A 144179-nucleotide genomic window follows, 5' to 3' on the forward strand; every position below is an offset into this window, starting at 1 on the left:
GTAGTTCTAAATAACATCTGTCAGAAAGTTGACTGGCTCAGAGAGGTTTGGCCCTTACCGCTTGGCAACTATTTTAGTTTTCTCATTGTTTATGCCAAAAACAATCAACTCAAACTGTACACATTTCAGACAGGAAAAAAAGAAAACTTATTCAAAATGGTATGAAGTCAAGTGAAGAGTTAATCTTTTCAAATAAATTTATAGTTTTACAGTTTTATATGGAATACTTTCCTATCAGCCTTGACTCTGAAGTGTAGAAGAGCAAGTAGGACATATTTGAAATTAATATTGGGTTGATTTTGTTTAACTTGGAAATATTTAGCCTGCATTTTTTTAAAATAACATGACCTTCAGAGAGTTATTGATACTAGTCTGAAAAAATAGGTATTGTCAAAGCTGGGAAATAAACTCAGGGTGATTCATCACAATGGAGTAGGTGAGTCCTAACAGTTTCTGACTGGCAGAGACCAAATTGCTTAATAACCTCAATTAACTCCAAAGATTCACAAGCAAATGAGCCACCTGCCACCATTGTTTACATGAAGTTTTAAGAGAGTTCAGAAAGAAACTAAATCTGGCATATTTCTTGATAAATATGTCCCAATCTCAAACCACCAAATACAACTTAATCAAAGGAAATTCTCCAATATCTATCATCAGTGAGTATTCTGACTAATTAAAGATCCAATTAATTCTAATTACTAAATACAACATTATTATTATTTTGACTCGTTTTAGAAATTGTGCCACTTACAAAATCAACATAAACATTTATATCATATGTTCTTTTTTTCACCAGTAAATTTTATAATTGATGACATCTTAAAATCAAAGAAATAGAGTTCCATTAATATTTTTTTCTCTTTAGAAAACTTTTGAACAGAATTGGATTAATGTTATATGGTGGTTCATGACACACAGTCATTACTCTCTATATATGCACCTAATACAAAACACCAAAATACATGAAGCAAAATTGATAGCAAGGAAGGAAGAAAATGATGATTCAACAATAATAGAGACTTCAATACCCACTATCAATAATGAATAGAACAGCTAGACAGAAGATCAACAAAGAAACAGGAGACTTACATAAAACTATAAGCTGACTAGACCTAATAGACGTCTATAGAACATTCAACACATTGACAACTGAATATAGACTTTTTCAAGTATACATGGAACATTCTTGAGGATAGACCATATGCTAGGCTATACAGTAAACCTCAGTAAACTTGAAAAGGTAGAAACAATACAAAGTATGTTCTTTGACCCACAGTGGAATGAAATTAGAATTTAATAGCAGAAAAATATTTGGGAAAATTGGAAATATGTGAAAATTAAACAATATACTCCTAAATAACAATAGGTCTCAGAAGAAATCAAAATGGAAATCAGAAAATACATTGAGACTAAAAAAAACTAAAACACAGCATACCAAAACTTACAGGATGCAGCTAAAGCAGTGATTACGGGGAAATTTACAACTGTAAATGCCTATATTAACACATAATATTTATTAAGAAATAACAAACATTGTAAATCAATAACCTAGCCTTCCTCCTTAAGACACTGAAAAAGAAGAGCAAACTAAACCTAAAGCCAGCAGAAGGAAGGAAATAATAAAGATTAGAGCAGAAACAAATGAAAAAAGAGAATATCAATGAAACTAAAAACTGGTTCTTCAAAAAGATTAACAAAATTGGTAAATTTTTAGCTATATAGACCTAGAATAAAAGAGAGAATACTCAAATACTAGAATCATTAATGAAAGAGGGGACATTACTGTTGACATTACAGAAATAAAAAGGATTATAAAGGAATACCATAAATGATTGTATGGCAACAAATTAAGTAACTTAGACAAAATGTACAAATTACTAGAAAGACACAAACTAAGCAAATTGACTCAAGAAGAATACTCTGAAAAGTGCAAAACATTGTTGAAATAAATTAAAGAGGATAAAAACAAATGGGAAAGCATCCCATGTTCATGGACCAGAAGACAAGATTGTTAAGATGGTGACATTTCCCAAACTGATCTGTAGATTCAATGCAATCAGAATCCCAGCTGACTTCTTCGTACAAGTTGACAAACTAATTCTAATACTCATAGGAAATTGCAAGGGACCCAGAATAGCCAAAACAAACCTGAAAAAGAAAAACAAAGTAGGAGGACTCAGACTTCTTGATTTCAAAATTTAATTTTAAAGCAACAGTTATCAAGACAATGTGGTACTGGCACAAAGACAGACATGTAAATCAATGGAATACAATTGAAAGTACTGAAACAAACCTATACATCTATAGAAGACTGATTTTAGACAAGGGTTCCAAGAGCACTGAATGGGGAAAAAATAGTCTTTTCATCAGCTTGTGCTGGGAAAACTGGATAGCCACATGCAAAAGAATGAAGTTGGACCTTTATCTTACACATTCGTAAAAATTAAAAGGGATCAAAACCTAAATATAAGAGCTAACACTATAAAACTCTTAGAAGAAAACATAGGGGTAAAATTTCATGACTTTGGATTTGGCAATGGATTCTTGCATTTGACATCAAAACCATGATCTTCAAAATAGATAAATTGGACTTTATCAAAAGTAAAATCTTTTGTACCTCATAGAATGCCATTAAGAAAGTAAAATACAACCCAAAGAATGATAAAAACAGATATTGGTAAATCATATATCGGATAAAGGAACTTGTATCAGGAATATATAAAAAACTCTTACAACTTAATAAAAAAGACAACTCAATTAACACAATGGGAAAATGATCTGAACAGACATATCTTCAAGAAAGAAATATAAATGACCAATAACACATGAAAAGATGCTCAACATCACTAGTTATCAGAAAAACGTAAATCAAAACCACAATTAGATATCACTTCAAACCCACTAGGATGGTTAAAATCAAAAAGTTATATAATAAAAAGTGTTAGTGAAAATATGGAGAAATTGGAATCCCCATACACTGATGGTGGGAATGTACAATGGTGCAACCATTTTGGAAAACAGTCTTTGGCATTTCTTCAAATGATTAAACATAGAGTCACCATATGACCCAGGAATTCCACTCCTAAGTACATACCCAAGAAATGAAAACATATATCCACCAAAAAAATTGTACATGAGTGTTTATAGCAGCATTATCCATTATAGCTAAAAGGTAGAAACAACCCAGATGTTCATCAGTGGACAAATGGATAAACAAAAATGGTAAATCCATACAATGGACTATTATTCATACATAAAAAGGAATGAATATTGATACATCCTATATCATGGATAAACCTTGAAAACATTATGCTAAATGAAATAAGCCAGTCATAAAAGTCCACATATTATATGATTCTGTTCATATGAAAGTCCAGAATAGGGAATCTCATAGAAATGGAAAGTAAATTAGTGGCTGCTTAGGACAGGATGAGAGAGGCAAGTGATAGCTAAAGGGCAAGCGGTTTCTTCCTGAAATGATGAAAATGTTCTAAAATTGACAGTGGTGATGATTGCATATATCTATGGATATACTAAAAACCATTGAATTTTACCATTAAATGAGTGAATTTTTTTTTTCAAGATTTTATTTTTTTCCTTTTTCTCCCCAAAGCCCCCCCGGTACATAGTTGTATATTCTCCGTTGTGGGTCCTTCTAGTTGTGGCACGTGGGATGCCACCTCAGCGTGGCCTGATGAGCAGTGCCATGTCCGCGCCCAGGATTCGAACCAACGAAACACTGGGCCGCCTGCAGTGGAGCACGCGAACTTAACCACTCGGCCACGGGGCCAGCCCCCATGAGTGAATTTTATGGTATGTGAATTATATTTCAAGAAAGCTATTTAAAACATTGAAAATACAGCAAAGAAGCTGATAATACAACCAACTGATAAAAAATGATATTATAGCAAAAAAAAACTTAGTACCATTGGAAGAATTAGACCATTTCACCAGCATAATGACAGACTTTAACACATCTCTTTCAATTATTCATAGATCAAGCAGATAAAGAAATAGCTTACTACAGAAAATTTCAACATGACTAAATAACATTGAGCAAATGGACCCAAATATTAGAGTATACATTTTTCTGAAGTACACATGGAAAATTTACAAATTCAGTCTTGTATAAGGCCATCAAACAACTCCCCAAAGTTGTAAGAAATAAATGTCACACAAAACCCCATTCTGTGACTAGAATGCAATTGTTACAAACTAATAACAAAAAGAATTTTTTAATCCCATGAATTTAGAAACTAACTCATTGGTCAAAGAAGAAATTATAATAGAAATTTTAGAAATATCTTCACATATTTTTAAGAAATCTGAAATGTGATAAGGGTACAAACACTACCTATACCATAACCAAAAATTACACAAATAAGTATTGCACAGCTTTGAAGTTTCTCAAGAACTGTTGGGCTTGTAAATATCAGTACCAAAGCACCAAGTAAGAAGAAATTTCTAACTGATATAGAGGAGAGATTACTCAGCTATACACAACAATTTGGATATTGCTAGAAGACTGCTATGAATGGCTCTAGAAGTGAAAAGCTAACAAAGCCAGACTTTTTGTAAATACATAATTTGTATTTCTCTCCTGTAAATACATAATTGTCAGTATCCACGTCCATGGAAGAAGTGTCAGAGAGTTCCTGATTTTTGCAATCACTCTCCCAGCAAAAATTATTCCAACCAAAATGACATTCAGATATGAAGAGCCTGAATAAACAAGGCTTTATAAACAAGGATTTTTCCAAAGATTTTCCTTTCCCCTCCCAAATCAGTCATAGTTTAAGTGTACCTATTTTAATAGACCTCCCAGAAACAACATCATAACTTCGACAAGCAAAAACTACCCATATTTTTATTTCATGGGGCATTGGTTGATATAATAATTGCATAAGTGCTGTAGATATTTTATTGACCCAACTTAAAATATACATTTTCCCTGGTAAAAATGGTATGTGACATACATGCAAAGTTGTACAGAACTAATACTTTAACTACAGGTAGTTAGGAATACCACCAAGTTAAAACACTCTGTTTTTGAAGTTACACAGATACCACTTTCAAGTTATTTTTAGAACAGTGATTCACTAAAATATGTCAATCATATATCTGATAGATACAACTTCTTTAGCTACCAAACAAAACTTCCTGGACTCTTAATTGTCTTTTGACATTTAGAACAAAACTTAAAAAGCTAGATGCTAAAATTGTAGCTACAGAGCATGGTAGGATTTTTGTTCTATACATGTATCAGAAATGTAAAGTATTATATGGAACAAAAATCTAAGAAAAGTTTCAACACTATTAAGTTACTATCCCAAAATTCTCAGTAATGTTTCAAGACATATGATGAAGGATAGAATTATGTATAGAATGTAGTGGCTTCCTCTGGACAATTCTCAAAGACAAGTATATCTCTCTATTCAATGGTTTGCCATCATATACGCTAGAGCTGATTCTCTTAAATATCATACTTGTAATGAGCACATTTCACTTCTATTTACTTTCTGTAATGAATGTCACTAATAATGATGATGACATAAGTTACCATTAACTATTTTCTTTGTACCAGGCTCCATATCACATGCTTTACATGTTTTATCTCTAATGCTCATGGCAACATAACAAAGTATTAGTTTTTATTATTATTATTTCATTTTAAAGACATCAAACATGAGACCACAAAAGCTTTAATTAGGTCATGTACCCAGTATACATTCAATTCCAACTCTGTAGTTCTCAGAAGTCAAGAAACTTTCCTCTGGGGCCAGCCCAGTGGCATAGCAGTTAGGTTTGCGCACTCTGCTTCAGTGGCCCCGGGTTTGCCAGTTCAGATCCTGGGCACAGACCTGCACATCGCTTATCAAGCCATGCTGTGGCAGGTGTCCCACATATAAAATGGAGGAAGATGGCATGGATCTTTGCTCAAGGCTACTCTTCCTCAAAATAAAAAAGAAACTTTCCTCTATTCCACGATTTAATTTGTGTCTCCTTGTTGATCAGCCAGTTATAAGGCAAAATCCAAACAGGCATGCGTATATCCCACAGTGTGAAAAATATAATGTACACCTGACAGTCTTTTAGACTCCAGAATAAAACACAAGAATTGTGTTGACCTTGAACAAGAGAGTCCCTCTCCTGGTTTTGGCTGGCTGTACCTACCAACAAATATCCACATATTCCTCAGGCTTCCTTTACGGAGTTGGGGCTGTCGGTTTATTTTCAAATAGGTTCCCATTCTCGGGAACTTGTGAGTTACACTTGGTCTTTAACAACTTTAAAAGGTGAAACAGTGCAAGTATCGTTTTCAACGCATGTTTTTCCAGGTTTCCACACCCTCTTCTAGAGCAGTAGCTCTCAAATTTTAATGTGCATAATAAACCACACTGTGGGACTTCTTATTATTGCCATATTGCAGCCCCTTCCCCAAGATTCTGGTTCCTTAGGTTTGGATTGGGACGGGGTATTTCCAAATGATTCTGATGCAGGTAACACTCAGATGACACTTTGAAAAAACAAGTGGATTTTATCCCTCTCCATGATAAACTGAATATGATTATAAACATGTTGAAGTAATAAGAGTGGCAAGAAGATGAGCTCCAAGTTTGGATTAACATATAGTTACATCCTACTTCTGCTGCTTTCTAGCTCTGACCTAGGACAAATCTCTTAACTTTTCTGAGCCCCAGTGTTAGGATTTAAAGCGATAAAATGTGAAAGCCCTTAACCTAGTGCCTATTGCTTACCGAAGTCCTCAAAAAACATTTGCTCCCTTTCACTTTCCCCTTTTAAAGCTCAGATCTTTGTACTCCAAATCCAGTTTTCTTTCCCCTCCACAGCACTACTAAGAAAGAGCAAAATGCTGCCTGCTAGAAATGCTGCAGCACAAAAATGTTGCCTGTCTTCTTAAACTCCAATGCATTAAACCAAGGCTACTCATTTCCTCAATGATTAATCTTTTACTTGTCACTAGTTGAATTTTCCACTGGCATCAGTTCGTTTTGGCATTTCAAGACTTCTTTGGGCAATAATGCCATTCGTTTGGAGAAAATAGAATGAGGATAGAAATTCAACACTTAACAAAACAATTTATAAGGTACTGTGTTCCAGGCAGCAGGAATTCACCTGAGCTTTGTCATGGAGACATTGATTTTCTGGTTCCTTTTGAATGTGGCTGGCAAATACCTTGAGTCATCCTGGCCTGATCAGCTTTTACTCTGGCTCCATCTAGAAGTAAATTATCTTCTATTACTGGACACTCTTCAGGAGACATAAGTGCATTGGAAGAGGCTAAAAGAGTACATTCTCTACACTGGGTAATAGCTGTGCTATGGAAGAGGATAGGAAAGAAACGTAAAAAGTTGAGTAATTTATACCTTAATTTTCATGCATATAGACCCTTGATATACGTTCAGGTTGGTGAAATAGAAAAGAATATTCTCTCATTTATTAACATCTTACTGTCTATGGACTTTTCATCCCGAAGCAGCCCTTAATTTAAAATGATGTTTTAATAGAAAGCAAATGGTAGTAAACTTTAAGAAAGGATAGAATGGTATTGCCATTAAAACATTATTGAAGGAATATGAAATACTTATTTGAAATGACTACTGGCATAGCCAGAAAGCCAGAAAGAAAGGAACTTTAACCTTTCAGTAACTTTATAGCCCTGATTCTTGTTTCTGAATTTAGATTTCATCAGCACCAACAGAAAATATAAGAACAGTAGCCTCAGTTCAAGTTTGGCATATATTTAGGATTTATTTTGCCATCTTTAATTTACAGTTCTCTTATAGACAAAAAAATAAATATTCAGAAAAAAACTGGACAAAATGCTATTTACCAGTACTTTATTTTGTAGTTTACTTCTTTCACAAAATTGCCTACTCTCAGGAATATAACTTGTAGTAGTTATTTCATCCAGAACTATGTGTGAACCCTGGCTCTACTGCTTCTAAGCTGTGTGACATTGGTGATGTTACTCAACTTCTCTGACTCTCCATTTTCTTATGAGTAATACATGAATAACATTAATTCCCTTACAGAGTTAATGTGAGGATTAAATTAAGCAAGCATCTGGGACCAACACTTATGAACATATGAGCACTTAACAAATAAAGATATTTAAAAATAAAGTAAATCAAAATCAAAATCAAATCGAATGACAAAGGAAGACAGGCAGAGCATTTTCATGGATGTCTAGTTGTTGGAAGCCTAGAATAATTAGCTGCCATAGGAAACTTGCGAAGTTAAAATGTTGCATTTCTTTAGAACCAAATGTTTGAACTTGCTCAAACATTGCTGTTTTGAGGGTGAGATCACCACATTACTCTTTGGTTTTAATGACTGACTTAGTGTTTCTTACGACAATCACTGTGTCTGAAGCTCTCCCCTATGGGTTTATCCATGGAAGAATGCAGAGTACCTACCACTTCATTAACATGGAGGTCTTCAGATTTGTCTGGAATATAGCCTACTGAACACTGATACCTAAGATTTGAAAGTATATTTCTGTAAGAAGAATTTCTTACAATTATAATAAATTTAAGGACACCATCTTCAACACTTTAACTGTGTACAGGCAAAATTACTGAAGCCCCAAAATATGCAACAGCTTGGAGTTTAATTGTGACTGGAAAACTATCCTTTGGAAAGTGTATGTGAATGGAAATAGTTATGAGTTGGCATGGAGAGCTGGCACAGTACATTTGCTATGGAATAATTTTAACTGTTACCTTGTTTTACAAACTGGATTTTATCTGGTGCGTTTACAGGAGGGTTAAACAAGTCTATACATTCACTCTACATGCTTACGTTACTGGTTTAGTTTCAATTCCAGACATGCTTGAGAAAGTTTTAATAAACTTTTTACGTGAAAATGATCAAAATGAAACAACTAGAAACATTTCCCATTTAAGAGCAACATGATATTTCACGTTTTACTGTTTCATATATGACCAATTTTGCACTAGATTTTGGCAAAGGAAAAGATCCTGCCTCAGGATTTATTTTTTGAACTATAAATAAACAAAAATCCAAAAGTAAACAAAGACCAAAGCACAGAAGAAGGCATTAAGCAATAAAAATCATAACCATGACTTGCGTGTTAAATGGAAAAAGAAACCATACAATAAGTTGGCTGCTCATTCTGATTTAATCAAAGTTTGTCAAAACAGAGTGGTCTTTCCCACAAAAGATTCAAAATCCCTAAGTTGACTCTTAAATACAAAAATAGCTACATTTTGGAAATATTATTAATGCTATGTGTCCACATCTGAAGGCATACCTCAAAAATATTACATTTTAGGAATATATCTATTGGAAATATCACGAGTCTACCAAATCTATATATAAAAAGATGTTCATACAATATTATTAAAACAGAAAAAATATTTAAATATCTAAATTTGTCCAGAGTAAGGAACTCACTAATGAGATACTGTCACAGTGAATTATTCTGCAGCCATTGAAAAACAATGCTGTAGGAAAATATAATGACACAGGGGAAATGGGCATTTGATCTTAAGTGAAAAAAATAAATAATGTGGTCCTATTTTTGTTTAAAAATCGTGCTTATGCACCAAAGAACTGGCTTAGTTTTATTCACTACTGTTTTTCTCCATGTGATACAGACTTACAGTAGTTTATGTACTTTGAAATTAAATGTATTTTATAATTTCTGGCAATGTATATATTTATTATCTCTGTATAGGAAAGTATTTATTATAATGACAAATTAAAAAAACTATATAAGAAGTGACAACTATCTTTTTACAAATAAGTATACTACTTCTCTAGTGACAATTCTCCTTCCAAACTCATGTCAGAGTGTTCAGGTATGTCCAACTGAGACAAGTCACCAGAAGAGCCAAGTCAGAAATCAAGGAGGAAACCTGAACAAAGACCAAAAGTAAGTTAAGAACTAGAGAACCAGAGCAAAGTCAGAATCCAGGGAACCCAGAGAAGGTTACACAGGTCATCCCAGTGATCAAAGGGCTGGAAGCTGAAACCCAAGAGGTAGAAGGCAATTGTTTCTTGCCCAACTCCACCTTCCACGTTAAACGTCTCTTTCTCTCTCTCAGATTTTAGGAGTTCTAGGTGGGCCCTAATTTTCTTCAAATTATATTAGGAAAGGCAACTTTAAAATGAATACTTTAAACTCTAGAGGAAATCAATGGCCTAAATCTAAATTCTAAACTCCAAAGTAAAACTTCAGTCTCTGATTCCAGAGTGGCTGGGTATGCACATTATGATGAGAAGACGAGGCTGTGCTCTGCTGGGGGATGCCCCTGCCAGCGTGCCCCTCAAACTATAAAGAATCTTCCAATATCACTACTCACTTTACATCTTTATCTCCAGGTTAAGATAATCTCAATTCAATTAAGTTTTCCTCATAGGCTGACAAGTGGTTTTGTTTTTGTTACTCACCTCTAAATTTCTCCCGTGTTTCTGAAAATAAGATGCCTAAAATCAACCTTTAGCATTAATACATTCAGTATCACAAGGATTCTATTCCAAGTACTTCTATGATAATTAATTTCAGGTTATGAAGAAGCAATAACTTTTAGAACAACTTGTGTTATAGTTACAAAGATAAAATAGAACATATAAATCAAATGATAATTTCAACTAAAAATAATAACTGTAATTTAGTAAGTTTGTGATAGTAATGACATAGTGTTACTTCATTACACCTATGATAAAAATATGACTCAAGGGTTGGCACTTCAAGCAGAAGTATTCCAGCTGGCTTCCCAGATACTCTCAGCTTTCCAGAGAGTCCCATCATCTCCTAATGGGAAAGGGCTGCTTCTTCAAGCATCTTACTCCTGGAACTAAGGCTCTTTCCCTGTACTTCTTATGGGATCTCTTTCACAGCTCGTCTGAATAGAGCTAAGCAAAGCAGCTACTCAGAGTGCAGAAGCCACTTCTCTCCATGTGTGGAGATCTCAGGGTCCAAAATACATTTTATGCAAGTACGTGCTGGCTACTCAATTTATCTTGGCACAGGTTAACATGTAAATCCCGGATTTACAGCCATCTCCAATTCTACTTCCTAGTTCACTCCATGTGACAATGAGCACTTTATACCCTGGTGCTTAACCACACACCTAATGAGCCAATCTGACTGATTTCAGAGTCCACTAGGTGGCAGAGGCGTTTACAAGGAAATAAAGGTGAACAACGTCCAAGTCTCCTTAAATAGTTCAGCAAGCAGAAAATGAAAGAGAACCTAATTAGAGGAATACACGGCATTTATAAGTTACACAATACATATGTGTTAAACTGTGAAACCACACATAGACAAACAGAAGTTCCAATTTTAAACAAGATATAAAAGTCCACCACAAATAGCAACAGATACCTGGTTCAGCCAGCAATGCTTATTTTAAATAATCTTTTAAATGAAATTTGCCTTTTTTAGCCTTTTTTAAAAAAATTCTTAAGGGAGAGTTAATGTTAAAGGAAATCCTGGATTACTGGTTTCCATTGACACAAGTAAATTATTTCCAGTCTATACACTCACAAGCTCTGGGTCTCTTCCCATTGTCTATCATCTGCTGTCTGCTGCATGTCGAATCCTATTATTTAATCAGAGCTAATATACAGTCGGCCCTCAATATCCATGGTTCCACATCCGCAGATTCAACCAACAGCAGATTGAAAGGACTACGATGGTTGGGTCTGTACTAAACACGTACAGATTCTTTTTCTTCTCATTATACCATAACAACACAATATAACAACCATTTACATAACATTTATATGGCGTTAGGTATTATGAGTAATCTAGAGATGATTTAAAGTATACAGGAGGATATCCACAGGTTATATGCAAATACTGTGCCATTTTATATAAGAGACTTGAGCATCCACAGATTGGGGTGTGGAGGGGGCAGGTGGTCCTGGAATCAATCCCCCCCGGATACCGAGGGACTACTGTATCTCTTTTAGCCATGCAACTCAACCCTGGAGTTCACTCTTGGTCACGGTTTTCAGGAAGCTATCTCTCTGTTCTCTTTCAGCAGACTTGTTTAAGCTACCTTAGAAATGATCCTCTTGGCTTGACAATAACACTATTTCTATGTATGTCCTATATGATAAAAAGAAATAAGGCCTGGTGGAAAGAAACTGAGATTTTTAAGCCAAAGACGTAGATCTGAGTCCTGATTTTGCCACTTATTAACTACCTGATCCTGGACACATTTTCTGACATCTGTAAGCCTCGGTTTCCTAGTTAGTAAAATGGAGAAAATAGCTAAACTTGCAGGATCATTGTGAGGATCAAATGACAATATGTGGAAATCATTTAAAGTACTATACAAATGTAAATGATTACATATATGTGGACATATGTAAACATGTATCATCATCACTTAGTATTAACAGATCAAACTTGAAAGAAACATAGGACTCAAGGATGTCAATATTATGGACCTAGAAAGACCAGAAGTGCAAGTTCTTCAGGGCCTAACCTTAAAGTTTCTAGTGGACAAAAACCTGTGTTTAGTAGATTGCCCATGACAAGGGTACAGAGATTCACCTACTGAGGAGATTCTATGAACCATGACAGGACAACATGAGAGAACAGATGATTCGTATCCTCTTCTTCAGAAGTGAAAATTATTTATTAATAGAATGTGTGCTGTGACTTTTTCCCTTGATGCAAATGCAGTAACATGTTCTCTAGAACTTCAGATCTAATTACTTTGCTTTGAATTCATGGCATCTTAATTAAATCCTAGAAAATACCCCCTTAATTGGTTCATTCTCCATTGCACATCTTTCTTTTTTTTTAAACCTACAAGCTAAACTCAGAGTATATTTAAATTTATTTTAAATCTTTCATGTAAGATCTTCATGTAAAACATACATTTTTCAATTAAAAAAAATTAGAGTATTCTAAAACCTTGCTACTCAAAGTGTGGCACATGGTCCAAGAGCAACAGCATCAATTTGGAGCTTGTTAGAAATGCAGAATCTCAGGCTCTGCCCTTTACCCACTGTATCAGAATCTGCATTTTCATAACACTCCCAGGTAATCTGTGTTCACTTCAAACTTTGAGAAGTACTACACTTGGTCATCTAATAGTTAAGTTTAGATCAATTGTTATGTCATTTGATTTATCCAACAATACTGACTTTCTCTATAGTTCCATTAGAGATTATGAGGGTCCTCTTTATAGCATTTATACTTTTTTTTCAACCTCCAGGGAACATACCATAAGAGGCTATCAGTGCTTGAGCTCCCACTGCCTCATCAAGCTTCTGTTCTCTCCCTCATTTTCAGTTTCCTCCTTCTCAGGCGATGTTTCAGAAGTGCTGCAATACTTGAGGCTGACATTAACAGGCTGAATGTGCACTGCGTAGAGTCCCAGTTGGGCATTCACTTGACTACAGCATTCCTCAAAATATTAAATATGAGGATGTTAGAAAGATTATTAGCCAGGAAGATGTTGAAGAGGCAGATAAAAGCTGAAAATATTCATAGCTTCACTGAGATTAGCCTAAGGCAACATGGAACCTTCTCTTTCTCAATCTTCTTAATTATATAATCTGTTTATGAAATTCGTAATTCTGTGTAACCTGCCATTATGAGGAAATAATAGTAAACATATCCAGAGTGGCTGGGGCTTTGCTTATGGAGGTAAAGATGTAAACTCCATTCAATAAGAAGAAGGATGAAATAAGGAGAGTGAGGAGAAATATGGTTCCATACAACAGAGTAGTGGTTATTGAGAGGACACAGGAGGGCACAGAATAGGAACCAGAGGATTCAACACTCAGAAGGTGTGGGGTGGCCAAAGGTAAGGAAATAGTCACAGAGAAAGGGGCAAGATTGAGCCCTGAAGCCCTGCCTCCAGAGAGATATGAGGAATCAACTCTTTTCTTAGCACACAAAGTAGGACTTTCAAGATTTCTTGCTATATGAGATAAGAGTACCAGTAATAGGTATGTATCATACTATTGATTTAGAAATAAATCAATATTCAAAGTGATGATTTTTTACAACATTCTGAGTAGGAAAATACTCAGAAACACATTATTAAAAATATAACCTTTAAGATATCATGACAACCAAAATATCACAATATTATTAAAGCTCCACAATTGGACTTCCAAATATTTTGCCATTGGAAATTACAAAGCAGCTTGGATTCTAGAGCTTTCTATTGCAGAACATATTGGGTCCTTTAAATTGCAGCTTAGTATAAACAGATGGAGGGAATGACCAAGGATGAGTATATAATGCGTAATTATAAACTTACTATAATTAAGAGAACTCATAAGCCTTACAAAGAATTCTACTGCTTGAGGCCATATATTACAGTGTAAACTCAAGTAGAAATTATTTTACTTTGAAGAAGTTATTTCAGTCCTCTATGCCTCATTTTTCCCCATTTGTCTGCCACTGATTACTAACTTTCACTTTACCTGGTTTAATTCATAGGAGTAACAACACAATGGTCCCAATTTCCGACTACAGTCTGACAAGGAATTTTTTTTCATAATTTTTGAAAGTCTTGCAAAGGCATAAAAATTAAATATATTCATCAATACATGTAAGAAATTTCTCTTGAAAAGTATAAAATCCCATGAAATAAAAGCTAGGAAAAATGAGATAATTAATCTAACCTTATCTTTGAAGTCAAATAATTGATGCATAACTGACAAAAAGTGTTTTACATCATTAGGTGAAAGACTCTAATTTAAATGCAAGGCTTTTATATTATATCAGGAAAAAAATCAAGGTTTTTGAGTACTCAGAGAGTATGGCATATTTAAGGTGTTCCACTTATTTATTCCTTAAAATTATAATTGTGTATGAAGGAATTTGATTAGCACATTCACACAACTGATTTCTTACTAGAAGGAAGAAACTGGTACTAAATAAAACCCCTCCTTTTCCCCAGCCCAGAGATGAAGAGGCAGCTCTCCAGGACCGCTTGCTTTCACTCCTGACAGGAAGGCAGGGCTCAGGGAATCCATTTCCTGTAGCTACTGTCAGCAGCCTCCACAGCCATAATGGAAGTCTCTTGCCCCTTCTTGCTTTCTGATGTCCTAAAGAGTCATAGATACATTTTCTCATTATTTTAAAATACAAACATAAAATACACAGATTAGAGAGAAGGGAATATGGCTCTTTCATGGCCAGAAACATATATTTGTTTTTGCTTATGTCTTAATTTGAAGGCATATTTTATCTTTTTGTTCTGAAATAATTTCAAACTTACAGAAATGTTGCAAGAATTATACAAATTACTCTTGTATTCTTCACCTAGATTCAACTGTTACCTTTTTGCCACATTTGGGTCATCTCCCTCTCACTTTATATTTACGTGTATGTGTATGAATATATAAAAAAAATTTCCAGAACCATTTGAGAGTAAATCACAGACATTATACTTCAATACCCCTTTAATACTTCAGTGTGTATCACTTGAGAAAAAGACATCTCTTACAAAGCTCCAGTATAATAAACAATTTTGGGAAATTGAACATTGGTGCTCTTACCGAATCCAGAGTCCATATTCAAATTTCACCAATTATTCAGGCATATCAACTCTTAACAAACAATCTTAACAAATAAACTAGACATTCTGTCTTCTTTAAGGGACACTGGACAATCAGAAGTTACAAAGCCACTTTATTTCCCAGAATGCACTAGGTACCAACATAAATATGTAACTAATTCATTCAACAAACATAATAGAATGTCTTCTGAAACTGGCAAATGGTTAGCCATTGACGATTAAGTAGCTAGTAACTAAAGTTTTTTTTTTTTTCCCTTTTGCAATTACTGATTATAGCGTTTAGTTGTTCCCCCCCCCCCCATTGTTAACTGTGCTGTGTAGGCAATATGTTATCTGACTACCACTAGGTTCCCACAGATAACAACTCCCTAGAGCCTAAGTCACCATGGTAATGGGTGTTTGAGCTGTTTTTCAGGAATTAGAACCTCTTGTACACTTCAGCAACCCATCAACTGGGCCCATGCAGATTTGCGAGAAGTGACCTTTTGATGTCAAGAGTCTAAAAACTCCATCCTCAGATTATGCTAACACTGCCATTTTGTGAACATGTGTGCTACAAAGAGGCATGAAGCCTGACTACACTTGCACAGATCATCAGTGACCTTACCTCTCCTCACCTTGAATCATCTATCTCCATATTTCAGACCACCTTGCCTCCCTAACCCATAAATACCCCTGAATCCCCATTTTCAGGGAGGTGGATTCCAGACTCATTCTCTCGTTTCCTGACTCGGCTGCCTGTGATTATACCCTCTCTCTGCTCCAATCTCATCTCAGTGTTTGACTTTCCCTGCAATGGGCAAAAAGGATCCTGGTTGGATAACAATTTGGCAAGCCAGCCAGGAGGTAAGTCCAGACAGAACTTTTTCCCTGAGATTTGTCAGCCCCTTGCCAGTGTGGAGAACCTGTGGATGAGTCCAGCAGCTACCAGGACCATTTCTCCTGGGACCATTCCAGGATTTTTTTCTTGGCTGGGCACTGCTGATTCCTTGGCACATATTCTCACTTTGTGGTAGAGAGACGGTTTCTGGGTCTGGAAGACATCTTTTTGGTGAGTAAACTTCAGTATAAGTGACAGGGTTCTTATTTCTTCTTCCTTTTGATATGACTTCCATAAAGGAAGTCTGGCAGGGGATGCCCTCCTTGATTTCCAAAAAAGGAAGCTTTAGTTTGGTCTTCATTGTGAGGGTCTTGGTTTCGGGGATGCCCAATAGTGAGGAAGAATCAGGGGATCCGCTCACAGAAGTTCTCTTTCCTTGGTTTGGTTTTGAGACCTGCTTCTAGCTGCAGCATAAGTATACTTTGACAGATCATGTCTAAATTACAAAACAATGGGTAATGCTAATTCGATTCCCATCTGCAGCCCCCTAGGCTACATTCTTCAAAGTCTGGCCACTTTCAGTTATGAGTCAATGAAAAAGAAAACGATGGTGTTTTTCTGTAACACCACGTGGCTACAATATTCTTTAGACTCTGGTGAAAAATGGCCTGAAAGTGGATCTTTAAATTCAGTAAAATCTTGCAATTAGACCTGTTTTGTACATGGGAAGAGAAATAAGATGAAATACTGTGTTTTGTCTTTTATGTTGTTATACCAGAATAGGCCTATACAAAGGAGATGTAAGATTTTGGTTCAAGAGAAGGGAAAGATTTTTAAAAACCTGTTTTGCTTGATTCTATTGATTCTAATGAAAAGGAAGATGATTTACCGGTAATTCAGTCAAATACTCCAGCTGTCTCCTCCTCCACCCCCATATGGTGGTTCTGTTGCTCCTCTGCCGCCACCACCTGAGCCACAACCCCAGGCTCAGGCTCCCCCAGTCTCTGAGGGTCAAGATACAGGAATGGTCTCCTCCTGTCATACCTGCCAGGGTACTCAATTTGGCCAGGGAGCTGCCCAAACCCAGATGGGGAAATATCCATTAAGGCAGGTACCTATTGGAGGTATAGACACTGCGACGAGGCAGCCAATGGGACTAATTTGGGTCCATTCTCCCTTTTCAACTTCAGATTTGTTTAACTGGAAGAATAACATGCCTACCTATACAGATGACACGAAAAGAATGGAAAATCTTTTTTCACCAATTTTTGCTACGCATAACCTGACTTGGGTAGATGTACAAACCTATTGAACATGCTCTCCAATTCTGAGGCGCACCAGATGGTTTTAGAAAAAGCTAGGGAGCAAGCACACTGGCTACACACAGAAACCCCAGGTAACCCTGTGAGGGCTGAGCAGTGTAGCAGTGCCAACAACGGACCCCAATAGGAATGTAAATGCAGGGGATAGAACCAGAGTTGAATATTATTGGGACTGTATTTTAGCAGGGCTTTGAAAAGGAGTCCCAAAGCAAAGGAGTCTAAATAAAGTATAGGAGGTAAAGAAAAGCCTAATGAAGACCCTACAGAAATTTTAGAAAGAATTTTTGAGGGATATTGGCAATATACAGATATAGATCGAGAGGCACCTGAGAATTTTAAAATGGTGAATATGACTTTTATTAATGAGAGTGCCCTAGATATTCACAAAAAACTGCAAAAATTGGAAGGGGCCCTAGGGATGCAGATGTCACAATTAGTTGCCATTGCCTTCCAAGTTTTCAATAACAGAGACCAGGTTCAAGAAAGAAAAGAGCAATGGAGGATGAAACAAGCCATTCTGCTGCTTAGCAGCTGCACTGACTCAAGGACCATCCCACGCTCTGCCACAAGGAAGAACTCAACCCAAGGTAGGTGGTCCTGGGCCCCTAGCTTCAATTAGCAATGGACACTCTACTGTGGGACACCACCAATGTGCCTACTGTAAGAAGGAGGCCATTGGAAAAAGGAATGCCCCAGCCTAAATGAAGAGGATAGGCAAAAGGCAGTGCACCAAATGCCTCAGGTCACTGACACTGATCAAGAATGACAGGGCCCACGAGCCCCCTCCAACCTCACTGACTTTGTCAAGATTTCCCACACGGAGCCCTGGGTGACTACAACAGTGAGAAACACATTTTGGGACTTTGTGATTGGCATGGGGGCTACATACTCAATTTTGAATGTTTAGCTTTCTAAACTCTCTGACAAAACAATGCTAGTGGCAGGGGTCTCAGGAGAAAACTTGAAAGCCATTTCTCCAACCTCTAGACTTCCAAGTGGGAAAAATGTACTTAAAACATACCTTCTTAAGAGGCCTGAGTGTCCTGTTCCATTTTGGGGACGAGATTTGCTGACCAAATTAAACGCTAGGGTGATCTGTGCCTCTGGATGAATGGACATTAAGGTACCACTTGAACAGGCTTGTGCCTTCCAAGCAGCACTGTTAAACAAACTGAGAAGCTTCCAATAGAGATTCCAGAAGAAATCTTACAAGAGGTAAGACTGGACATATGGGCAGATGGAATTACAGATACACCAAAGAAGGGTGGATTTACAATAAGCAAGGAATAATCCTTGTCCCTGAACATCTTATGGAAGATGTAATAATACATCAGAGCACCCACAATGGGAAGGACGCCACCCTCCAAAGGATTCAGAAATTCATTATAAGACCAAATACGCAAAGGACCATTCAAAGGTGGTTCAAAAATGTATGATGTACCAAAACTAACCCAAAGATGGGACCCCCACTGCTATTAAAAGTAGGGTGTTTGAGCTGTTTTTCAGGAATTAGAACCCCTTGTACACTTCAGGTGGGTTGAGACCACCAACCCATCAAGTGGGCCCACACAGATGTCCAATAAGCAACCTTTTAATGTCAGGAGACTAAAAACTCCACCCTCAGATCATGCTAACGCCACCATTTTGTGAACATGCCTCCTATGAAGAGGCATGAAGTCTGACTACACTTGCACAGATCATCAATTACCTCACCTTTCCTCACCTCCAATCATCTATCTCCACATTTCAGACCACCTTGCCTCCATAGCCCATAAATATCCCTGACTCCCCATTTTCAGAGAGGCACATTTGAGACTCATTTTCCTGTTTCCTCACTTGACTGCCTTGTGATTAAACTCTCTCTCTGTGGCAGACTCATCATCTCTGTATTTCGCTTTCCGGGTGATGGCAAAACAAACCTGGTTCAGTAACATTCTGCTGTGTGCACAGGAAAAAGAAAATTCCTGAACCATAGTAACACAGCCTAGCTACCTACTAGAAATGAGTAACTAGGAGAATATGCAAATAACAGATAGAATTAATATTTAATGAAGTCTTTTACTGTATGATAATCATGGAATAAAGGTGGAAAGGTCCTTTTCTTTCCTCTTAGAGCCTCACTGAATGAATCCAAATGTATTGAGACTCTGTAGGATTCTGATCTTACAGATTCAAAAAGTTATTTCACCTATTGCCATTTCCCAAAGTACAACAGTGTGAAGATCTGCCAGTAGCATTGCAAAGGCTAAAGAACAAGTGATTTCTCAAACTTTGAGTATAGTACATGGGAGAAAAGACCTTTCTCCTAAAGCTTTCTTAGGGTTTAACCTAAAACCTACCCTTCATACCATGACAGTTTACAATGAAATCACCAATGTGCAAGAAATGAGATTAACTACAGTCAATAGGGAATTGCTGGGAGAAATCTACTTGAAAAACCATAATTTTCTTTGCATAGCTGTACAGATTGTTCAGGAAACCTTCGAAGATGTCACAAGAGATGAAAGTAGTAATGTTAAGGCTGATCCCAAGACAACAGTGCAAAATGCAGACATCATGGTCACTTCTCTGAACAAAAGACTAGTGAAGAAGGAAATTCCAACAGCTTTCAATAAAACATGATCAATATTTAATTTTTTAAATGCATAAATACTACATTTGATAAATGCTCTTAATGAAGTGAGAGCATTTGAGTCAAACAAAAATAATACTGGAATAAAATTTAACCTAACACACAGTAGTACTGACAGGTGCATAGGCCTCTATGGGCCAAATATGAGTGGAAATCTCAGTCCTCTTACTTTACCTGGACAAAGTCTTTCCTTTCTAGTTAAACTTTCAGAATTTCAGCCACCAAAATACCAAATTTCCTCATATCTGCAATGGAATCTCAAATGTTAACAAAGAAAAATAATTGAGTCTGTAACTGCTGACTATATCACAACTGTATTGTACAATATGTACATTGTATAGCTTAATATGATGCTCTATGTACAATGAGCTCCCAAATATGTACAAGAAAAAAATACTTAAAGAATATACTCCCAGCAAATATTTACATGTGACCATGAAATTTTCACAGTAATTGTTACTGTACTCTAAAATTGTATATATTTTCAAATTTTTCTACAAATTGAAAATCTAAAAAATTAATTTTTAAAGAGAGATACATCACGCCCCCTCCTAAAAAGGAGATTACGTATTTCAGACAGTCTTTTTAATTTAATAAGACAACTCTTTCATATCTATTTCTGACTCAATTTAAGCAACTACTTCTGTTTTAGTTTTTTTCAGAGACGATTTTTAAAAACTACTAGTTGGGAATTATGCAAACAATATTTAGAATCATTTAAATCCCCTTTATGTGGATATGTAAAGAAGTCTATTTATTTTGTGATATTACATTATAGATATTTTATTGAAAATATTTTGTTTTTAACAAAGCTTACAGGCTAAGTTACAGACAAAGATAACTTAAAGCTTGGCAGATAATTCAATTATGACATTCATCCTGTAGAAAAGGAATTTTAAATAAAGCAAGACAGTAAAATGTCCAAAGCAAACCAAATAGTGATACCACATTTGTGCATCATGTTCTCAATAACATGGGAAGGAAAAGAAATTTATACACAGTATATAAATTTTAATGCTTAGTTCATTTTTAGCTTCACTTTTAAAGATAATTAGGCCAGACTTTAACTCATAAAATCTTCTTTTAAAATGTATTGTCTGCTGATGCTGTGACCAACAATTCTGGATTAAAATATTCCTGGAGCCATCCCACCTCCCAACAGCTCAACCTACTCCCCCTGCCTAACTCATCCAAAAAAAATCATAACTTTAAATTGTAATACTTAATGCCGAAGTCAAAGTCTTAAAAAAAAACCAGTCAACTAGGAAAAAAAAAATTCGAAGCTCTTTGGATTAGGGTATGTGAAAACATGGTAACAGCTGCTAGGAACAGAAGAAGGTTTTTTGTGTTTCATCCAGAGTAGAAAACTATTAAAGACTCCAAGAAGAGTGAGAGACACCCTTTATTTTCTGTTCTATTTAAAAGCTTTACTGCACCTGCCATGAAGGGAGCAGCTGCCTTTAACATTTATTTAATAACTATCTACTTGCAGCAGAAATTGAGGGCATCTACCAAACAGAATGAAGTAAAAGTTCTAATTCTCTGAGTTTCATCTCTTCGGACTGCAAATTCCCACTTCTTCCTTCTGCTCTTCAAACCTGTATCAAGAAGAGGCACCCAGGGTAAGAGCTGACTTCACTACAAACTAGAGTGGCTTAAAAGAAAACAACCTAAAGAAAACAAGATGAGTTCTCTACGTATCAAGCCACTAAGCAGTTCTGACCAATTCTTTTCTCCAAATGTACCTGCAATTTTGAGTAAACTCATGCCAATTGTTTTCTGATTCATAAAATAAATTAAATTCCTAATCTAGATCATCACTCCTCAGCTGTTCATTTTTCTGAAGACTAAGAATCTTTATATTCATTCAAAGGTACAAATATCATAAGTGTGGGTAACTTTATCACGGGGCCATTTAGGAAGGACAAACCTAATAAAGGAGGTTCTACTGCATTCAGATTCCAAAACAGGTAGAAGTTTGCATGAATTCCATTAGAGTATTTATCAGCATTACGTGCTGGAATCTGATGAATTGACTTTGAATTCAAACTCTAATATGGGAAAAATCCCCAAAGAGCATGAGACTTAACCTCTTCCCATCATTTACCTCATTCATACATAATACTAAACTCACAATGTTCTAAGGCTGAAATTCAATATAATATGCGTAACTTTTGTGTCATATAATAGTACTTTACAATGGTTTTAGCTGCAAGTACCAGAATTCTGGAATGACAGCATCTTGAACCCATATACCAAGCAGCTGAAGGTGGGCAGTTGCACACATAGGCTCAGTGATTCAACACTCTCAGGGTCGCTCCTTTGTCAGTCTCTGGGCCTTTTGCTCATGTTTGTGAACTCATGGTTACAAGATAGCTTCCCTAGTTCTGACCATCACATTAGGGTTCTCTAGCCAGCTGCACTCCCTACCCCAAGGTTTCATTAACTGGAAATGCTTGGCTTCAAGAGAAGTCAGAAAAATTTGTATTTAGCTTTTGCAGCTTCTATAGTGAAAATGCCCAAGGGAGAAAGGGGTGGGAATGGGTATTAGGAAAAACAACCAACAGTATCTACCATATTTCCTTTGAAGAACTTTGAACAGTACCTTAGTAATGTTATTTAATTCTCCTATAGCAAATATTTTCTTTTTATTCTGTATAGCGTACATTTATTTTTCTCCTGACGTTGCTTACTTTATCAGCTCCCATAAGCCTCCCTGACTCTGATCTCAGCAGTAACTAACAGCATATGTTTTTTCACAAAAGCTGATTATTCTGACTTCTCTAAAACCTGGCACAGTCATCAAAACAACAGAGGGGGCACATCCCAGGATCACCCTAAGGAAGAAAAACACCCAAATATATCCAATTGTTTTACTAGAAGCAATGTCTTAATATTTTAATTTAGTAATAACAATTATTAAATGGAGTAACTTACATACAGTGTTTCCTTTAAATAACTACTCTGTAATTAGTTGAGTGTGGCAAGATGTCCTGCCTGAGGCTATAAAACCTGACTCTGTGCCTTGCATGTTGCTTCTGCTAGCTCACACAGGTTTACTTAATCTTTATTGCCATCTTCTGGAGGATGTGCTTTCATATGCAAATAGGTAATACTAGGCCAATACAGCTCCTCCCTTAAAGGGTTCTGGAACCACAGGCCCTTTTCAGTGTCTCAAATGAAAAAAATAGGTCAAATGTCATAACCACTGAGCACCTCAGCCTCAGCCATGGAGGCAGTCACCTCAGAGTGCATTTCAGAAATAACAAGACAGTCCTTAGCTCAGAAAAACAACCTCCCATTTACAAGCAGAGGCCTATTATTAACGTTCCATTCTGATGGCATAAGTCTTTGAACCATGTCAAAAAGCAGGTACCACTAGAAATACTGATCTTTTCAACTGATTATCAATCAACTCCACTTCAGTGTAAATGAGTTTGAAGTGGTGTCCTATTATGATACATCATGAATGGGGTGCAGTCATGAAGAATACAGTACATGAGACATGTGAATATCATGTCTCTGAATATTGCCCAGCAGAGCCCTGCTGCCCAATAAGTAGACATATGAAGACCATAATTTGGAGGTGGAACTGCCTAGGGCAGGGAGAAACCAAACTGTGAATCCAAAGAAAATGACTAATTTGGCAGCCAAGAGGGTATGGCCATCACAGCCTGTAAGCAGCTGACATCTGGGAATCTGACCTCAATTCACTGGCCATCCCACAAGATAAGTTGAGCAGTCATGGACATCTGGTGATGGCAGTGGTCAAACTGAAGGCAGAGAGGCTGACAGCTAGCACTAGAGAAATCTGTCAGCAGAGAGTGGCATCCCAGGCACCCAGTTCGAGTTCCAGAGTAGATGCCAGTCTCCAGGTCCAGGCCCATGAAGAGTAGCACAAATCTTTACCCCTAGAGTTACTGAGGTTTTCAAAGTTTATTATGACAGGAAACAGACGTCAGGACAGTGTACTTCAACCTTCTTGCCTCTTAGTGAACAAAGAAAATAGATGCAGCCACTCACAGAGTTGGCCCTGGGCCACTTCTACAACCCTCCATCTCCACATACCAGATGGGAAGCTCCAACCAAGAGAAGGGACCAAACCCTAGTTCTCTGAATGGGGCCCAAGGGCAGAACCAGCAGGAAGAAAGTACAGTAGTCCCTCTTATGCATGGGAGATAACCCCTAGTGGATGCTTGTGTCAAAATTAACAACACTGGAGACATTTAAAAATGGAATTGAGCAGCCTTCCCAGAGAAACTGCCTTGCTCTCTTGAACCCTGGACTGGGACAAACCTTTGTCTTTAAACAAAACAGAAATTGTTTTACAAGCAATTGTTTGAGAAGTCAGCAGGAGAACAGACATCCTGATCACAAATACTGAGGATTGTAGACTTTCTGAAGATCAACAGTCAATCAATGTTTAGCCAAGACTAGCTCTCTGCCTCCAACTCCAATTAAACTTCTTTGTAATATCATCTTCCTTTTTTGCCTTTAAAAGCCCCTGAACTTTACTCCCTTGTGGGACGCCATTTGGGTTTCTACTTGAATCTGTGCTCCCCGAATTGCAATTCTTTGATCCCAAATAAACACTTTGCCTCTTAAACTGGCTTACGTTTTTGTAGGTTGACAACTGAAACAACAGATAGTACTGAACCCTATACATACTATGTTTTTTCCTATACATACATACCTATGATAAAAGTTTAATTTATAAATTAGGCACAATAGGGGCCGGCCCGGTGGCGCAGCGGTTAAGTTCGCACGTTCCGCTTCTTGGCGGCCCGGGGTTCGCTGGTTCGGATCCCAGGTGCGGACATGGCACTGCTTGGCAGCCATGCTGTGGTAGGCGTCCCACGTATAAACTAGAGGAAGATGGGCACGGATGTTAGCTCAGAGCCAGGCTTCCTCAGCAAAAAGAGGAGGACTGGCAGTAGTTAGCTGAGGGCTAATCTTCCTCCAAAAAATAAAAATAAAAAATAAATTAGGTACAATAAGAGATTAACAATAACTAATAATAAAATAGAACATTATAACAATATGCTGTAATAAAAGTTACTATAGATCATAGCAACCTCAGCATATGATTTTTTTCTTTCCTTATTAAGTCAAGAACTTTCACCTTCTCACTTAAAGGAAGCACTTTACAGCTTCTCTCGTATATCCGGATTGCCAGCATCACTACTCTCACACTTTGGGGCCAGTATTAAGTAAAATAAGGATGACTTGAACACAAGCACTGGGATACCATCACAGTCAATCTGATCATCCAGACAGTTTCTAAGAGACTAATGGGCAGGTAGCACATAGAGTGAATATGCTGGACAAAGGAAAGATTCATGTCCCGGGCAGGACAGAGCAGAACAACTCGAGATTTCATCATGCTACTCAGAACAGCTTGCAATTTAAAACTTATGAATTGTTTGTTTCTGGGATTTTCCATTTAATAATTTTGGATTCAAGTCGACATGGGTAACAAAAACTGAGGAAAGCAAAACTGTGGATAAAGCGGGACTATTGTAAACGGAACCTAAAATTTAGACTCAAAGGGTTAGGGAGGGACCTAGGGTTGTGACTAAGCTCTGAATGCAAGGCAGATGGCTCCTGTTATGCAAACAGAAGCCTTAAAGAGGATACTTAGCTGGGGAGGAGTGGGAGTTGAAGGATAGGGAGCAACCTGGCTTGGGTATTCAGAAAACCAAGTGTGTATAATAATTTCACCTAGGCCCTGCAGCTGCAGTGTCCTTTTATTTAAAATACATAATCATATTGTCCAAAGATTCATTCATGCAACAAGTATTTATTGAACCTGTACCATATGACTAGTAGAATATTCAGCACTACAGATACACCCTTAAACAAAACCGTAGGATCCAGTCTTTAAACTATGAGCTTAAGTCTACTGAAGAAGCCTGACATTAACTAAGAAATCCAAATCTTTTCTTATACATTGCAGTAAGCACCATAAGGGAAAAGAACAGAGGGCTTGCTCAAAGAGAGAACCAGATGGCCAACTACTTTAGATTAGGAGACCAAAAATGACCTTTCTAAGAAGGTATTTCAAGGAGATGCAACAGAAATACATAAGTAATTCTTTTTTAATATTTTAATACCAATTTAAATATTAATGTTATATATTATATCTGTACATATTGTTACCTACACAAAATTGGGGTTCTCTTGCCTGATGTGCATAAAAAGCCAATTATTGCAGCATCAGCTTTTGAGTAAAGAAATAAGCTTTATTGCAAAGTCAACTTGCAAGGAGACAGGAGGCAACAGCTCTCAAATCTGTCTTCACAATTTGGGGAAAAATTTAAGAGGTTAGGGAGAATGGGCTGGTATACGGAAAAATGCTGATGGGGCAGGTTTTGATTGGAGGGCTTTAAGCATTTATAATAAGGTTTTAAAATTTTATGGTGAGGCGTGGAAGGAGTTTTAACACTGGACTTTCCTAGATAATAGACCCCTCACTTCTGATAAGAGTCCAACCTTCAAGTTCCAGTCATTTCCTGGTCCATTGGTTCCAACAGAATCTTTGGTTCTGGGTCATTTCAGGTCAAGATTTTCTCCTCTATGCATGCTCTGGCTATGTGACTTGCAAATTTTTGCCTTGCCCAAGTAACCTTCTGTTGATAAGATGGGGTCAGTTTGAACTGGTCCTAGAGAGCCTGTGGTTACAATATTATGCATGTAATCATATATAATAATATATATAGATACATTACTATGGAGGGATTATTGTACAATGACTAATGACAAACAACTAAAACCAACTCTTTTTTTCAACTAATTTTACTATAATTTTAACTGTAACATACCATTGCTGGATTCTTAATGAACTTTCTTCTCTGGTGACAGAAAACTTAACCTTTCATAAAAATATTAGAGATACAGAAGATAGAGAAGGAAGAGAAGTTTCCAGATACTACTTACATATAGGTGTATATGCTTCTAAAAAAGCAGTATTTAATTTTGGTTACTATTTATACAATTTGAATATAACAGCAGAAATCTGGCCACAACTCAAATAGCCACCTATGCTCAAGAAAAGAGGTTTCCAAGTTGATAGTCGAATCTGAGCACTAGTGGATGCACCTAGCTCTGGGGAAAATATCAAAGTAATTTCAAGAATTTATAGAATAAGCAGACAAACTCATTGGGATATAATGACAATCAAATTTAAAATGTGGCCAATTCCCAAAGAAGGGTGAAAAATCTAAACTTTGAAATGACTCAGCTGGAGGTTAATGGGCCCACAAATTTTGCTTTTATGTACAAAAGTTATGAGCATCTAGAAGGAAGTATAAAGGGGTCCTCTGTGGTGCTGATTAGATGCAATGTTAATTTTGTGAAAATTCACCATGTGTACACTTACGATTTGTACAACCTTTTCTGTTTGTATATGATATGTCAATTAAAAGTGGTTTCTTTAGCTTACTTTAACTTGAGAGTTAAAAAAATCATGTCCAGGAAAATATGGAGACTTTCTATGGGGGACACTAGAACAAAATTTTAAAAAGAAAGCTTAGAACAGCTTTTACAAAATTGGAAATTAGTTGGTAAGACATCTCTAAGAATGCTAGTTATTTTAAAGAATGGAATATCAGGAGGTACACAAAAGCTAATGAAATCAGAGATCACTGTGTTAACCTAAAACAAAGTTTCACCTTAACTATAGATTTTAAAAATCAGTGTCATCCTTTAATCTGTATTCTGATCACAGCTTTATCTTCACATATGGTTTTCATTTACACACACCTGGAAAGGTTTATATTTGCTCTTTCACAATTTCAATCATTGATGCCTAAGGCAAATGCTCATAAAACTATAAACACTGTGCTTGCCTCCTTCAAATATCAATTTAAAAATAAAAGCAATAGGATGATTATAAGAATAATAGAGGAAAATCGTAAGTTGCCCTTACTCAAAATTTATGAAAGAATCTGAGTTAAATTAAAAAGTATTTCTCTTTCTTGTGACTCACTTTGTTGTTCTTTTCTCTACTTTTTTGTGTTTCACAGATATTTTGAGACATGAAACAAATTCTACCAAGTGTTTATCCTAATTCTTTTGGATATTTCCCATTTACTAATGCATTTTTGAGATCTTATTCTATTTCAAATTTTGAATTTTGAAATCACAGGTAATTATATAAGAACAAGGCTCTCCTCCATTTTATTCCCCATCACCAACTGATATCATGGATTTTCCTTAGATCCATAAGACTGATGATGATTACTCCCTCTGAATGTATAAGAGCTATGAAACTCTTGGTAAGAATTAGGGTTGTGGGGGGATGGGAATTGACCATCCCAAGATATGCCTCTTTGGCTTGAGGATTATTTTGGGCTGGTTACTTTAAAAAATTGCAGACAGGAAAGAAACTCTGAAAAGTAGGATATACTTACCCTTTGTTAAGAGACATTTACATTTGTAGAGGAAATCTCCATCCGTAAAGGTGTCTCCCTCTCTGTACCAGGAAGAAGTAGGGATGACCTAATCTCTAGAAATGCTTAATTAATGTGGAAGACAAGGACTTAAATCTGCATAACAACCTTACTCTTGTTTACTGTACTTGTTTGGTAATCTCCCGTAACTGACTCCTCCCACCCCCAACATCCTCCTTTGTGGTGAGCTGAGGGTGGTATTTAAGGTGAGAACTTCCACCATTTTGGTGAGTTGCTCAGTTTGCCTGAGCCTCTCCCATGTATACATGTTATAAAACTTTAATTTTCTCCTGTTATTCTGTCTCAAGTGAATTTAATTCATTGTCCAGCCAGAGTGGGTAGAGGAAATGTCTTCCTCCCCTACAGGGTCAAATGTGACTTCTAAGTGGAGATCTATCATCATCTTTAGAGAACTTTTCAAACAATAACTAGGACATAAATTATACAGATTCACAATAGTCATTTACTTGTGAACAAAAGATGAACGAAAAGAGCAGAGTGTGTGTACTATGGAAAATTAGAGTTATCAATATCCATCATTGTCTTCAGTAATGGAGCCTTAAATTCATTGGAGGAAAAAAAATCCCTGAGCATTTGCTAATGTTGCAGTTTATCCCAAGAGTTGCTTCAGATCACATCATACAATCCTTCATTCACTTTGTTTGCGAAACCAGTTACTCATGGTCACTTAATTTCTTCCTAATTGGACCCTAACAGAGGCACTTACCAGGCCTATTGTTCACAAAGGTTAAAATACCCCATGACTATGACCTCACTGCAAAAGTATGTCCTGGTCATAGGAACAAACTCAACAACATGACCAAAGACTCCTGGCGAGGGAGTGAGGAGACCTGAATTTTAATCTGATTTCTGCAACTAACTAGATAAGAAAAACTCAACCAATTGTTCCATCTTGAGTCTCTGCCACAGATATTTTTTTAAATAAAACAGCCCTTGTCTAACGCAGCCATTCCTAAGATGTGTTCCAAAGCATAAGTTGCTTCACAAAAACTTTGCACAATTCTGAGACCTATATTCCCCTCTTGGTGGTTCACGAGGAACATTAACACAGTAAAGGTTCTGAGAATTCCTGCAGCTCTGCTTAGCTTTGTTCAACCCACACAGAACGTTTTACATGTGTTTATAACCTAACACCCCTAAAAATCTCTGGAGCCTGCATTGCAAAATGCTGCACTGGTGATTTTCCAGCTATGTTCTGCAGAATCCTCTTAGGGTTTGTCAGGAAACTGTAGTGAGGGAAGCAAGGAGGGCAAGAGGACACCGTCAGCAGAGGACATTATGTCCCCTAGCTCCACTTCAATCTTTTTACTTTTCGGCCTCAAAATACAATATCACTTTGAATGAAGGAATCCATGACTTACAAAAAATCTTTTGTTTCTAAAAATTCTCTTAGAAATAATTTATTTCTAGTCTAACTGACATGTTGAGCTTGTTATGGAATCGCCCAAGAATAGTCTACAGTATTTCCAAGATAGGTTCTTGCTATAGATTGAATTCATGTTCATGTCATTCCCTCCTCAGTCTTGCTGTGCTTTCCTCAAGGCAGAGTTCTCTTCCCTGCCCCATTGATTGGGCTTGGGCCATGTGACCTGCTTTGGTCAATAGGATGTGAAGGTCTAACACATTTGTCTGGTTTATTTAAGTTCCCCTTGACCCCTTCTCACCGTGAGAAGAGTATGCCCCAGATAATGGTTGCTCACTAGCCAAGGTGCAGGAATTAGAAGACAGATAAAGCCTAGCTGATACCAACAAAGCTACAGCCAACTCACAGCCCTCATGTAACATGAGCAAGAAAGGCATGTTCATTGTTGTAAGCCTCTGAAATTTTAAGATAGTTTGTTGACACAGCAAAAGTGGATTGTTACAATTCCAAATCAAACATGTAATACTACCCATGAATAGCTCTGAACTAGATAATAAGCTTTAAAATAGGAAATGCTGAATTCATTAATAGTTTGGCAATTAATTTGTATAACTCTAACAAAGTGCGATAATGTTATGCTTCCTTTCTCTACACCCAAATCCCATTCTCCTCCCTTCAAGGGTGAATGCTTTACCCTCCATGATTTACAGGATAATCAATGGGTAACAACAATGACAATAAAAGTCACTGTATACACTTTTCCACCAGGGGAATCAAAGGATTTTCCCATTGCTCATAAAGCCAAATACTGCTTTGGGGTTGGGCTTTAATTCGAAAAATTCTAATAAGCATTATCCATGCTTATAATTATTTTCAGATACCTTTTTCAAGTCAAAATTAAAACTCAGCTATGTTTAATCAAGCTGTGAATCAAACAAGACACGTGAAAAGTAGTCCACAAAAAATAAAAAGCTATAATCACTTCCATCCTAAATATTGAAACCACATCTACCAAAAACAAGTACACAGGGAATAACTAAGCTTTCATTTTATTCAACTTCTTTTAATTTAGAGGACAGTTATATGAAAACAGTGTCCCATAGAATATGAATGACTATGGAATTACCCCACTCAGTAGAGAATACAGTTGGAAAAACACCTCCGAGAAAAATTCTACTAGTTAGGTATCAACCCATAGTCATGTATAAGCAAATGAATAATGAAAGGCTTCTAGAAGTAATCTATCCTTACTAAGCTAAACATGTGCACAGAACGGCCATACAATCAAAAGGAGAATTGTATAAGAACAATAAGAGGCAAACCAGCAGCAAGATTCAAAATTCCTAAGAAGTGAATGTTAATAATATGTGTAAAGCTTAGAGTTCATGATTATTTTGAAAAGGAATGAGAATGGGATTTGTCATCTACAGAGGGAGAGGAATTTCTCTCTTTTTTAAAGAATTAAAAATAATACTAACTGCTATTTATTAGGCACTAACTATGTGACTGTAAAGAGTTGAATGAAAAAATGTAAGTAGGGTACAGCAATCGGCACAGTACATGATATACCCATCTTACAGATGAACAGATGAAAACAAGTTTAAGTAACATTTTCTCACAACTATTAAAAAGTGGATTTTTTTAAAAGATAAATAAAATTGATAAACAGCCAGATTAACTTAGAAAAAAAGAGACAACTAAAATCAGAAATGAAAGAGGTGACATTATAACTAATACCACAGAAATAAAAAGATCATAAGGGATTATTATGAACACACATACACACTGGACAACCTAAAAGTGGATGAATTCCTAGAACATACAAGCTACCAAGACTGAATCATGAAGAAATAGAAAATATGAACAGACTTACAACTAGTAAAGAGAAGCAATCAGTAATCAAACACTTCCCAATAAAGAAAAGCTGAGGACCCTACGGCTTCCACAAGTGACTACTACCAAACATTTAAAAGAAAATTTATCCCAATCTTTCTTAAACTTCCAAAAAATGGGAGAGGGAACACTTCCAACCCCATTTGATAAAGTCAGCATCACGCTGAGAGCAAAGCCAGAAAACACACTATAAGAAAGGAAAACTGCAAACTAATATTTCTGATGAATATTGAGGCAAAAATCTTCAACAAAATACTAGCAAACCAAATTCAAGAGCACATTAAAAGGATTATACACCACAACCAAGTGTGATTTATTCCTGCAATGCAAGGATGGTTTCACATGCAAAAATCAATCAATGTAATACACCACATTAATGAAATGAAGGACAAAAACCACATGCTCTCAATTGATGAAGAAAAAGCATTTGATAAAACTCAACAAACAATCATGATAAAAACACTCAACAAACTAGGACTAGAAGGAAATAACTCAAGATGACAAAGGCCATATATGATAAATTCTGCAGATCTATTGTACAACAACGTGAATATGCTTAGCACTACTGAATTGTACACTTAAAACTGGTAAATATGGTAAAATTTCTATGTGTTTTTTACCACAATTTTTAAAAAGTGAAGACAGAATTCAAATCCAATTTTTTTCACAGATGTTTTCCTACAACATACACTTAGAGGTGTATGAAACAACCAGCAAGCAGTCCAGGTGGAATGAAAGAAGTGATCAGATGAACAAGTGTCCACAGTTGCGTATTAAATGAGAGTAACATGAGAGGAAACCAGAATTGTTACACAGCTAAATATACACAGGAACCTGTGGCTCAAATGCAAGGATATGTACCTTTTAAGAGATTTAAATGACTCAATGCTTTTTTTCAAAGATTTAGTACTTACTCCGTTATCACTGTATTAGTTTGCTAAGACTGCCGTAACAAAATACCACAGACTGGTATTCTAGAGGCTGAAAGTCCAAGATCAAGATGTCAGCAGGTTTGGTTTCTCCTGAGGTCTCTCTCTGGAGCTTGTAGATGACCTTTTCTCTGTGCACATGCATCTCTGTATGTGCTAATCTCCTCCTCTTATAAGGGCACCAGTCAGACTGGATAGAACCCAAACTAATAGCCTCATTTCACCATAATTACCTCTGTAAAAGCCTTATCTCCAAATACAGTTATATTCTGAGGTAATGAGGGTTAGGACTTCAACACATGAATTTGTAGGGAAGATAATTCAGTCCATACATTCATATATAGAGTTTAATTTCCTAGTTGGACATACGGTTTTTGCTAAAGAAAAACAGAAGAGCTATGGATAAATAGTTCAAGTTATATAGTATCAACCAGAGAAAATGAGAGAATATAATTGTTTTATGTTCTCAGCATCACCAGCCACTTATGCTTCAAACCATATTTTTGGAGGTGTTCACTATAGGCACTTTCACAAATTACACATTTCTACAGATCAAGCCTTTTCTGTTTGTTTAGTTGGTTAATTGGTTGACTGTTCTACATTTTACTCGGTAGTAGGAGAAAACATCAAAAAGCAGGCTGTCAGGGTCAACTGGAAGTTTGGAAGAACATCTCTATGATTCCGCAAGTTTGTTCCCAAGAGATTTCACAACATCCTTTAGGAAGTCTGAAAGCAAAACTTTCCTCAAAAAGTTGTAATATTCTGGCCTCCAGACTTAACTCTGGTCTGAGAAGTCCCTAAGTATTTTTCAAAGAAATTAAAAAGAAATCTACAAATATTTCCAACTTTTTTTAATATTCTAAACGAAAATGGGATGTATGTTTTCCCCTGGGAACCAGATATGTTTTCTTTTTTTCCAGGTTCATTTTACAGTCATTTCTGTAATACAGTCAACAGCATTAATTTTCCCTTCTGAAGTTTTACCTGATTTAAATTCTTAAGAAAATTACATTCTTGCACACACTGATTAATTTTCTCAGTTGTCACTGACATCAGTAAATATAACAGACCAGCCGGGTAAGCTGCATTAACTAAATACATACACATATTATATTCTTGACAAAATACAGTTCAACAGCTATCTTTAATTCAGAGGCCTAATTGCTGTGTTTAAATGCATATTCGTGTGTATTCATTTGTTGGTTTAGTTTCTCTTAATAGAAACTCAGAGTATTGAGGAAAATAACCCATTTCACAGCATCCTATTATTTATGAAGAGTTATGTACCAAGTACATTCCCTTTTCAATAATATGAGATCTAGTACATCTTTTAATCTGCTAAATAGAAAAATCTATGATAATAATTTAGAATAGTTTCTAAAGACATGAGAAAATGAGATTGTTCAAATTTAAATAATATTTGAGAGACTAGTCCACCACACTAATAAGAACATCTTTGTTTAGATAGATTTAATGTTTCCAACTATTGTATTTTCAAAAGTACAACCAAATTCATGAACTTTACACACCAAATACTGTTTATAAGGCCCAAGTTTTACCTTCCTTGACTTTATATTACAAATACCGGTCTGCATTAAACGTTCTCTAAAAACTTGCACGTCTTCTTGTAGGTCAAAGTGCTGACATTAAATATTTCATTTAATCTCCCTACTACACCAATAACATTCTGAAATATAGTTTACTACATTAAAGAAAAAAGTCACTCTAGTTCAATGGGAATATCAGCTAGAGAACTGAGTATCAGTAATAGTCATACAATATTCAGCTAAGATGATCAGAATGTTAAATTTCAAATACATTGATACCAAATTTTTCTCAACCAACATGGAGATACTGGCACACAATACTTTTCTATTTCCCAGAACGGTATGGAAAACAAATAAAGCATTGTCATCTTAGAAATTTAAAATGTTATATCAAGGAAATACTGATGATGACCCATACATTGGTCTTTTTTTTTTAACTTTCCTGAAGATACATAAGAACAAATACTTTATGACTATCAGATTAGACTGGACCCTGTGTCCAGTAAAGTAGCATAAAATAGGAAGGAAGGTGAGTTGGAGATAGATTGTATTTGACTGTCAACTTCCACTAAATATTAAGAACATGGATGCTTTTTTGACTGCTGAGGTCTTCCTAGCAAGCATGAGAGCACTAATACTAGGAAATATTCCTGCCAGACAATCTAGAAACATGAGAAGAGAAGCCCAGGTCATTAGAATAAGCCCTCATTCTCTACATAAGGCTTACATAGGCAAACATTTTCATCTCCTAATCACTTCTCTGACACCCAATGCACTTCTTGATTATCTTTTCTTTCTTTCTTTTTTTTTTTTTAAGAGAAAGTAAGGGTTTTTTTTCTTTTTTTGTTGAGGAAGCTTGACCTTGAGCTAACATCTGTTGCCAATCTTCCTCTTTTTTTTTCCTCCCCAAAGCCCCAGTGCATAGTTGTATATCCTAGTTGTAAGTCATTCTAGTTCTTCTATGTGGGATGACACCACAGCATGGCTTGATGAGTGGTGTGTAGGTCTGCGCCAGGGTGCAAACTGGCGAACCCCAGACTGCTAAAGCAGAGTGCGCAAACTTAACCACTGGGCCACAGGGCCGGCCCCCATGACGATCTTTTCTCATCATCAATTTTATGGCCTTATGAGATGTAAATTAATTTTAGCATCAGTTTAAGAGAAACACTGAGAAGAAACTGTACAGCTACATATAGTGCATAAGAGGGTTAAATAAAAAAGCTTTCAGATGGTTTTTGCCATTGCTTTCTTTCTTGAGTGAGGAGTTGATTTTATTTTATAATTGATTTCTGGGCTTCTATTTCCCCATTAAAATATTACCAAGTCATCAATGATTCTGCCTTGGTCAGAAAGCCTCTCCTGCTGACACTCCTATCTAATCTTATAATGAAAAACTGATATGTTTATGTATAAGAGCTGGTGATCTGACTGCATTTGATGGTTGGCAGGAATCAGAAAGGAAACACTCTAGCCAACCACCACATTACTAAGAAAGCAGGCTCCTTTTGCATGGTTTATTGCTAATTCTTTAGGAGTTAGAGAACAAAATGTGATAACAGGGAGGACTGCTTCTGACCCCAGTTCTGTTCCCGCTGGCCTCTCTCCCGGCTCTCCTGTTACCTCAGCAATCACTTTTACGTAGATGCCTCTAGTCCAACTCCTGGCCTGACCTCCAGACCAATATTTCAGCCTAACGGCTGACACTTCCACCTGCATGTTCAGTTAACATGTCTGGCTCCAAAATGTGCTCAAAATGGAACCTTTCATCTCTGTCCTCCATCTACCTCCCTTTCCCCTTCCTCGATAAATCTCCTTTCTCACTTTTCTACTTCCTATTTGCCTCCACTATCTGTCACCCATATTTCAAGTCATGTGTGGGTCCTTCTTCCATTGCCTCCCACCTAGATTCGACATCAGCCTGTCTTTTCCAAATGAAGCTCCTATTTTTATGTCTACTATTGTCAAAGGCTCCAGTCTCTCCTTGAAGGAATTGGTCCTATCTTCTGCTTTAAGACACATCTACCTACAGCACAGCTGTCACGGGCTATCACTAGCCAATATGGTGCTTTTGTACAAATCAAAAAATCATCCCATCCTCAGGACACTTGACTCCTACCTGTCAGGAAAATTGTCATAATGTAATAAATGCACGATGGTTAAAACATGGTCATAATAAATATAGAAATATACAGAGTTACCAGGAGAATGGCACCCTCTAAGATTTGCAGTGTGCAAACTGCACACAACACTGGGCAGCCTGTGACCCTGCCATCCCTCAATTCCACACATTAAGGACCCCTCATCACCTGTGAAAATAAATGCACATGCGTCAGCCTATACAGGACTCATCATGGGTGGCTTCGGCCTGCATCTCCAGAATTATCTCCTGTTTCTTACCTCCTCACATACCTTTGCTCCACTCTAGCTGGCACACTTTCTCAGAACTGACTCACACTTGCCTATCGACTTGCCTTTAATCATTTCTCTGCCTGGTCCGCTCTCTCTCCTTTTGTTCGCCTGTAAATATGCCATGCATTTTTCAAATGTCATTTCTCCCACGAAGCCATATCTTTTCCCCACCTCAAACAGGAAGTGAGCCTTCCCTCCTTTGAACCCCACTGAACTTTGTTTATACCCCAGTTATGACAGGTGTAATCTACTGCCTTTTACTAGACTTATTGGCTCATTGCACTGATTCTGTACAAGATGGTAAACTATTGCAGTAGGGATTGTGTCTCATTTTATGTCTTCCTCAGGGCCAAATCCAAGGTTGTATGCAGAACAATTTTATTTAAATTGGCTTATTTAAACTAAATCAGTAGGTCTCACTACCAATAAAGGTGTATTACATTTTTGTGGTTAAAAGCTTTCCTTATTCCTTAGCAAACTTATCAACAAAATTATTTTTATTTTCTATTTAATTGCCCTCAAAATTAGAATTAATAATTATGTTTCTGGTCTTCATATCTGCATTATTTTCCATTTTCTTTATTTCTCCAATAGCTGGATAACAGTCCACTGCTTTTAGATACATAACACATAAGCCACACATTCACTATTTCATTTTGCTCAGCCAAGCAGGCTTGAGTATAATTCCTCCTTGTTATATCTTATAAAGTTAGTCTATCCCTGACTGTATAGGTCTTCATTCCCCAAACTCTTCAGTGTAAATCAATAACAAAAGTCTTTCAGAGAGAGTGGGATCAAAGAAGAGCAGATCCAGCTCAAAAATAACAATAGAATAGGAAGATCTTTGGGCTTCCATCTGCAAGGACTACTATGCCACTGTGGGTTTCCTAAAGAGATCAAGATCTCAGCTGAGTTGAGAACTATTAATTCATGTTATCACTTTGATGTTAAAACTATACTTACAGCTCATGAGAAGTCATTACCATATTTGATTCCATTTGGATAACTTATAAATACATGGTAAATACATGACTATTAAAGATCACCTATGTTTCTCAGGCCCATAGAATCCTAGACATGTGCCAAAAACTGGGCCCTATCGTGGCATAGTGGTTAAGTTCACACACTCCACTTCAGCAGCCTGGGGTTCGTGGGTTCAGGTCCCGAGTGTAGACCTACATCCCACTCATCAAGTCATGCTGTGGTGGTGTCCCACATACAAAATAGAAGAAGATTAGCACAGTTGTTAGCTCGGGGACAATCTTCCTCAAGCAAAAAGAGGAAGTTGGCAACAGATGTTATCTCGGGGCCAATCTTCCTCACCAAAAAAAAAAAAAAAAACAAGATAAAAAACTGGGCCCTGGAAGTCAATTAAACATGGTGATGACCAACAACACAAAGACACAAATGCAAATGAAATTGACAATATTTATGTTTTAAAATCATTTTAAAGCTCCTGCTATACCATACTTCTTCCACTGACTGAGCCTAACAATGAAATTCAATTGCCCTCTGAGATGAGAGCAAAGAAAAGGTTTACTTTCCCTGATAAACTCATTTTATACTTTTTTACCAAACTGAGAATACACTTTCCCTTTTTGTTTTGGCTCCCAGGAAGATCAGTCACCCATGATTGAACTCTTACTTTCTAGGCCTCAAAATGCAATATGAACCCTGACATTAAGGAACTCACAGGGTAGTAATTTTCAGTCACAGGAATTTGAAGGTCACCTAGTCTACCCTTCCCACTCAGATCTCAAATTCCCCTACAGCTCCGCTAACATATGACCATCTAATCTCCACTCTAATGTGTCTAGTATTAGGAAGATCATTGTTTCACAAAGAAGTCCTTTTCCATAGGATTAATTCAAACTTCTGAAAACCTTTCCTTATTATGTACTGAAATCTTTTTCTCTAACTTCTCATTGATTCCTACTTCTATCCTCTAGAGCTAAAAATGATTTAAAAAAAAAAGAAATCTCCCTTTCACATCATGTTACCCTTTGGACATTTAATTAAAACTGCCTTGACCTTTCTTAGTTTCAATCATAGTTCTGCTACTTGCCAGCGTTGCATGTCATGCCAGCTTTAAATGTCTTTAAAGATATTAAAGACCATGAAAAACTTACTTAATATCCTTAAGCCTCGATGTTTTCCTCTATAACATGGAGATGATAATGGAATCCATCTCACAGGGTTATCTTAAAGATTTCGTGAGAAAAACACTCATAGAGGTGCTTAGCACATTCTCAGTACACCTTCTGACTATTATAAAGATGTCTTTTCTCTCAAGTATCCTCTCTGAGTATCTTATATAAAAATCCCTCTTTCTCTCAGTCTATCACCATCCCTCCACTATTATTTTTGTTCAAAGTGCTCTTTCATGATGCCTTTTCCACTTGCCTGGTAAACAAAGAGAAAATGGCACTGATGTTGCTCTTGCCCCACACGGTTCTATTGATCCCTGATAACACACTCAAGTCCCTCTTGTCCCTTTGTTGAGGTCTACCTTCACTGCCGGCTGGAGTTCAACACAGTGTTAAAGAAAGCCACAATGCTGATCGGCGTTGCTCACTCCCCTCTTGAAATCAATACTCCAGGCTCTTCATCTCAGCTTTTATTTCCCACACAGCACTGCAAAACCTAGACTGTCACAGACACTCTTTCTCCAGCCCCAACAGAAAAAGAAATAAACTCACATGCTCCAAGTTCCTTTTTTTCAGTGCCCTTGTCTGATCAGGACAGCTAATCTGACAAAGCAATTGTGCTGTTGAGCTAATGGGAACTAATGCTGTAATTTTTACCCTCCCAAGTGACCAAAAAATGTTAATCTTAGACCAACTTTAGAACCTTGACACATGCTTAGAATGACTTTGTCTTTGATAACACTTGATTTTTCCCTGTAGGTATCTTAACAACCATGTTTACAAGTTTTTCTTCGTTATTTAAATTTGCCTTTAATTTAGTGCTTTGTGTGTGTGTGTACAAGAGAGTGTGTGTATGCAGGACATCGCAGACCTCCACATCTGTCATTAAAAAGTGGCAACTTCCTTATAATGGCAATGATAGCAATCTCAGGCACTGGAGGATGCTGGTATGAGATAGACTTCTCAATGAGAAATCTTGTGACATATCTTAAATAAAGGTACCTCCCCCCAAAAGCTCACACCATCTGCAGCTGAGTCCAATCCTAAATACAAATTTATTCATGATCCCATGCTATGAACATATTTTATTTTACATAAATAGACATTTCACAAATGGCACTGCTGCTTTTTGAGAGTGAATGTTCACTGTCAACAGATTATTATCTAAACATTAAGACATTAATATAAAAAGAGAGATGGAGATGGAGGTCAAATGGCCTAGGGCTAGATGTAGCAAGCCCCTCTTTACACAATATTTTCCTAATGCTTTCTTAATGCCAGACTTCAAAATGAATCATTTAAGAAACTGAAAAGACCCTTATAATCAAATAGATTTTTAGACAAAGTCAACACAAGCATAACTTTCCTGCATATTTCATGTATTCCCAAAACAGGAAATGACTGAAATTCCTCTAAACGTTAGACTATTCTCTGAACAGTATCCTCTCAACCTTCTTCATTTAGGAGTTGTCCATGCTAAACACGTGATTGTGCTTCAAAAGAAATTTACAGTAACATGTTAAAATTGATTTTGCTCACATCAGTGGCTAGTTTTTCTGAGAAACACCTTCTACCGGCTTTTCTACTTTTAGAGATGTGTCATATTTCAGGAAGCCTTCTTACAGAAATTTAAATACAAATAAAATAAGAAAACAAATCAGTGACTCAAAGGGTTGTTTCAGCTATTAAATGAGATACTTTGGGTCTTCTGTGCCACTCACCATAAGGCAACCATCTTGATCAACTCAAGTTGATTAAGAAGTTGATAAAGACTAAGGCATCATAAACTTCATCTTTTGTTTTCACAAACATGCAACATTCTCATTTATAAAACAAGAAGGAACATGATTATTACTCTATGTGAAAATTATAGAAACAACACAGACATGTCATGAACAAAAGACATTAAAGAGAGCTCTTTTGTGGAAATTGGGTGAGTGCATGGATGGAAGGCACAAGCAATAAGAATATTCAACTGGGATCAACCTGTTAACTAGTTAATTGGGCATGCAATCTGATGTCACAAGAGATGTTTCTTAAAGTAATGAAAGTAGAAAACAATTAAGAACCAAAGGATCTCATGTTCTTAAATACTTTAATTTTTAAGGAGATTAAACCACTTTTTGATTCAATAGTCTACACATCCTAAAAGTGCCACTGTTTTTAAGACTATAACAGAGTTTCCTAACATATGTATTATATCACTCTCTAGAAGCCTCTCTAGACCTCAAGATTCCCTTCTCTTTCCCCTTTGGGACCCATATCATGGGACTTTGCACAGTTATACGCCACCCTCATGGTCAGTCCCAAGCTGCTGAGACTTTATCTCCAACAATGGTTCAAGCACTGGCAGTGACTTATTCTTCAGCTCATCTTTTTTATCCCTGATAAATTATGTTTTAGAAAAATTCTTGGATGAGGAGTCATCAGCCTTGAGCATCATTATCAACTATGCCACTTATTAGCTGTCAGACTTTGGACAAATCACTGAACCTCATACAACTTCAGCTTTCAGCTTCAGTATTAATGAGAATAATACTTTGCTCATTTGCTCATTCAAGAAGCATTTATTAGAGGTCAACTGAGGCAGGAAATGCTCTTGGAGGTTGGAGACACTTCTTGAAACTAGACCCTGCCTCTGCCCTTGAGAGGTTTATGGTTTAGAAGAGGAGACAGACATTTGAATAGCAAGTAGAATATAGGGTGATAAGCATCAAGTAAGGGGTAGACTCCAGTGAACTTCCTAAAAAATAAACATTCCTCAGCATTACTGACAAAAAAACATCTCTGGTACTTAAACTTGTGGCAAAACAGATACAAATATGAGTCAGTGAACATAGTGTCAAAAAGTACACAAGACTAAGAAGCGAACTGGCAATAGTTTGTTTACAGGGGCTAGAAGGGTGTCATGTGAATATATGGCTGCATTTCAGAGTATAACTAAAAATGTATGAATAATTTGGTGGGTATGTTTCTTTTCACAAATAGAGTCCTTAGCTTTTTTTTTTTTTTTTTTTTGGAGGAAGATTAGCCCTCAGCTAACTACTGCCAGTCCTCCTCTTTTTGCTGAGGAAGCCTGGCTCTGAGCTAACATCCGTGCCCATCTTCCTCTAGTTTATACGTGGGACGCCTACCACAGCATGGCTGCCAAGCAGTGCCATGTCCGCACCCGGGATCCGAACCAGCGAACCCCGGGCCGCCGAGAAGCGGAACGTGCGAACTTAACCGCTGCGCCACCGGGCCGGCCCCTAGCGTCCTTAGCTTTTATCAGATTCTCAAAAAGTTGACTGACCCTAAAAACTTATGAATCAATGCTTTCTAAGGTAGATACATTCGGGAGGAGTAGATGTAAGCAAAATGTTTAGGTTCAAGTATAGACATATATTATATGTGTGTATGTGTGTATATATGTATACATATATATTTACATCATCTTCTGCCACTAATTTACAGGCTCCACAAATTCCTGTTTCAGTACTTACCACAATAAGACTCTTTAAATATGTTACATATCTACACTCTCTGAGGTGGTTGAAAATGTTTTTTGAGATTTACAAGTAAACTAATATCCAGCTCCCTTTCACACAAATAAACCAAAAAACAAACAAACAAACAAAAACTTATCTTATGTAATCACTATTTCAACCAGGAAGACAAGTAAAGTAATATAAATTAAAGTGGCTACATATGGAGATGTCCAGCAAACTTTTCTTTTAAAAGAGCATATGCAAAGAAAATGTAGATTCATTCTGTCCTATAACTGATTTCATCTTGTTCTCAAGCCATATGCTGCTAGATAACAAGAGAAAAACATTAACTTTTCCAACCAAAAGTATTAAATACCTTCTAGCCTAAAAGAATATACAAGTTATACACATACATTCACATGCACATACATGCATACATAGGATTCATGAAGACCCCCTCACTCCCTCATTCCCTCTGAATCCCTTGCATGCCAGTGTAGGCTATGAGGAACTAGGAGCCTCTCCCTCAAGTTCATATATCTAGAAAACTTCCTCTGCTAATGCTGCATTTTGGCTCTGAATCAGGATGTGTAACAGGGCAAATGTGTAGGGTGTCCTAAGTGCGCTCCCTGGGAAAGCAGGCCACCAACCTAGACATCTTCCCAGGTGCCCCCATATTCATCTGGATGTTACTATGGCACCCGACCTCCCCAGGTCCACTGCCACAATATTCCCCAAGAAGGGAAAAAGCGAAGACACTGCTCAATTTCAAATAATTTATTGAAAGAAGACCTTATATTATCTAAATTAAATTCTAAATATGAAAACCACAGAACCCAAACATGGCCCAATTAGATGACTTTAGATAAGTTAGAACCTCATTGAAAAAGCAACATCAGAAGTTTAGGTCTTCTCATTCCAAATTCATCCTTCTTTCCACACAGTGCTTTATATCCTCTTAATTCTGTCTTTGATACTCATGAATCAGAACACAATCCACATTTAAATAACAATGTAGTTGAATGTTAGTCACAGAGCATTTTCCATGTAACAGACATGCACATGATAAATTATCCATACCACAGTCAAAGTGGTATTTTTCAAAATACCTTTATTTACGTAGCAAACATTTCTATAGCATTGAAAATGTGTCAAGAACCATTCAAAGCAATTTACAAATATTAATTATTTGATCCTCATTCTAATCTCATGTAGCAGGTACCATGATCATCCCATTTTACAGGTAAGAAAACAGAGTCACAAAGAAAAAAATAACTTGCCCAAAGTCACCCAGTTGATGACAGGTCAAGGAGCCAAGACTCAATTGAGGCAGTCTAGCTCCATAGTCCATTCACTCAGATATTGTCACTCCTCTGCCTGAAAACATCCATTATCTTCCCATTTCATGCAGAATGAAAGTCAAACAATGAATTACTAGGTCCTACATATCACTGGTCTATCTTAGAGGAACCAAGCAATCTCCCATCTCAGGATCTTTGAGCTGTCCCTCCATCTGAAGCACTCTTCTTCCATATACACATTCAGCTTGCTCTCTTGCCTGCTCTGTTTCCCACCCAGGCACTGCTCATCTTCCCCACTCCGCTTTATTTCTCTCCAGAGCACTTATTACCTCTACATATTTATTTGTTTATATATGCATTGATTTATTTGCTTTGGTCTATTTCCACCCACTTAAATCCACCCCCGCCCTTGCAAGTTCCATGGGGCAAACGCTCTGTCTTTTGTTTGCTGCTGTATCTCCAGTGCCTAGAACAGTGGCTGGCATGTAGCAGACACTCATTTACCATCTGTTGGACAACTAAACAATGACAGAACGAATGTGTAGAAGATGCTCACATATGTGAAGAAAAAGAAGTAGGAATTCTTGATCCTACTCTTTCTAGTCCGCCGTTTTGACCCCAGTGCTATTTGACCTAACATTTGACTCTGCTGCTTGCTTTTTGCTTCAACAAGACCCAGAGTACAAAGTGATTCAAAGTATACAGAAAATTATACTTGCAATGCAGGAAGCCAATCTTGAACACAGAATAGTGCTAAAATATTTGTAAAGAATTATTATAGTTTTCTCATGACTTAGCTAAAATTTACATATAAGATTTTAAATAATTTATAATAAATATTACTAGTAAAAATAATCGACATATTCTAGTCATGATAAAATGTTTTATAAATTAAAAACTGACAAAAACCTATATCTTGCTGATAGAATTTATAGTCACAAGAACACAGCAAGAATTATACTTTGTACAAATAAACTATAAAAAGTAAATTGATAGCAGTTAAGCCTGTACAACTTATTCACTTAAAAATACTTACATAGGTTTATAAGCTTAGCACTATTCTAAGAGTGTTTAAAAAAAAATTAATTTATTAATCCTCCCATAGGATTAATCATAGAATTATCATAAAATGTTACAAAATATCCTATGAGTTAGATGTAAATATTACCCCTTTTTATAGCTGAGAGCAGAGAAACAGGAAGAAGTTAAGTAACATCCCAGAGACATAGCAGGCAATGGCAGAGGCAGGTCTGGAACCTGTCAATTTAGTCCTAGAGTTTGTTCTACGTACTGCTCCCTTGCAAAGAAAACTTTATTATTCATTAGAAAATTAAAGAAGATTCACATTCTTCCTATTGGAATTTATAGCTACAAATTTTGACACAATCAAATTGAGCTTGTTAGAAAGAACAGCCACAAAAGAAAACTCACAATGGCAAAAGTTAAAATCAGTGCAATATGATATAAACAAAACAACTATGAACTAATAAATTTGGGGAATTTGCATAAAAAACAGTTGATCCTAGTGAAAATAATTTCTGAAAATAAAATGAAAAGAAAAAAATTTAAATAACAAAAGGATACTGTACAAAATAGCATCAAAGAAAGAAATAGGTTTTATGGAGTTGCCTCTTTTATACCAACTGAGATGAGCTAAATAAAGCAATGGTAACAGATGACAACCAATTTCAATCACTTCAATGGCGTGAAGCTGGAAAGTTTATTTTTCATTCATGCTACATTTCTACCATATTTTGGCAGGGGTTTCTGCACCCATTGTCCTCTCTTGGGACTTTCATCATCTAGTGTGTCACTGGTTGAGGTGACCAGCATCATCTCTCATATTTCATAGGCCACAGCAAGTCACATGGCCATGCCTACCTTAAAGCAGGTGGTGCGGTGCCATCCCCTTTGCACTGAGAAATAGAGGGGAGCCACCTATTAGTGAGCAAGTTTTCAGTCAATGTTTATCAGCATGTGGCTCCCAGATAAACACACAAAATCAATGCTCAGATTACAAGGAAGATGGAGCAGCAGGAAATGTCCGTAGGGTAGGCAACCAACATTTTCTGCCACCACAAATGATGGGAAAAAAATAAACATGATAATAACAGCCCGCATTTATTGAGAGTTCACAAAATGCCAGGCTCTGTGCTTTGTATGCATTTCTCATTTAATCTCACAAGGAGATTAAATTTTTTATTTTACAGAAAAGAAAAGTGAAGAATAGAGAAGTAGAATACATTTCTGGGCCTAAGAGCTAGTACCTACTGGAGCTAGGACAAGAACCTAGGCAATCTGATAAATACCCCTCTTAGAACTGCTCCCCTAGTCTGCTGCCCTTACTGTGCTTTGCTCCAGAATTGCACACGATTCAGAGTTTAGAGCACTTTATCTCTGGATATTGCAGGTTTTACGACAGTATTCATCAGTGGATCTTGAGTGCAAAATAGAATTTGACCCTGATGGTTTAGCTATAACTGGAAAAAACAATTTCCACAAAATTCTCTAATAAAGCCTGTTGCCAAGATCATTGAGAACAGCATGTGCTTTTCCAGATTACAGCGATAAGAAGAGCCATGTTGCTGAGAGCTGCAAGTCCTAACAGGGCTGCATGTCTCCAGGAGAGGGATATTTCCGCTGGCCTCCACAAAAGCCTGTGCACTGGCTTCTTGGGGAGGAGCTGGCTGAGACTACTGGGAAACACATTGAAGAGATTCCTGCTGTTGGAAGCGCTGTCAACAGGAAATGGTCAATAGATGGCCCTAAATCCACTGAGCTTGCAGAAGGGTACTGCTGCAATAGTCTGGACATGCCAGGCTGTCCATTCCCTTGAAGACTAAAAGACTCCTTCTGTTCTAAAAGCAGGAGTAATTGAAGAAAAAAGGAGTCTCTGCCTAAATAGGATGTATTCAAATTACCCATACCTGGGAATTTACACTAATCATACCAAAAAAAGAAAAAAAGGAACTATTACAGTGTCTGGTGTCAGCTGAGCTGTAAATCTCTTCAATAGGTGCTTACTGTCATGGGCTGGTAGACACTGATCATAATGGCCTCTAGCCATCATCCCTACCAACACACACTCCATGTCTTCCTAGTTTGGCCCCAAGTTCCTTCAAGCCACTGGATCTCTTTCAACACTCTGCACCTCTACTGGATCCTTTCTCTCACCTCTGGGGTACTCAGGACTCCGTGAGGAGGTCCTCAGAGCTATTAGCTCAGGCTGGTCTGCTATGCCAGCACCACGATAACCAGGGAGCTTCTGACACGCTTCCAGTCTCCCCTGGCTACACTTCGGTACCCTGGGATATCATGCACCAATTCCCTTCTGTTTGGGAGGTGGGAGTGAGGAGACACAGGGCAGGATTTGGGTCTCTCATTAACTCTTACCTCATCATACATTCTGTTGATTTTGGCACAATCTCTCTGCCTTGTTATCCTCAGGACTTTGGACTCTGATATCCAAAGCCAAGCTTTTGAATTGTAAAGTACCTTATCTGTCTCAAGCACTTGGCTTTCAAGACTTTTGTTTCTGCTATGAGTTTCAAAATCCATCCATCAATCCAACTGACGTCCCCTTTCTAATCTATATTTGCCCTCCCTCTGCAGGCAGTGGATAAATAAAATTATATTGGGCAGAAGGGAAATGGGATCCAAGCCGCCCAGTGGAGGAGCAGGAAAGTGGGGTCAAGAACTCTGACTAATGTATCTCAAAATATTGTGTGTTGGATATGCCTTCTGGAATGCTGGTAGTTTCCTGCTATTTTGAGGTTACTCTAACAATTGTTATAGCTACATTTACGTAGCACTTACTATGTGCCAGCACCTTAGATGACTTTATCCTCTAACCCTCACAAAACACTGAGTTGAAGCTTTTATCTCCTCTCACAGATAAGGAAAGGGAATCTTGGATACATTTATTAACCTACCTAAGTTCATCCAGGTAGTAGATGGTGGAGCCAGGCACTATGTTAGTACCGGGGTGTACAAAGACTAATCATACAGAGATGAATAATACAAAGATGAATCACCAACCGGTTTAGACATCAGATACTCAAATGGATCCTGATAGTGCATGTCGCTAGGACTGTTCTTGAGATTCACATACAAAGCAGAGGCGTTTGACTAAGGATTACGGAAGACTTCCTAAAGAGATTAACACCTGAGTTGATTCAAGAAGGATAAGCAGGAAAGTTATACAAGTGAAAGGAACAGGAAAGGAGGAAAAGAAACAGTATTTAGGTCCCAAGAAAGAACATCAACAAAAGCACAGAGGCAAGCTGAAACAGAATGGTTTGCTCCCTGTTTAGGACTATTTCTCCAGTTATCTAGCGCTGTGTAACAAGCCACCTGAAAACTTAGCGTCTTGGAACAGTTATTTGCAGTTATTTTGCTTATGAACCTGCAATTTGGACAGGGCTTTGTTGGGAACCCTCATCTCTGCTCTACCCGGCATCATCTGGGAGAGCTCAAAGGTGGGGCTAGAATCAACTGAAGGCTCACTCATATGTGAGTTGATAATGGCAGTAGGCTGAGACCTTAGCTGGGTCTGTGGGTTCATAAACCTACTCCTGGGTGTGGCTTGAGCTTCCTCACAACATGGTAGCTTGATTGCAAGGGTGAGCATCCAGAGAGAGAGTAAACCAGGTGGAAGTCTTGTCACATTTTTTATCTAACCTTGTAAATCACAGTGTCACTTTCCCCACATTCTCTTTGCCAAGACAGCCACAAAATGCCACCCAATTTCAGAAAGAGAAGCAAAGCCCTCAACCCTTGAGGGGTGTATGGCAAGGTTTTAGAAGAGAATGTGGATTTGGAAATATGGGTGTAATCATTTTCTAAATATACAATCTGACACCACTCTAAACCCGAAAGAACAATATAAAATACAAATAGCCACCTCCCATAACAATGCTGTCTTTCCTGATCTAATCACACTATTAGCCACATGAGATCATTAACTGACTCACTGCTTACTAGGAGGGGGTTACCAGCACAAAGCCAAGAAAAGAATTGAAATCATTCACAAGGCATCAACACGACTTACCCACACAGTAGGCTGGCCACAGGGAAATTCGGTCATCACTGCACAAAATGCTTGTTGTGTTCTCTTGGCCACACAGAAAACAACACATTCACGAACCGTCTGCAACAAAGACTGAGCTAAAAATTGTGTCCAAAGGCTTGAATTTCATTCTTGCAACTAAAAGACCATTTCAAGCCATTTGTTCCAGACTGCCATGATGGCTTTATTTCTCTAGGCAATAATCTATATGCCTTGACCAAGAAGCCCTAATGACTGTGCAGAGTGATTTCAGGAAGGGTCTTATGGTTTGTAGAAATGTTCTCAGAATGGCTTGAATGCTTTTAGCTTCGTCTCACAAACTGGGTACAGCAATCATAGCCCCATGCCATTTATTTGTAACAGTGCAACTGGAAGACCCTGTTGTTTCCATATCCTACAAGGGCCCAGAGTGCAAGTGGCTCAGTACTGCACGTGATGCTAATAAAATGTACAGTTCCTGTTCTCCGGCACCTCGGAATGAAGCTAAAACGATTAGAGCGCTCCTATCTTAAAGAATTTATCTCTGAATTTTCAGCTTCTTAACACCTCACCCCACCACACCCAGCCACCCACGGGATCATCAGAAACACAGAGTAGAGAAGCAATGACGTTTACAATCTCCCATAGTGATGAGAGAAGAAATAACCGTGAGCAAACGCAGGCATGGGCCCTGTTACCAAGGAATTTACATTTTAGTCGGAGGAACAGAAATTAATCAAATAGTCACACACATATTGGATATAACTGAGAAGGGAAAATGCTATGAGGGAAAAGCACCTAGGAGAGCATATTATAAGGAACCTGACTACGCGTGGGGAAGGCTTCTCTGAGGCCCTGACGGTGGGGCGGGGGCTGAAGACCGAGTCTCAGCTAACACGCGGCGCAGTCCGGGCTGAGAAGGGGAAGGGGACGGAGGGAGTCCAGGCAGAGAGAACAAAATGAGCAGGGCCTCACAGCACGGAGCAGGGTGAGCTCAAGGAGTGAGATGTTTGCAAGTGTGGGACTGGGTGACACTGGGGGACATCTGTCCTAAGGACGAGGAGAAGCCATGAACCAGCTGGGAGCCTCTAGATCCTGAAGTTCAGTCCAGTCAGGCTCACAGAATTTCCGCCCAGGGAAACGGAGTGAGAGCCGCGCCGTCGTTTTCCTGTCGACCCTGCTCGCCTTCTGCCAGAGCCTGGCAGTCGGACACCAGCGGGGTTAGCGACGCACGTTCCCCTCACCTGCACCTCCTCTCCGGCTCCTTCCATCCCCCGCACCGCGGTGGAGGAGTCCGCCTCGCCCAGGCCCGGGGCCGCGGCGGCGCTGGCGGGAAAGCGGCCGCCGGAAGCGAGCGGCCGCCGGCAGGAGGACCCGGATCTTGACGCCCACGCGGCTGAGAGGAGCCAGGCTCCCGCGGTCACCACAAGGCCCCGGCCGTGGACCTCCGCCACCGGCAGGTCGTCTTCCTCTTCGGTTTCTGCGTCATCTTGGTCCTTGGCAGCAAGCACCTTTGTGGCTTCTCTGCCTGACGACAGATGCTGGCGTGGGCTGGCCGGAAGCTGACAGGCTGGAGAAACGCCGAGAGGCCGGTGGCCTCGCGACCGTGGACTCCAGCTGCTTCGACCCGGCGACATCAGCGGCTGGACAGGGATGCGGACTGCCCCGTGCCAAGTGGGACCCAGGAGGAGCCCCCTTCGCCACCCCTGGGCGCCATCCTGCGCTCTCCTCAGGGCACCTCGTTGAAGGCCTAGAAGTCTGAAAGGTCTTTTTTCTTCAGCCTTTCAGAACTTTATTAGGTGGCGTTTGGGCAAAAGAGAAAACCCCTGAAACAGCCGCTCAGCTGTTCCGACGACTGGAAGAGAGAAGCAGCCTTTGTTGGCTGACGTTCTCTCACTGAGGTGAAAGCATGAGCTTTGACTTGTTTTTAAGGGAAACAAACTGGCTGAACATCTCGAGTACAAATTCAGGTTATTTTAAAAACGGCCAACCAGAGGAAAGCAGGTCTTTGGGGCAGAATCAGAGCAGAAGCAGAAGCCCCTGCTCTATCTGAAGGCAAACAGGAGCCAGTTCTCTGTTGAGTGCGGGGGTGGGGGTGGGGGTGTCTCTGCGGTCTCCAGATCGAGATTTGATGGGGAGGGAACATGAAAAATGACGAAAGGACCAGGATACAGGAATTACACAGGGAAGAAAGCTCAGATGATGGTTTACAAGAGAGCGAGATAAGTACCTGACCCCAGTACCCAATCAGTTCATCTTCCTACAGTGGCATTCTTTTAGAGGCAAATTTAGAAGGGAGGGTGAGTTCCAAGGCTCCTCTTTGTCATTTCTGCTCCTATACTATGTGTGTCCTACGCAGCCTGCTCCCACTCTTCCCCAAATGAATCTTCCACTTCATCTGAACTCTGTATTTATTTCCACCTCCATGCTTGTGCTCGTGTCATTCCTCCTCCCTGGAATGATCCTGCTCTCTTCCTACCCTGGCCGTTGCTTACTCACCCATTAGAACACCCCACTACATCCAGCCACCCACGGGATCATCAGAAACACAGAGTAGAGAAGCAATGACGTTTACAATCTCCCATAGTGATGAGAGAAGAAATAACGGTGAGCAAAGTCCCACATCTGGGTCCCACATCTGTGGAAGCTTCCCGGTGCGCTCCGGTTTACATTTACTTCTCTCTCTCAGATCTTATAGCCCCTGTTACCTCTACCCTTCGTATTTGCAACTAGTCACAAATGAATGCACACTCTTGTGACATTCTGTAGCTATTCACAAAGGTCTTGTCTCTTCCAAGGAAAACACAAGTTCCTTGTCAGGAGTCATGTGTTTAATCTCTTGATTAACATTAGAGTTCTCTTGAGAGTGGGCAATTCCATTTCATAGCCAACGCTGTCATCTAGTGGTGGCAAAGTTGCATGGCTTCTTCTGACTTTTTAGTGGCTGGACAAGGCGTTTATAAAGGGAATGTTATAGATTATTCAATGAACCCAAATTATTCCAATTACACTTGCTCATGAAGGGATTTCAAATGCTTATTTTTGTGCTCTGCCATCCCAGTGCCTTCCCCACCCTCCTGTGGTCCAGAGACCCGCAAACTGCTGGTAAGGGGTCCCTGCATGAGCTCTTGCAAACCACAGCTTCTCTTTCCCTTAGGAAGATCACCAGAAGCTTTCATGGTGATTGTGTGATTTTTAATTCTCTGCTTCCTGTTAAGATAGAGTTTTATGTTCGTAAATATTTATTTTGGAAATAAAATATGTAATTTAGGAAGAAATTTGAGATGATAAATATGATACCCAGAGTAGAAACTCATTTCAAAGCCAAATGGGAGGAAAGCATTGTGGTACAGAGGAACGCTTGCGGACTTTGGCTCCTGAGGGACTTGGGATCAACTGCCAGGTCTTCTCACTAAAGTCACGTGGTAGTTGTGACAGACTAACAAATCTGGAACTCAACTTTCTCATCCCAGCCAGACAATGAAGATGATATATGCCTTGCCAGGCTGCTTTGGGGGGGATTAAATAGAATCGTGTACCATAACATTTTGGCCCAGAATAGGTAGACAATAAAAGAGAGCTATTATCATTGTTTACATTTTACTAAAAATAATTGTCATCATGTTTTCAATATGATATTTTAGGAAACCAAAATCGTGTTTTTCAAGTTTGGGAATATCAGCAACTAACTTTGATTCTGAATAAAATTACCTCATCTCTCTTGGTTTCAGATGCTTAAGTTGTAAAATAATGAGTTTGGGGAAAGTATATTAAATCTCTGAAAATAAAATAGGAACTCTAATCTACCACAGACATCAAAATTTGAATAGTAATGAAAGGTTTAGAAGAACAAGACCAGACTGAAATTATCTTTATAAAGACAACTTGAAAAATGACCTCTTTAACTCAAGTTATAAATTGTGAAGATGACCTGGATTTGTGGAGGGAGAAAAAAGCGCTAGGAATAAATACATAAACAAATTTATCGCAAGAAAATACTGTGAAGTACTGATTTGCGTGACCCCCCCGTGGGCAAAATATGAATCGCAATCACCCTTTCAAAATGTTTGTACTTTTTTTGGAAAGCATCATCTGAGTCTTCTAAGTTTTACCTGAACCCTAAGATAAAGCAAGAACTTGTTTCAGAAGTTTACATTTTTTGCTTATTATTTGGAACTTTGCAAACTTTTTTCCATGTAAGGAATGTTATATATGGTGGTTTATTTCCCAGTCGATCCCACAAGTTAATGTCACAGTTAGGCCTTGACTATATAACCCCACAAATAGTACAAGCCCCAGTAGCAACTATTGTCAGTGTTGTTTCTTTGGGAATGTCAAAGAACAATAGAATTTCTGGGTTGGAAGAAATTGAATGGCATTCTGGTAAAGTTCTGACCAATGGTCTCCAAACCTGGCCACACATCTCAGAACCAAGGGAGCTTTTAGGAAATGCATACTTCTGGGCCTTATGCCAGAGATTCTGATTCAGAAGAACTGAGATAGGGGCCGGCCCGGTGGCGAAGCAGTTAAGTTCGCATGTTCTGCTTCTTGGCAGCCCAGGACTCGCCGGTGTGGATGCCAGGTGCTGACATGGCACCACTTGGCACGCCATGCTGTGGTAGGCATCTCACATATAAAGTAGAGGAAGATGGGCATGGATGTTAGCTCAGGGCCAGGCTTCCTCAGCAAAAAGAGGAGTACTGGCAGTAGTTAGCTCAGGGCTAATCTTCCTCAAAAAAAAAAGAACTGAGATAGAGTTCTAGATTTTGTATTTTAAAAGCTCCTCAGGAGATGTAAAAGTGGGCAGGGAATCCCTGAGCTATAGGATCCTTTTAAGCGACAAAATTCTGCAACCTGTAGATAATAACTTCCCCTTTTTTGCAGGCAGGTAGGATTTTTGTTGTATTGCTTATGTAACTTTGTTTGAAACTTTATTATTTGTATCTTAATCTCCCTGGGTTTAACTAGAGAAGAATAACAGGTACTGATTTGCTCATAAGAAAGTCATGATGAAATTTTGCTCAGGTGGAGAAAGAGATGAGTGACAGAAAATTAAAAAGGAAAAATGCTTAAAGTGACCATGTAGCACTGAGTGCAGAAAATAACAGTGATGAAGGCATCCATTCATTCTGTGATCGCAGGCTCTGGCTTAACATGTAATATTTCTTTGAAGCCTCAGGATAGCCTTATGAAGGAGGAAATATTATACATATCTTAATCTGGGTGCCAGAAAAGTTAAGTCACACAGAAATGGTAAAGCAAGATTCACACTCATCTCTCTAACTTTAAGGCACAGGATCTCAGAGATGTCAGTGTCTGCTGTGCCTTCCAGGAAATTCCACCAGAGGCCACAAATAAAGGAGGGGAAGTGGATAGTAACTAGAGGGTCAAGGAAGCAGTATTTTGTACGTTGTAACACCTCCCAGGTGGCAACATTTCAGTGGTCTGCCCTCCTTGTTGTGCCCCAGCTGCCTTTGTTTGCCCCACCTACAGACCTCCCTTTCTGAAGCTGTCACTGTGAAGGCAACACTCTTATTTATGACCACAAATGTTGCCACGCTTTATCATTTACAGTGTGCAGTCACAGCTATCTCATTTACTATCCTCAAAAAACAGTATTCAACAAAGGCAGAAGCCAAGATTAAAGTGACTGGTCTAAAGCAGGGTTTCCAAACCTAAGTATTATTGGGCTGGATGATTTTTGTTGCAGGGCTGTGTCCTGTGTGTTGCCCGATGTTTAGCAACATTCATGGATACACCCATTAGATGCACCACCTCTTCCAACTGTAACACCAAACATGTCTCCAGACATTGTCAGATGTCCTCTGGGGGACAAAATCACCCCTAGTTCAGAACCACTGGCCTGAAGTGATGCAGCGAACAGGTAGAAGATACTCTCTGACCCACAGCTTCTGGCTACAAATGAATGCAAGTTCCATTGCATCCCTGAAGCCTCCCTGGAATCATGAAATTTTGGAGCCCAGAGCTTTTAGTGACGTCCAGGAAATTATTTTGCTGATGAGCAAGCCAAAGCACAGAGAAGTGACGTGACTATCACAATTTTATGTCTGAAAACCATTTAAAAATAATCTTTAGCATTCCTAAGAGTCTTGTGAAGAGTCACCTTACTGATATGCCTCATACGCTGAGGGCACCTCTTGTCCTGTAGCCACAACTGTTAGCCGTCGTATCTCTCACAAAAGAGTGCTTCTGTCATACCAGTCTTTGGATCATGAATCTCCTTCACCCTCCACTGCAAGCTCTCCACAGGGTCTAGCAGTGCTGACTGAGTTATCAAATTACAACAGTGAGTTAATGGCATTGATTCCTGTGGATGATCTTCCTGAAATCAAGGCTTGTAGACACAAGGGTGTTATAACAATGGAGAAGCCAAGTTCATTCGCAGAGAGAGAAAATTTCACTGGAACAGCAGACTCGTCCAAGAGATGTTGTCAGGTCCCCCACTGTCATTGCCTGGCTCACAGAATGCCTATGGCTGAAGCTTATCTAGTCCCTCCCTTTCCCCATAATCGTTTTTGCCCCTTGCTAAGATCAAAAAAAGGATCTGTTCTTATCATTTTAACGTCCAATTAGCCTTTACCAGAGTTGGAGCAACTTGAAGGCAAAGACTGTCCTTGGTTTATTCTCTGCTACGTCCTCAGTAACTAACACAAACTAGGTGGCCAATAAATAGTTATTAGACAACTTAAAAAGAAAAATCAGGGCTTCCTGATTTCATGATCCCAGTGTCCACCAAGCAATTTGTTTCTCTGGTCAACTTTCAAAATTCTGCCTCTTTGTCCTTACCCGGGAGAACCTACAGGAGTGATCATCCTCATCTGGTGAGCACCTTGGGGTTTCCAAGCACGAGTGCTCTGGCCTACCAGAGTTCCACATCTTCTGGTAGGGTGAGACTTGGAAAAGACAATTCTAATCCTTGAGTCTGTCTGTACCTGAAGCCAGCAAACCCCTAAGACTTTGTTTTCTGATTAAGCTATTTGGCATTGGATTTGTCACTTGTAACCTAAAGAGTCCTAACTAATACACTCCTCTCAAGGATATTCAACTGTGTTGTTGTTGGTTTTTAATGCATAAAATTGGAAACATAAACCAAGTGGGTAACCTTGTTCATACTACCAGTGCTGAAACAACTCATGCTATACCACTGCTACCCTTCATGTTGAGGCCTTTCAGTCACCCTCCTAAGTTTCTGTGGTACTAGAAGCCAGACTTCCAAGGAACATAAGATCTATCATAAGTGTTCCAGGAAGGTAAAAGGAAAACCACCTTTCTGACTGGATGGGGACATTTGGAAAATGGGGGAATGCTGTGCTCAAAGGCCTCCTTCTATGCTTTCTCTGACTCCTCCTTCCTGTCCCTTTTGTCTACATTCTGATCCCTTCTACTCCACAGCTGGGCCCTTTACCCAGTTCCACTTTTTTCAGAGGTTCTTTGGACAGCTTTAGCTCTGTGTGGGAGAGGTTTCCTTTCATCCAGAAACCAATGGAATCTTAGCTCACCCCTTGCCTCCGTGCCCATGGTGGCAACTGTTGAGATGCGCACTTCCTCAGGTTTACAGCTTTCTCAGGTCTCCTCTGTCCTTAACTCATGATGTTCAAGTCTTTGCTGTTCCAAGGAAAAAACTAATTATTACTTCTGTTTGGCCACACAGAATTTCAGAACAGATGAACCTGGATGCCAAATGTTGCTATAGAATTTAATGTTTTTCTTGCTTTAAATGAAAAACGCATTATAATACTTATTGTATTAGGAATGTAAAGCTATTGTTTTAAAAAGTGCCCTTTAACTCCTTGAGAAGTGATAGAACATTAACACATTACCTCAGAATGGTGCTGGTATATAGGAAACCACCCACCCACACATGCTACAAGTACATCTAACGTATGAGTTAAGAATCTGTCCTGTTTTATAGCAACCTCACAAGAACTTCCTCTGTATTAATCATGTTTGTTATTTTCTGTATTTTCTGTTGCCTTGACATATTAGGGCCTTGCTGACCCTGGAGGGTCTCCCCTTCCTAGGATTAGCTAATTCCTAGAGTTGGCAAATATCCAGAGTGCTCCTTTCATATGCAAACAGAGCGAAATCTGAGCCCATACCCTCAACCTTCTCCTTTTTTAAGCTATCACATGCTGAGCAAGCCACTATCTCCCTCCTTTAATCACCCCAAGGTCAGGTACCAGACAACTAGAAACAGCCCCTACACTCCAGAGTCCACTGAAATTATTCAAACTAACCAATTTTAAGCCTGCTTATCCTGCTTTGCCTTGCTTTTCCCACAGAAACCACCAAAAAGGCTCTTGCACATAGTTTCCCCTGCTTCCTCTGCCTCCTGGCCAAGCCTGGTGCTTCCAGGAGTCGCCTTGCATGGAGTGGCACTGCATGGAGTGGCATGCCTCCTGTTTCCAGGGATCTGTGAGTATAAACTTCTTCCTTCATGACAGTCATTTTCATGTCTGTATGTCTTACCACACCTGATTGAACAAATCCTGGGTGCCTTTTAAAACACCCCCCAATCCTACTAACTATTTACCAAAATAGCTTCTATTAATAAATATATTATTAATCTAATATTTTTGACACTGTTCAGAGGTTTCCTTGAGATACATTTTTCTTAAGTGAGACTCCATTGAGGCTACTTTGCAATGAATCACTTCCGTGTTCTTTAGAAAAAACTTAGTACTGATGAAAGTCCATTACGTTGAATGAGTAGTCTACAAAAGTCTCTATAATCTGTTTTTGATATGAATAAAATACCATGAGTCTTCTAAGGAAAAGTAACTTTTCCTCTTGTGGATTAGAAATGATTTCAGAAACCTTTATACAGCTCAAAGCGAAAGTCTTTGCTTCTAACAACTTGCGTAATGGTTCATTTAGATCCAGTGGTTTAATCTTGTAATTTATTTACAGAAGGAGCTATTAACAAGCAAGTGGCCCCCACATATGACTAGCTGGTGCTTCCTTACCTGGAGGAAATTAATCTTGTGACCAATTATACCTTTTCTTTTAATTGATGTTTAAATGAGAATGGAGTTGATGGCCTGTTGGTGGACAAAATACATTTATGAATGCCTGGCTGCCTGGCTGGGAGATTTTACACACAAGAGCTACATTAATGTACTCTTTCATAATTCATATTATGAAATTAAAACATTATTGTTCCAGAGAAGTTATTTTTCCTCCATTTAGAAGAGGAACTTTAAAAATTCTGTAAATAAAAACAACCAGGGATAGAGCCAGAGTGCCCATTACTTTATGCAATCTCAAACTCTAATTTGAATAAAATCACTTGTAGAGCTTGTTAAAAATGTGTGTTCATGGACCACACTCAGTTCTCTGAGAAGAGGCTCAAGAATCTGCATTTTTATCAAGCACTCTATCCTGACACGGGATTCCAAGAATCACAATTTAATAAACACAGAGAAACCACTGGCCTACTTTACCTGCTTCTCAAGACTCATTGTTGAGCCATGTGTGCAGTCAGCTGTCATCTTTTGGGTCCTAAAGTATCTCCCAATAGCAGCTTCTCTCTAAACATTGGGCCGATACTATAAATTTCATGTATATATTATGTGAACATTCGTAGATAGATATATAGATCTAGATATAGATATATTGTTAATATCCCCTCATTAGGGTTCCAGGCATAAATAGGTAATAACTCCAGCTCAGTCACTTATTGACTGCCCAAGTCAGGGCAAGTTAAACACTCTGAGTCTCAGTCTCCTCATCTTTAAAATGGGATTACAATGCTGCTTCACAGAATTATGGTGAGGATTAAGGGAACAATTGTATATAATGCATTTACTCCAGTATCTAGCAAAGAGTAAGGATATAAGTGGAGGCAGTACAACCCATTGATGCCTTACATTTGTAAAGAAATTGCTATATAGTTTCCAGAGCTCTGTCATGCACATCATTTCCTTATATCCTCACAATGTGCATGTGAGGTAGAGGGTAGAAGATACTGTTCCAATTTACAAATGAGGTTCAATCTGAGTCTGCCCCCACGAGCATTTGATCTCAGACTCAGTGGAAAACAAATGATTGTCAAAGAAGCTGAGAGGGTAGGAGTTTCTTTCGCCTTTTGAAGCCAAGGAAATAGTCTGCCCCAGAATGCTTCTGTAAACTTTGGAGCTCATAATAAGTTTCAAATTTGTAGGATGGCGCAGTGGTTAAGAGCATAGGTTTTGAATAGACAAATTTGTCTCTGCCACTTTAATAGTTGTATTAACTTGACAGTGTTATTTAACTCTTCTAAGCCTCAATTGCTTCTTGTAAAAATGGGAGTAAAAGTGAAGATAGGGTGGTGAGCCCCTAGGCAGCTTGCCTAAGCTTAGAAGCTGGGCCCTCATGGCCTTGACATGACACCAAATTGACAAACGTGTTCATCAAACAGCCGCTCAGATTGTCAGCTCCTACTGCTGCCACACAAGGCTGTGTGGCCTTGACCTTCTTTTCTGCCTTCTCTGGACCTCAGTAAGCCCACCTGTAGAAAGGCCATACAGATCCCTACCAGGTCAGGGTGTCAGACACCAGCCCATGCCTGGCAGGTCACTTCTTTCAACCTCCATCTCCTTACCTATAAAATGGGGCTCCACCTAGTGACTACCTCATGCAGTCGTGAGGACTTCAGGGTCCTGATTGGGTACTTATCAAGGTGCCCCTGACTCGGGTGGCTTCATCATGGGTGCCCTGGTTATTCTCCAGTGGCATTTGAAGCCCCAGGGACACTGTGGCCTTGCTGGAAGTGGATTCCTAAGTCACGTCTCTGCGGCTTCTCCCTGAAGTTGGCATGAGTGAGGGGAGTGCCAGGCTGTAAATGCTGGCCTAGGAGGGCCTGTCTGCAGGAAACAGGGCCAGGCACAGTGTTTCCAGACTGAAGTCAAGGGAGGATTCACAGGGAAAGCACCTTCTCCAAGCCCCAGGCCAGGCAGGCATAATCCAGCTGGCCAAGTGCCCCTTACCACCCGCCAGCCTTGACAGGAGGCCACCCATCGTGGAGTGGGCTCCTTTGTGCTGCTGTGGGCGCTCCTCGTGGATCAGCAAAGATGATATTTTAAAATCCCATGTGTATGCAGATAGCAGGCTGTTCCGCTTCTAATGAAGGAAGAGGTGGGTTTATTTACATCTCCTGGGTCTTTCTCTGATGAAACCCTTTAAGATTTCTGTGGGTCCCCAAGAAGCCGACAGATCTCTACAGCACCAAGAGGAGGTTGCCTTTGAAGTTCTTGACACGCCAGCCTGTGATCCGCAGACCTCCAGGCTTGGGAAGCTCTCTAGGCCCAGGTCGGCACAGGCCTCAAGGGCAGAGTCCTGTCTGCAGCAGCCCTCAGGAGCCCCTCAACAATCCCTGTGTGTCTCTGCCTGAGAGAACAGCCATCTTGGTTCTGGGCTGGGCCTGCTGCCCTGGGTCACCCCCACGCAGACCCCTGCCTGGGCCCCCAGACCACTTGTTCCCCTGCCTGGGACTCCCCTGCGTCATCTGGGAGACAATGGGCAAAGCCCCCAACAGCTGCTCTTTTCCAGCTCTTCCAGGGTGGTCTCTTCGGTCCCCTGCCCCCCTCCCAGTGAGGGGCCCAGAGCCCAACACGGGACTTTGGGTGGGGTGGGGAGGGCAAAGGACGTGGACAAGATGGTTTGTGCTGCTTCCCTCCTGGAGGGAGTCTCGGCAGCACACACGAAGAACAGGAATGTTCACATGGAGATTTACCTTTTTCACTTGAGGTCTGTAAGGGGATGGGGAGCGCACAGTCTTCCAGCTGGGAGGGAAGCAAGGAGACTTGTTCAGCTGCTCACACGGCCCTCCCACCTGCGTTCACTAGGAGATGGAGCTGAGTGGCAGGCCAGATGTGAGCAGGGGAGCAGAATGTGAGATGCCTCAGGGACAGCAGGCCTGATTCAGAGGAGGGCAGGGAGGGCTGACTCAGCCTGGGGAACAAAGCTCCCAAACCTTAGTGGCTTAAAACAGTGGTTTTCCTCTATTATCTCTCACAGCTCTGTGGCTCGGGACAGCCATGGCTCTGCAACAGCTGGGGCACCAGCTGGAAGACTCGAAGGCTTGGAGTGACTCAGTGCTGGGACTGGGTCATCTGGAGGCTTTGCCACTCCTGTGTCTCACTGACAATGCTGTTGTCATCTTGGGATCTAGCTGAGACTGTTGGCTAGAACACCCACCCCATGTGGCATGGGCTTCCTCACAGCATGGTGCCTAGATTCCTAGGGTGAGGGTCCCAAGACAGACAGACAAAGACAGAGAGACAGAGAGGGGAAGAAGAGAGACAGAAAGAGACAGAAAGACAGAGACAGAGGTAGATGGACAGAGAGAGGGAGAAGAGAGAGAGACAGAAACAGAGAGAAATAAAGGGAGACAGACAGAGGGAGACAGAGAGACAGAGACAAAGGGAGAGAGATAGGGAGAAACAGAGAGACAGACAGAGGGAAACACAGAGAGACAGAGACAGAAAGAGACAAAGGGAGACAGAGAGACAGAGAGAGGGGGAGAAGAGAGAGAAACAGAGACAGAGGGAGACAGAGACAGAGAAACAGAGAGATAAAGGGAGACAGAGAGAGAAAAAGAGAGGCAGAGAGACAGAATCATGTAGTATGTAACCTTTTGGGATTGGCTCTCCTGACTTTGGATAATGGCCTTGGGATCCAGCCAAGCTGTTGTGTATGTCAATAAATCATTCCTTCTTACTGCTGAGTAGCATTCTATGGCGTGGAAGGACCACAGTTTGTTGAAGGGCCTCTGAGTTGTTTCCAGTTTTTGGTATTACAAATAAAGCTGCTGTGGGGGCCAGCCTGGTGGCATAGTGGTTAAGTTCACATGTTCTACTTCAGTGGCCTGGGGTTCACTGGTTCAGATCCCAGGTGCGGACCTACACCCTGCTTGTCAAGCCATGCTGTGGCAGGCGTCCCACATATAAAGTAGAAGAAGATGGGCACGAATGTTAGCTCAGGGCCAGTCTTCCTCAGCAAAAAGTGGAGGATTGGCAGCAGGTGTTAGCTCAGGACTATTCTTCCTCAAAAAGAAAAAGGTTAAAAACAAATAAAGCTGCTGTGAACATTTGTTTAGAGGCTTTTGTATAAACATAGCTTGTCATTTCTTGGGGGAGTGTGCCCAGGAGTTTGGTTGCTGGTTAGTCTGGTAGTTGCATGTTTAGTTTTATAAGAAACTGCCAAACGCTTTTCCAGAGTGGCTGCACCGTTTTACATTCCTGCCGCCTTCTCTCCAGCATTTGGCATTACACTGTTTTTTATTTTCCTGCTTACCATAGGTGTGTGGTGGTATCTCATCATAGTCTTAATCTGCATTTCTCTAATGCTAATGATGTGGAACATTTTCATGTGCTTATGTGTCATCTGTATATCTCATTAGGTGAAGTGTCCCTTCATGTCTCTGGCATCTTCTAGTTGAATTTTTTGGTCTTGTTGAATTGTGAATGTTCTTTATATATTCTAGATGCCACTCCTCTGTCAGGTGTGTGGTTTGCAAGTATTCTTCCCAGTCAATAGCTTTTCTTTTCATCCTCTTCATAGTGTCTTTCACAGAGCAAATGCTTTACATTTTAATTAGGTACAACTTCTGGATTTTCCTTTTATGGGTGGTGCTTTCAGTGTCAACTTTAAAAAGTCTTTACCTAGTTACAGTCTTTGCCTCGATTTTCTCTGATTTTTTTTCCTAAAAGTTTTATAGATTCACATTTCCATTTAAGCCCATGATCCATTTAGTGTCCATTTTGTATAAGGCGTGATGTTTAGGTCAGGGTCTGCTTTATTGCCTATGGATGTCTGAACTTGGAAGTCAGTCTGTTCACGATTTCCACTGGTCAGGGCTGCTGGGAAGGTGGGTCCAGATTTCAGGCAGGGCACATAGACCCACCTCTCAGTCTCTGGAAAATGCTGTCCACCACAGGGGATGTACCCTGAGGTTTCCAGGAGGGCCTGCTCCTCTGAGATCACAGATTTGTGACAGATTTTAGCCGGTTATAAGGTTTGTGTAGAAATTAGCCTAGAGCAGCAGGACATTTGAAAGTGGGTTGGCAGTTATCACTCAAGCAGGAAACGGGGCACATTTCAGGGGAAACACAATACAGGTTGATGAAGGGATAAACCACAGAGGTGTGGGCAGCGTTGGCAGAGTGGACAAAGGGCAGTGCAGCACCTGGGGCCTGGCCACAGTGGGAGCTATTGCTTCACCCAGCTGAGGGGGTCGCCTTGCCAGAGCCCAGGGAGAGCTGAGGCTGTCGGAGAGGCGCCTCACGCAGCTTCCGCTGTAGGTCAAGAAACAGGGTTATTGAGCAGCTGCAGCCTGGCAGGGGGAAGCTGGGAATACATGCCTGACCTCCTGCCCATCTCCTGCTGATGCCTCCCAGTGACTGATCCAACTGTGTTATGGGCTGAACTCTGACCCCTAAAATTCATATGTTGAAGGCTTCACCCCCAATACCTCAGAAGTGACTGTCCTTGGAGATAGGATCTTCAAAGAGATGATTAAGTTAAAATGTGGTCATATAGGTTGGTGGTTCCTAATCCAATCTAATGAGTGTCCATCTAAAAATTGATTAGGACACTGACAACACAAAGAGAAGACCGTGTAAGGACACACGGAGAAGATGGCCATTTGCAAGCCAAGGAGAGAAGCTCCAGAAGGATCCAACCCTGCAGGCACCTTAATCTCAGACTTCCAGCCTCTGGAACTGTGAAAATTAAATGTCAGCTGTTTACGCCCACCAGCCTGTGGTCCTTGTTTTGGCAGCCCCTTAGCTGACTAATACAAAATGGAAGCCAGCTGTCCATTGGTGGAGGCATGCATTCAGGCCCCGAGCACAGAGCAGGTGGACAAGGGAAGACACTGGAGGAGTCATCTGATGGTGTCCAGCACAGAAAGTCAGGGAAAGCCTTGAGGAGGTGGTGAAGTTCAAGCTCACACATCAGCATTGTCGTCTCCAACTGCCTATTAGCTCATCACAGATGTTCCAGACACCTCAGCTTGTCATGCCCCCAGCTGATCCTCCCGTATTTCTTTCCTCTGCCTGCCCAAAGCTGCACACCTTGTTTTCTCCTCCCTCTCACTATAAATCTGTCAGCCAGGTCAGCACTCCTGACCTGCCTACTCCTTGCTGTCCCCTCCTCACTGAATCACCAAGAGCTGCCAGTTCTTTGAGATCTCTGAAACGCTTCTACAACCCTGTTCCAAGTCTCAGCCCTCACCCGTGTGAGCTGTTGTGCAGCCTCCACTCCCACACTCCTTCCCTGCTGTGTCCACTCTGTAGCCAGAGCAATCTTTAAAAAACCACAATGCTGATTTTTCTATTCCTTGTTTAAAACTCGCCAGTGCATTTCAGCACCCTCCTCCCCCGCCCCCATATGCATATTCAGAAATGGAAAAGGCAGAGCCGCTCTGCAAAGCAAGACAGACATTGTCACGGATCAGAAATGATTTGGAAACACAAGTCATGCATGGGCCTGAAGCTGTGAATCTGCTGAAATCTGGATTCAGAGGGAGCTGGCACGTGACGGGGCAAAGGGTAGCCCATGACAAGCGGGGGACAGGAGCCAAGCCCACCTTTGGGACCCTGGGCAAGGTGGGGTCCCCATAAGAGGAAGCTGAAAAGACATGCTGCTTACCACTGTTGGGCATGGGGGCTTCTGTTGAGCTGCCAGATGCTGAAGGGAGTGGGTACAGCTGCATGGCCAGGGCTGGGCCACGCCTCCTGCTGGCCAGAGGTGGAATCTGTCTTCATCGCTGTGGAGCAGGGGTTCTGGGTGCCAGCCTGAGACCTAGTTCTAGTTCCGTCTCAGGCCTGGTGGAATGAGGAAGGTGCTGGTTTGGGACAGCACAAACTGCCGGACAGAGAAGGATGGGCAGGGGAGAGAGAAAGTGCTCCCACACAAGATGAGTCTGCAAACCAGAATTCCAAAACGCACATGAGGCGAGGCCACCACAAAGCCATAGAGAAGGTCCACTGAAGTAAGGGGTGCTTAGGATTTGCGTTAGTTTCCTGCAGCGGCTGAAACAAAGCACGGTAGCCTTGGTGGCTTAAAGCAGCAGCAGTTTATTCTCTCACTGTTCTGGAGGCCAGAAGCCCCACACCAGGGCTGGTCTTTCTGAGGGAGAATCTTCCCCTGTCTGTCGCCTAGATTCCTGTGTTGCCAGCAGTCCTTGGCATTCCTTGGCTTGTAGATTCATCACTCCAGTCTCTGCCTCCATCGTCACATGGCCATATTCCTGCATCTTCACGTCATTTTCCCTCTGTGCATGTCTGTCTTTCCAAATTTCCCCCTTTTTATAAGGACACCAGTCATATGGGATTAGGGGCCCACCTGGATGACCTCATCTTAACCCATTATGTCTGCAACAATCCTATTTCCAAATAAGGTCATATTCTGAGGTCCTGGGGGCTAGGACTTCAACCTGTCCTTTTGGAGGAACACAATTCAACCCATAATAGGATACTTTAAGAGAAAACAGAGGAATGACATCCACGGAAAGAAACAGTTATGAAATCAAAAGAGACAAGGATAGAGAGAGATAAGAAAGGACCAATTAGCCATCCTACAAATTAAAAACATCATCATGGAAATCAAAACTGTAACGCCTCATAGAGGTCAAATGAAGAAAATCCTCAAAGAGACAAATAGAAGCTTTGAAACTAATACGGAGGAATTTTCCCAAAACAAAGCCCAGTGTATTCCTTTATTGAAGAATTTCTTCTTTGTCTAAGAATTAAGAATAAATATATGAAGGCCAGCCCTGGTGGCCTAGGGTTAAGTTCAGTTTGCTCTGCTTCAGTGGCCCAGGTTCGGTTCCTGGGCATGGAACTACACCACTCGTCAGTCGCCACACTGTGATGGCGGCTCACATACAAAATAGGGGAAGACTGGCATAGATGTTAGCTCACAGTGATTCTTCTTCAGCAAAAAGAGGAAGATTGGCAACAGATGTTACCTCAAGGCAAATATTAGGGGAAAAAAATAAAAGAATAACTATATGGAAAACCAGTTTAGGGACTTGGATGCCAAGCCGAGTGGCTTGATACAGGAGTTCCAGAAGCTGAGATTGAGGGAGTAGTTGAGAAGCCATTGAAGGGATAATGTCTGAATATTTTTGAGACTCAACCAAAGCACAAGTCCTCCTCAGGTAAAAAAGCAAACAAACAAAAACACACATGAAGTGCACAATAAATAAAATCTTTCTATAATGTCCATTGCCTTGTGGTAAAATCCAAACTCTTCCTCGCAGCCCGGGAGATCCTTCAGTGCCTGCTCTGAGCCTGCCCTGCAGCTGTATTCCTGCCGAAGTCCTGGAACTCTTGAGTTCCAGCCACACTGAATAGCTTGCAGTTCCTCCAGTGCAACACGCTGTTCCCACCTTCAGGTCTTTGTTCATTCTGTTCCCTACTCCTAGGGCACTCTTCCTAGAAAATATCTGCTTATCCAGTCCATGTTCAATGGAGAAGCTGCCTCCTCCAGGCAGCCCTCTAACCTCCTTGTTAAGTTAGGTTTTAACTTTTTTGCTCCATACTTAGGTCCATTACATGGTTTTCAAATTGTGAGTTCACTCTTCTCCCCAAGAAGAGTGAGTTTCTTCCAGGTGTCTTGACTGCCACCGGCACACAGCAAACTCTCTCTAAATGTCTGTGGTGGTGTCTGTTTATAGTACAAAGTACTATTAAAATGCAAGTTACTAGGGGCTAGCTCAGTGATGTAGTGGTTAAGTTCGGCGCTCTGCTTTGCTGGCCTGTGGTTCTCAGGTTTGGATCCTAGGTGCAGACGTATATACCGCTTATGAAGCCATGCTGTGGCAGGCGTCCCACATACAAAGTAGAGGAAGATGGGCAGGGATGTTAGCTCAGGGCTAATCTTCCTCACAAAAAAATAAAAAGCAAGTTACTGTTTTAATAAGAATGGTAATAATAATTTTCATTATCATGGTCTTGGGCTTTAGGCGGCTGGTGGATTGTTTATAGGGCTCTTGTTTGCCTGAAGGCCTCTTCCATGCCGGCTAGAAATGGATGGTTATTGGGGGGCCAGCCTGGTGGCGCAACAGTTAAGTTTGCACATTCCACTTTGGCAGCATGGGGTTCTCCAGTTTGGATCTCGGGTACAGACCTAGCACCCCTTGTCAAGCCATGATGTGGCAGACGTCCCACATATAAAGTAGAGGCAGATGGGCATGGATGTTAGCTCAGGGCCAGTCTTCCTCAGCAAAAAGAGGAAGATTGGCTGCAGATGTTAGCTCAGGGCTAATCTTCCTCAAAAACAAAAAAGGAAATGGATGATTATTACAGACAATTGGTCTCCTGCCGGTGCACGGTTTTGTTTCGCTTTGCTTTGTTTTAATCCTTGGAACAGAAGTTAGGCCCTGTCTAGCCCATTATGGGGATGTCCTTAAGCCATCAACAGTCCTCAAAGTTGCTTGTTAAGAAGTAGACAGACCTGTTCCCGGGCATTGCCGACACCACACACCACTCCTTCTTGATGCTGCTCCTCTCTTTATGGAAAATGCAATTAATAGGGACTTAATAGGGATGAGCTATGTGAGCGTAGAACAGCATTTTGACAAGGGTAGAAATGTATGTGTGCATTTTCAGTCGAAAGAGGAACCTGGCAACCCGTTTCGAAGCAATGAACTGCATGCACGCAGGCTGTTGTGAGAGGCTAATGAAATGATTCCTGGCATCCTTTATAGACTTGGAAAATTCTGCAGCTTCCACCCTTTATGAAGGAGATTTTGAGGGTGAAGGGTGGGGAGTTTGTCACTGCCCAGCCGGGGTCTGCACTTGGCTAACATGCTGCCACTCATGGGACCCATGTTGGAGGCGAGGCTGGAGCAGAGCCCACGCCCTGAACCTGTAGGCTGGGGCGGTTCCCCCGAACATGCAGTCACTTGGCTGGCACAAGGAGCTTGCATTTCCAGGTGAACAGCCCCATTGGTGGGGTCCCCACCTTCACATAGGAGAGTTATGAAAGTGACCAGCGGCATAAAGGTTATTGCCCAGAAGCATGCTGATAGGGTTTTTTTCCTTAAATACTTAGTGATTTTGTAAAATTGATGAGTCAAAAAGAATGTTGAAGCCTCCAGGGGAGGATTGGGCCAAATGACCTTAGGAAACTTCCAGTCTCTGGTGTCTAAGATGCTCAGAGATTTAATATAAAAAAAGGAGAAATGTAATAAAAGAGCTAAAGAGTGTTGTCTGTGCCGTCTCAGCAGGTAAGAAAGACAGTGCTGTGATCCTCCTGTCTCTCTTTCCCCTGGGACGCAGCTGCTTCAGGAGGCTGTGTGCCCCTGGGCTGTGTGGCTGAGGCCAGGCTGGATGAACTGTCCCCAAGTCAGCCCCACCTAGAGCCTCATAGCCACACAGAGATGCCTTTCCAAGAGTCACATGTCTGGGGTGGCTGTGCCTTGGGGCGTGCTGCATTCTGACTGGCACCCAGGCTTCTCTGAGGCCCCCCAACTGCCTCCATGAGGGCAGTCCCTTGGATCTGCACTCAGGACACTGTTCACCCATGTCTGTTTCCACAACACGGCTTCCCATCAGGCCTCAGACCCCTGTCTCAGAGTCCTCCCACCCCAGGCCTGCCAGACGGTAAATGCTCAAAGAATGCTTACGAGATCAGTGCAATTTGGGGAGCACACCAGAATGGGGAGGCATGTTTGAGATATTTAATACTTCTTTCCCAAGCACCAATCATTCACAAAGGGGCCAGCTGGAGCTTTCTGTGCCAGGGGTTAATTCTGAATCGTGGGGAGATCCTGGGGTCCTGCAGGAGGGGCACCTGAAGGGGCTCAGGAAGCTGCTCTTTATCAACTGATGTGCTAGTGTTTCCGGATTTTAACAACCAGGACTGCTGTTCTCGAGTGTGCGGCCTGCCCCAGAGACCAGGACCTTCAGGACAGTAAATAAACGTGCTCAAAAGTCCGGATGGAGACAGCATCCAGAAACACAGCTGTAGGTGTGCCTGGTGCTTGCACAAGGCAAAATAAATAAATAGGAGGAGAAGAGTTGTGGGAATATGAGGAAGGTATTCCCAGGCCGTGCCTGGCTCTAGAAAGGTTGGGGTCCAATATTAGGGAACTGTATTCTTAGCTTAAGAAAGGAGATAACTTAGCATTTTTCTCTGGCCTGGAGATAGAAACAGGCTGAGTCAGAGCAGGGACTGCTAACAGGATGTCACAGAGGGCGTGGCAAGGTGGAGCAGCTTGCTGAGTACACCCATTGGACCACATGCTCTGCTTGCCTCTGGGGCACAGTGGAGAAGGGCCTAGAAGTGTCCCTGTCAGAGCGAGGATGGAGGGGGCTAGGACCAGGGACTCAGCCAGGCAGAAGGGTTTTTGGAGACAGCCCAGATCTGTATCTCCCGTCTAGGGGCCCCTCAACAATTTTCCTCTTTTCAGTGTATTTGCCTGTACTATCAATTTATAGTTTACTTTGAAGTAACTTACATGTTTTATTTATATAAATAATTTAGAAGGGAAAGCTTTATTTTGCTCTAGGCAGACGAAAACCTATATTCCCTTGCTGTTAAAACAGCATGAACTATCAACCGGTGTCATTAAGTCCTAGCTAGATTCTATTCAGGTCTGTTAGAAAGGGAGGTTCCTGAGTTACAGAGATGTCAGGATCACACTCTCACCTACCAAGACGTCCTCCTGAAGGAGGGGGACTGAAAAAGAACCAAAAATGGGCCTAGCTTTCACCTCAGCACCTTGAGTCATTTACTGTAGATCCATGGGCCGCCAGGGCAGGGCATGCAGGGTGCACAGCCCAGCGCCAGGAGGTGTCTTGGTTCTAGATGGGCCATCAGGGACAGAAGATGCAAGCCCTGGGTAGTGGAGGTCCTGAGATGGGGAGTCTGGGAAGCAACCTCAACTGGAGATGTGCACCTATCCCAGGTGCCAGGCCCAGGCGGTCAGGGCAGATGGGGCTTTGTGCCACCAGTTTCAGAACTGGCTCTCAGGACTGCTGGAGGACTTCAAGGGCAGAAGTGAACAGAAATGAAAGGAGTCAGGTGTTAGCAGTGGGGTGAGGCCCTCATGAATTGACTAAGAGGAACGGGATCAGGTCCTCAGGCTAGTCGCCCGCCATGGGAGTAGGACAGCTACAACCTGGCATCATGTCCTGGGCTCCAGCATTTGGGGGCTTGGTGGGGGCTGCAGGCAGGGCTGTAAGGTCACCTTCTGCTTGAAGCACTGCTGCCTGGTGTCCCAATTCTCCCTGAGATAGTGGTGTTGCTGTCCTGAGAGCGCGCTCTTCCAAGATCAACGGCCATCTGTCTGGGCTCCCCTCCGGCTTCCCTAACACTCCCGCCACCAGCTGTGGTGACACAGGGTCACTTGGATGCTTCTAACAGGAAGAACTGTGAAGTCTAGCTTAGGGTCCTTCAAGGAGGGCCTTGATTTTGCCTCCAAGGACTGTTTTGCCACCCCTTCCCAATCTGGGGCATCCCCCAGGCTGCATGGCTCCCTGGCCGTGACCACTGCCAGACCCTGGAAAGTCATGCCACCTCTCATCTCTGTAAGTGTGAACAATGATGGGCCCTTTGCTAGGGCTGCTGAGAGGTCCCAGTGTGCCCAACACAGCACTGGGCACCTGGGATACTTCCAGTATGTGGTGCCAGGGATTTGTTCCGAAGTGATGGTTGCTGTTCTGAACTCTGCACTGGGGGATGTGGGCCTGTCTGGGTGGTGGTTGTTTGTGCAGTTCTCAGGGAGCCCAGACAGCCCAGGAGGAGGATGAGGTCAGAATCTGCAAGCTAGGATGCTGGGCTTCCTGTGTCTGCCAGGTTTGCTCACCAACCAGGATGACCCCTCCTTATCCCACTGCAGCAGGCTCAGAGCAGCTCATTCATTCATTCAGCAAGTACTTATTGAGTGCCTACTGTGTACCTTACCTGTGTTGGTTTAAGGCTGTGAACAAGGCAGATAAGGATCCTGTCCTCAAGTCCAGTGGGGGAGAGTGAGGTAGCTGTCGGCACACAAATGAAGATATTTCCAGCAGAGCGGATGTGCCATGAGGACCATCAGTCAGGGTCCAGCAGGGAATGGCTGAAGCACCAGGGCCTCTGAGGAGGTGGCCTTGGAGCTTAGACCTTGAGCGGAGGACCTGGGGAAGAGTGTTGCAGGCCGAGCGGACGGCAGGGCAAAGGTGCCCAGGGAGGAGCAAGCCCACGGGAGCAGGCACGGGCTCTGATGGAGCCCTCGTGATCACGGGACAGAGGAGCGGGCCACAGCACTGCCTGTCCTCAGAGCAGCCTATACTTTGCTGTCCCTGTTAGTGGGTACAGAGGAGAGCTTACAATGTGTGCCCTGGGGGAGGTCTTTGGACGACTTATTCTGGCAAAAGAGCGGGAAGCAGGGAGGGAGGGTCCTGACTGGACTGAGAGGGACAAGGCCTTCGGAAGTCTGTACCAGGGCATTTGGGGAGGGTGGCAGATGTGGACCCATTGGCTTGAAGCAGGACTCTAGCCAGTGTCTAGGGAGTGGGAGAATGGGGCCCACCCCAGGGCAGTGTCAGAAAGTGTCCCCAAACCAGGAGTATGCTGTTGGGCTGCAAGGGAAACTGAAGCAGAAGCTCATTAGCACAGAGGGAGCTGATCTCATGGGGCACAGGCAGGGAGATTACAGTGTGGGGAGCTGGTGAGCTCCAGGGGTCCCCACTTGGCAGTTTAGAGACAGATAGCACAGCTCCCCCCAGTCTACCCGGGCATGGAATGGAGCTGCTGCAGCATGGGTTTAGGCCTGGGCAGGCTGGGCTAACAGATGGAAGGATTTGGGGATACAGGTGAGAGAGACTGGACAGAAGCCAACATGCAAAGTCTAAATTCCTGACGGAGTGGGGGCAGGTTTGGGTCCCAGGCTTGGAGTAAGTGGAAACAACCCAGTTTATCAGTCTGGACAGAAGCCCAACTCAAGTGGACTTTAAAGGCCCACTAAAATTCCAGTAAAGGAATTTGGGGCCCATGAAAATTAAAAATCCAAACAGCCTTCAGGCATGGATGGATCCAGCCTTCAGGTGTGGACAGATCCAGGGACACAAATACTGGCCCTACCTCTTTCCCTCTCTCAGTTTTGCTTTCCTCTAGTCAGCTTCCTCCTCTGGAGCCTCTTTCTTTGTGGTTATCAAGTAGCTCCAAGGTTGCAGTGGAATGAAGACATCTCTTGTTCAGTAGATTGAGCCCAAGTCTGTGGACTGACTTTTGTCTGTGTGTCTTTGGCCTTTTCTCAAAAGACATGGTAGTTTAGAGTAGTTTGGAGCCAGGCAGCAATATCCAAATCTTAGCTTTGCTCCTTAAGAGCTGTGTGACCTTGGGCAAGTCACTTAACTGTTCTGGGCCTCAATTTCCTCATTTGTGAAATGAGGATAATAATAGCTCATGCCCTTATAAGGTTTTGTTGTTGTAAGGATTAAAAGAGGTGGTAAATGAAAAGTTCTTCAAACAGTGCCTAGCATATAATTGATGCTTCCTACTATTCTTACTATTCTTATACCTGAAGCATTGATGGTGACTCAGGAGTACAGGGCTCTGATTGGGTGGGCCTGGGTCACATGCTCACCCTAGAAGTGGAAGAGGGTGCTCAGCCCCCACGTGCACCTCCAGGTGGAAGGGAGGAAAATAGGTCAGGATACAGTTACAAGAAGGCAGGGAATAGAAGCTGACAGGACAAAGCAAACAGATGCCCATGACAAGGCATGAAAAGAAGGAGAACCGGAGGTGATTCCCACTTCAGAACCTACAAAAGCTCTGAAAGGCAGATCGGCAGGGCAAGAGTGGTTGACGTGTTCCCAGGCAAAGAGAATGGCTGAAAATACAAGACAAAAGTCAGGGTCAGGAACCAGAAGAGAAGTTTATTTAGCATATAAATGTTTATTGAACACCTACTCTGTGCTGCCCATCACTCTAGGTTCTTGGGTAAAGCAGTGAACAAGACAGGAGCCGTCACTGCCCTCATGCAAGCCACATTCTGGTGGGAGAGGTGGACAATAAATGTGTTAGCAAATAAAGTATATTCATAATTCAAAAATTTGTTCTCCAGAATATTTTCCATATTAAAAACATATTCAAAACACATTCAAAACAGGTAAAACAGTGATTCATCAAACATTTACTGAGGGCTTTTGCTGTGCTAGGTGCTGGGCATATGGGCTTCTCCCCCTCAGTGACCCTACTGTTCCTGCTGCATCTATCTGTCTCATGGCACCAACCATACTGCAGGAGAAATGATCTGTCTACACTTCTGTTTACCTGGCTACCCTGGAAGCTCCTAGAGGGACTTGATGCATTTCTATTTAGTATAATTCCTGGCCCATAACAGATGCACAGTATGTGTTTGTGGGATAGATGGATGGAGAGAGGGATAAGTATACATTCTGGTGTCCTTGGGTGGAGTGTTCTGTAAATATCAATAGGTCAAGTTGGTTGATAGTGTTGTTCAGGTTTTTCTATATCATTACTAATTTTCTTTCTGCTTACTCTTATCAATTGGTGAGAAAGGATAATTGAAGTCTAACTATAATTGTGGATTTATCTATTTCTCCTTTCAGGCCTGTGAGTTTTGGCTTCATATGCTTTGAAGCTCTGTTATGTGAACACACATTTAGGATTGTTATGTCTTCTTGGAGAATTGCCCCTTTTATCACTATGTAATGTCTATGGATAATGATATTTTCACTGAGTATAGAATTCTGGATTGACAGTTTTCTTTTGACATTCTAAGCATGTGTTCTGGATTGCATAACTTTTGGTGAGAAATCTGCTGTAATTCTTATCTGTGGTCCTCTATAATTATTGTACTGTCTTTTTAGTCAGGCTGCCTTCAATATTTTTTCTTTGTCTCCATCTTCCAGCAGTTTGAGTATGATGTGCCAGCGTTTTTTGGTTTTGTTTTTCTTTTGTATTTAACCTGCTTGGTGTTCTCTGAGCTTCTTGGCTCTGTGGTTTGGTGAAGATTATTAATTTTGGAAAATTCTTGGCTATTACTCTTTCAAATGTTTCAGGTAAGCCAGGACTCACATCCTCTCTCTTTTTGAAAGTGCCTGCCTCTTCCTGGATTTTAAGTTTATTCATTGCCTAAAACCTGAGCTCTCTGATGAGCTGAAGAAAAGTTGTGAATTAACATATCATCTGGCTTGTCATCATTGTTCTTTTAAGGATGGGAATAGCTCTCTTTCTAGTTCTCTACTTCATAAGAAGAAGCCAGAAGTCCTGGTTTGTCTTTTGTTTTATTTTATTTTTTAAAAGCTATTTTACTGTATGTTATATTCTAGAACTTCCGTTTGTTGTTCCTGATTAAATAATTAAGCTACATCCATGTTATTGCACAATAGTTATAGTCAGTTTACTTTAACTGCTGTGGGGTGCTCAGCCATGGTTTGTTTATCCATTCTCCTAATGACAGGCATTGAGATGTTTCCATTTTGAGGCCATTTGAATGACACTGCTATGAACATTCTTGTGCACACCTCCTGGTGCTCTCGAGCATAATTTACATTGAGCATGTTCCTGGGAATAGAGTTACTCAGTCATAAGATAGGCTATTTTTCAACTTTACATGATTTTACAACTTAAACTCACCCTCCAGTGGTGATAAGAGTCCTGGTCTCTCCATGTCCATGTCAACGCTTGGAATGATCAGACTTCTTATTGTTGCCAGTCTAGTGGATGCCAAACAGCGTCTCGTCATGTCTTCATGTGTGTAACCCTGATGGCTGGTGAGGTAGGACAACTCCTCATGTGTTGAACAACCATTTGTTCTCCCTCTGGACTCCCGGATCTTCTCTGCTCCACTTCAGGAAGCCCAGACCTCTACCTTGAGGGTCTAGCCCCCTGACACCATAACTCCCTTAGGTTTTTTCATAACTATTACCTTCTGCCTGGAATGGTCCTTCATTAGACTCCTTCTCGTCTTTCAGAGCTCAACTCAGATCCTCAGAGAGGTAACCCATAGCTAAGAGCCCTCTCCTTCACTCTCTCCCACGCCTCCCTGCTTTGTTTCACAGATCTTCCCACTGTCTGAAATGAGCCATTTGTGTATTTGTTCACTTGTGGACTTTGATGCCTAGGATGCCAGTTCCCTAAGAGCAGAGACCAGGTGACTGTCCAGCTCTAGCACCTGGCAGAGGACCTGGCACATAGTAGTCACTCAGATATTTGTTGATAGGAATAAATGAATGAATGTCTGAGAGAGAGATTGGCCAAGACTCAGTAGCCTGTGGGATCTCATAGGTCTCTGGCATTCAGTGTCTGTCCCCAGGGCCTTATGACCTATGGAAGAGGAATGCAAGAGGACAGACATAGTACAGCCAGGGGGTGCCCTGCCATCAGGGTGTGGTGGTGGCTTTCCCCCACTAGCCCCAGCCCTAGTAGGACACAGGCTTCCTCTTTTCTCGTGGAGACTGTGTCTGTCTCCTCTGGTGTCAGCTGGCCAGTTTTGTCTAGAAGCAGCTGTGCAATCTGTTAAGGCCCCTGCCACCTTCACTTGGGAGGCCCTGTGGCTAACAGTATGACCAGTTGTGTGGTTGTTCGTGTGGACTGCGGAGTGACCAAGAGCGTGACCAGCAGTGTGGTTGGCTGTGTGTGCCAACAGCTGCTCCACCAGCAGAAGGACCAGCAGGAGACTGCATGGCACAGGCAAGGCAGGCACCACATGGTTTGTCTTCTTTCTCTGCTCAAAGACCATCAGTGGAGTACCTCTCTCACCTCACCTGTGGAGCACAGACTCAGAATAGAGGCCCAAGACCTTCCCAAACTAGGAGTGGGAGTACGTGGGAGTGAGGGACCCATGCAGCGTATACCACAGTGCTGACCACCTGGCTGATGGCCAGAGTTCCAGGGTTAATGCCCTCAAAAGAGATGAAACTGTTTATGTTCCGAGGCCTCAGGTTCACGGGAGGGAAGGCCTCACTTCTGGAGTCCTTCTTAGCCCTGCTGTGTGCCCCTCCTGGCCTGTCTCATCTCTCTGCCATTATGAGTTCTCAGGGGAGATTTCTGTTTTTCTCTCTCATCAGCACCAGGATAGAGACGGTAAAGCGGGTTTCCTCGAGGCCTGCGTGGTGCTGCTCAGGTGCCATGTTTGGCATCCCAGCCGAGCAGGGCCTCCTGGTACAGCACCCTTCCTGGCAGCAACCACACTTCACTTTGTTGTTTTAATAGTTTTGTTGGAATATAAATCACAAACTTTAAAATCCACCCATTTAAAGTGTACAATTCAGTGGTTTTTATTATATTCACAGAGTTGTGCAGCCATCACCACTATCTAATCCCAGAACATTTTCATCACCCCAGAAAGAAACTCTATATCCATTAGCAGCTGCTCTCCATTCCTCGCTCTCTCCAGCCCCTGGCAATCACTAATCTGCTTTTGGTGTCTACAGATTTGCCTGGTCCAAACATTCCATATAAATGGAATCATATAATATGTGGTCCATTGTGTCTGGCTTCTTTCTCTCAGCACAGTGTTTTCAAGGCTCATCCACACTGTAGCATGTGTCAGCACTTCATTCCTTTTTATGGGCGAATAGTATTCCATTTATGGATAGACCACATTTTTTTTTCATCCATTCATCAGTTGATTTATTATTGTCTCAACTATTTGCTTAATGTTGTGATAGCTCAGTGATACATTTAAAAGGTCTCCCTGAATATGTTATTGCTATTTCAGGCAGGAAGTTCCCTCTGGGTTTCCCATCTGCCCCAGGCCAGCCTCTTTGTCTACTTTGCTTTGACTTCCTTCTCTCCTTGCTTCCTGGCACCTCAGGACATCAGAGGGTCTCGAACAGCCCTGCTGGGAGGAGTTCCCTGTTCCCTGAACCCCGCCCTGGGACGTGGTGCTTGTTTGGGATTTGCTTCAGGAAGGAGAACCTAAAAGCTGTATTTAGAATATTTTTTTCCTGCTGCTTTATAGGCTGGTCAGAGAGAGGTAATTAAAGGTTTTCACTTACCCCAACTGATGTCACAAAATGGCATTTAGTGGATGTGCCCAGGGCTCAGGCTGGGGCTCAGGGTGGAAGAAGGGGCCCTCACAGGGGTCTGGAGTGTCAGAGGGGAAGGGGTTGTATTGTAATTTCTTGCTGTGTTGCAAATTACCCAAACTGAGCGGCTTAAAACCTTAATAAAAATGTACTGTCTTTACGGTTTCTGAGGTGGCCTGGCTGAGAGTCTCCATGAGGCTCGTTGCCAACTGGGGCTACGTTGTCTGAACACTGGACTAGGGTGGGAGGATCTGCCCCTAAGCTGGCTCACCCTTGCAGTTGTTGGCAAGAGGCCTCAGTCCTCCCCACACTTCTCTCCATAGGCTGCTTGGGTGTCCTCACAACATGGCAGCTGGCCTCTCCCAAGAGGGCAAGGCAGGCAGCAGTGTCTGTCATGACCAGAAATCACCCATCATGATTCTGCTACCTTCTGTTCATTAGAAACAAGTCTCTATGTGCAATAAAGGGGGGCATTCAGTCCCTCTTTTTGAAAACAGGAGAGTCAAACATTTTCTGGACATGTTTTAAAACCACACCAGGGGTTCAGGCCACTTCTTGGATAATCCTCATATTTTGCAGCTATAGGAAATAACATTTAGAGAAATGGACTTGTCCAGGGTCACACGGATAGTAGGGGCAGAGGTGGATTACAGCCCAGGTCTCCTGACCACTGGCCAGGAACCCTTGGCCCATAGCATATAATAATGATTCTAATAACAGCTAATTGGACATCTGCTGTATTCCAAACAGTATGTACATATTAACTCATTTAATTTCCATTACAACCTAGAGTGAAGGTACATTTTACAAGTGAGGAAATGGAGGCACAGAGAGGTTAAGTACCTTGCCCAAGGTCACACAGCTGGTAAGTGCCTGAGCCAGGATTCAAACACCGGCATTCTGGCCAGCTCCTGGGGGCTCACAGGTGGTTGGGGGGAACATGTCACATGCAGACAGACCAAGACTAGCAAGGAGTCAGTGTGGTGAGAAGGGAAAATCAGGGAAAGCCTCACTGAGGTGGTGACATTTGATCAAAGATCTGAAGGAGGTGAGGGAGCTGTGTGGACATCAGGAAGAATGTTCCAGGAGGAAAGACCAATAAGAACAAGGGCAGGAATGGTCTTGGTGAGTGAGACAAGATGTGGAGGCCAGTCAGCTGGAGTGTGGTGGGCAAGAGGGAGAGTGGTGGCAGGAAATGAGGTTGATTTGTCATCAAGGCCTGGTAGGGCCTGGCTTTGCTTCAGAGGTGGCCATGGAGGGTGTTGAGGAGTGGAGGGATGTAACCTGATGTGGTTTGTCTGTGGTGTGTGGAGAGCAGACTGTGGGAGTGAGGGCCTGGCAGGGGACGACAACCATTAGAAGGAGGGCTGGCAGAGGTTTGGCCTAGATAGGGGCAATGAGGGGATAGGGAAGGAACAGATGCTGGGTGATTCTGAAGGTGGAGCCACCAGGACTGGTTGATGGATGAGAGGAGGGTGCAAGAGACTGGGGAATAGACAGACAGACAGCTTCGGCCAGGTGAGGTTGAGACATCTGCCAGACCAAGCGAACATGTGAGAAGGCAGGTGGATATACCAGTCTCAAGTTTGGGAGAGAGCTTGGGGCTGACTCTGTATGCTTGGTTTCCAGCCCATGTTGATTCTTGTTGGAGGTTGAAACCCTCTTGTTGAAACAGGAGACAGAACCTTCCTGGAGTTGGGCAGAGGCAAGGTGGCCGGTGGTGAGGGCTGCCTGCACAAGGCTTCTGAGATTAACTTCAGAGCCCTCAGGAATGCTCCAAGGGCTGTCGTTAATCCAGAGGAGGGCCTGAAAGCCCACCCTTTCTAGGAGTTTGCCTTCCTCTGGGAGCAGGAGAGCCCTCCCGTCCGGCTGGGTGAGGTTGCTCTGGGTCTGGTCTCCAAGGGCTGACCTGGGAGCTGAGACTGCCCCTGCCTCCTGCAGTGCTGGGGCTGGGGGAGGAAAGGCTGCAGGTGCTCTGAGGTTGGGAGGTCCTGAGGCACCCAGAGGCCTACCTCTGTCTGGGATTGGGTCTGTCAATGAAAATAATCCATACCCAATCTATAAATGAAAATTTGAGAGAGTTTATTCTGAACTAAAATGTGAGGACCATGGCCCAGGGCCTTTCTTCCAGAAGGAAGAAAGGGTACCAAAGAAGGTGGGGTGTACAAAGTGGTTATATACCCACAAAGAGGATGTTTCACATGATTGAAATGTCCCTTTTACAATAGTCACAAGACTGCTCTGTTGGCACAGCAATTGATGGACACAGCAGGTAAGTCTGCTGTCTCAGTGGACACAGCAGGATGGCAGGTCCGTTGTCTCAAGTTGAGTGGTCACAGGTGAGCTGGGTGGTCAAAGGTGAATGCAGCAATCAGTTCCTAGCCTAACGAAAGATGCTTATCCTTAAGGAAATGCCAGTATGGGGGGAAGTTGCACCTTTATCTTAAGGGCCTTTGTTCTTGCCATAGTAAATGTTTAAAGCAGCTATACAATGCATGCTCAAAAAAACGAAGTCAGGCTGAATTAGGTTTACAGCAAATGGCTTCCTCATATACTCCAACATATCCTATTGCTTGCCATTTCTATTTGTCAGGTCTCTGGAGGCGGGCGAGGGTCAGCAGTTCAGCCATGCCAGTGGGAGGGGACAGAGGGGCACAGAGCCAAGGGCCCCTCTTCCTCACACACAGTGTGGCTGAGGTGCCTTAAAAATTCCAAACAAGGTGCCCATCTGAAGAGAGTATTGGATTTTGTTTCAAGGTGACTGGCTGATCCAGAACTGAAACATAAGGTGAATCCTAAAGTCATTGGGAAGTTTCCCAAATTTTGTCAACACTAAACAATTCTTTCCAGATTCATCTTAAGAGAAAAAAAAACCCTCAAAATGCCAGCAAGTTGGGTTAAAAGGGGTGTGGGGGACTGGAATAGGCCACCCCAAGATATGTCTCTTTGGCATGAGGATTATTTTGGTCTGGTTACTTTTAAAAACTGCAGACAGGAAAGAAACTCTGAAAAGTAGAATTTACTTACCCTTTGTTAAGAGATATTTACATTTGTAAAGGAAATCTCCACCTGCAAAGGTGTCTCCCTCTCTGTACCAGAAAGAAGGGGGGATGACCTTATCTCTAGAAACCCTTATCAATGTAGAAGGCAAGGACTCAAGTCTGCATAATAACCTGACTCTTGTTTACTGTACTTGTGTGGTGATCTCCCATGATTGACTGCCCCCACACCCAACATCCTCCTTTGCCTTTAGCTGAAGATGATATTTAAGGTGGTGGCTCCGGCCGTTTTGGCAAGTTTCTCAGTTTGCCTGAGCCTCTCCCATGTATACACATTATAAAGCTTTGTTTAATTTTCTCCTGTTATTCTGTCTCATGTGAGTTTAATTCATTTTCCAACCAGAAGGACCCAGAGTGGGTAGATGATATGTCTTCCTCCCCTACAGGGGCCTTTCAAGGAAATCATCTGAGTTTTTTTCCTTCCTCCTGAAAATAACTAGGTGTGTGAGGGCTTCCCCAAGGGTGGTCTTGGCCTACAGTGCAGGGGAAAGGTCGTATGTAGTCTTTGGGGTTAGAGAGAACCACCCTGAGAGATGGGTGTTTATTACTCCTGGTTCACAGATGGGAAAGCTGATGCCCAGGATGCTGAGGAACTTCCCCAGAGTCACACGGCTAGGAAGCAGCAGAGCACTCTGTACTGCTTGACCCACTGGCCCCAGAGCAGGCTGCCTGGGAGGAGCCCAGTGCCACTGCATAACAGCAGCATGACCTCAGGCAGGTCACTTTGCTTGTCTGCACAAAGGGGACAGTGTCAGTCCCCACCTCACAGCATTATCATGTAAGGAAAGAATGAAGTAAGAACACTAAGAGTTCAGAACGTGCCTGGCAACTCACCCTCTCTCAGTAGTGCTCGTCCTTGTGATTTTTTTCTTTTCGTACTAGTCTACTTTGCACACCCCGGCTAAAGGGCTAGAGTACCATTTTTATCCTTTATTCCTCTGCTTCAGATCTAGCTGTGGCTCCCTGTGCCCTGGACATTCTTTGTCAGCACTCGCTGTTTAAGTCTGACACACAGCATCACTATTCCCACCTCTGTCCTTCATTTAGCAACCATTTATGGAAGACAGGCCCACTGTGTGCCAGGGCCCTGTGCACCTCCTGGCCATGGCTGCAGCTGCTCCCCAGGCCCCACCATCCCCCATCGACATTCACAGGCTGGAGGCTGAGACCTTGCTGTCCTCCAAGGGCTCAGCTGGGAAAGGAGGAAAGAAGAAAGTGTCAAAAATTATTTTCCAAAAATAATTTGGACAGGAAAGATGTGTCCCACCCTTGACACAGCTTCTATATGGTGCATCCTGCACACAAGCCAGTGTGTACAGGTGGCAGTTCTCCATGCCTGCAGTCCTCCAGGGTGGGGCCTACGTATCCCACCCCAGGTTCTAGAGGAGGGAAGACAAGTTTTGTGCTGTCCATCCAGGTGGCGGTTGCCCTCAGGTCTCCTCTCAGGAGCATCTCTGATTGCCTCTCCTGACCCTGCGCCCTGGGTCTCTTGACCCCACCTTGCATACTGAGCCTCACACACACTGAGCCCTGAGCAAGTTGCTCTCTCCCAAACTTGGTTGACATCCATCCCAGAACCAAGCACGGAGCTGAGTTCTGCAGAGGCTTCCTGTGAAAGCATGAGCACCGACAAACGGAATCACACGTACTGTGGAGCTATTTTACCTGCGAAACACCATCTACGCTTCACTGACCGCACTGCCCAGCCAGGAGGTGTTTTATGGACTTAGTTTAACAAAGAGGAATAGTCAGATCTCAGCATCCTGCTGTCTTCTGGTGGCTGAAGGGCCCTTGGAGATAGTGCAGTCCCTTATTTCTTCTGCACGCCTTCTCCACCAACCCTAACTCCAGGGACAGGGAGCTCTATCATTCGGGTGCAACCATTCCGTCTTGAGAAACCTGTAGGTATTCAACAGTTTTGCAATGGAGAGCCCCACTCTGCCTTCCCTGGTGGGGCCGTCACTTCCCCTGGGGTCCCTGGCTCTACCTGCTCCCCCACCCCCGTCACTCCTCACCAGCTGGATGTCTCCGCTAGACACACTCTATTTCCCACTCCCCACCCCCAGTGCCCCCAGCACCTGAGACCTGACTAGTCTCATTTTTCTGGCAGGTGAGATAATTAGCTCTGGGCTGGGCTCATTTTGGTGGCTGAGAAAATGCCTCAGGGGAATGAAGCCTCCAGAATTCCTGGATCTCATTGACAGGAACTCTCCCCACTACCATTCCTGGTGCTCCCGGGAGGAATGCCTGGGGAAATTTCCAGCGGATGAGTTGACCTGATGGTGGGAGGATGAACTAAGCAGTACCACCAAAGACTAACACTCACTCAGGACTTGATGGAGCCTTTTGGATACGTAATTCTTATTCTAAATCACTCCTCCCTTTCTGAAAATCATCTGTCCAAAAGAGTTCATAATTCTCACTAAGGGGACAGCAGAAGCATTTAAAGAGGGCAGACAGCTTCAGTTGGACCGTTTCTAAGGTTTCAGCTTGCTGCCCTCAGCCAGATCCAGGGCGTATTGATTGTTTTGCCACAAATATCTTCTATGATTGAACATTTACAGGAGGACAACTTTTGGGCTTCTTACCCCTGGAGCCAGAAGCCGCACTGACTGTGTGATTATGCACGCTGGCCCCTGGTGCCTGCTGCCTCTGTGGTGACTGGCCCCTGGCTGTGTAGTTCAGGCCAGCCTGGTTGTGTGAAATAGAATGTCCTTCTCCATTGAGGGACCCTGACACAGACTACTCACAGTGCCCCCTCCTCTGTGGAAACCGAAGCTCTTTGGAGAAGATTTTTAACAAAGGTAGTAGATGCAGTTTGGACTCATTACACTTGAGTCTTACGTTGCCATGTGAAAGGAGGAAAAAAGGGCAGCCATTCACTCATTTATCTACTTCTTCATTCAAAAACATTTACTTTGAGCCAGGCCTGATGGCCTAGTAGTTAGGTTGGGTGCTCTCACTGCTTCAGTGGCCCAGGTTCACTTCCCAGTTGTGGAACCACACCACCCGTCTGTAAGTAGCCTGCTATGGCGGCAGCTCCCATAGAAGAACTAGAAGGACTTGCAACTACAGTATACAACCATGCACTGGGGCTTTGGGGAGGGGAAAAAAAGAGGAAGATTGGCAACAGATGTTAGCTCAGGGTGAATCTTTCCTGCCAAAGAAAAAAAAATTACTGCTTGTCTTATGTCAAGCCCAGAGGTGGAGATTTGCTTATTTTTCACTTATACCTGTCTTATTCCAAAATGACCTTTCCTCATTCTTTCTCTGGTTTTTAATATCCCCATTTTACAGATAGGTAACTAGAAGCCCAGAGTGGGTAGGATTTTCCTAATGTCACAGAGCAGGGAGGGGAAGGTAGGTTCCATAATGGCCCCGGCAGACGTACAGCCATGAATCAGCAGGCTCTGAGTGGCAGAAAACAGCATCATCTACAGAGGCCTTGGGCTCTGCTTTTCAGGTGTCTGCTATTGTTTGGAATTGCGAGGTCTGGCGCTGAACTCAGACAACAAACACCTGTAGCCCTTCCTGGTTCCCTGCCGCCTTCCACTGGCGTTCATTCAGGTGGGCCTTGCCTCTGCCCTGCCACACTCCCCACTCCTCCCCACTGCCTCTCCAGGGTCCAGGCCTGTGGGACCACGTGCCCTCCCCCAGCACACCCTTTCCCCTGTTCCTTCACACTTGCTGTCCCCTTATCCCTGCCTAGGCTTCCCACTGAAGGAACACATTATTCACTGAAAACATTTTTGTGCCAAATCCGCTGTCCACCAGATGCCCCACTGGGCTTCAGAAATAGAGCAGCAAGGGCTAAAATTCACTCAGGGGTTCCAGGGGCTTATAAGGTGAGAACTGAAGGAGGAGCACGCACTATCTAGGCCAAGTGGGAGTTGAGATTCGAGGAGGACCTGCCTGGGCAAAGGCTCTGAGGTGGCCATTTTGAAGCACTGTGAGATGTCCATGTGAGTTCAAGATGGGGAAAGTGGGCATCCTGCCCGTTGACTCAGGACCAAACCCTGTCCTTTCCCACCCCAACCTCCTTCCTGGATTGGCTTTATAGTCAGAGGGCTTGAGTCTGAATTTGGGTCTGTCACTGCTCATAGCTGTGTGACCTGGGCCAGTGGCTTCCCCTCACGAAACCTCAGTTCTCTCATCTGTGAAATGAGGGGGAGCTGTGCAAATAATAGGACAAACTCGCAAGGCATTGGAAAAGTTTAGACAAACACAAATAATGTACCTGAGACGCTGTCATGCTCAGTGCTCAGTGTGCACTGCTATTTTCTACTATTACCATTATTATTACTCTTTTTGTTTACAGCTGAAATGACTTGTAGAGGCAGTGTAGGCTAGTGGAAAGGTCACAGGCTTTGCTGTTAAACTTAGTCAAGGAAGTGCTAGTTCCTCCGCTTGCCTGTTGTGTGACCTTGGGCAAGTCACTTAACCTCTCTGAGCTACAGAATGGGGAGGATAATTCTAAGAGATCCTTCTGATATGTGCTTGCATGTGTTGGCATAAGGACAGACTGTACATATGAAACCGCTCACCTTGGTTGCTCCAAGGGAGTGGAAATGGAGCAGGGATGGAGAGGGAGAGAGCGGCTGGCGCGAGGGAGACTGTGAACTTGCTCTTTACACATCTCTGTACTGTTTGATTTGCTCCAGCTATTTCTTTTGCCGTTAAAACAAAGAAGCCCCAGAAAGTGGAAAAGTTAAATTAAATAAAGGTAAAATCTTCCTCCTACAATGTAGTAAGCGTTAAATGAGTTAATACTTATAAAGTGATTAGATTAGGGCCTGGTCTGTGGTAAGTGCCGAGTAAATGTTAGTTGTGATAATAATATACCAATTATTATTATTATATTACTATTAGTAGTAGTATATTATTATCATTATCACCATTAGTTTTCAAGCAGCTCTGCAAAATCTTTAACATCTGTCATGTACTCTGAGGTAAACAGGGGACCTCTAATCCAGAGAGGTAGGGGGTGCCCGGAGGCCCAGGGATGCTGAGTTGCCTGTTCCAGGGAGGAAGGTGAGAAGGTCCCAGATGGTTCTGGGCAGGGAGCTGGCTTCCCAGCCCACCCCCACACCCCAGGGGCAGCCCCCATGCTCTTATCTGGTCCTGCCAGCTTGGGGGCTCCTCTGCCCAGGGGTGGGAAGGACAGATGCATCCCTTTAGTCTGGACTGAGAAGTCCTTGACTGTCTGGGAAGGCCCGAGGGGTAAGGAGGGGGAGATCTGGGTGGAAACTGAGTCAGAGCCAAGCACCGGAGCCTGCAACTGTGACTTCCAGCCCTCCTCAGTGCTGACCAGTTAGAAGGCAGGGACAGGGGTCCACGGGAGGCCCAGAGATGAAGGTGGCTCTTGTGGACTACGAGATCTGGCTCGGAGTTCTATTGGAGCTGCTCCCTTTCTGCAGGCTGGGGCCCCCAAGCACTGCCCCAAGGAGAAGCAGAAGGATTTGGTTTTATTTTTAAGATGAAGAAGACCTTAAAAGAGGCATGTAAACATTTCACAGAATGGGTCTCTGTGGATGTCATTTGCATAACAAGTGTCTAAATCATCAGTAATAGGGAAGAAACTGCAAATGAGGAGGAGCAGAGAGCCTCTGGTGGGCAGAGGCCTTCGAGCCCCTGTTTCCAGTTTATGGCAACACCCTTGGGTTTAGGGTTCTTGGAAGGGGAGAGACAAGGAAGTCGGAAAGAGCCCCAGCCTTGTGTGCAGTTGGGGGTTGGGGTTGATCTACGCCTTGTGGGGCCTAAAGCTTAGAACTTATATAGGTTTTTGGGTAGAGCTTTTTGAGAAAAAGAACCCAGAATTAGGGATCTAAGAAGGGGCCTGCACAAGTGAGGAGCCCTGTGGTTTCAGCTTCTGCAGCTTCCCAGGAACCTGCCTCTACTGATGCCAGAGTTTTAAGCAAGAAAACCTTCATCCATGTATCTGCCCTTGACTGACAGGTTATGTGACCTTGACCCAGCCACCTCTCCTCCAATGGATCCCAGGAGATGGTGCTTTTGAAGGCCCTGTACATGCATCATAATAACAACACTGAGAATTTCTTCCTCGGGTGAGATGAGTGGTACGAGGCTTTTTAAACACTCCAAATAGGCTACTGTACCATATTGAAATGCTGTTTTGACTCAGGCACCCATTAAACTACTTAATAGCTGCCTAACATGTCTCTTATTTTTATTCTTGTCTGAAAACTGATTATGTATCATGCAAAGATGCCAGTAACATGGTATAACCCCCTATTCGACTTGACCAGCACTCCTCCTTGTTGGGAACAAGCACCCACCATCATCTGCACTGGTCTGGCCTCTCTGTGTGTCCACATGCCCGTGTGTGTGCACACTCTTGGGGTTTCTCTTTCTGGAGTCTTCTTCCCTCCTTAGTTTGTGTTGAACACACTGACACACACGAGCATCAGTGCCCAAGCTAGTGCTTTGCAAACTTCGATGGCTTTGGTCCTAGCTCCGCTGTGCACTATCCCATCCAAATCAAGTCAGCACCAGATCTGGTTTGACCTGGGGGCTCAAATTACGTCATCAGGAGTTACCTTAGCTCTGCTTTCCAAGTTGGCCTCACTCTTCTGTCAGTTTGCTGCACGTAGTCACCCTGGCAGCCCCTCAAAGGGGAAAGAGCGTCTCATTCATAGGACTTCTGTTGCAAGTCCTAGCATGGGTTTGCTGGGCCCAGGTCACGTGCCCATCCTCAGACTGGTTACTGAAACAAAGGAGAGGGGCCTTTGTCATCTATGTCATATGCTTACCTTGTGATTCTGGTATATAGACGGTTATCTTCCCTCAAACCACATGGACTAGGAAAGGCTAGAGGGGATCTTCAAAGGAAAAAAGAGATATTGGTGGCATGAGATGAGATAGAGGGAGAGGACAGGCAGGAAAAATAGGCACAGATGTCCACTACCCCACCCAGGGCAGTGGAGCATCCTGGGATCTGAAGGGATAAGTTTACCCTACAACTGGTGAAAAACCCAACTCAAAACCCCTAAGAGCCACATATGATAACATCAGGGGTTACAGAACCTGCAGCTGAGAGCCAACTGGAGACAGTGCCCAAGGCACGCAGAGTGGAAACAAGCACAGGGTTCCTGCTGGCCTGGAAGGCTGAGGGTTGGGCAGAGGCACAGATGCCCAGGGGCTGTGTGAGTACAGAGCCCAGACACAGATAAGAAGGAGCAGGCAAGAATGTTATCAGGATGGAGGCCTCTGGAGGAATTCTCCTGGGAGCTAGTTAGAAATGAGCGCCTCCAGCTCCTCTCCAGACCTCTTGCTTCAAAACCTGAATTTTGGGCCGGCTGGTCGTTCAGCGGTTAAGTGAGCATGTTCCACTGCAGCGGCCTAGGGTTCACCAGTTTGGATCTCAGGTGCAGTCATGGCACTGCTTGGCAAGCCATGCTGTGGTAGGCATCCCACATATAAAGTAGAGGAAGATGGGCACAGATGTTAGCTCAGGGCCAGTCTTCCTCAGCAAAAAGAGGAGGATTGGCAGTAGTTAGCTGAGGACTACTCTTCCTCAAAAAGAAAAACACTGAATTTTAATCAGACCCCCAGATGATTCACATGCACCACCAATCTAAAAGACTTGTCTCTGAGCCCTCACATTCAGGAATGGTAGGACGTATGCTAGGTCTTGAGTTCAGACCTTCTGGAATGCAGTGAGTCAATGTGTATGAAGGAGCCTTAAAAATATTCGTGCTCTTTGATCCAGTATTTCCACTTCCAAGACTATTACTTAACCAGATCATCAGAGGCAGGGACAAAGAATGTTATGCACAAAGATATTCATTGCAGTATTACTTATAATCAGAAACTATGACATATTCATAAATAGTAAAGTGTAAAGTCAAGTATGGCACATTATACATCAACTGTTATGCTATGATTTAAAATAACATTTTAAAAGAACTTTGCAGGGACTGGGCAAGGAATATAGTCATAAACAAGACAGACACACTGCCTGCCTCTTGGAGCCGACATTCTTCTGGGGAAGACAGACAATAAACAAGTGGACAAATGAGATTATCTCAGATTGTGACAAGTAGGCTGAAGGAAGATGGGATAATGTGGTAGAAGATCATGGGTGGGTTGGGAGGGCTGTTCAGGTGGGGGATACAAGGAGAGCCTGTCCTAGGAGTTGACATTTAAAGTGAGATTTGATAGATGAGAGGGAGCCAATAAAATGAACAGCCAGGAGAAGATCTTCCAGGCAGAGGGAATAAGAATTAACAAGATGCCAGAGTTGTGGAGCTTGGCTGTGTGACGGATGTGATGGAAGATATGTGACTGGAGCAGGATAAGCCAGGGGGAAGTTGTAAGTTGAGGAAGCTGGAGAAGTGAGCAGAGCCAGATCCTTCAGGCCCCGTAGGCTGTGGGTGGATTTTGGGTTTTGTTCTGAGGGCACAGTGTTAGAGTGGCTGGAGGGGGGTTCTGATATCAGTAAGATGGCAGAATAGGAGTCCCCACCCTCATTCCCCACAGAAACACTGATCTGACAACCATCTACAGACAAAAATACCTTTGTGAGAGCTCCAGAGTCCAGTTGAGAGGTTCCAGCACCCCAGTGGACCACAGAATCCAAGATTGGTCACATTGAAAAGGGTAACAAGAGCAGTTTCACTTGGCTCACATCACCCCTCCCTGAGGCTGACAAAAGTCAGAGCCAAGAGAGATCCTCTAGCCTGCTTCTTTCATAGCAGAAAGAGCAAGTGAGGGTTTGGCTCCCCACCCTTTTGGGGCAATGTCCAAAAGGCCTGCTTGTGTTGATGCACCTAGAACACTGAGCGAATCACCATGGCTAGATCTTCTTGGAGCAGCTAAGAACAAAGAAAAGTACAGAGACTCATAGCAACCAGAGCTTGTGCCCCAAAACCACAATGCCCCACAGATGGTGCCCCGCACACTCCCACAGATGGCACATGCATCACAGTAGCCAGCAGGGATCTCAGCAACCAACTTGACTCTGCAGATTTGGAGAAGGCCACAACCCTGAGACTGTTCTCTCAGGAGGGAGGGACAGAAGTGGAACTTGTGCCCATTGTACTGGCATCTCAGTGCACTGCCCTAGGGAAAAGGGATGGGTGACTCTCAGCTCTTGACATGGCTCTTGTGGGATAGGGAACAGGCATACAGTCCTAAGACTACCCCTCACCCCCTAGAGGGAGTTAGAAGAGTGGAGTGGGCACATCTATAGAAAAGCTTTGAGAGATCCCCAGAACCTCTAACCAGGCTGCCTGGTGAAGGTCTTTCCCTCCTGAAGCCAGTCCATAAAGTCTAGACAAGGTCACTACTTCTTCAAACGTGCAGACACCAACACAGGCTACAAGGATCACAGAGAATCAGGGAAACATGATACCACCAAAGGAACAAAATAAAGCTCCAGAATCTGACCCCAAAGAAATAGAGATCTACAGATTGCCCGACAAAAAATTCTAAGCAGTCATTTTAAACAAGCTCAGTGAGCTACAAGAGCATGCAGATAGAGAATTAAACAAACGCATTCTGGAGCTAAAGAATACAATGACTGAACTGAAAAATTCAGTAGAGAGCTTCAGCATCAGACTTGATCAAACAGAAGGATGAATCAGTAAACTCAAGGACAGGTTATTTGAAATTATATAGTCAGGAGCAAAAAGAAAAAGGAATGAAAAAAATGAAGAAAGACTATAAGACTTATGGGACATCATAAAGAAAACCAATATAACATAATGGGTGTTTCAGGAGGAGAAGAAAAAGAGAAAGGGGCAGAAAGTATACTTAAAGAAATAATAGCTGAAAACTTTGCAAAACCTGGGAGAGAAATGGACATCCGGGTTCATGAAGCCCAAAAGACCCCAAATAAGTTGAACTTAAAAAGGGTCCACACCAAGACACATTAATTAAATTGTCAAAATTCAAAGAGAAATAGAGCATTTGGAAAACAGCAAGAGAAGAATGACTGATCACATACAAGGGAACCCTATAAGATTATCAGCATACTTTTCAAGAGAAACCTTGAAGGTCAGGAAAGAGTAGGATGATATATTTAAGGTGCTGAAAGAAAAAAATCTACCAACCAAGAATAGTATACCTGGCAAAACTTTTAAAAAGAAGGAGAGAGAGGGGCTGGCCCCGTGGCCGAGTGGTTAAGTTCACGCGCTCCGCAGCAGGCGGCCCAGTGTTTCGTTAGTTCGAATCCTGGGCGCGGACATGGCACTGCTCATCAGACCACGCTGAGGCAGCGTCCCATATGCCACAACTAGAAGAACCCACAATGAAGAATACACAACTATGTACCAGGGGGCTTTGGGGAGAAAGAGGAAAAAATAAAAATAATTAAAAAAAATTTAAAAAAATAATAAAAAAAAAAAAAGAAGGAGAGAGAAAGACTTTCCCAGAGAAACAAAAATTAAGGGGTTTGTTACCACTACACCTGTCTTATGAAAAGTGCTTCAAGTTGAAATGAAAGGATACTAAATAGCAACACAAAAGCATATGAAAGTAGGGGGCTGGCCCCATGGCCGAGTGGTTAGGTTCGCGCGCTCCACTGCAGGCGGCCTAGTGTTTCGTTGGTTCGTATCCTGGGCGCAGACATGACACTGCTCATCAGACCACGCTGAGGCAGCGTCCCACATGCCACAACTGGAGGGACCCACAGCGAAGAATATACAACTATGTATGGGGGGCTTTGGGGAGAAAAAGGAAAAAATAAAATCTTTAAAAAAAAAATTTAAAAAAAAAAAAAAGCATATGAAAGTATAAATCTTACTGGTAAAGGTAAATACATAGACAAATATAAAACAATGTAATACTGTAATGGTGGTGCATAAATCACTTTTAACCCTGGTATAAAAGTTGAAAGACGAAAGTATTAGGAATAACTATAACTAAAAAAACCCTAGTAATTGATGCACAATATAAAAAATGTGAATTGTGACATCAATAACATAAAATGTGTGCTCAGGACCAGATGTCTTCACAAGTGAATTTTACCAAACCATTAAAGAAGAACTAATACCCATCCCTGATAAACTCTTCAAAAGAAATAGAAGAAGGGACACTTCTGAACTCATTTATGAGGCAAGCATTACCCTGACACCAAGGCCAGACAAAAAATTAAAAATAGAGCTACCAAATGATCAGCAATCCCACTCTGGGTATATACCCAATGGAATTGAAATCAAGATCTCAAAGAGATGTCTACACTCCCATGTTCACTGGGCATTATTCACAAGAGCCAAGACTTGGAAGCAACCTAAATGTGTATCAACTGATGACTGGATAAAGAAAATGTGGTATACACACACAGTGGATTATTCAGCCTTGAAAAAGAAGGAAGTCCTGCCATTTGCAACAACTTGGATGAATCTGGAGGACGTTAATTTAAGTGAAATAAGCCAGACATAGAAGGACAAATACTACATAATACCACTTACATGAGGAATCTGAACTAGTCAAACTCATGGAAGAAGAGAGTAGAATTGTGGTTGCCAGGGCCTGAGGAAAGGGGAAATGGAGAGGTATCAGTCAAAGGGTACAGTCTCTGTTACTCAAGATGAGTAAGTCCTAGAGATCTATTGTATAACAGAGCACCTCTGGTTAATAGTGCTGGATTGTGTACCTAAAACTTCGCTCAGAGGGTAAATCTTACAGATGACTTCTACTTGTTTTTCTTAAGCTTTCCTGTATTTTTTTCACACAAGACAAATAGAGGTGACTTCAGGATCTGAATTTGTGTCAGTCACAGTGATTAGTTGCAAACAACAGAATCCACTCTTTCTGGTTTGAGCAGAGGGGAATTTATTCATGGGTGTTAGGACTGAGATTTCAGGACTACCAGGGGACCAAGCTTGGATGCCCCATGGCCAGAGACAACACTAACAATCACCTGGACAGTCACTAACCCCTCCCTAGACTGTTGCCCTGGAAACACCACTGCCTGTGATGCTCAGGCCCAGACACTGGAACATGCTGCTGTGGGAGAACCAGACCCCTCTGTTCCCTGCCAGCCAGGAGCCCCATCCTCCCCCACCTTGGGTTGCTCACTTCCACCTTTTAAATCTGGGCAGGCATCTATCCAGAGGAACTGAGGCCACTGGCAGGACCCTAGCTGCAAAGGAGTCAGGGAAATGTAGATTTCAGCTTTTCCAGAGACTCACATGCAGTCAAGCATAGAAGGAGGGATTGACACACATATTGAATGAGTCAACTTGCAGGGTTCACCAGAGAAGTGAAATAAGAGTGACAAAAATGATCTCTTGCACCCTTGACCTTCCGAAGGCCACATGCAGGCTCAGTTATCCATTGTGTTACAATAAGGACAGCAGGAGGCTCTCTTAGTCCCGGGAGCACTAGCTATCAGAGCCCCTTGCCCTAGCCTCCTCAGTACATGCTGGCCTGACTTCCAGCTGCCAGCACTTCTCTGCCTGGGGACTTTCTTTACGGCTGGAGATTCCTTGGACCCCTGTGTGACAGGCTGAAGTGTGGGGTCTTGCTGTCCCCAGGAGCTGCTCAACCTTTGGGTGGGAGAGCTCTGAGTGGCATGCTCTGCACTGGCTGCCAGGGCTCTCTGGTGGACCCAGCTTCTGTTGCCCAAAGTAGTGGGTGTCCAGACTGGGGGGCCCCCACAGTGGTGGGTCCCTTGATAGTAGCTATTACTAGCCACCATCTCTTCCTTCTCTCACTTCCCGACCCTCCTGCCTTTGCCTTCCAGATAAACTCCTTGCTCCAGCATCCTTCTCTCCAGTTCTGCATCTGGCACTACACAAGCTAAGGCGTCCATGGCCTAAGCATGTGCACATGTAAAGCCTCGTCCTGGCTCTGGAAGACCTGCTGGGGACAGTCTCCTGCGCCATGAATTAACAAGTGTGAAGCTGCTTCTGTGACCTCGCATCTGTTTACTCCAGTTTGGAAAGTCATCCTGTTCCTGGGTCTCATCCTCCTGGGCAGAAAACCAAAGGGCTCCAGGACACTCTCAGCTGCCCGATGCCCCACCCGTGCTGAGGCCAGGACTGCGTGTACACACAGGTGTCATCCACCCATGGGTTCTGCCTGGCCCCTCTCTCCCTCTTCTCCCCACATCATTCAGTGCTCCTTCTGCCCTGGAACTGGTGATGATACTCCATGGGGTTCAAGGGCATCCTCTGAATGTGCTGTCTTTGGTTTAAATGGGGCTTTGCTGTGTGTTACTGTTAGTATGTGAGGTTGGAGCCAGCTTTCTCATGGGTTCACACAACAAACAGTCTCCTGGAGCCTACTCTACTTGTTGCACGAGAATGCTGGCTCTGGTACATGGGGATGCATCATCTGTGACAGATGTCAGCTGCCCTCCTCACACTGTAGGTCTGCCCTTGAGCAGTCGTCCAGCAGCCTAGCAGCAGGGAGCTCACATCCTCATATTACACCTTCAGGCAGGTGGTGAGAGGAGGAGCTTTATTGATCAACTACTCCATGCCAGGCACGTGCCTTGCCTCTTTACAACATTCTTGGGGGCTAATTGTTACTATCATTCCCAATCCACAGATGAGGAAACCAAGGCTCCTACAGGTTGAGTGATTTCTGAGGTCGCTTAGGGCTGGGGCTGAGGCTGGGAAGGTCTGACTCAGGGTCTTGCTTGTTCCCTGGCATGTTCCAACCTCTCAGACACAGGACATCCCAGAACCATGGGGCTCCTGGTTTGCTGCCTTGCTGCACCTCAGCCATTTATCAAGGGGCCTCTGTGTTGTCTTGGCACTGGGAACCCTACAAATCCCTTGTCGTTATGGAGGTTTCCTCCTAACAAGGAAGACAGAGACAGTAAACAGACATGAGACGGTTTCAGGGGGCCGAGAGTGAAGGCTACCACGCAGGGGATGGTGGAGAGGCTCTGAGGAGGAGACTGTCTATTGCTGTGTGACAAACGACACCAACGCTTAGAGCCTACAGCACCAAATGTTTGTTGTCTTGGTCTCTGTGGGTCAGGAGACCAGGAGCAGCAAGGCTGGGTGGCTCTGACTCAGGGCTCTCATGAGGTCACAGTCAGAATGTCGGCTCGGGCCATATTGTCCCAGGGCTGGGAAATCCACCTGTAAGCTCACGTGTGTGGCTGGTGACTGGTGAGGACCTGATGCCTCACCACATGGACCTCTCCACAGGGCCGCTCACAGGCGGGGCAACTGGCTTCCCAGGGGGAAAGAAGGAGATGGAGATTAAGATTGAGGTACACACACACACACACTCACGCATGCACCGCCCCTGCCTGCTTTCCTTCTGCACAGCTGTGATGAAATGGAAAACAGAACAAGGAAGAAGCACCCTCTCCCGCTGCTCCTGGACCATCCTTCCTCACCATCTGTGGCTTGCTTTCCTTCTGACTTCCTGAGAATGGCTTTGGAGAGTCATCCAGCTGACAGAGGGTTGTCTGCACCTTGTCCCTGTCCCCTGAGGCAAGAAGACAGCACAAGTTTCCGCTGGCCATTCTGGTCTTCTGTCACCTGCCAGTACAGGGGTCAATGTGGCAGGCACTGATGGCCAATTGAACTTTCTGGACAGGGAATCCAATGTCCTAGAACATTTAGGGTTTACGTTTAGCCAGCTGGAACACGCATTGCTGGAAACTACTTGCTTTGGGTCTTATTTGCTGCTGGCAAGAGCACAGGGGAGATTGGGCGCTGCCAGGGGAGGCCAGGTGGTCCACCTGTGACAACAGGCCTGAATGTTCATGGAGAAAAGTGTGAGCTCTCTCCCCTTTTTTAAAATAATAACCCATCGCTTTGGTGAACGATTGCTCATTTTTCCATTTAAAAGTTGTGACTTCTACACTCAGAAGATGCACACAAAATACTTATGCATTCATTTGGATGTGTGTGTGTGTGTGTGTGTGTGTGTATACAGTTTAAAGATTCATGTAGTGTAGACATCTGTATTCACTACCCAAGTCAGTAAATGAGACATTTCCAGCAGCCCAGAAGCACTCGTGTCCCTCCTGACACCAACCCCTCTCCCTGGAGTGACTGGTGCCCTGACTTTTGTGACAGTCTTGGCCTCATAGTCTCACTCCCCATTGGGCACCACTCAGCTGAGGTGTTGCATTTTGCCCATTTTTCTTCATTCACCTGGATTGTGGTGTGTGCCCTCTTTGGGGACTGGCTGCCTGGGCAACTCACTCCACTTCTGGGGGTGGCCAGGGCATATGCATTCCCGTGGCTGTTTAGCGTCCCTTGTGTGGATGGGCCACATTCATCCATTCTCCTGTTGAGACACACTGGGCCCATTCCAGCTCGGGGCTCCAGGAGCACACTGCCCCAGGCCGTGTCCCACGCTTCACTGGCATTTAGACTTAGGAGTAGAACTTCTGTGTCAAAAGGTTTTCTGACCTTCCTGGGCAGTGCCGCTGTCTTTTCTAAAATGAAGCACTTATGTGTGCAGGTCCTGTGCTGAGCTCAGGGAGGGGCAGCTGCCTTCCAGAAATCTCAGCTGCAGACCGGCCTGTGCTGTGGGAGGGTCAGGATGCTCAGAGAGGGATGAACAGGGAGGGAGGCCTGGCCAAGTGTGTGGAGGGCTGTCAGCGATGCCCCCTGCATTAGAAACACAGTTGCTGAGAGTGACCAATGGCAGGCATTAACTACCTGGAGTGTTCCAGGCAGGAGAAGGAGTGTGCAGGGCCTTTGAGGCTGGAGGTGATCCATCTGCTCAGCTGCCACAACACAGTGCCACAGACTGGGCTGCACAAACAACAGAAATTCATTTTCCCACTTATGGAGGCTGCAGGTCCCAGATCAATGTCTGACAGGGTGCGTTGCTGGTGGGACCTCTTCCTAGCTGGTACCTCCCCTAGTCCTCACATGGCGGAGAGAGAGCTCCCGTGTCTCTTCCTCTTTAAGGCACTAGTCCTACTGAGTTAGGGCCCCACACTTACAGCCTAATTTAGCCTTTAGCACCTCCTCACAGGCCCCATCTCCAGATAGGGCCACACTGGGAGCTTAGGGCTTCAACATATGAATTCGGGGGAACACAAACATTCAGTCTGTAGTGGGGTGAGGGGAATTTGAAGAACTGGAGCATGCATGGAGCAAGGGATGAGGTAGTGTTTTGGTTATCTATCATTGTGTAACAAAACACCCCTAACTTAGTGGTTTAAAACGAGAATCATCATTTACTCAAGACTTCACAGTTGGGGAGGGCCTAGGGGCACAACTCTTCACTTCCCTACGTGACATCAGCTGAGGTCTTGCTCACAATGGCTGGCAAGTTGATGCTGACTGACAGCTGGGAGCTCAGGGTAGGGCTGATGGCCAGGGGCCTCAGTCCTCTTCCGTGTGGCTGGCCGTGTGGGCTTCCTCACAGTGTGGTGGCTGGTTTCCAAGAGTGAGAAAGGAAAAGTTGCCAGTACTTTTAAAAGTTGGGCCTGAACCTGGCAGGAGTGTCATTTCTGCCATCATGGAAGTCACAGAGTCCAGGTACAGCTACTGGCTGTTCATTTGACAGACCTAATCTTTTTTTTTTTTTTTTTACTATTTAAAACTTTTTGGTGGGAAGATTAGCCCTGAGCTAACATCTGCTGCCAATCCCCCTCTATTTGCTGAGGAAGACTGGCCCTGAGCTAACATCTGGGCCCTTCTTCCTCTACTATATATGTGGGACGCCTGCCACAGCATGGCTTGCCAAGCAGTGCCATGTCCGAACCTGGGATCTGACCGCGTGAACCCTGGGCCGCCAAAGCGGAATGTGCAAACTTAACCGCTGCACCAGCAGGCTGGCCCTTCATCTTTTTTTTTTTTTTTTAATAAAAATGATATATATTTAAGGTGTACAACATCTGTTGGCATACACATACATAGTGAAATAGTTGCGGGCAATAAAGCTAATTAACATGTCCATCTCCTTACATTGTTGTCTCTATTTTTCATGCTGCAAGCACCTGAAGTCTATTCTTGGCAAATTTCCAGTTTATGAAATGGCATTGTTAACTATAATCATCGTGCTGCACATTAGATCTCTAGACTATTTATCCTACCTAACTGCAGCTATGTGCCCTTTGACCACACTCTCCTCATTTCCCCCCCACCTGGCCCCTGCTGACCACACAGACCTTGTCTTGGCCACATGCTGCAGGCAACGCACCCCCTTTTATGTTGGGCATCACTTCCTGGGCTATATATCTTCTTGTCCTTAAAGCACATATTGGCCAGCTCTTTCCCCAAGCCAACACAACCCCAAGTATTTAAGACACAGGGCGGGAGCACACCAAAGCTGTAAACATCAAGGCCAGCTGTCCCAAATGCTCATGAGTCTGTGGCTCATTCCTCTGTGGCCAGTGCATAGGACTCTCCATGGCTGGAGTTGCAATCGAGTGTGTGCTTTTTTCTGGAGCAAGGTCCACAGCTTTGGTCAGATTCTCTGATGGGGCTCTTACCCAGACATCAGGTGCCATGATCATGACCATGGATCTGATCTGACTCCAGCTCTTTAGCGTGGCTGTGAGAGGAGAGTGGTTTGTTCAGCCTCTCTGAGACTACCTCAGAGAAGCCGTGGTTTATCATGTGCCCTACTCACCACCTGCCACTTAGCAAGAGTCCAGTAGTGCATGCATCCAAATTCACTTATCTTGTGCTTTGTTTTTTCAGCTTTTTCTTGTGGAAAATTTCAGATATTCATAAAAGTAGGCAAAACAGTATAATGACCACCCCCTCCCCATGTGCACAACTTCAACAGTTATCAGCTTATAGCTAATCTCATGTCATCTATGCCCCTTCATCCTTCCCCCTTTCATATCTTTTTTCAAATTTTTTATAGAATAGCACACACACTGAAAAATGCTTGTGTCCTAAGTGTGTGGCAGGGTGCGTTTTCACACTGTGTGCTCACCTGGTAAAGATTCTGGTATGCAATTCTGGCATGTGTTTAGGGGGCAAGTGTTCCCACACCATTAAGCAATTCTCTGACACCTGACAATTCAACTCAATTCTGACACTCTCTGCTAGAAACAGAATCAGATTCCACAGGTTGAGGGCTCAGTCCCACAAGAGTGCTGCCACTTCAGATACCAATTGCAAGCCCAGGTTGTCACCTGTGCTTCTGACTAACGGGATATAAATCAGAGGTTGGCATGACCCCCTCTTTGGATTTGATTAATTTGCTAGAGTGGCTCTCAGGACTCAGGAAACCAGTTTACTCACTAGATTACTGGTTTATTGCATTAGATATTAAGATACAAATCAACAGCCAGAAGAAGAGATGCATAACGTGAGGTTCCTAACAAAGGAGCTTCTGTGCTTGTGGAGTTTGGGGTCCGGCATGGTGGCACATCGAAGCATTCTAGTTCACCAACCTGGAAACTCTCTGAACCTCTTTTGGGTTTTGGGTTTTTATAGAGGCTTCATTATGTAGGCATGATTGATTAACTCATTGGCCATTGGTGTATTGATTCAACCTCCGGCCCCCTCCCCTCCCAGAAATCAGGGGGTGGGACTGAAAAGTCCAACTCTCTAATCAGACTTGCTTCGTCTGGCAACCAGCCCTCATCCTTAGGTGCTTTCCAAAAGTCACGTCATTAACATAAACCCAGCTGTGGTAGAAAGAGGCTTGTTATCAATAATGAGACACCCATTTCACTTTTATGGCTCTGAAGCAGTTTTAGGAATGGAGAACAAGAGACCCAATATTATAACAAAAGATGCTCCCATTGCTCTTCTCTCTCAGGAAATTCAAAGGGCTTTGGGAGCTGTAAGCCAGGAACCATAGATGAAGACCAAATATATACAAGAAATATATTTTGGTCATCTGAATGACCAAATAATTTATTTCTCATAAGTCACAATATGGCATGTGGGTAGCCAGTACTTGGATCAGGAGCCAAATATTATCAGCACTTGCAAGCCCCCGATGGCCACCTTCCATCAGGAAGTGAGTGGAGTGGGTAGAGTTGGCAAATCTGGGTTCAACATGTGTCTTGGCACTGGCTGGTCACGTGACTGTGGCAGTTATACAGCCTCAAGGAGCCTCAGTCCCTCTTTTATGCAGTGAGGACCATGCTGGACCTGCCAGGTTGCCATGAAAATCATTAATAACATGTGTCAGGGCCCAGTCCAGGAGTGGCACTCATCATTATCGTCACTCATGTTATTTCCAAGTTCACACCTGTGGTGAGACAGAGGTGGCCTGTGGCCCTGGCAGGCGTTGTGTAGCTGTGGTGAGAGCGGTGGACAGCCAGAGCCTTCAAAACAGCTGACAACTGCTTTATGGTATCCTAGGGAGACTATCCTGCACCGCACTGTCAATTAGCTTGAAAGACAACCTGAATAACACTGTCACGGACACAGCAGACATAGCAAAGGGGCACAGGATGGCCTCCTGTGATCAGCAGAGATGGTTCAGTGGGAGAAGCCATCCCCTGGGCTTTATGTGCTGATGGGGCCATGCAGCTAGTTTGTACGATTACTGAAAAGGCGGTTTACCAAAAGAAAAGTTGGCTGACTTTAGGTTAAGTGTGTTTTTATTTATCTGGCAATAAAATACAATTTGGGATGTCCAGGGATTAGACTCCTGAATGTGCTTGCTCGAAGTCCTTTGTTGCTTCAGGCCCAGGAAGCCCAACCATGGCTTTAGCTGTCAGTGGCATGTAGTTTAACCCCAAAGTCCCTTTCCTTCTGTTTACAGAATGGGAAGGCATCACTGGTGATAGAGGCTATGTATTTCACAGTCCACGTGAAAGTTCAAGTGTGTGTGATACGATCTAATTGTCCAGTTTCTTGACATTCAGGCTTGTCTGCTTTGTAAAGCAGTGTAATTGATCTCTGGGTACTTGAAAATAGAGCTGGTAGTGAGGAAACATGCTGGAAATACCAAATAGGGGATGTGTGTGGCCAGCCGCACCACCCCCACTCATCCGTCCATTCATTCATTCAACTGCTGCCACACGGAGCCCGGGGCACAGTGTTCTGGAGCCATAGGCTGTCCCTCTTGGATTGCTCCTCACCTCCTGGGATGTTCAGATCTTGAGCAAACAATTTCAGTCAAGGTGATGGGCAGTGGAAGGGGCTGGGAAAGGAGCCCTAAAGCTTCCAGGAGGAGGTGGCTTTCAGGGTGGAGTTCCAGGTCCAAAGAATGTCAAAATGCCACCCTGGGGGCAGTCTGCTGAGGCTGGAGAGAGATCCCAGAGTAGCTGGGGACCTCATGGGTCTGCACATCTTGTGTCCTCAAGTGGGTCTCCTGTCCCGGTGGGTACCAGCATTCTAAGTATGTTCTCTCTCATTGCAGGTCTGAAAGAGACAGCTCCCTGAGTGTCAGGTATGCGTGTTGTCAGACTCTGTCCATGCATTGCATCCTGGGAGCAGGGGGCTTCAAGGAAACCATGCACTTTGATTTCTCTCTGATGGGGTCTCGCCATCTCAGAGCCCTGCTCCCCTGCCTCTCCTGGCCCTGGCCCGTGCCCAGGGACCTTGGTTGTGCTCTGTCTTCTGGCTCGGTGTCCTGGAACGATAATGCCAGTTCACTGCAAAGTCTTTCCCGGTTCTAGAATGACCTTTGAGGAGGTCACCCCACCTTGGTGGCTGTTCCTTCCCGTCAAGGACTGTTGGTGGTGTCCAGTTTGTCTAGGCTCTGATCCATCTAGGACCAGAAGCTTCTCAGCTCTGACAGCCCCTGGGACCAGGCTGGGTGGGATGGGGCAAGTCTTTGGGATGTTTGATGGAGGCACTGGCTCCCAGCCAGGTTCCTCCCTTGAATGGGTGCTGGGAGATGTATGTAGGATGAATGAACCCACGTGGTGGCAAGATTTCTGCCCTGAAGATAGCTTGAGGGCCATTCCCCACAACCCCCTGCCTCAGTGTTCTATGTGGTACACTGTCAGGAAAGTGTTTTTCAAGGCAGGTGACGTTGGAACCGAGCCCTGCAGGAGGAGAATGATTTTCTGAGCAGGAGAAGAGTGGGAAAGACATTTCAGTGGATGGAACAGCATGTGCAAGGACCTGCATGGTGGGAATAAGGAATGGCCTTGCAATACCAGAAGGGGGACTGGTATGCAAAGTTGAACATGTGCTCCCAGCTTGAGCCAAATGGTTCTCAGCAGGACATGTGGAGTTGAGGAGCTGGGCAAGGAAGAAAACTGATGTAAGTTCAAGCAGAAGAGCTGTAGTTCAGTTCTTCTGGGTCTGAAGAACTCCTAACAATGTCTAGTCCACTTGCTATGTGGACTCCTGGGGAGGGATGGGTCCAGAGACCTTTAAGAGTCATGGTAGAAAACATTGCTAGGACTTTCAGATGCTGTTGTCAGCCTTTGACTGTGTCCCATGCTAGGCTCTGTGTTTCATCTCCAAGGAGCTGTGGTCACAGGTGTCGGGCCTCAGTCACACATCACATCCTCTGTGCACAAGCATGAGCATAGGGTGCATATATAAAAGCCTTCCCTTTACTCAAGACTGGAAGCCCCCAAACCATTCAGATCTGACCCCTGGTAGGCCCGCTCCCACCTCCATGCTTCCAGTCGCTATGTACTGAACAACTGCAGAATCTGTTTTCCTGGTAAGAGTGTCCATGAGGTCTCTTTCCTTAAGTGAACCCAATCTCCTTCGGTGTCTCCCACAGCACCTCTGCCCTCTCAGGCCCCCCAGAGTGGTGTTCCCAACCTTGAGTCTGACAGTGGCCCTCCCTGCTTCTCTCAGTGCTGTTATGCTGTAGCTGTTGTTCTCACGGAGGTCCCCTCTGCCAGACACCCCTGCCCACCTGTGAAGCCCCATTTCTGCTGTAGGGGAGGAAGACATATCATCTACCCACTCTGGGTCCTTCTGGCCAGAGAACGAATTAAATTCACATCAGACAGAATAACAGGAGAAAATTAAACAAAGCTTTATAACATCTATACATGAGAGAGGCTCAGGCAACCTGAGCAACTCACCAAAATGGCTGAAGCCACCACCTTAAATAGCATCCTCAGCTAAAGACAAAGGAGGATGTTGGCAGTGGGGGGAGTCAGTTACAGGAGATTATCAGACAAGTACAGTAAAAAAGATGCAGATTTAAGTCCTTGCCTTTGGCATTGATAAGAGTTTCTAGAGATAAGGTCATCCCCCCTTCTTCCTGGTACAGAGAGGAAGACACCTTTACAGATGGAGATTTCCTTTACAATGTAAATGTCTCCTAACAAAGGGCAAGCAAATTCCACTCCTCAGAGTTGCCTTCCTATCTTCAGTTTATTAAAAGTAACCAACCCCAAACAATCCTCATGGCAAAGAGACAGATCTTGGGGTGGCCAATTCCAGTCCCCCACACTACTCCTGTTCCCAGGCTGTGCCCACCAGTGGTGTCACTTGCTCTTCTACACATGTCCAGTGATTTCCTGCCTACCTTCTGGCTTCTTTGTGTGACTTGTCCTGTTTCCTGCACCCATCTGTTACCAAAATTGAACTAGGTTCCCTCCTGGCAAGTTAAATCCGACTCTCCCCCAGAAGAAATTGTCTCACAAGGTAAAGTGTATTTGCAGCAAATAGGAGACCACATGGAATCATTTCCAGAGTTATGGCATCCCCGAACAGAGGGAAGCAGGAACATTTATTTCTGATGGGCAATGAATATTCCAAAAGGGAGAGGTGGTGCCCGCCTGCGCAGCTCAGTAGGAAAACATGCTTCCACATGCACTCCACGTTATGGCAATCAGGCCTAAGCTCCTCCTGGAGAGATCTTAGCGTTAAAGACAAGTCAAAGGTCATAGGCATAGCTCTCCAGGTGAGGCTTGGTCTGGTTCAGGGAGGTTGGTGATTGCATCTCCTTAACATAAAAAAGGAAAAAAACAATTTGGAAAAACAATTAAAATATCCCAACCCACCCTTGAGTTCCTTGGGGTAACTAGTCTGTGACAACTCCATTCGGCAGACCCCACACCTTTCTCAGAATCCCCCAAGCTGCTGCCTCCCTGACGCTTCGAGGGGAGTCATAGCTGAGGTGCTGTTCCTTCTGCTTGAGCTCTGAGGCTTTCTGTGCTTGCTTTTGATATCCAAGTTCAGTCTGCTTTGTGTCCCAGTGACTTGAGCACTTGTGTTATTCCTCCAGGCAGAGTAAGAGACCTGGGATGAGGCCTCTGGGTTGTCTCCAGGTGGGGCCAACACCCATCAGGCACAGAGCAGGCACCAATGGGCCTTAGTGTTACGGAGCAAGGGCTCACCACCCGATGCACACAGAAGCTGACACTGTGGCAGACCAGTGTTTGAGGGAGGAAAGGCTTTGCTGCATAATCAGTCCACAAGGAGACAGGAGGCCAGGCTCTCAAATCTGTCTCACCTGTCCAAAGTATGGGGGAAGGTTTAAGGGAGCAGGGAGGGCTGGCTGGTATGTGGAAGTGGTAGCAGGATGAGTTTCGATTGGTAGATCAAAATTTTCTTTTCTCTGCATGCTTCTGGGTGGCTCACAGCCCTTGAAAAATAGCTTTAACATCCTATTGTTTAAGATGGGGTCATTTATGGGAGGTTACTGGGAAAAGTATAATAAACAAGTGTAAAGTTGTTATGCAGATTTAAGTCATTACCTTCTCCATTGATAAGAGTTTCCAGAGATTTAGAGTCATCTTCCCCATCCTGGCACAGAAAGGGAGGCATCCTTACAGATGGAGATTTCTCTTATAAATGTAAATTTCCCTTACAAAAGGTCACTTCTACTAAGTTTTTAGAGTTTCCCTGTGTCTCCCGGGTTTTGTTTTTTTTTTTTAATAATCATCAGCCCCAAATAGCCCTTATGCCAAAGAGGCATATTTTGGCATGGCAAATTCTCTACCTGGTCCTGTGGTGACATTAGTGGAATAAATTCCACTTGGTATTGCTGGGAACCCTAGGTACAATGCCTTAAACAGAACAAGCACAAATTAATGTTTGTTTAATTGGATTCCTGACTGATAAATATTTTAAAGCCATAAACTAGAAGAAAAAAGAAAAGTAGACCATTCACCCTGCTCAATGGAGAGCTTCCCTTGTCCCGCCTTCCGCAACAAACCCTCCTAAAGATAGTGGGCAGAAGGGGCTACATTTGATGACTCAGAAAGGTGATGTCTAGATTCCATTAGCTTGGCTTACTAAGGTATTGATGGGTGCCAAGAGTTGATGGTCTTTGCTAAATATGAAGGAAATGAGCCCTGAGAGTTCCTCCTGAACCCCATCCCCTACCCCTGGGGTCCCTGCTTGGTGATGTTGCTTTTCTTTAGACTTGAGTGATCCAAGCTGCCACCTTTCTGGTTCACTGTTTCAGCCTCCCAGAGGAGCAGGGAACTGTTTGTACTGGAGAAGCGTGTTTGTGAATTCGTGTACACTACTTTCCCCCAGGTGAAACATTTGCAAGATCAGATGTGTTCATTTTCCACAAATGAAATTGTTACCGAACCAGAAGTGGGTTCGCTCACACATCATGCAGCAAGCCGATCTCTGACCCCCGGTTTAGTGGAAGAAAGTAGCAGTTTTATTGCAAAGTGCTGAGCAAGGAGAACAGACAGCTAATGCTGTAATCTCAAACTCCTCAAAAAGCTACAAGCAAGGGTTTTTATTGGGGGTTTTAGGTAGGGGAGGGGGAGCATTCATGTGGCCTTAGGGGCTGAAGTTCTGAGAGTCCTCTGTGCAGGCACAACTGTGTTTCATATTTCTTCATGGGTCACATGTGCAAATTCGGGGAGGTTCTATGTGTTGCATGCAGTGGATTTTTAGTCTGTGACATTGCGACATCTAAAGTTACAATCAGTTATTTCAGCTTCTCAGTGCCTCTGCATGATGTTTAGTCAGGCATGGGTCGGGGAGGCTGTCAACAAGCTGCTCTCTTATCAGCATCCTCCTACTCTTCTGCAAAACAAGCTCAGAAACTAGGTTACTTTCCTTCCCACCTCAACCTCATGGGTACAGGCACGGTTTCACCCTAATCCAGTGAAATTTTAACTCTTTCATTCTCGGTTTCAAAATGACTCATTTTTTACCATTTTGCAAATGTAGGACTTTGCTCCTTTTTCCCAGGGAGCATGTGTCTGCTTTTCACTCTATTCTGAGGGAGGCTCTGGAGGCCCCCAACTTTCAATCTTCTAATGATTTATTTAACAGGGAGCCATAGGAAGAGAAGAGGTTTGTGGAGTTTGGAGTTTGAAAAGAAGGAATAGCTGCACAGAGGGCCCAGGAAGAGTGCTGATACTGTATTTAAGAGGCAAGGACTTTCTGCAGGGTAAAAGCATTATCTTTTTTTTTTTCCTCCTGGCTCTCATCAACCCCCTGAAATTAACTCAGCCGTGTTCACTAATATAAATAATGTTGATGAAAATAATCCATAATCAATCCATAAATCAAAATTGGGATGAGTTTATTATGAGCCACTTCTGAGGACTAGCCAGGGGTCTTCCTTCTCCAAGGAAGGAAGGGCACCAAAATGTGGGGTGTACAGAGTGGTTATATGCTATCTTGAAACAAAGAGCATATATGACAGTAATATCTCTTTTACTGCTGTCACAAGATGCTTTACCTGGCACAGAGGGTTGGTGGTGAGCAGGTCAGTGGTCACAAGGTGAGCACAGCAGGTCTACAATTAATCCTTAGTTTCCAGGAAAAGATGCTTATCTTTAAAGAAATGCTGATATAGGGGGAAGCTACATCCCTATCTTTACAGGCACTGTTCTTGTCTTTGGGACATAGTAAATGTTTAAAGAAGATGTACAATGCATGCTCAACAGGCCACATCAGGCACTTTTGAAAAAACAAGATCAGGCTAATTAGTTTTACACCAAATGGCTTCCTCATATACTGCTATATATCCTATTGTTTTTCATTTATTTATCAATAAGTACTACTTAATGAGTGTTGCCTATGGGTTGGGGCCTCACCTCATCTGCACAACTAACCCTACCTCTTCAAGAGAGCTGGTATTAGCCCCATTTTTCCAGCTCTGGGAAATCGAGACTGAGAAATACTAAACAGCTTGCCTAGGATGATGCAGCTTTCAAGGGCAGAGCCAGGATGTCCACAAAAAGCTTTTCCAAGTCAGAATCGCCTGTGGTGTTTGTTGAAAATACAGATTTCTTGGCCCCATCCTTATCATGTCTGACCTGGGTAGGTCCAGAGTGTGGCCTGAGAATATGAATTTTTTTTTTTTTTATTAATGTTATGATAGATTACAAGCTTGTGAGATTTCAGTTGTACATTTTTGTTAGTCATGTTGTGGGTACACCACTTCCCCCTTCGTACCCTCCCCCCACCCCCCCTTTTCCCTGGTAACCACCGATCAGATCTCCTTCTCAATATACTAATTTCCACCTATGAGTGGAGTCATATAGAGATCGTCTTTCTCTGACTGACTTATTTCGCTTAACATAATGCCCTCAAGGTCCATCCACGTTGTTGTGAATGGGCCAATTTCGTCTTTTTTTATGGCTGAGTAGTATTCCATTGTGTATATATACCACATCTTCTTTATCCAGTCATCAGTTTCTGGGCATGTAGGCTGGTTCCACGTCTTGGCTATTGTAAATAATGCTGCGATGAACATAGGGGTGCAACGGATTCTTGAGATATCTGTTATCAGGTTCTTAGGATAGATACCCAGTAATGGGATGGCTGGGTCATAGGGTATTTCTATTTTTAACTTTTTGAGAAATCTCCATACTGTTTTCCATAGTGGCTGTACCAGTTTGCATTCCCACCAACAGTGTATGAGGGTTCCTCTTTCTCCACAACCTCTCCAACATTTGTCGTTCTTGGTTTTGGATGTTTTTGCCAATCTAACGGGGGTAAGGTGATATCTTATTGTAGTTTTGATTTGCATTTCCCTGATGATTAGCGATGATGAAGATCTTTTCATGTGTCTATTGGCCATATTCATATCTTCTTTTGAGAAATGTCTGTTCATGTCCTCTGCCCATTTTTTGATTGGGTTGTTTGTTTTTTTGTTGTTAAGCAGTGTGAGTTCTTTGTATATTATGGAGATTAACCCTTTGTCGGATAAGTGGCTTGTAAATATTTTTTCCCAATTAGTGAGCTGTTTTTTTGTTTCAATTCTGTTTTCCCTTGCCTTGAAGAAGCTCTTTAGTCTGATGAAGTCCCATTTGTTTATTCTTTCTATTGTTTCCCTCAACTAAGGAGTTACAGTGTCCGAAAAGATTCTTTTGAAACTGATGTCAAAGAGTGTACTGCCTATATTCTCTTCCAAAAGACTTATTGTCTCAGGCCTAATCTTTAGGTCTTTGATCCATTTTGAGTTTATTTTGGTGTGTGGTGAAAAAGAATGGTCAATTTTCAATCTTTTGCATGTGGCTGTCCAGTTTTCCCAGCACCATTTGTTGAAGAGACTTTCTTTTCTCCATTGTAGGCCCTCTGCTCCTTTGTCGAAGATTAGCTGTCCATAGATGTGTGGTTTTATCTCTGGGCTTTCAATTCTGTTCCATTGATCTGTGGACCTGTTTTTGTACCAGTACCATGCTGTTTTGATCACTGTAGCTTTGTAGTATGTTTTGAAATCGGGGATTGTGATTCCGCCGGCTTTGTTTTTCTTGCTCAGGATTGCTTTAGCAATTCATGGTCTTTTGTTCCCCCATATGAATTTTAGGATTGTTTGTTCAATTTCTGTGAAGAATGTTCTTGGGATTCTGATTGGGATAGCATTGAATCTGTATATTGCTTTAGGTAGTATGGACATTTTAACTATGTTTATTCTTCCAATCCATGTACAAGGAATGTTTTTCCATCTCTTTATGTCATCGCCTATTTCTTTCAAGAAAGTCTTGTAGTTTTCATTGTATAGATCCTTCACTTCCTTGGTTAAGTTTATCCCAAGGTATTTTATTCTTTTCGTTGCGATTGTGAATGGGATAGAGTTCTTGAGTTCTTTTTCTGTTAGTTTATTGTTAGTGTATAGAAATGCTACTGATTTATGCACGTTAATTTTATACCCTGCTACTTTGCTGTAGTTGTTGATTATTTCTAATAGTTTTTCTGTGGATTCTTTGGGGTTTTCTATGTATAAGATCATGTCGTCTGCAAACAACGAGAGTTTTACTTCTTCGTTACCTATTTGGATTCCTTTTATTTCTTTTTCCTGCTGAATTGCTCTGGCCAGCACCTCCAGTACTATGTTGAATAGGAGTGGTGAAAGTGGGCACCCTTGTCTTGTTCCTGTCCTCAGAGGGATGGCTTTCAGCTTTTGTCCATTGAGTATGATGTTGGCTGTGGGTCTATCATATATGGCCTTTATTATGTTGAGGTACTTTCCTTCTATACCCATTTTACTGAGGGTTTTTATCATAAATGGGTGTTGGATCTTGTCGAATGCTTTCTCTGCATCTATTGAGATGATCATGTGGTTTTTGTTTTTCATTTTGTTGATGTAGTGTATCACGTTGATTGACTTGCGGATGTTGAACCATCCCTGTGTCCCTGGTATAAATCCCACTTGATCATGGTGTATAATCTTTTTGATGTATTGCTGTAATCGGTTTGCCAAAATTTTGTTGAGGATTTTTGCATCTATGTTCATCAGTGATATCGGCCTGTAGTTCTCCTTCTTTGTGTTGTCCTTGTCAGGTTTGGGGATCAGAGTGATGTTGGCTTCATAGAATGTGTTAGGGAGTTCTCCATCTTTCTCAATTTTCTGGAATAGTTTGAGGAGAATAGGTATTAAGTCTTCTTTGAATGCTTGGTAGAATTCTCCAGAGAAGCCGTCTGGTCCTGGACTCTTGTTTTTGGGGAGGTTTTTGATTACCGTTTCTATTTCCTTACTTGTGATTGGTCTATTCAGATTCTCCATTTCTTCCTGATTCAGTTTGGGGAGATTGTAGGAGTCTAGGAATTTGTCCATTTCTTCCAGGTTGTTCAATTTGTTGGCATATAGTTTTTCATAGTATTCTCTTATGATCTCTTGTATTTCATTGGTATCTGTTGTGATTTCTCCTCTGTCATTCCTGATTTTATTAATTTGCGATTTCTCTCTTCTTTTCTTGGTGAGTCTGGCTAGGGGTTTGTCAATTTTGTTAATTCTTTCGAAGAACCAACTCTTTGTTTCATTGATCCTTTCTATTGTCTTTTTTGTTTCAATATCGTTTATTTCTGCTCTTATTTTTATTATTTCCCTCCTTCTACTGACTCTGGACTTTGTTTGTTCTTCTTTTTCTAGTTCAGTTAGGTGTCGTTTGAGGTTGCTTACGTGAGCTTTTTCTTGTTTAGTGAGGTGAGCCTGTATTGCGATGAATTTCCCTCTTAGGACTGCTTTTGCTGCATCCCAAATGATTTGGTATGTCGTGTTCTCATTTTCATTTGTCTCCACATAATATTTGATTTCTTCTTTAATTTCCTCAATGATCCATTGTTTGTTGAGAAGCGTGTTGTTTAGTCTCCACATTTTTGCACCTTTCTCTGCTTTTTTCTTGTAGTTGATTTCTAGTTTAATAGCGTTATGATCAGAAAAGATGCTTGATATTATTTCAACTCTCTTGTATTTATTGATGTTTGCTTTGGTTCCAAAAATATGGTCAATCCTTGAGAATGTTCCATGTGCACTTGAGAAGAATGTGTAACCTGCTGTTTTTGGATGAAGTGTTCTATATATATCTATTAAGTCCATCTGGTCTAATTTTTCATTTAATTCTATTATTTCCTTGTTGATTTTCTGTCTGGATGTTCTGTCCATTGGTGTTAATGGTGTGTTGAGGTCCCCTACTATTATTGTATTGTTGTTGATGTCTTCTTTTAGTTCTATTAAGAGTTGCTTTACAAATTTTGGTGCTCCTGTGTTGGGTGCGTATATATTTATAATTGTTATGTCTTCTTGGTGGAGAGTCCCTTTTATCATTATATACTGTCCCTCTTTATCTTTCTTTATCTGTTTTGTTTTGAAATCTACCTTGTCTGATATTAGTATAGCGACACCTGCTTTCTTTTGTTCATTATTAGCTTGGAGTATTGTTCTCCATCCCTTCACTCTGAGTCTGTGTTTGTCTTTGGGGCTGAGGTGTGTTTCCTGGAGGCAGCATATTGTTGGATCTTGTTCTTTGATCCATCCTGCCACTCTGTGTCTTTTGATTGGGGAGTTCAATCCATTTACATTTAGAGTGATTATTGAGACGTGGGGGCCTACCACTACCATTTTGTGTCTTGTTTTCCGGTTTTCTTCAGTTTCCTTTGTTTCTCGTCCCATGGTTTAATCTGTTCTGATGTAGAGCTGCTACTCTCTGTTGTTGTCCTTCTACTTATCTCCTCTGCTCTTGGTTTTGTAGCCCCTTTCCTTTTTTGGATTTTTCAGGAATGAGGGTTTTCCTGAGGATTTCCTGAAGAGGAGGTTTTGTGGCAATGAACTCCCTTAATTTTTGTTTATCTGGGAAAGTTTTTATTTCTCCATCGTATTTGAAGGATATTTTCGCTGGGTAGAGAATTCTCGGCTGTAGATTTTTGTCCTTCAGATTTTTGAATATATCATTCCACTCTCTTCTAGCCTGTAAAGTTTCTGCTGAGAAATCTGCTGATAGCCTGATGGGGGTTCCTTTGTAGGTTAGTTTCTTTAGCCTGGCTGTCCTTAATATTTTCTCCTTGTCGTTGACTTTTGCTAGCTTCACTACTATATGCCGTGGAGTTGGTCTTCTTGCATTGATGAAGTTTGGAGATCTATTGGCTTCTGTCACCTGAAGATCCATCTCCCTCACCAGATTTGGGAAGTTCTCAGCCATTATTTCTTTGAATAGGTTTTCTGCCCCTTTCTCCTTCTCTTCTCCCTCTGGTATACCTATAATCCTTACGTTGCATCTCCTAATTGTGTCTGATAATTCTCGGAGAGTTTCTTCATTTCTTTTAAGTCTTGCTTCTCTCTCCTCCTCTGCCTGCAACAATTCTATATTGCCATCTTCCAAATTGCTAATTCTATCCTCCATATTATCGGCCCTACTGTTCAGAGCATCTAGATTTTTCTTAATCTCCTCTATTGTGTTCTTCATTTCCAATATTTCTGTTTGGTTCTTCTTTATCGTATCAAACTCTTTTGTGACATAGCTCCTGAACTCGTTGAGTTGTCGGTCAGAATTCTCTCTTAACTCATTGAGAATCCTAATGATGGCTGTTTTGAAGTCATCATCATTTAGGTTATATATCTCATTTTCTTTGGGATTGTTTTCTGTGTATTTGTTACTTTCTTTCTGTTCTGGAGATTTAATGTATTTTTTCATATTGCTTGATGATGTTGATTTGTGCCTCCACATGGAGATAGAGTTTAGTTGCTCCTTTCACTTGTTTCAGCTGCTGCAGTGGGGGGAGCAGCTGTTTATACTGCACCAACCAGGAACCCTGTCCGTAGTTGCTAACTGGGCCTGGGCCCCTCTTCGTAGCCACAGTGGCCCTTTGGATTCCCTCCTCTGCCGTGGGGGCCGTCACAGGGGGGCTTCAGGCTGCAGGTGCCTACTGTTGTTGCCCACCTAGATGCGCTCTCTCCTTGGGGTCTGCAACGGTGTTATGGGCTTTTCCAGCGGCCAAGGGTGGGATCACTTATATTTGTCGCTCCGTTGCTGTCGGCACCCACCAAATCTCACTTGTCCTCTATGGGTCGCAGGAGAGCTATTGGCATCTTCTACAGTCTGTGGTTAGTACACCTAGCTATGCTGCTTTTGCCCTGGGGTCTTCCAGCCTTGTGGCTGGCGGCTGGGTGCCTTCTACTGGTGCTGTGCAGAGGCTTTCTCTAAGGCTGCTGTGAGCCTGTAGGGTTTCCCCCTAGGCTACTAAGCTGGGTCTCTGGAACTCTCTCCAGCCCCAGCCCTCTCCGAGATCTCCGGCAATCCCTAGCCTCACGGGGTGGGCAACGGCAGCTGGGGGTCGCCCCGCCCTCTGGGATTCTCTCCGGGCCTCTCCCGGAGCCGTGACTGCTCAGCGTGGCCCCTCTGCTAATGGCACACAGAGAGTTTTGTCTGCTGCCCGGGCGGAGCTCCAGCGCTTCCCCTCCGGGTCGCCAAACCGGCCTTTGAAAGTTCCCCCAGCCCCGGTCCTCTCCGAGATCTCCGGCAATCCCTAGTCCCACGGGGCGGGCAATGGCAGCTGGGGGTCACCCCGCCCTCTGGGCTTCTGTCCGGGCCTCTGCCGGGAGCCCTGAATGCTGGGCGTGGCCCCTCTGCTAATGGCAGACAGAGAGTTTTGTCTGCTGCCTGGCGGAGCTCCGGCGCTTCCCCTCCAGGTCGCCGAACCGGCCTTTGAAAGTTCCCCTGCCCCGGTCCTCTCCGAGATCTCTGACAATCCCTAGCCCCACGGGGTGGGCAACGGCAGCTGGGGGTCGCCCCGCCCTCTGGGATTCTCTCCGGGCCTCTCCCGGAGCCGTGAATGCTCAGCGTGGCCCCTCTGCTAACGGCACACAGAGAGTTTTGTCTGCTGCCCGGGCGGAGCTCTGGCGCTTCCCCTCCGGGTCGCCGAACCGGCCTTTGAAAGTTCCCCCAGCCCCGGTCCTCTCCGAGATCTCCGGCAATCCCTAGTCCCACGGGGCGGGCAACGGCAGCTGGGAGACCTCCGTGCCCTCCGTGTTTCTCTCTGGGACCCTCCGGGCGCCCCGAGCACCAGGCTGGGTCTCCCCGCCAATGGCGGGGAGAGACTCTCCCCGCGGGCTCAGGTGTGCAACTCCAAAGTTTCCCTCTGCGTTTAGGAGTAATTGCGGGGGGTTTAGGTAGGGTTCTGGTCACCTGTTTCCACCGTCGCTCCTCTGTTGTGTTCTCGCTCCTGCCCTAGATGTGCGTGGATCCTCTGGGGTCGCCCGTTGGAAGAAAGCCGCTTGCGGGTACTAGGCTGCCCGTCGGGGTCGGAGAGTTTTCACCTATTTCCACATCCTCCCGGAGGAAAGTCCATCCGCCTTCCAATGTATAGTCGCGTGGGTGTCTCAGACGTCCTGAGATGCTGTCTGGATATCCTTTGTCAAGTGATAAGTGTCCAAATAATTGTAGACTCGAAGGGCGAGAGACAAAGAGGACTACTCACGGCGCCATCTTGGCTCTCTCCGAGAATATGAATTTTTAACAATCCTAACAAGCAACCTGAACATATGGCCTCTCCGTGTCCAGTGTTAGGCTATGCCCACTTCACAAGTGTGAAGCGATTAGTCCTTAGAAAAACATTGAATGAAGCAGTTCCTTGTAGGTCGCCTTCCCTGTGTGGAATTCTGAAATGTCGACTGGCATTTTCCAAAGGCAGCAGTAAGTGGCCCAGGGCTGGGAGCAGCCGGTAAAATCCAAGGACTGCATGTTTGGGGAGCATGGGAACTGCTTCTGGAGAAGGTGGGCTCAGTTTCAAATGTTGTCTTAATTGGAACCAAGATGTGTAAGTGAAAGCAATTAGTCAAAATTAATTCATTTTCCAGTGAGCATCCCACCTCACTCTGCACCAAGGCAAGACAGCCCTTGTAATTAACCAGGCCTTTTTCCCCAAACCAAAAATGAGAATGTGCTGTTTGTGTGCAAAGAGGTATGAAAATTGCTGAAGGTGGCAGATGAAGCTGGGAATGTTTGCTGAGCTGGGTAAACAGAGCTGAACTCTCAACCTCCAGGACAGAATGAGAGCAAATCCCAAGTCAGAGATGGCCTGGAGGCCTTCTCCTGCAACCATGTCCAGAGGTGCTGGCCTAAGGGCTGAGCAGATGGCCTCCAGAGGAGAGCAAACATTTCTTAGCACCATGGAATGGAAGGAGTAGAAACACTGGGGTCAGGTAATTCTGAATTCAAATCCTTTCTCCTCATCTTACCCTCTGTGTCACCAAGGACTAGACACTGAACTCTCCAAGCCTCAGATCTCACACTCAGTCAACAGTCTTGGGCACCTACTACATGGACGTTTTTGAGCTAAGCACTAAGGGCATGAAGACCAATAAGATACAGTGAATATCTGCTCCACAACAAAATGGGAGTGAAGATCTCAGCCTCACAGCCAATGGACCTATTAAATGAAGCTGTAGATGAGACAGTGTGTGACATGTAGTAACATTCAGTTAACATCCACTTCCTGCTTTCCTTTCTCCTCTCTCCACCACAGTCTCTGGAGACTCACCTCAGAATCCTGAGGGAGGGTTGGAGACAAGCCCATGTTTGCTTGAGAAGGAAGTGCTAGCCCCAGCATGGGCAATATTCCATTTTACTCTCTTCTGTGCTCCCTTCTCTCCCGTGGGATTCTGATTCAAGTTTCATGGGACTTCTTGTCTTTCACTTTCTGTGTTTTACATTCCCATCTCCTTGGCTTTCTGTGCTGCATCTTGAGCAATTTCCTCTGGATGGTCTTTCAGTTCACTAATATTCCCTTTAGCTGCATCCAGTCTGCTGTGTGGACATCCACTGTGGGCTGAGGCTCTTGGATGGGGTCTATATGTGTTCATCCTGATTCTGGAGGTACTGCTGGTTGTCTCTTCACACAGAAAGCAGAAATATCTTATAGGATCCAGATTCAAGCCACTGGGCAAAGAATCCATCTGGCTGGATATTTTAGAAAAATCCTCTGTTGACTGTCTAGAATATGGTCCAGAGATATTTGGGGAGTATCAAGGCAATGCCAGCCCCATAGAATGAGTTAATGAGTGTTCTTTTTCCTGAATTTTTTGGAAGAGACTCAGAAAGATTGAGGTTAGTTCTTTAAATGTTTGGTAGAATTCACCAGTGAAGCCATCAGGTCCAGAGCTTTTTTTTGTTGAGCAGTTTTTGATTACTGATTCAATCTCGTTACTAGTTACATGTCTATTCAGATTTTCTGTTTCTTTGTGATTTAGTCTTGGTAGGATTTGTATTTCTAGAAATTTGTCTATTTCATCTAGGTCATCCAATTTGTTAGAGTACAATTGTTCATAGTACTGTCTACTAATTTTTATTTCTGTAGAGTCAGTCATAATGTCCTCACTTTCATTTCTTATTTTAATAATTTGAATCTTCTCTTTTTTTCTTAGACTATCTAGCTAATGGTTTGTCAATTTTCTTAATCTTTTCAAAGAACCAACTTTTGGTGTTGTTGATTTTCTTTGCTGTTTTTCTGTTCTCTGTTTTATTTGTCTCTGCTCTAATCTTTATTATTTGTTTCCTTCTGCTAGCTTTGGAGTTGGTTTGTTCTTTTTTAGTTCCTTAAGTTGCATAAAGTTAGGTTGTTGGTTTGATATCTTTCTTCGTTGTTTTTGTTTTGTTTTGTTTTGTTTTGTTTTTGAGGAAGATTAGCCCTGAGCTAACTACTGCCAGTCCTCCTCTTTTTTGCTGAGGAAGCCTGGCCCTGAGCTAACATCTGTGCCCATCCTCCTCTACTTCATATGTGGGATGCCTACCACAGCATGGTGTGCCAAGTAGTGCCATGTCCACACCCAGGATTTGAACCAGCGAACCCTGGGCCACTGAGAAGTAGAACGTGTGAACTTAACCGCTGTGCCACTGGGCCGGCCCCATGATCTTTCTTGTTTTTTAATGTGAGTGTTTATACCTATAAATTTCCCCTTTAGCACTGCTTTGTTGTTTCCCATAAGTTTTGATATGTTGTGTTTCATTTTCCTTCATTTCTAAAGTATTTTATAATTTCCCTTGTGATTTCTTCTTTGACACATTGGTTTTTTAAGAGCATATTGTTTAATTTCCATAAATTTGTGAATTTTCCACTTTTCCTTCTGTTCCTTCTGTCTAACTTCTTCCCATTATGATTGTGAAAGATACTTTGTCTGATATCTTTTAAAATCTGTTGAGATTTAAATTCTGGCCTAGGCTGTGGTCTGTCCTGTAGAACATCCCATGTCTGCTTGAGAAGACTGTGTATTCTGTTGTTGGGCAGTGTCCTGTATATGTCTGTTAGATCTAGTCGGTTTATTGTGTTGTTCAAGTCCTCTGTTTCCTCATTTATATTCTGCCTGGTTGTTGTATCCATTGTTGAGAATGGGGTATTGAAGGCTCCAACTATTATGTAGAATGATCTATGTCTCCCTTCAGTTCTGTTAATTTTTGCTTCATATATTTTGATGGTCTGTCATTGTGTGTGTAAATGTTACATATTTTCTCGCTGTATTGAACCTCTTATTAATATATAATGTCCTTCTTTGTCTCTTATAGACTTTTTTGATTTAAAGTCTCTTTCATCTCATATTAGTATAGCTCTCTTTTGGTTACTATTTGTGTGGACTATCTTTTTCCACTCTCTCATGTTCCACTTTTTTGTGTTGCTGGATCTAAAGTGAGTCTCTTGTAGACAGAAAATAGTTGGATAATGTTTTTTCTATCCATTCCGCCAATCTGTCTTCTGACTGGAGAGTTTAATGCATTTACATTAAAGTAATTACTGAGAAGGAGGAACTTACCTCTGTCATTTTTCTGTGTGTTTTCTATATGCCTTATAGCTTTTTCTGTCATGCATAACTGTCTTCTTTTACATTTAGTTGATTTTTGGTAGTAAAACATTTTAATTACCTTCTCATTTTCTTTTGTGTATATGTTATAGCTTTTTTCTTTGTGGTTACTGTGGGATTACACTTAATATCATAAAGTTATAACACTCTAACGTCAATTTATACCAGTTTAACTTCAGTAACATACAGAAACTCAGCTCCTATACAGTTCTGATTCCACCCCATTTCAGTTACTAATGTCACAAAAGTATATCTTAGGCATTGTGTGTCCAAAAACATGTACTAATAATTAGGTTTTTTAATACTTTAGCCTCTTAATGTGGAAAACAAAAAGTAGAGCTACAACAAAGTTACAATAGCACTAGCTTTTATAGTCGTCCACATACTTACTTTGACCAGGGACCTTTATTTCTTCATTATGTGTCGAGTTACTGTCCAGTATCCTTTTGTTTCAACTTGAAGTACTCCCTTCATTGGAGGGCAGGTCTAGTGTAAAGGACTCTCTCAGCTTTGGTTTATATGGGAATGTCTTAATTTCTCCCTCATTTTTGAAGGAGAGTGTTGCCAGGTGTAGGATTCTTGGTTGGATTCTTTTTTCCTTCAGCACTTTGAATACATCAACCATCTAGCCATCTGGCCTCCAAGGTTACTGGTGAGAAATCTGCTCATGATCTTACTGGGGAAAATATGATGAAAGCTCTCTTCCTCTCAGCTTTATAAATGTTAATGACATCCCTTCTCATATCTTATGCAACAGAACATTTTCCTATAGCATTATAACATCAGTTAAGTTATAGAATCATTTTGAGACTAATCAGAGTTTAGGGAAAAGGAATTGAATATTTTAAGTGTAGATATTTTGAGGTCATTAAAAGCCAAAAATTATTACAGATTTTTAAATTAGAAATGAAAAGGACACTGAAGCAGTCTACAGATTTTAATTTCTAATAAAGCAAATATCACTAACATCCCACATAGAATAAAAGCCTTTTTCTAAATATCCCACATAAATAAATAAAAACCCTTTTTTTAAGAATAAAGGGTTCTTGAGACCAAAAAGTGCGAAAACCGCTGTAGTTTATCCCCAGCCATGACTGGTCCATTTCCTGCTCTGACTTCAGCGCAGTGCGGCGGCAGGTGGTTAGAGCGGGATACCCGCCTCCTGTGTTCTTATCGTTGGAATACATACAACTCTTGGAAGGCCTGATGACCCTTGATCTTAGGAAGAGAAAAACTTTAAAAGATATCATGGGTGACCCGTGGGTAAATCTGGGCTGGGAGAAACTCAGGCCTTACAGGGAGCTGCCTTGTGACAATAGGGATCCCGGGATGACAGAGGTAATGGTGAACATGGGCTTTCAGTGGAACAAGATCCAGCAGTCCTTAAGAAGAAGGAGGTATGGTAACATCATGGCCACGTTCCTGATCCTGTACCCCAAGAAACCCGAGGTGGAGGGCCACACCAACACCCTGAGATCCATCCCTTCCATTGGCCCCAACAGCTGGAGTTCTTTGCCAACATGCAAGGTACAACTGAAGGCCTCTGCACTCCCAGGAAGACGCAGTTGCAGCGAACCTGTTTTTCCCACCTGGCTCCGTGAGGCAGAAAATCAGTGGCCTGAGGAGAACCAAGAGTCAGGGCTGAAGGCCAAAGAGGCTCCCAGCGTCAGACGTTGCTCAGAGTTGAGCACCGCCACCCCAGCCCAGCCCTTCAGTGGTCCCGGGGCCATCCCCTCCACCCACAGCACCAACAACAGCTGTGGAGCCTGAGAGGGAAGCTGTGATGGAAACTCCCTGCACACTGGGCAGCCTGATGGGGTGACCCCAGCCTTTCCCTCTGGCCACAGCCAGGGCTGGTGGAGGGCTGCTGGGAGATTCTTAAACTTTATAAGAGGCTTCTGTTGTTGTCTCCCCAACAAGAACCAGCATGGCAAACACAATAGAGTGAAGCCAATTTAATCTCATGGCAGAGTTCAAATCAAAGATGGTGGGGAGGTCAAGCCACATACCTGTATTTAAATGGAAAGCAAGATGCTGAGCTCCAGAGCCTGGCAATGTGGCACAGGAGTTTAGCCAGAGGCTGGATGCATTCCGCTGTGAGTGGGAGCCGTGCAAGGAGTACATGCCGCATCTGCACGGACGTCCAGGTGAGAGGATTTGATCCAGTGGATGATGGAGGTGTGCAAACTGCTGTGGCGTTCTCTGCAAGGGATTCAAATCAGAATGGTATCTGGCAGCTCCATGGCCTTCAGAAGCATCGTAGCCAAAATACTTGATGAACTTAAGAGGACGGCCTGAGGCACCTGAGGGACACAAGGAGAGCCCCCCATGGCTGCAGGTCTGCCCCTTGGCCCCCACTGGGGTGAAAGCTCAGTGACTGGACTGCTGTTCCTGGGGCACCTTTTCCCTCCTCTGTCCTCTCCGTATCCTCTTCCATGTTTGTGGGGAAGAGGATGAGTCTTATAAAGTCCTTGGTTTTCCAAGTCTTGTAATAAACTTGATGCTCCAGAAAGATGTGTCACAGATGCGCTGTTTTGCACCCTCCCCTGCACAGAATTGAGGCTGTGCTCCAGCTTAAGAAGCATGTAATGTTATAGTACTTGGAATTAATCAGAACAACTAAATGGAGAAACGACCTAGAATTATTGTGCTAACTCTGAACAGCAATGAATGTGGTTCTGAAGGGAAAAGGCTGTGAGCCATAGTGCAGGGCAGAAAGGCAGCAACTGTGTACTAACATTACCCGACATTTTCAGAAGGACCAAAGGAAACTTCCTTCATTAACTACAACCAAGAGGTTCATAATAGGATAACAAAGTCCCACGAGCCAACCTGTGGGGGGAGTCAGAGAAGTGGCACGGGTGTAGACCCGCAAAGCAGCCTAAGGGTCACTTCCGTGGGCAGCTGAGTTTTCTGATTATAATGCAGGAGTTGGGCCTTTGCACTGTGAGAATTTCTCCTTTTTATATCAGTGGCATGGAGCAGTCCCTCTAAGAGTCCTGACGGAGGTATGGGCTGTTCAGCCTGCTCAAGATTCCTGGGGAGCTCCACAGGAAGCCAGACATCCTGAGGGGTCCAGAGGGAGCATTCACGGTAACAGACAGCAACCAAGAGAGATGGAGGGGATGGTGGAAAGGCGGGAGCAGAAGAGGGCTGAGGATGGGCTGGGAGTCTTGTCACTCCCACTGTATGTCCCCCATTTTGATTTTCTTCATGCTAAACTGCCCAGTGTGTGGTCAGCCAGTGTTGCTCTACTTGAAATCTGTCCATGGCTCCCATTCCCTTTGGGGCAAGTCCCAATTCCATAGTGGGCGTTTGGGACCCTCTGTGACCTGTCCCCCTGCAGACCTTTTCACTACCACCCTCTCCTTGCACTTTACTCACATTGCATTGTTCAGTTTCCCATGGATACTCTGCCCAGGAGGTTTACTCTCTGGGAAGCTCACATGCCGGGCACTTGGCCAAGCTCCATCAGGCTCCCCGAGATGAATCAGATATAGATCCTGCTCAAAGAGCATGGTCCAGCTGGGAAGACAAGACAGGGACCTAACTATAGTACATCCACCTGTTCACAGGTACAAAGGAAGGGCACTCACAGCACAGCACATGCTCACCTGGTGCTGGCAGAATCGGGACAGCATCTTGAAAGAGGTGGCCTCTAATGGGACCCCAGTGCATGGCTCTGACCACAAGAAATGGAGAGGAGGCATTCCAGACAGAAGGAAGCTGGAGCGTTAGGCACATACAAGACAGAGGTAGGAAACAAGGCTAGGGAGTAGGGGGTTGGACCAGTACCCCTTGTTTCTGGGACCACTTCCCGCTGGTGCATTTTGGTCTGTGTCTCCAAACTTTCATATCCCCCAGCTCACAGCCTGGAAAGCAGTCAGCTCCGATATTAGAATGCTCAGCTAACGAGGCTTTCTCCTTCTCTTCTGTGAGCTTTGGTGCTTGGCCGGCTGGCCAGCAGCTACCTCTGATCTCCCTCATTAGTCCAAGCTAGTTCCACAGCAAGGGCTTTGGGTTTTGTTCTAAGGAGCAGGGGATCCATGAGCAGGGAGTGACACAATCAACTTCCATTGGAGAAAACGCTTCTAGCTGCATGTGCACAGTGGGCTCTGGGTGGTAGAGAACCTCAGAGTTGGTAATGGGGTCCCACCAGTGATTTGCCAGCAAATCTAATGAAAAGCACCCACTGGCCTATGATTTTCAGCTGGTTCCTGAATTATGAATTACTTAATGCAATTTGTCTGATGGATAATTTTTCATAAAACATGAACTCAGGGTAGGGAGTGGTCAGGTGGTAGGAGGAAACACTAAAAGGGGTGTGGTAGAGAGGTCCAGGTGCCTCCCAATAGCATTGTCCACTTCTCAGAGCAACCGAACACCTGACTTCTAGCTGGGCATGTGGCCACCCAAGACTACCAAGTTCCCAGCCTCCTCTGCAGCTAGGCTGGGTGTGTAACCAAGCTCTCCCTCCAGGATGGGAAGGGAAGCGATTTGTGTGGCTTCTAGGATATTTCCTAGGAGAGAGAAGCAGGCCCTTTTTTCTGCTTCTCCGTCTATCCTGCTGCTGGGAGCTTGAGCTCTGAGGCTGGAGCTCTGTCCTGACCCACATTGATGAGGACAGCTCCTCTGGGATGACAGGGCAACAGGGAGAAGAGCCTCGTAGAGCAGCCCTGCCAGACCAGCCCTGGACTGGCTGCCTCCAGACTGAGCGTGGGAGAGATGGCAACTTCTGTGTGCTACTGTCCTGTGAGGGCCCTTGGTTACGGCAGCTGAATCTTATCCTGACCAGGAAAGCAATCTTGGAGGGGACTTTTTGTGTGGTTGTCCTGGGTCAGGCTGCTCCCAGGGCCACAGCTGTCTGAAATTTTCAGCCCTCCTTCCCGTGGGGTGACAGCAAAGCAAAACTCCAACCCACTTCCCTCTCTGGGCGCTTCTCTGGAAATCTAATGGGTGAAGGTTGATGTCTCCAAGTAAACAAGTCTGGAGCTGATATCTCCCAGGGCATCATCTTGTTCTGTCCTCCCACACTGTGCAGCCCCCACTCTCTCCCAAAGAGGCACCTTGTTCTGAAATAGGCTGGGCTGACTCTATCCCTGCTAATATCTCCAGATTCTCGTTAAATAACTCAAGGGAACAGGCCGACTCATGTGTGAGGTAACTTGATTATTGCTAGAAAGATGAGTTTGGAACTGACAAGTTCCCTGCTAAGTTGACAAGTATAAAAGCTGAATTTGAAAAAGCAACCAAATTTTAGTCACAGTGTGAGGGCGGAGACTGGGACTCAGTCAAGCCTTGGCCTGAGCCCTCAGTCTGGGGAGATGGATATTTAGGACTCCCCAAGGGTCTGATCTTGTCTGTGTGATATCTTATATGCCCTCCACTCTTCTGGAGCCTCAAATTTTATGGGGACTTCTAACGTATATTAAAATATTAAACTTGTTGAAGATATTATAAAAAAGTACACAGTTCATTTGTTCTTCATTTGTTTATGCTAAGTGTCTTGTAGGGCTGGTTTAAAATAGAATGTATTAACGGAAAATTTGAGGTTCAGTTAGCCAACAGATCAGGAGATGACAACATTGAAAAGACAGTTTGTTACTCACAGTTCCCAGAGGAGGGGGCACCCCACACAGTGCAGGGCCCCATGGGGAAACACCAGGGTGGTCAGAGGCAGAGGGAGCGGGGGAACTGTGGGCAGGAGGCTTTCCTGTGGTTTCTGCAGGAAGGAACAGTGAGGCAGGGTAAGGAGGCTGAGGACTGGCTGGTCTGAATAATTTCACAGGCTCTGGGGCATAGGGGCTGTCCCAGTTGTCTGATACCTGCCCTGGATGATAGGGTAGGGGGATAGTGCCCAGAGTATGAGTGTTCAATAGAGGAGGTGGTTGGGGTGAGGAGGGACACTGGATTGGTTCATTTGTACTTGAAAAGCGGGTCCAAAAAGGAGGATTCTTCCTAGGGGCGGGGGAAGGGGCTACAAGGGAGTCAAGAGGCACAAGTCGAGGGGATTCAGGAGAAGGCAGGTCCCACATATGCAGGCAAGGGCAGATGTTAAAGCATCAGGTTTATAGATGCTAGAAACATTGTCCATACAAGGGTTCAGCTCAAATGTCACTTCCTCAGAGGAGCCTTCCCTGCTTACTCCATCTACAGTGACAGCCTCCCCACCCTAGTCTCCCTACCGTGGCCCACTTAGTTCCCCTCACTGCATTCAGGGCCCAGCCCCCTGCTCAGCACCCTGCCCTGACTCTCCCCACCCAGTGGAAAAGTCCTCACGGGAGCCCCCAGGCCCTGCACCACCTGGAGCCCTCCACTTCTCTCGTTTCCTCCCACCACTGTCCCCGTCCCACCCACTGCTTCCTCATCCCCCAGCCCTGCTCTTCCTCTGTAGCACTTCTACCTTCTACCTTGCTGTGCTCTGCTCACTCTTTGTTCCCCTCCGCAATGTCAGCTCCACGGGGGCAGCAGAGTTTGTCTCCTTCACTGCCATCCATGCCTCCAACCTAAGTCAGGGCCAGGCACAGAGCAGGGCTCCTCCATAAACAGCGAATGAGCGAACAATGCTTAGCACTCCAGGAAATGTTTGTGATCTGCAGTGTTCACTCGCCCAGTGACCGTCACTGAGACCCTACTGCTTGCTGGGCTGGCTCTAGACACTGGGCACAGCAGTGAGCAAAGCAGGCAGGGGTCTCCGTTCTCATCCAGCTGATAGCCTAGTCGGGGAGACAGAGAAAAAATAAGTAAAATACACAGAAAGTCAGACAGTGATATGTACCATGGAGAAAAATAAAGTCAGGAAGGATATTTGAGCAAATTCCCAAAGATGTTTAGGGAGCAAGCAATGCAGAGGGTAGAGTGTCCCAGGCAACGAGATCAATGATGTAAAGGCCCTGAGGCCACAGTGGGCCACATGTTTGAGAGTGTTAGTTATTAGTGTGTATTCTTAGTTTTGTCTTGAGCCTGTATTTCGGTTTTGTTTGTCATCCTTGGTTTCACCTTTCTAGCTAATTATCCTGACCAGCAAATGCTATTCCAATGATTTAAAGTAGAAACAGGCAAATCTGGGTCAAGTCAGTATGCATTTATTGAATGGCTTCCTTGGGCCCAGCTGTGTTAGGCACCAAGAGGCTGTGAAATCAATACAGCAGTCTTCACCTTGAAGACCCCTGTTGGTGAACATCCTCGACGTCTTCTAGCCCCTTTCACTGCCCCTCTGCCCCATCTCATCTGGGTCTCAAGCTCCAACCCCAACCCTCTGTCGCACCTTCACCCCCACATCCAGCTCCTCCTACTCTTCTCTGTCTGGGTGTCCCTGAGCTTCTCAAAGTCAGTGTGTCCCAAACAGAGTTCAGCCCTTGCCCCACAACTGCCTGCTCTCCATAAAGCCTTTCTTGGTGAGGGAGCCACCACCAGAAGGATCCTCCACCCCGGGACAGGGCTCACCCCGAGACAGGGCTGCACCCCACCCTGCCCCACAGATGCGTCCCACCCTCTGGATCCACCGCCTCGGGACCCCATTATCCTCTCCCTTCTGTCTTCAGCCTTGGGATGCACACCGACCTCCCCCTCTTCACAAACCCCCAAGAGGCTGGTGCACTTACACATGGGGACACAGAGGCCACACATGCAGCTGCGGCTGGGAATGATGAGCAGTATCCCAGAGCGGAGGGCAGACTGGGGCCAATTCACAGCTTCCAGGAATGGCAATGAGCTCCCTGTCCCTGAAGATGTGCACGTAGGTGTTGAGGGATGTTTCCTGAGGATGACTCAGCATCCAATGGGGCACTGAGTCAGACAGCTTTCAAAGTCCGTTCGAGGCCTGTGTCTTTGCAGGCAGCATAGAGCAGTAGTTAAGGACATGGGCCATGGGGCCTGGGATATAGCAAGGTGTCCTGCTCTGTGAGCAAGCCACACCCCTCTCTGTGCCTCAGTGTCATCTTCTATAATAGAGAGCTAATAATAGGGCACCCCCCCCCCCCCAGAGTGCTCACTAAGAGTTGCTTTCTTTACCTTCTCCATCATCACAAAGGAAGGGAGGAAGGAGGCCTGGTGCAGGAGCAGGGTGAAATTGGGGAGCCTCAGTCACATCTGCTCCGCTCCCCGCACCATGAATGTCTCACTTCTGAGCTATTGTACATGCTATTCCACCATGCACACCCACACCCTGTCCCTGTCCCCACTGGATCAAATTGTGGCAATGCTCCAAGGCCACCCCAGATCCTGGCCCCTCTCCCTCATTGGATGTACCCTCCCTTCTCGCTGACGCCCTCTACATCACTCTCTCCTCCTCAGATGTTATTTTGTCTCTTGTGGACAGATGCCCAGGGTTCCTCCTTCTCACAATCCCGAGCTCCCAACCTAGGACTAAGTATACAGCAGGGGCTCAATACACATTTAAAGCTGCAGGGTCCTGCTCACTGTCCTCCAATGTGAGGACATACTTGCTCTCCTTCCCATGGTGCCCTGAAAAATGTCAGTGCACAGAGCAAGCCTAGTCAGGCTCACAGAGGGCTAGATGGATGCACCAGGTGTGTGTGCAGGTGTGTGTGTGGACATGGGCAGTGCCACCTGCCACAGGGCTGCTGAAGGAAAGGCTGGGAGATGTGGATTCCAGAGCACATGATCGTCTGCCCCATGACTTCAGGGGTGTCACATCCCCACCACTCCCTCCTCCTCCTAACTAGCCTCCTAGAACAGGGGTGAGCCACCAATGGGCAGCTACAATTTTATCAGAACACAGCCCTGCCCACTGTTGGAAACGTGAGAGTGTAAGACAGAGAGTCCCAGGGCCTGGACCCCCTCACCCAGAAGGCAGGGTTGAGAGCCTGGACTGCCCATTGTCAATGCTGCTTTTGCGCTATGACAGGAGAGTTGAGCAGTTGTGACAGAGACCACAGGTCCCTCGAAGCCTAAAATATTTATTCTCTGGCTGTTTACTGAAAAAGTGTAGCAGCCCCACCCAAGAAGACGGTCCTCACAATGGCACCAACAGCGTATCTAGGGGCAGCACTCAGCCCAGCCTGCTCCTGACCCTCCGCTTTTACACTAACAGCCATGCTCCAGGGCCCACCATCCCAGAGGCGGCTGGGTTAACACATTTAGTTGACTTACTCTGAACCTGCAGGGCCCTTGGCTGTGGCTTTCTCTGCTGCCTGAGGTTTTATAGATGAGTCATCACCGATCCACACACCCAGGGGCAGACCCCTCTCAGCCTCCTCCTTCTAAATCCTAAATCTGCAGAGCTGCAGTGAAAGAGCCTGCGTGCCCACTGTGGAGGCAGCGACAGGGGGCGGGATGGGAGGGCCTCTTTTACTAAAGTTGACACATGAAAGTGACAATATTTATGCCCAGAATGGGACTCATTTTGAAGCTATGAACTTGTGGGTGTTCCTCGTGCTCAGCCCAGGAGGCCCTGAGTCTTAACAAATGACATGTCTCTGGGCTCCCGTGGTGACCCTCTGCATGGGTAATCGTTGCATAGGGAAGAGCCCTCCACCCACTCCCCACCCACCCACTGGGGGAGTGCTGGGGTGACCAGGAATTCTGAGCCCTCTCGGGTGTAGCAAACATCCTGGCTCTGAAGTCATAAAGCAGCATGGTGGATCAGGAAAGATAGGTTCTGGGTTCAAATCCCACCCCACAATTCACCAGCAAGCCCCTGATGCACTTCCAGCCTTGGTATTCTCCTCTGTAGGCTGGCACACAGACACCCTCACCCTCAGAGGTGGGGGCGTCCTGTGTAAATTACCACACCTGTGCTGTTTTTTGGGGGGCCCAGGGGGTGTGCAAAGGCCCAGATGGGAGAGGTGAGGTGTGGGCATCGCAGCTGTGACAGCCTAGCTGTCTAAAGCACTGGGCTGCGTGTGTGCGTTCTCATATCCAGAAACATGTCACTGCCATTAGCGAGTTCATAAATTAAGGTCGTGTTTACTCTTTCTTGTCGGCTATAATCATCTGTTTGAACAAAAGCCTCTGGGGTTTTTTAGCAATATTATTGCCTGTCACAGAATGGTTCTGCTCGGTTCCTAAAGCACAGGGACCTTTGCACACCTGCAGTTTCCCATCTGTGCCTGTACTCACTCTCTTGGTCAACGTCTCTCAGTAGCTCCCTGTTGCCAGGACCTGCCTCGCTCCAGGCATAAAATGTAATAGGAGGCCCTGCTCACCTTTCCTAACCTGTGCTGTGCTCACAAACCACCAGTAAACCTGCGCACCAGCTCGTCTCCCGCACTCTGCAACCTCCACGCCTCTGCGTGTGCTCCTCCTGCTCTTCTGTCCCCTTGTCTTGGAAACCTCAGCTCCCTTGTCCATTTCTCCTTTATGACAGGATTGAGTTGGTTGCCTTTGCCCACCCCACCCTGCCTTCTTCCTGTGGGTGCTCAATTTGGAGGAATCACAGTTGGTCCAAGCCAGTCATGGCAATTGGTACCCACCCCCTCCCCCCGCCTCTAGTGACTGGTCAGGGCAAGGACATGTCTGGCCAGTGAGATATTAGAGGAAGTCTGTGGGGGATTCTCTGAAAGATTGTCCTTCCTGAAAAGAAAGAGACGGGCAGGGAGGAAGGTGCTCCCTTGCTTCTGGCTTAAGCACTGACTATGCAGATGTGATGGCTAAGGTGGAGGCAACCACAATGTAATCATGAGAGAGTGACACTAACATTCTGTTAGTGGTGGGATCTGACTCACCAATGACATTGTTGGGCCACCAGACCACCTCTAGACTTCCCATCTCTCACATCATCTTTAAACATTAGATGCCTTTGTAGTTTAAGCCACTCTTAGCAGAGTTTTCTTTTATTTCAGCCAAATGCATATCTAATTGTACAGCCTTCCAGTCTCTGTCCTTAACTAGTTCCCCAGCAGACGTGGGTCTCTGCCCCTGTCCCCACCCTTCACCCATGAAAACAGCCTATGAGCTATGCTTCTCTGTCTGCCCGGCTTGCTCGTCCGTATTTGGTTTGTGAACACCTCTGGGGCTGACCTCTGCCCTTTCTTCTCTGTGCACCCTGACACTGCAGGGACCTCCTCCCCTCACCTCCCACCCCACAACCAGAAGCCCCCAGCCATCAAGAAGCCTTTGGGATCACTTTGGCCTGAGCACTGCGTCCAGACCTCAGAGGCCTTGACAGCCTCTGCAGCTGGTGTGTGAGGTCCCATGTGAGCAGTGCATCCCAGCAGGCAGCTCTTGCCTCACAGGGGCCCTCAGTGCTGAGCTGTTGATGGACCATCAGCTTGGTCTCTCCAGTGGCAGCCCCGGAGGTCATGAGCTGCACTTCAGGGAGATATGGAAAAGGCAGTAATGGATACATCCTGTTCCAAAATGAGTGAGGCTCTCTGCATATTCTGGAAAAGACCTCTGATGTGCAAGGGGGGAATAAGGTTCCCCAAGGCCCAAAGGAAGACCATGTCCCCAGGTACAGGGGGTGGCAAAGTCTCCTGTCTTCCCCTGTAGCAGCTCCACACACGAGTCTGTGAATGGTGAGTGAGCATGACTCTGCCAAGCCCGCCCGCCATAGATAGCCAAGTTGTGGACTGTGACAGGGAAGTGCGGGGAGGCCACATGGAGGGGCGGAAAGGATGATGTAGAGGTTCCACGGAACCCATCCCTTATCCGCCTCCCTCTCCTCCCCCTTTCCTCACCCACACACCCTCTCCTTTCCCTTTCAGCTGAAATTGGCCGTGGCTCCCTGGAGGAGTAGAAACCCAGAGGTCTTGCTAGGGGAGGGAGGGATCCCGCTGAGGCATGCCTAGCGGGCAGGACTTCACTTTTTATTCTGGGTGAGTCTAGTTTTTCTTCATTTTTCATTTTTTGAACATCTGGGGATATGAATTAACTCCCTTGGTCACTCAGTCTGTCATTTGTCAGTTCACTCAGTGCTCATCGCCTTATTAATCCAGAGAACACAGGGAACCCCAGAACAAACAGAGAATAGGCTAACTGGTCTTCTGAAAAGACCAGAGCCAGCCGCTGATAAGACGTGAGAAACCAAGCCTGCTAGGTTCCTCCCACCACCCTCGGGCCACATAGCCACTCATCTTTGCTCCCCTTTGCACATCACTGGATCCCCCAACGTTTGAATCTGCTGCTTTCTCTCAGTTTCCACTGCCATGACCCAAGTCTAAAGAACTGTGCTTTTCTTTCCTGGAAAACTGAAATGGCCTCTGAATTTTTCACCCCAAATCCACTCTTGCCCATTTCCAATCTGTTGTTCTCTCGCTGCAGCCAGAGTGATTTGCTACAAATGGAGAATTTATTCAGTAGTTTTTCTTTGCCTCTAGGATAATCACCAGAAGCGTAAGCATGCTGTGGAACTGGATGATGGCTCACCCACCCTCAGTGCCCTTGTTGTGGCTCCTCCCTCCCTGGAGGATTAGCCGGACCTGCTCCTTGTTGTTCTCAGGCATCACAAAGGGGCTGAGGAACAGTGAAGCCCTGGCATGGGCTTTCCTACTTCTTCTCCTTCTCTCTTGGCAATGGCAGTATTCCAGACAGAGACAGCCCTGGCAGCCTGAGTCCAGAGGGAAGGTGACATGCAGCAGAGCCATGTGGACATGTAGCATGAGAGATAGACAAACATGACTGTAGGTCCCTGAGATCTGGGGACTCATTTGTTATTCAGTGTAACCTAGCCTCTCCTCACTGATACACATGGTCCTCAAGCTCTCCCTCGTTGCCCAATCTCTCCGCCAGAGCCTTCGGTACTTATACAAGCTGCTCCCTCCCACCTTAGAATGTGGTCTGTTACTCTCTCTCCTTGGAAAGTTCTTTATACACTTTTCTGCCCAGTTTATATTTACCCACCAGTGAGATCTCAGCTTAAATGTGAAGTACTCAGGAAAGGATTGCCTGATCTGTGTTCAAAGTACCTTGAATTCCCCTTCTTTGTCGTTAGATCTCTTTCACTAAACTATAAGTTCCATGAAGACAGAGCCCAGGTATTTAACTCATGCTTTTTTGAGGTCCTGTTCTATCCTCACTATGTGCCAGGGCCTGTGCTGAGGGGCTGGAGGTAACATGGGTGAATCAACCATAAACCCTGCTCCCATGAACCCACTCCATGGTAGGAGAGAAAGACATGCAAGCAGCATTCGAACCCACTGTGATTGTTCAAGACCACATGTAAGAGTATAAAAAGAGTATATGAAAGAGGCCAGGGGCTTGGGGGGAAGGCAAGGGAGACTGCCTGGAGGAGGAGGCATCAGAGCCAGTTTTGAGGAGGCATTGGAATTGTCCAGCAGGGGAACTTGCTGGGGCAGTGTGGTGAGGAGTTGTAGAGCCAGAAGCAGCGTGCCCAAAGTGTCCAGGGCTTGGAAGAAGATGAGCCAGGAGGAGCCGGGACCAAAAGTAAACATCTGGCATCTATATTCCTGTGAACACAAGCATTCTTGTTTCTGTGCCTTTGCAAGTGAAAAGTGGCTTGTGGTGTTTGCTCCTCGGAGTCTATGGACAGTGATGATAATAGCAGATTCCAGGCCCTTCCACACAATGGGGGACAGTGGCAGACTCTGATTGGGAGTTTAGCGAACCACGTGTGGGCACATGCTGGCACTTTGTTCCAGGACAAAGCAGCCAGAGACAGCTTTGTCTCCACTCTGCTCCTTGGAGACGTCGAGATGCCTTAAGGTCCTGTCCTTGGCTTCTAAGAACCCACCATGGTTCTCTCTAGAAAATCGAGACTTCCCCTGCACACAGCCCCCATAGTCGTTTAAAATTTGCATAAGATGAATAAAATGGAAGAGAGATGAATCACCAAAATCACCATGTCACTGGATGTAATGTCTTTCAATATGATCTCGTTACTGAAATAATCTGCAGGTAGCAGGATGAGACGAGAAGAGTCCTGCCACTCAGGGACTAGGGACTGTGGTCACTCAGCAGTCCCTGACCTGGGGGAGGGGAGGCATGTCCACACAGGACTAGGGGTTCAGAGCCCTGATGGAAAAGCTTCCTGGCCTCCCAGGAGGTGGGAAGGTGGGCAGTGACACTAGAAATTCACTCCCCTTTGTGGCCCTGAATTTCTCGTTGTCACCGTGGGAATGAAGCGTGTCCCTCACTGCCGAACTCACTGGCTGTAAGGCAGGTGCAAGAGGCAAAGAGTGTTTGGGAAAGTCCGCTGATTTTGAGGAAATGTTGTTGTTCCCAATGGTGTTATGATTTTCATGCCAGTTGTGAGGTGGTCTCTGAGGGACTCCCCAAAATCAGGGATGGACACCTGCAGAACCTGGCTGCAGACACAAGTCCTCCGTGAGAAAGCTGAACTCTGTGGTGTGTCCATCTACAGGAGGGGACGCTGACGCCTGCTGGGGAGGAAGGCACTGGGCAGTGTGACCAAGGAGGATTCCTGCAAGCTGGGACCCTGAGGGGAGGGAAGGTGAAGCCTTGAAAGATCTGGAGGCCCAAGTTGGCAAGGTGGTGCAAAGAATGCCATCTGTCTGCAGGGGAGGCTGGTTGACAAGGCACAGTGGGCATTCCCAGTGCCCTCTAGGGTAGAGGGTGACAATGAGCTCCTGCCCAGCCCTCTGTGCCAGTTGAGCTATTGTCAAGTCAGCGAAGCCCACCAGTATGGGGTAGACATGAGCTGGGCCACCCAACAGGTGGGAGCTCAGAGGCCTGGAGGCATACTGGGTGGACAGCAGGGGGCTCCAGGAGACTGGAGGCCATGGGGGTAGGCAGTGTAGAAGATGAGGTTCCCCCTCCTGGGTCTGGCCAGGGCTGGCTCCAGGGTGCAGCCTCCTCCCTGAGAAGCACTGCCTTTCAGAGTGCTGGTGCCTGCTGGCCTGGCTTCAAAACTCTCAGGCCAGAGCTGGATGGACTCTGCAAGTCAGCAATTAGGTATCATTGAGTGTACCATCTCTGATCCACCATCCCCGGCAACCTGCAGTGCCAAGCTGAGAAGGAATCCAAAGTATACGAGCTCAGTATGAGAGAGTGCTGCAGTCCATTAGTAATTCTGCAGTGGGTAAGGAAGGGGAGACCTATGTTATTCATGCCAGCTGTTTGTCATTCCTGATACATCCCCTTATTTTGCATTTGGAGAAACTGAGGCTCAGGGAAAAGAATGCCCTCATCTAGTTTCCGGTCCTTCTGCCTCCTGGTCTGACCACCCCACAGACCTCTGTGTACCCATTGTGACACAAAGTGAAAACAGTGAGCTGTGTGACAAGGACATCATACTGGACCACAGTAAGTTCCTTCTCTTTTTTCTCCTTTGTCTATATCTTTTTAATATTTAATGTGTTTTATACATTATAAAGGATAATAAAATTGTGAGCATCTGTGAACATGCCACTCACTCTAGAACTGGAACCTTCTCAATAATTTGAATCTGTGTGTTTGCATCTTGTCCTACCCTGGAGGTCACCACTGTCCTGAATGTTATATTTCTTTGTCATTCTCTTGTTCATAGGTTTACTACATATATCCAAGCAATATTTAGCTTTGTTTGTTCTTGAGCTTTATGAAAATGGCGTACTGTGTATGGACTTCTAAGATTTTCATTTTTCACTCAACATTTTACTGTTTCTAAGCTTTATCCATGCTGTTGTGTGTAGCTGTAGTTTTTTTTACTGGTGTGAAAATAAATTGTGTGACTATTCCACAATTTATTTTTGCATTCTCCTGTCCATGAGTATTTGGATCATTTCTGTTTTATTTTTTTCTATTATTAACAATGCTGCTATGAGATCTTCTTGTATATGTCTTGTGTAATGCCTAGGGGTGGGCTTGCAGGGTTGGAAGGTGTGTGAATGGTCAGCCTAACAAGAAAATGCCCGTGATGTTCTAGGTGGTGACTAGCTGACATGCTCATCAACACGTGCTTATGTGTTCCAGGTGGTCTGTGCCCTCTCCAGCCTTTGCTGCTGTCAGATGTCTTACTTCCAGCCAGTCTGGTGGGCATCAGATGACAGCTCACTGGGAGCTTAATGTGCACATCCTTGTACACTAGCGGAGTTGAGCATCTCTTCCCACATTCTCTGCGTGCCTGTGCTCTCCTCTAAGAAATGCCTGCTGCAGACTTTTTGCTCATTGCTTCTCTTTTTCCTATGGATTTGTAGGAGTTCTTTATGTATCTGGGTACTAATCCTTTGCTGGTTGTGCATATTCCAAATGTCTTCTTGCCCTTCGTGGTTTGTCTTTTTCACTTGTCTTTTGGTAAAAAGTAATTCTTCATTTTACTGCAGTCAGATCTACCAATTTTTTATGCTTAGTCAACTTTTTGTTTCCTGGTTAAGAAATTGTTCCCAGCCCCAAGTTTGGAAAGATAGTCCCCCATAGAAAATTATTCTTAAGTTTTAAAGTTTTCCCTTTCAAATGTGGATTTTTAATATGTCTGGAATTGGTTTGGAGAACTGGTGTGAGGTAGAGATCTCACTTCATTTTCCCATACAGATACCCCATTGTCTCAGCTCTGTTTGCTAAATGGGCCTCCTTTCTCCAGTCATATATCAAGGAACATTTCTAAAATGGTAAGCTTTAAGGCCCTCAGGGCTTTGATAATTTGTAGAGCACCTTGCAGTCATGCTTCCTCTCTGTCTGCTCCCCTTCTCTCTCTTTCTACCATTGCAATTTCTAGTATGTGCAAGTGCCTCAGGAGGCCCAGTATAGCCATCTGTGAATGTTTTTGTGAGGATGAGGAAGCATGAACACAGAGGAGGGATTAAGTCTGTAATGACCGTCCTGGGGTCACCCTGACATGGAGTCTGGCTGGGTCCCTGAGGGCAGAGTCTGTGTTCCTTCCTCTCAGTGTCTGGCTACTCACAGTAGGGCTGGATTGCTGGGACTGGCAGCGTTGGGATCAGGCTCGACAGCTTGCCTTCCCATTTCCCTCTGCAGGCTCCACTGAGCCAGCATGGAGACAGTTCTGGTGTATTTCTCCTCAAGGCCTGAGAGGTGCTTGTTTCCTCTTCTCATTCCTTGCCTTGTCCCTCCCAGTGTCATTTCAATGAGGAAGCCCCTTTGGCTTAATACACTCCCTTCTCTAGCTCCCTACCATCTCCTTGCCTGGTTGCAAGATGGAGAACCCTGGGAGCAGCACCGCATCACCCTCGAGCCTGCAACAGAAAACCGTGTCCTGACCAGGAAGGCTCCACCCCTGCTGTGGGGCTGCAGAGTTGTGGTCTCTGATTATGTACTCCCCCAGCTCATCCCTACCTCCTGGGCCCTTGACACAGGCCGCCACTCTGAAATCTTGAGCTTGGAAGGGAGGGAGCCTCCCCCTACAACCTGCAGTAGCAGGCACTTGGTCCAGCCCCCAGGCATCTCTGCCCTGTCCTTGTCTGGTTCCCAGGCTCCACCCTGACTCCCGCTCTCTCATCCAGTGAGGGCCCAAGTTCCAGGACAGTCTTGCACAGAGAAAGGCTGTTGGAACCTCTTAACTCTTATTGTGGCTCCTACCTTACACTATGATGATAATAGTGATGATGACAAGGCACCTCCACAGCACTGGTGATGTGCCAGGCCCTGGTCTAAGCATTTCATGGAGTCCTCACAACCCTGTAAGGAGACACTGTTTTCATGCCCATCTTACAGGTGAGGAAGCTGAGGCTTAAAGCTGTCATGTGACTTCCCAGGTCACTCAGAGGTCGGTGAGTGAACTGGGATTTTAATCCAGGCTGTCTGGCTCCAGACTCCTTGCTCCTCACCACAATGCTACACAGTCCCTTCAGACCCCAACCAGGCCCCTAGCTCTGCCTCCTACCGACTGATCTGAGACCTCAGGGGAGTGGGGGAGTCCCAGCTCCCAGTTTAAGAAGTCTCTCTTTTGCAGGTTCCAGCAATTCTGAGAAAGGCCCTGAATGCCGGGCCCCCAATTAGAGGATTTCAGACAGCAAGAGCTCCTGGGTAGACCCTGCTTCATAGAGCCCCCTGTTTTCCATGGAACAGACCTCTAGGGCCACCTCAAGTCAAGGGATTTTTGACAAACGTGTCACCCGCATGGGGGTTGTAAGGAATCATGCCAAGGCCATGAATCTGGGCTTGTGCTGTTGAGGAAGACACCAGCTCATAGGAGTGCCTGGAGCATGCCACTGCCAACAGCGTTGCCGCTGGCTGTCAGGCAAAGAGGATGGTGGGCTGCTCCCAGGACACACAGGCTTGTAGTCAGCTGGCTCTGTGCCCTGGAGAACCCAAGGCCAACCCTCTTCCTCACCACCGTGCCCTCCCTTCATAACACTCACTGGCTCCCACTGGAGGTCTCACCACATGGACGTTGTTGTGCCAGATCGTGCTGAGTGCTCTGAAAAGAAATAAAACAGAAGGAGGGCGGAGAGAGTGACAGGTGGCGTTTGCTAAGGAGCAGTCTTCTCAGACTAGTTGATAAAGTGATGTGGGAGCTGAGGCCTGAGGAAGTGAGGAGGGGGCTATGAGGGTTCCAGGGAAGAGCATGTGAACCTGGAGCTGCTCACATGCAAAGGGTCAGGTTTTGTGGGCTGGAGGCTGGGGTGCCTGGAGTGGAGTGAGAAAGTGAGAGCCATAAGGCCCAGAGGGGAGGGGAGCAGTAGAAGTTGTGTGGGTTGAGTGAGGAGTTTGGATTTCACCCTTAGTGTCATGAGAAGCCGCTGGAAGGCTTTGGGGAAGGCCAGGAAGCAGGACATGAGGCCAGAGGGCTTGGGCACAGGGACTACCAGGCAGACTGTACTTGGTTGTAACTGTGTGGAAGGGTTCTGATTTATGGGGCAGAGCGCAGATGACAGCAAACATGAGGGCAGGTGAGGCCCTGCGGCCAGCCAGCCCATCTGTCTGCAGCCAGGCTTCCTCCGGTCGACCCTGCAGCCTGTGCAGTCTGAGTCCTGCATGCTTGGAATTCAGGAGTGCCTGTATCAGTTCCCTTCTGCTGCATAACAACCACTCCAAAATGTAGCAGCTTACAGCAATAACTCTTAGCTGAGTAGCTGGCTGGCTGGGCAGGTCCACGGCAGGGCAGCAGGGCCGATCTGCTGCTGGGGGTTGGCTGACAGCTGGCTGGTTGTGGGCTGAGGCGACCAGGGGTGGTGGTAACTGGGATACATGTCTCTCGTTCTTCCAGGAGGCTAGCTGAGCTTCCGCACATGGCGGTGGCAGGGTCCCAAGTGGGTGGGCACACTAGCCACAAGGCCTTTTGAGGCCCATGCCCAGAACTGGCACAGCCTCATTTCTACCCCATTCTGTTGGCCAGAGCAAGAAGAGCCAGTGCAGATTCAAGGTGGGGAAGTAGACCCCACTTCTTGATGGGAAGAGCTACTTAGTCACAGCGCAAAGGGCGTGGGGACAGGGAGGTGGAGAAACAGGGCTATTTATGGATCAACCACAGTGTCCCTTGTTCTTGACAGAGGAGAAAGGCAGAGGCCAGGCTCCTGGGTGGTCAGCCATGGCCATGTCTCTGCTACCCCAAGGAAACCAGAGCCTCATCACTCCAGGACTAGGCTGAGGGTGCTTGGACCATTCATTACTTTGTCAATTAGTGCCACTGTGATTTTGCCACCCAAGTGACAGAAATAGATCCAGTGGTCCCCATCAAGGTATCTTTCTTTGGGATACTCATCCCCAAGGACTGCAGAAGTCATGTGAAATATAGCACACCATTGGTGTTACCTCTACCAGGAAGTCCTCTGTCTCCCCAGGCCTCCTCTGGGCTCCCTCAGCTGCCACCTGCTGGCCCCTGTCACAGCAGACAGTGCGCTGTGTGGTCATCATCAGTGCATGTGTGTCAGCCTCCTGAGTCGGAAGGGCCAGAGTTTGAGGACAGGTCTGTGCCCTACTTCCCCCAAATCCCTGTGGCAAGGAGGAGCACTGAGCATGAGGTCAGTGAGGTGTGTCACTAGGGACCTGCAATTCAGTGGTGACTCCTACTAGGGGGAGGGGAGCACCACTGTACTGGGTGCTGGGTGCTAACTGAGCTAGGGCCTAGGGTGGGATTGGGGGCTTCTGGGAATAGATGCTGGATGCAGGGCAGCAGCCAGAATACAGTGAAGTGAGGTTGGCCACCACGGTCCCCTTCCAGACAGTTGGAAGCAGGTCTGCAGCTCCTGGCACAGACTCTGGGCAGGAAGGTGACCCACAGGAGAGAACGCAGAGCACCCACGCCACGTGTTCCAGGGTGGCACTGGCCAGATGGCAAGTCAGGCAGAGCCTGCTGCCCCTGAGGAAGAGAACATCAGCCACCCTTGACCATAGTTAGTTTCCAATTACTGGAGTTTCTGTTGCCCAGATTCTGACTTACCCAAAATAAATAATATTAGCATTAAAAGAAAACCAAGCCAACTGGGATGTGGCGACTTTGAACTCAGTACAGTTTCTATGCTGCCCCAGTGAAGGAGAGGTGATATCCCTGCTGGGGTCATTCAGTGTGTGCCTGCACCCCTCCCGGGATGGGGAGACGATATCCCTGCTGGGGATCATTCAGTGCTTGCTTGCACCCTTCCCTGGTTGGGGAGCTCATCACCGCCTAAGACATTTCACATTGACAGGAAATGAGCTTCCTGCTGCTTCCAGTGCTATCTTCTGGGGACACATCTGACCCATGCCTGGTACTGCCTGGACAGAGTGGGAGGCAGTGACAGGACTCCTGGCCAGACAGTACAGCTCCTCTGACCTTTCCTCTACCACCACAGCCGCTCTAGTCAGAAGAGGTGCTAATGGGGCCAGCTGGTTAGACAAGCAGGGTGTTATCTCTACACTGCAAGTTCATCTGGGCCATTCCAACACTGTCATCACATTTTAATATCAACTGATTGCAAGAGAAACATGTCTCATTTTCTTATCTCTGAACAGAGTTTCAATCCCTCTGTACCCCGACCCCTGTTCCTGTAGAAGTGACTCACACATTCTGGAGACAGGGGGAGGAGGTTCAAGTGTGAACAGAGTCTCTGCTTGTAACATGGGATCAAGTTCCAGTATCCCTGGGGTTCCCTGAAATTTTCTGGAGAAACAAAAACCCATTTGATGTTCAAAACCAGGTGTCAAACAGAATGGGATACCTCAAACATTCAAAAAATGGACAAAATATATGGAATAGGTTTTCAAGGCACTGAATGTCAGGCAACAAGGACAGCACTGAGAGGAGCGAACAAATAAAGTGACGTCTGTGGTGCTCTGAGCATCTGCCTCAGGAGAGTGTCCTGGCCACATGAGATGGGCTGGAGTGAGGCAGAGCTCAGAGAAATCCCTGAGTTGAGGAGACAGAGCTGAGAGTCCAAGAAGACCAAGGCAGCTAGAGTTCACTGAAAAAGTGCCAGAGGGGGCTACACTGCACAGAGAGAACTCGGGAGATCTTCAGAGGGTCTCCCTTGGGTATTCAGTGGAGGACTGACCCGCACTCGTGTGTGAGAAAACCACCAGAGCCTGGGGAATTAACTATCAAAAAGAAATCAGAGAAAACACAGTGCCTAGTGCTCACATAGCGACAGGAAAAGTGCCTATTCTCACCAGCCAGACTGGAAAACCTCAGGATGCGTGGGACATTGGCTAAAGTATTCTCAACAGACTTACCCGAGTAGTAGGATATGATTAGTCCTATCATTAACCCTAAACTGAGCACTGCTTGGGTCCCACCTAACAAACTTAAAAGCAAGAACTTAAAAGATCAAACTGTTTCCACATAACTAACTGTTTCCCGGAGCAAAGCTCAAGGTTTAGAGGAATACAAAAATATCCAGTAAGGTAAAATTCACAATGTCTGGCATTTAATGAAAAGTTTTTGGCCATGAAAAAAAAATGAAATACGGCCCACATGAAAAGAAAAATTAATCAATCTAAACTGACCCAAAACAGATTCTGAGGCTAGAATTAGCAGAAAAGGCCATTAACATAGTTGTTATAACTGTATTCCATATGTTCAACAGGTTATGTATACACATGAAAGATATTTTTTAATCCCAAATCAAACTTGCAGAGATTAAAACTACAATGAGATCATACATAATGTTCAGATAATCCAAAAGAAGTCAGAAGAAAAAGAAAAATGGGACAAAGAATCAATGGGACAGAAAGAAAACAAATAGATTTAAGCCTAACCATTGCAATAATCACATTATTTAATTTTTTTATTTTTGATGTTTTTTGAGGAAGATTAGCCCTGAGCTAACTACTGCCAATCCTCCACTTTTTTGCTGAGCAAGACTGGCCCTGAGCTACCATCCATGCCCATCTTCCTCTACTTTATATGTGGGACACCTACCACAGCATGGCTTTTACCAAGAGGTGCCATGTCCGCACCCGGCATCCGAACCGGCAAACCCTGGGCCACCGAGAAGTGGAACGTGTGAATTTAACTGCTGTGCCGCCGGGCCGGCCCCTGCAATAATCACATTAAATATAAATGTCTAAATATACCAATTAAAATGCAGTGACTGTAGATGTTTTTAAAATGCAAGAACTATGCACTGCCTTCGAGAAACACTTTAAATATAAAGATACAAATAGGTTAAAAGCAAAAAGATGGAAAAATATGTAATACTAACACTAATCGAAAGAAAATTAGAATGGCTATATTAATATTAAAGTAGATTTCAGAGCAAAGACTATTACTAGGGACAAAAAAATTCATTCCATAATCATTAAGGGGTTGGTTCATAAAGAGAAAACTGACAATCTTAAGTCATTATAACAGATTTTCAAAATATGTGAAGGAAAGACTGATAAGACAGCAAGGAGAAATAAATAAATCCACAATTATGGCTGGAGATTCCAATATTCTTCTTTCAATACTTGATAGAACAAGTAGACAAAAATCAGTAAGGATATGGCAGACTTGAACAACACTATCAACTAACTTAACCTATTTGACATTCATGCAAATACAGCAGGAACACATTCTCAAGTGCACCTGGAACATTTACCAAGATGGACCAAATTCTATGTGATAAAACTAATCTCAATAAATTTAAAAGAATTCAAGTCATACAAAGTGTGTTCTATAACACAATGAAATTAAGTTAAGCATCAATAACAGAAATATTTCCGGAAAAATCTCCACATATTTGGAAAATAAAAAACACATTTCTAAATAACCTATAGATGAAAGAGAGAATCAAAAAAGTCGTTTGAACTGAAGGATAATGAAAAGCCAGCATTTTAAAGTTTGTGGAATGCTGCTAAAGTGATATATAGGGCACTTAGGACACTAAATGCCAATATTAGAAGAGAAGAAAGAGCTCAAATCAGTGCACTTCGCCACCACCTTAGGAAATTTGTTTTTTTTTAAAAAAAGAACAAATTAAGCCCAAAGTAAGTAGAAGAAAGGTAACATGAATATCAGAGTGGAAACTAATGAAACAGAAAACATAAAAACAATAAAGAAAATAAGTGAAACCAAAACCTGGTTCTTTGAGAAGATCAATACAATAAATCTTTAGATAGAATAATCCAGGGAAAAGGGAAGAGAGACACAAACTACCAATACCAAGAATAAGAACAACGACATCACTACAGATTTGACAGATATTTAAAGAGACTATTATGAACAATTTTATGTCAATAAATTAAAAACGTAAATGTATGAATCCCTTGAAAGACACAAACTAAGAAATCTCACTCAAGAGGAAATAGATAACCTAAATAGCTTTATTTCTATCAAAGAATTTGAAATTTTATTTAAAAATCTCACAAAGAAGACTCTAAGCCTACATGTTTTTACTTTTGAACTCTGCCAAACATTTAGGGAAAAAACAATACCAATTCTACACAAAATCTTCCAGAAAACTGAAAACGAGGGACTATTTCCCAGCTCATTCTATGAGACTTGCTTTATGTGTTTCCCAAATCAGATGAACATAGTACAAGAAAAGAAAACTGCAGACCTGAATTCCTCATGAGCAAAGATGCAAAAATTCTAAACAAAGTAGTAGCAAATCTAATCCAGTAATGTATAAAAAATTTATACCATGACTAAGTGGCATTTACTCCAGATATGCAAGGCTGGTTCAATATTCAAAAGTCAATTAATATAATCCACCATCTCAACAGGCTAAAGAAAAAAATCATATGATCATATCAGTGGTGGAGAAAAAGCTAAAACGCATTCATGATTTTTAAAACATTCAGGAAAATAGGACTAGAGGGGAAGTTCCTTAACTTTATAAAGATCTACAAAAAAATTACAACTACCATCATACTTAATGATAACAGACTGAATGCTTTCTCTCTAAGATCAGGAACAAGGCAAGAATATCCATTCTCACCACGCTTATTTAACATAACACACACACAGCAATAAGTCAAGAAAAAGAAGTAAAAGACATACAGATTGGAAAGGAAGAAATAAAACTGCTCGTATTTACAGACAATGCAAATGTCCACATAGAAAATCCCAAAGAATCTACGAAAGAAACCACCCTAGAACAAGTGAAAAAATTCAGCAGGGTAGTAGGATACAAGATCAACACACAAAAACATTACATTTCTACATACCAACAATAAACATTTCGAAACCAAATTAAAACACATACCATTTATAACTTCTTCAAGGAAAATCAATTACGTATGATGCATAAATCTAATAAAACATGTATAGGATTTTTATGCATAAAAATGCAGATGAAAGAAAGCAAAGAAGACCCAAATAAATAGATATACCATGTTCATGGATTTTGGAAGGACTATGTTGGAAAACTCAACATAGTAAGGATGTTTATTTCCCCAGATTTATAAATAGGCTTAAGATAATTCCTATCAAAATCCAAGCAAGGATTTTTGTAGATGTATACAAGCTTATTGTAAAACTTCCACGGAAGGATAAAGGACCTAGAATAGCTTAGAACAGTTCTGCAAACAAAGAAGAAAGAGGAATTGCTCTATCTGATGTTGTCTTACTATCTAGCTACGGTAATCAAGACAGTGTGTTATTGGTAGAGGACACATGGATAAATGGAACAGAATAGAGAACCCAGAAATATGCCCAACTGACTTTAACAGATGCAAAAGCAATTTAATGAAGGGAAAATAGCCTTTTCAACAATGTGCTAAAGCAATTAGATATGCATAGGTTGAAATGTGAACCTCGACCTAAACCTCACACTTTCTACAAAATTTAGCTCAAAGTGGATCACAGACTTAAATATAAAACCATGAAACTTCTAGAAAAAAAAATAGAAGAAAATCTCCAGGATCTAGGACTATGCAAAGAGCTCTTAGACTTGACACCAAAAGTACACTCTATTAAGGGAAAGTTAGACTTCATCAAAATTAAAAACTTTTTCTCTTTGAAAGACCCTGCTAAAGGGATGCCCCTCAGCATCATTAACATATTAGAGAAATGCAAATTGAAACCAAAATGACATATTACTACACACCTATTAGAATGGCTAAAATTAAAATGACTGACCATACCAAGTGCCCAAGAGAATGTGGAGGAGCTGAAACTTTCATAATGCTGGGGAAATGTGAAATGGTATAACCATAAGCAGTTTCTTAAAAGATTAAACATATACCTACCATATGATCCAGCCATTCCCCTCCCAGGTGTTTACCCAAGAGAAATGAAAATGTGTCCATACAAAATCTTGTTGCAAATGTACATAGCCATATGATTCATAATAGCCAAAAAGTAGAAATAAACAAATATCCATCAACTGATGAATTGATCAACAAACAGCCGTAATTCCAATACAGTGGAATACTACTTGACAATAAAAAAGGAAATGGGGGCCAGCCCAGTGGCATAGTGGTTGAGTTCCCACGCTCCACTTCAGCGGTCCAGGGTTCCCAGGTTTGGATCCTGGGTGTGGACCTACACCCTGCTCATCAAGCCATGCCGTGGCAGCATCCCACATAGAAGAGATAGAAGGAGTTACAACTATGATATACAACTATGTACTGGGACTTTGGGAAGAAAAAAAAAAAAACAGAGGAAGATTGGCCATAGATGTTGGCTCAGGGCCAATCTTCCTCAGCAAAAAGCATACCTTAAAAAAAAAGGAAATAAACTATTGATACATGCAACAACTTGGATGATCTAAAATGATTATACTGAGTGAAAGAAGTCAGACTAAAAATATATACTGTGTGATTCCATTTACATAAAATTCTAGAAAATGAAAACTAATCCTTACAGATCAGTGGTTGCCTAGAGATAGGGAAAGGCATGAGGGAGGGATTATAATGGGCACAAGGAAGCTTTTGAGGGTGATGCATATGTTCATTATTTCAAAAATAGATATGTTTCACAGGTGCGTATATATGTTGAAACTTACCAAATTGTCTACTTTAAAATATGTCCAGTTTGTTGTATGTCAATTATACCTTGATAAAGATGTTTTAAAAAGAAACACAAAACAGGCTTCCAGACTCAAACGGAAGTTTCTCCATAATATTGAAAATAGTAAACCTTATTTTTAAAAAAGCTTGAGGACTTGTGCAGTGAAGAAGGTGTCTTTCTTCTCTTGTGATTTTGTATGAGAATGACCCGACCAGACTGTCCCAGTGAGAGAAGTATAGAGCCCTTCTCCCGGTGGCCAGGTTCCTTCCAGCAGGACCATGCTGATGGGGTGCCCCAGGCCTCGGTTAGGACAGCATCTCTCCCTTAGCTGGCTTCTGGTCCTCCACCGGCATGCAGCTGTCCCCCAGAGAATGCACTTGTCCCATTGTTTTTCTTGGCCAGGGCACAGGATGGAGGAGGTGTCTGGAGTCTGGGTTCCTTCTGTAAGAAGAAATGCCAGCACATAGAGAACCTTTATCCAGCACCAGCATAGTTCCTGCAGGGGAGAGACCATCATCTCCATTTTACAGATCTGGAGACTGAGGCCCAGAAGGACTGTTCAAGAACACAGCTTCTAAGAGATCTGGATGGGATTTGGTCTGGGCCACCCAGCTCCAGAGTCCTTGCTCTTCACCGCCACGCTGCACTCCTCACCTCTGCCTGTCTGTCTCCCACGCCTCCGGCTCCTGCCCAGGCCCCACCCTGTCATCACCTCCTACTCTTGGATGGCTACACGCAGGGACCTCCCGGGCACCTCTGACTTTATATGCCCAAAACAAAATTCACAATTGCACTCATCTCTCCTCAAACCCTTGAGGACCATCCCACTTCAAGTGCATTTATTTTGTTGTTCTCTTTTATTCACTAATTCAAGAAGTATCTATTGAGTCCAGATGGGCACTGTTCTGGATGATGGAGATGACAGCAGAGGGTGTTGGACTGGGTGCCCTGGCCAGGCTCAGCTGGGTGGAGGGGAGGCACTCATAAGTGAACATACAGCAGGTAGATGCCTGCGATTGAAGCTGCAGTGCTGGAAAATGAACAGGGCACAGCGACAGGGCACAATGGGAAGGACCTCGCCTGGAGGGAGGTTCAGAGCAGGACTCTCTGAGAAGGCGATGATTTAAAAGGACACCCAAGGGTAAGTCAGCAGCCACAAAAAGCTTGAGGAGGGGCTGGCCTGGTGGCATAATGGTTAAGTTTGAGCACCCCTTCAGCGGCCCGGGGTTCATGGGTTTGGATCCCAGGCATGGACCTGTGCACCGCTCATCAAGCCATGCTGCATCCCACATAACAAAAATAGAGGAAGATTGCCACAGATATTAGCTTAGCGACAATCTTCCTCAAGCAAAAAAGAGGAAGATTGGCAACAGATCTTACCTCAGTGCCTGTCTTTCTCACAATAAAAAAGGAGCCTGAGGAGGCATATTCCAGGTAAAAGGAGTAGCAGGAGCCTGATAAAACCCATGTCAGTGCGGGCCCCTCTTGGGCCCAGCACCCTGCAGGGCTCCCTCCTCTCTCTCAGGCAGAGACATAGTCCTCCTGTGATCATCTGCCCCATCAAAAGAGAGGCCCAGGAAGCTGAGCTCATGTTTAGTAAGCACCTGCTAAGAGTCAGTGTTGGTGCTGGGCATTTTCACCCATGGCATTCTTTCTTTGCCTCATACCAACCCCATTTCACAAATGTGGATGCTAAGGCAGAGGGACACAAATATATGGAGGAGCCAGAATTTAAACATGGATGACTCTGAGAGCTCCTGACACTCCA

The 144179-nt window shown here is 43.7% G+C and overlaps 1 long non-coding RNA gene across 1 annotated transcript; it reads left to right on the forward strand.

The window, feature by feature from the left end:
- Positions 1–50297: 50297 nt before the first annotated feature.
- Positions 50298–94711, forward strand: LOC111773187 (uncharacterized). The gene is made up of 3 exons (XR_002807452.2): positions 50298–50800; positions 57203–57335; positions 92666–94711. It is a non-coding gene; the product is annotated as an uncharacterized lncRNA (long non-coding RNA).
- The last annotated feature ends 49468 nt before the right edge of the window (positions 94712–144179 follow it).

The sequence above is a fragment of the Equus caballus genome, chromosome 4 (genome assembly GCF_041296265.1).
Source record: "Equus caballus isolate H_3958 breed thoroughbred chromosome 4, TB-T2T, whole genome shotgun sequence".
Classification (NCBI taxonomy): Eukaryota; Metazoa; Chordata; class Mammalia; order Perissodactyla; family Equidae; genus Equus; species Equus caballus.